At 40.6% G+C, this 113,768-nt stretch overlaps 10 protein-coding genes across 12 annotated transcripts; 7 read left to right on the top strand and 3 right to left on the bottom strand.

Moving 5' to 3' along the window:
* The first annotated feature begins 3,866 nt into the window (after positions 1 to 3,866).
* zdhhc24 (zDHHC palmitoyltransferase 24) lies at positions 3,867 to 9,095 on the top strand. The gene is made up of 3 exons (XM_008280329.1): positions 3,867 to 4,472; positions 5,964 to 6,241; positions 7,163 to 9,095. Exons 1-3 carry the CDS (start codon positions 4,168 to 4,170, stop codon positions 7,453 to 7,455), a joined length of 876 nt encoding a protein of 291 aa, XP_008278551.1. The 5' UTR covers positions 3,867 to 4,167; the 3' UTR covers positions 7,456 to 9,095.
* A 1,760-nt stretch (positions 9,096 to 10,855) lies between these two features.
* On the top strand, positions 10,856 to 15,651 carry LOC103356265 (protein KASH5-like). Its single transcript, XM_008280350.1, has 9 exons — positions 10,856 to 10,878; positions 10,980 to 11,130; positions 12,636 to 12,713; positions 12,842 to 12,898; positions 13,054 to 13,113; positions 14,548 to 14,612; positions 14,704 to 14,836; positions 15,231 to 15,295; positions 15,435 to 15,651. The coding sequence occupies exons 1-9, from the start codon at positions 10,856 to 10,858 to the stop codon at positions 15,637 to 15,639; spliced, it is 837 nt and encodes a 278-aa protein (XP_008278572.1). The 3' UTR covers positions 15,640 to 15,651.
* A 1,058-nt stretch (positions 15,652 to 16,709) lies between these two features.
* slc24a6a (solute carrier family 24 member 6a) lies at positions 16,710 to 29,549 on the top strand. The gene is made up of 17 exons (XM_008280328.1): positions 16,710 to 16,818; positions 17,077 to 17,175; positions 19,210 to 19,286; positions 19,379 to 19,453; positions 20,080 to 20,164; positions 21,161 to 21,264; positions 21,394 to 21,468; positions 22,349 to 22,374; positions 22,492 to 22,545; positions 22,657 to 22,793; positions 23,098 to 23,186; positions 24,276 to 24,546; positions 26,241 to 26,407; positions 26,494 to 26,608; positions 27,645 to 27,757; positions 28,375 to 28,440; positions 28,692 to 29,549. The coding sequence occupies exons 1-17, from the start codon at positions 16,710 to 16,712 to the stop codon at positions 28,800 to 28,802; spliced, it is 1,773 nt and encodes a 590-aa protein (XP_008278550.1). The 3' UTR covers positions 28,803 to 29,549.
* A 1,940-nt stretch (positions 29,550 to 31,489) lies between these two features.
* LOC103356242 (zinc finger protein ubi-d4) lies at positions 31,490 to 43,694 on the bottom strand. 3 transcript variants are annotated; one of them, XM_008280325.1, is made up of 11 exons: positions 43,634 to 43,694; positions 41,812 to 41,972; positions 41,390 to 41,497; positions 40,960 to 41,156; positions 39,886 to 39,978; positions 39,439 to 39,523; positions 38,814 to 38,948; positions 38,052 to 38,183; positions 37,395 to 37,507; positions 35,530 to 35,611; positions 31,490 to 33,259 (listed from the first exon to the last, which is right to left on the bottom strand). In XM_008280325.1, the coding sequence occupies exons 1-11, from the start codon at positions 43,663 to 43,665 to the stop codon at positions 33,174 to 33,176; spliced, it is 1,224 nt and encodes a 407-aa protein (XP_008278547.1). In that variant the 5' UTR covers positions 43,666 to 43,694; the 3' UTR covers positions 31,490 to 33,173. The 3 variants fall into 3 exon arrangements, with proteins under 3 accessions (XP_008278547.1, XP_008278548.1, XP_008278549.1); XM_008280326.1 differs by having other exon boundaries at positions 40,960 to 41,153; XM_008280327.1 differs by lacking the exon at positions 38,814 to 38,948.
* A 7,064-nt stretch (positions 43,695 to 50,758) lies between these two features.
* Positions 50,759 to 61,654, top strand: LOC103356241 (high-affinity choline transporter 1-like). The gene is made up of 8 exons (XM_008280324.1): positions 50,759 to 51,792; positions 54,687 to 54,800; positions 56,608 to 56,763; positions 57,841 to 57,989; positions 58,228 to 58,371; positions 59,037 to 59,190; positions 59,260 to 59,477; positions 59,557 to 61,654. Exons 1-8 carry the CDS (start codon positions 51,609 to 51,611, stop codon positions 60,094 to 60,096), a joined length of 1,659 nt encoding a protein of 552 aa, XP_008278546.1. The 5' UTR covers positions 50,759 to 51,608; the 3' UTR covers positions 60,097 to 61,654.
* A 514-nt stretch (positions 61,655 to 62,168) lies between these two features.
* ttc9c (tetratricopeptide repeat domain 9C) lies at positions 62,169 to 66,632 on the top strand. The gene is made up of 4 exons (XM_008280323.1): positions 62,169 to 62,256; positions 64,094 to 64,463; positions 64,781 to 64,963; positions 66,063 to 66,632. The coding sequence occupies exons 2-4, from the start codon at positions 64,115 to 64,117 to the stop codon at positions 66,218 to 66,220; spliced, it is 690 nt and encodes a 229-aa protein (XP_008278545.1). The 5' UTR covers positions 62,169 to 62,256; positions 64,094 to 64,114; the 3' UTR covers positions 66,221 to 66,632.
* An 87-nt stretch (positions 66,633 to 66,719) lies between these two features.
* On the bottom strand, positions 66,720 to 80,076 carry LOC103356264 (flocculation protein FLO11). Its single transcript, XM_008280349.1, has 4 exons — positions 79,819 to 80,076; positions 72,364 to 72,583; positions 71,040 to 71,273; positions 66,720 to 70,849 (listed from the first exon to the last, which is right to left on the bottom strand). The coding sequence occupies exons 1-4, from the start codon at positions 80,074 to 80,076 to the stop codon at positions 68,295 to 68,297; spliced, it is 3,267 nt and encodes a 1,088-aa protein (XP_008278571.1). The 3' UTR covers positions 66,720 to 68,294.
* Positions 80,077 to 85,024: 4,948 nt separating this feature from the next.
* map1lc3cl (microtubule-associated protein 1 light chain 3 gamma, like) lies at positions 85,025 to 86,853 on the top strand. Its single transcript, XM_008280322.1, has 5 exons — positions 85,025 to 85,320; positions 85,432 to 85,487; positions 85,576 to 85,682; positions 85,917 to 86,558; positions 86,597 to 86,853. Exons 1-4 carry the CDS (start codon positions 85,035 to 85,037, stop codon positions 86,104 to 86,106), a joined length of 639 nt encoding a protein of 212 aa, XP_008278544.1. The 5' UTR covers positions 85,025 to 85,034; the 3' UTR covers positions 86,107 to 86,558; positions 86,597 to 86,853.
* Positions 86,854 to 90,271: 3,418 nt separating this feature from the next.
* Positions 90,272 to 104,400, bottom strand: LOC103356238 (EH domain-containing protein 1-like). The gene is made up of 6 exons (XM_008280321.1): positions 103,694 to 104,400; positions 98,760 to 98,857; positions 94,207 to 94,448; positions 93,095 to 93,265; positions 91,913 to 92,077; positions 90,272 to 91,562 (listed from the first exon to the last, which is right to left on the bottom strand). Exons 1-6 carry the CDS (start codon positions 104,080 to 104,082, stop codon positions 91,029 to 91,031), a joined length of 1,599 nt encoding a protein of 532 aa, XP_008278543.1. The 5' UTR covers positions 104,083 to 104,400; the 3' UTR covers positions 90,272 to 91,028.
* Positions 104,401 to 111,490: 7,090 nt separating this feature from the next.
* On the top strand, positions 111,491 to 113,648 carry LOC103356237 (UBX domain-containing protein 1-like). Its single transcript, XM_008280320.1, has 4 exons — positions 111,491 to 111,543; positions 112,112 to 112,176; positions 113,067 to 113,120; positions 113,297 to 113,648. Exons 2-4 carry the CDS (start codon positions 112,118 to 112,120, stop codon positions 113,490 to 113,492), a joined length of 309 nt encoding a protein of 102 aa, XP_008278542.1. The 5' UTR covers positions 111,491 to 111,543; positions 112,112 to 112,117; the 3' UTR covers positions 113,493 to 113,648.
* The last annotated feature ends 120 nt before the right edge of the window (positions 113,649 to 113,768 follow it).

Raw genomic sequence — 113,768 nt, 5'->3', positions numbered from 1 at the left:
AGACTGAAGTAGTTTTGGGTGGACCCCTTTAAACTGGCAAAGTTTCATTGAAATCGGTGAGATGGCTTGTGCCACCCCCGCCTGGTCCTATCATGGATGCACTCTTAAGAAAGGTGGCAGTTTTGTAAACTGGGTGGAGCACTGATAACTTGTTTAACTGGTAGGTAGAGAAGTAAGGAGGTAAAGAGAGGATTTTTTCGAATGGTGCAATATAAGGGAAGGAAGTGTGTGTATGTGGGATAAATGACATCTAATATAACTGTGAATAATAGTTTTACTCACTCTTGAGATCTGCGTCTTTCTTTGTCTGAGGAGCTACGCTGTGTTCTTCCTCTCTTCTCCCTCCTCTTCCTCGTCTCTCTGCTGGCCAGATTGGAATCTCTGCCGCTCTCACTGCTGTCTGCCTGACCACTGGACAGACGAACTGGATACAGAATGTGCACAAACGCATAAGTTACATGTGAAGAAAGACAGTGTACGCACACATACAGTACATACACAGTGATGTGAGATCAGTGTTTCTCCTCCCACCTGGTTTAATGTCCAGCTCCTGGGACAAATAACTGCTCCTGCTTCCACCACCTCTCTCTGCCTTTGAGCTCGATGCTCTGCTTGTCTTTTCTTCCCTGACAATCTGTGAAACCCTCGACTCAGGAGGAGGCTCCTCCGTGTAAATCTGCCCCCACAGAACCTCGGAACCTGGGGGAATCCCAGCTGCACCAGCAGTCCAGGACCAGGGGTAGTCGGGCTGCGGGGAAGCCAAGCCTGGTGGATCCTGCCTGAACCAGGGGTGATGAGGATGATGACCCGGTGTGGAGGTGAGATGGTGGAGCGGAAATGGGTGAGGATGTGGGAGGAAAGATGGGGGGACTTGAGAAGAAGCATGGGGTTGATAGGGCACTCTGATAGGAAACCTACCTGTAAGGGGTTGAGAGTGGGTCAGGGAGGAGGACTGTGTGTATGGAAGATTAGAGAAGCCATCTTGGTTGTAGTTTGAGTAGTCTTGGCTTGAATACGCCTGAGGTGCAGCAATTTTTTGTGGCCTTGTGGTAGAACCTAAAAACAGACACATATAAGGTAAGAGTGCATGATTTAAAAAGAAAAAAAAAGAATTTAAATAAAATATACAAACAAAACCGGTTTTAATGCAGCTGTGCTTTAGAAAATAGTCTTTGGTCCTGAAAGGTAGAATTGTTGAGGTCTTCAATGTTTCCTGTCCTCCACCAAGTTCCCAGATTTCCCAGTGTAAAATACACTATTAACATTAATAATAGAAGAATAGAATAGAAAAATACTTTATTTATCCCAGTCTGGGAAATTACTGAAATCAACAACTATTAACAAGAATAAATGTATCAATATCCAGTATTTTTTTTTTCTAAAGTGAGGGTTAGGGTTGAGTTTCACAAACCTTGTGAAAGTAAAGGTCGGTCTGCAGAAGACTTTGTCACTCGTTCCTCTTCTGTAATCTTTTGATATGACCTTAAACAGTCCTCCATCCTCTGTTGAAGACACTGACAGGGCAGCAGAGCATGTAGTAAAAGATCAATACACGTCACTAACATGGATGATGAGTTCTTCACAGACACCTTTTTGAGGTGATAAACGTGAGAAGTGAAAGTAGATAGTAGAAACAGAAACTAGTTATGGTACACTGTATGATGAGCAGAGTAGTATGGAAGCAAATCAGGCTCATACAGTTACAAAATTCAAAGTTAGAAATTCAACAGCTTTGAAAATTCAAAATTGGATGAGCTTGATTTGCTTCCATAGAGTAGAAGATGCTGTTTATTCTGATTCTCAAAATTTATATTTTGATTCCACTAATAAAATTGCAAAACCGGCAATGTGTTTTCATTTATTTATTTTTTTATTTACCTTTACTATTTAACCTTTATCTCAGCAGGTAAGTTAATTGAGAACTGGTTCTCATTTTCAATAACGACCTGGTCAAGTAGTGCTAGTGGTAGTGGTTGTAATTGTAGTGAAGTCAAATTGATACTGCATAATGTGCACTGATTGTACCTTCTTCTGAGCAGCCTGTGTTTTGTCCTTGAGCTGCTGCTGCCAGCGGGGGGAGCTCTCCACCAAGTATCGCTCATACTCCACCTGCAGGGGTCAAAGGTCACAATGATAGGTTTAACACAGAGCATTCTTGAGGACACAAGTACAGAAAAGGTATAGAAGATAAATGTGTTATTTACAACGTATACAGTAGCCAGGCTTCCCTCTCTAATCTTTTATCTAAATTCTTACAGTGTGTTATGTGTGTGTGTGTTTTTTTTTTTATATGTCTGTGTACCCGAATAGTTTTCATGGCAGCGTTGCGGACCAGCATCTCTTTCAGTGTGTCCTGAGCTTTCTCAAACTGCAGCAGCAGCTGCTTGTTGTGTTGTTGTGCTACACGCTCTCTCTTCTTCAGTTCCTGCCAACGTTGTTGCAGGTGCATCTTTTCGCTGCAGGAAATACACACACAAGGTAATACAAACATTTACACCACTGTAAGGTACACTACGTATCACCAACAAGCACCCTGTTGGCATTTTGTCCTTACACTTACAGATGCTGGTGGCTCTGCAAAGTTGAAAAGTCAGCTTGCAACAGCATAGGCTTGTTCACACTGTAAGAGAAATAAACAGTTCGTTATAACACAGAATGACAATAACACATGCTCTCTTTCCACCACCTCCATGTCCTTCACACAGCCCAGCTGACAGTACTGAAGTTTCCAGCTGACATGATGGCATTTGTTTGTTAGATTGTCACATAAAAGTAGCAACTTAGTCTAACTATTGCTTACTGTCATTTTCATTTAAAATGATAGAAAAACCTAAAAGACTCTCTAACCACACAGTACAAATCCCCATATATACAACTGTGTTACAGTAATTCCACCATGTGTTTAGTGAATGACTCCTTTGACGTTTTAAAGACTGCAAAAGTATAAACTCCATATATATGTCACTTCATTCATTCATTCATCGGCAGCATTCACTTGTCTTACCTCTTTATTACACAGTGCTCTCTTTGTTTTGAGAAAGTGTTTTGTTCTGTGCCGGTCAGATGCCCAAGAGATAGTAAATTCTCCTTCGGTGCAGCCATGACTGCAGACTTTCAGTAGATGCAGAGATTATCAGGGATTAAAGGCTACGCTTTGAGGGGGGAGGGACCAGAGACATGCTGCCAATCCACATATATGGGCATGATAATGGGGTTAAACAGGAGTTGGAGCGATTTCAGTGTCACACAGGCTACAAAGTTACTGACACAGTCATTTATGTACACTGTGGACTTATGGTAAAATACTGTTAATTAATGGTAATTGGTATCGAGGCACTGAATGGGGAAAATGAGTCAGGAACAGATGGAGCTGTGTAATTGTCAGGAACGTGGCAGAAATGTTGTATTATAAAACTTACATTGGATGATTTTAAAGGGTCAGAATCTTCTATTTTTCCAACTGATTGAGGCTTTATCTTCTCTCTCTCTCTCTCTCTCGCTCTCGCTCTCTCTCTCTCTCTATGCAGCAAAGAGTGATTGAAGGGTAAAATATATCATTTTGACATAGCAATTTTAATTGTGATCATTATATTTCCATTACCATAGTACAAATATGTTCCAAAAAAAATAAATGCTGAATGGACTGAATGAGTCTCTTCAACTTCTAACTTATTTTGAGTACTTAGTGTAGTTTGTGATTACTGTACACAGAGAGATAAGATTCACAGGAATCAGATTCTTTGTTTGCTTGTACAAACTTGGCCAAGAAAGTTGATTCTGATTCTGATGAACTGTATAGATTTTCTTTCCGGTTTAGTAGGGGCGGAACTTGAGTGTCTTGTTTCAATGCGGAAGTATTTTCATGTAGCACCTGACAGGCGCTGTGATTCCGTACAGTAGCTCGGTTCGTGGCAGAGAGAGGAATTAACAGAGACTAACGGCGTTACATTGCATCTCTTACGCTACAGAAATCCGTCCGGGAGCTATTACAGACACTATTAATTATTCATACGGCTGATTGAAGCCCACGCAGGCGGCTAATGGACGGCTATTCGGCTCACTAAGCTAACCGACGGCCACCGCTGTGCGCCCGTCAAATCGCTCCTTCCACTGCTCGTGTTTTTAGTTGTAATTCAAACATCGGGACAAGGTGGACAGGCACCAAACATGACGAGTTTCGCCAGTAAAGTGTTCTGCAGGGTTGAGAGACTGTGTCACCACCTGCCGGTGGCCCTCAACACCTTCCTGGTCTTCTCCATCACCGGGGAGGTGAGCTACCTGGTGCTGGTCGAGGCTCCGCTGGAGGCGGACCAGCAGAAGACGACGTGGTCTGCCTGGTGGAAGGTGGTTCACCTGCTGGCTCAGTACTTCATGCTGGGAAACATCTGCTGGAACGCCCTGCTCTTCCTGAAAACCAGCCCCAGCATCAGAGGGGTGTTCCTGGGAGGGGAAGGCATGGGTCAGGGCTGGAGGTAAGGAAGGAGCAGTGGCCATTAGAGTTCAGCTTTATGGCTTCAAACAAAGCATATTGTAAATGCACACATACACACACACACATATATATGGCCAAAAGTATGTAGACAAGCCAAATGTTTTTAATGTAGGCTATTAAATCTGTATAGTTTTGTTTTCTGACGTAGTTGTACATGCTTTATAGTTTTTAGGGAAAACAATATAGTGGAAAAAGAAGAAAGGAAGATTTCCCACAGTCAGACTTCCACCAGATTGAATAGAAAATCCTATGTGGCTGTAATGAGATAGTGCAGGTCATGTCATCTTGGCCATTTTGTGAGTCAAGTGTTGAATTTGAATTCATTGAACGATAGCAGCTTGAGATGTAGCACCACACATATAAGGGTATCCTAAAAACACAAATACAAAACACGTGCAAACACAACATTATATAACGTACACTACAAATACACAAACACGGACAGCTCACTCATCCTCTCCCACCCACACGCCCAGATCTCAGCTATTGTAAAAGAAAAATCGACTACAAAGACCCAGATAATACATTAATTACATCAGCATAGAGAGCAACTGAATACGGTTTAAATTCTAATTCCTTGTACGACAAATAACTTAAAAATTGTAAATACATACAACAGGTTGCTTGGAGATGAGAAATTAAAGAAGGAGCAAAAAGAGGTAATAGAAATAAGGAAAAAGAGAAAGGTTTTTCCAACTGGAAGGGGCTTTGCATTGAAATGGCCTTCAGGACACAAGTGTCCGCCTCTTTGAACGTTCTAGGGACAAAGAAAAAGGGATTTTGCATAATGGTTTATTGGATAGTAGGATCTACGTAAGTTCAGAAACCATTTCAAATAGATAGGACATTTTAAAATGAACTGCATCCAGTCAGATTCTCTTCTAGCAAATCATACGAGACAATGGTAGTGGTAAATATGTGTATATACAAAAATATGCATTATAGGATTCTATGTGAGAATTTTCTTGGGTGACTAAATACAAGTGTTAGCGGTGTTCTAATTGACAATGTTAGCATAATCAGTAACAGGTAGAATCAACTACAATCCAAAGATTAGCTCAAGAAACCAATGATGCAATTAATTCATTTTAAGCTGTGCAATATGGAACACACTGGGGGAAAAAACTGGAAATGTACCACAATTATTTTGTATATATGTTCAACAGAAAGACAACCTTTAAACAACTAAACCAGCCAATGGATTTTTTTGATATTTATTAGATGGGACAATAAGAAACCTAAATTATTAGAGTGACCACAGCAAAGAAACTTAATTCTCTGTTGTTGTTTTTATTACATATGTACATGATTTCTTTCCCATTTGTTCCAAGAGTGGATTTCATGTAAATCATTTCTGTGAACCCATTTCGATTAATGAAAGAAGCTTATTAATAGCCAGTGTCATCAGTGAAATGTTGCTCAGGAACATCTACAGCCATAAATAACAATGTTTTCTATTTTTTCCACACAGGTACTGTTATACCTGCGAGACACACACTCCTCCACGCTGCTCCCACTGCTACGACTGCAAGGTGTGTGTACTGCGGCGGGACCACCACTGTGTCTTTTTTGGCCAGTGCGTGGGCTTCCGCAATTACCGCTACTTCCTGTGCTGCCTGCTATTTATGTGGTCGGGGCTCCTGTACGCCACGCTGATGAACGCAGAAGTCTTCATCGTCATCCTGAAGGAGGGTGTGACGGTGCACAGCGTCCTGCTGCTGCTCATACCCTGGATCATGCTGGTTTCAGGTATGATAGGGTTACTCACGTTAAATACTCCATTTTGTGACTATTCCTTGTAACTGTGTTAATAATTGGCAGGAAGAGTTACTGATATGGTACACAACTTATTGTTTTTCTTTTATTCTTGGTCCTTTTAAATTTGACTGAACTTCTACACAGAACGTACGTCTGTTATGCAGAAGAAAGGTGATCATAAACCTGTGACCACTGTTGAATTTAAAGCATCTGTTTTTGGTTTTGACTTTAAACCCATGTGCCATGTTTCATATAAGGCTGCAGCTACTGATGTTTTCATATTCACGAATATAAAACAAGGAAAAGACAAATCTTCTCAATAGAGACACTGAGCAAATCAAATGTGTGGCTTGTTTTGACTGATACACTTTATGAAAACAGTTGCCAGCTGATTGTCTGTAATTGTTTCAGCATCTGTGTTTTCATCCTATACCTCAGGGTCCGAGGGCTAAACAGCTTCTTAACATTTGTTTTTCAGGACATTGACAATCTCAAATTTTAACTTTGGGATGTTTAATTATGGCTAATTCAACAGATGGATGTTAAATAATGACAATGTGGGACATTGTCAGCTCTGCTTGGAGACAAACAATCCTTTGCAGTCAGTTTTAACTTCTTTAAATCATCATAAAGCACCTTTTATAAATAATTTCTAGAAACTTCAAAACATGCCATCACATGAAAAAAAAACCCATCATATTAGCAAATATGAATTTTATAAACTCTGTAGGGTACTTTTTCCTGAGCTCTCTGTAATTTTTTTTTTTACTACAAATGGACTCTCTCTTTACACCTCTAGTTCACCATTTAATTTCTTCATGATGAGGTGGATCCCAGACGTCAGAATCAAGCACTGAATTGTCTTGAGCCTCAATTTATATATTTGGCTGCTGCTGTTCCTTTTCTCCCCAGGCCAGGTCTCAGCACGTGCCTTTGCCTTTGCCTTCATCGCTGACACATGTGTGGTGGGTTTTCTGCTGGTGTCAGCCTTCTTCTTCTTCCACCTCTTCCTGCTGTTTCGGGGTCAGACCACCAGGGAGTGGTACTCATCCCGCCAACCCTACAGCCTGGGACTCCTGGGCAACGTGCGTCACACGCTGGGCATCCGCTGGTATCTCTGCTGGCTCTCCCCTCTCATCCCATCACCAGTACCTGGAGATGGAATACACTTCCAGGTCACAGGATCGCTGGATCCCTCCCGGTAACAGCTGAAAGTCTGAACAGGCCACATGTCCTGTCGTCAGTGGTGAAGGTTAAAGTTTTGGGAGCAGCAGCGGCAGGGAATATCACCTCTGTTCCAAAGAGGTAGCTTGGGATGGGAGGAAGCTAGAATATCATGTGGTTGTTTCAGGTGTTGCTGGTTATATCAGTCAGCCAGTGTCCTCTCTGTAGCCTTTTACTGTGCTGACACATTGAAAAATTAATTGTCTTCTTTTGAAGGTGCATTGGTCTTGACCTCGAGGTAATCTGTAATCTCATTGAGGCGGGCCTCAGTCTAACACAGAAATCACCTGTGTTACTTTGAAATACTGAGCACTGAAAATATATGTTTAAAAACGCTACTGGAAGAATGTATTTTATTGATCGTGAAAAATGTAGAATTTAAAATCCGTGTTAACAAGCACTCGCAATCCCTGACAGTGACCTCTAGGGCAGGGGGGCTGAAGGGAGTGGTGATAACGGCCACTTACTTGTTTTTTTTCTATGCACTAATGCTGCCTGAATCTGAGGGTCACTGCTCCTGACTACACCGAAGGATTATTATAAAGTACACAATCGTTAGCCTCCTATTTGCTGTTCTATTACTTGTTAGGATCATGATGTGCTTGTGCCTTCTCTGCAGCTACTCCTGAGCTCCAGCTGAGTTTATTACACTGACCTTTTCACTGGATATCACTGTGCCAGAGGGAACAGTGAGAGCACCAAGATGAGGTTCACAATGATGTCTTTACATCTGCAGGACAGCACACATGTAAGCCCTAAAGAAAGCAATCAGCAGAAAAATAGTACATGATGTGTAATCTGATGTTCCACGTTAAGGACTTGTGTGGAGTCATTTGGTAAATACAGGATTTGAAAACCAATTGGACATGATGTGTGAACAGTCTTTCTCCATGTGTCGTATTACTTTACTCATGTTTCAGTCCATAAGCAACATCTCTGTCCTAATTCCTTACTACATAGTGACTGTACAAGGTATATCCTGTATCCTAACAGATGATATATACACTTAATCATTTTATACATTTCATTTTACGCATCAATAATACTGTCAAACTGTAGCTGACAATTAAATCAGTAAGAAAGCAAAATGTTTTTCCAAAGATTTAAAAGCTTTTTTTCTTGAGGTGTTCCTGTAGCAGTTTACCTGACTGTTTTAAGTATACTTCATCATTACCATCTACTTCAGTTCAGCATGTGATATTGATTTAAGACACATCCTACAACTCTTGATGCAATCTGGAATTACCTCACAGCAATCCTTATTTTCCTCTTCTGCACCTTTTTGCTTTGTTTGAACTCTCCTGGCCTTAAAGTGTTGTGAACAATTACAAGCCTTTGTTATGGAAGGTGCTTTTACTTGCCACTCAATGTACAATATTACCAAAAATATTGTTTTCAAGTGTTATTGATTGTTGTGCTTATCATATATATGTCTGCTTGATTTCTTTTTTTGATGGCGTTTCTTATGGGTTCCACCATTTGATGTTTGGTTTTGTAATTTAAAAGTGTTTCAATACATTGTATGAAGGGAGGTGCCAGATCGCTAAAAATGTTTTTATCATTGTGTATTTTGCACTCTTGAAATTGTTGTGTTGGAATGATTAAATTTGGGTTTGAATTTTTGCTTTTCAAATTATTTCAAATACACACACTTGTGAAAAAAATCGAATTAACATTGTTTTTAGAATAAATAATATCCAGTTCTTGGGCATTAGAGATTGATAAATAGAGAGTATTAACTCAAACTAGCCATTAGAAAGTTTCTGAAATGGGATCAATGTAACTCATACAGTCAGAATGAGGTTTCTCAACATTTTCTACTTACAGTTTTATTTAAACTGCTCAAAAAAGGATGAATTACAAAGGAAATACTCAACTCATGACATTTCTAAGCAGTAACTCATTTCAACATGTCTTTGTAAAGATGTATTTAGCATCAAAAAAATTTAGGAGAGACTTTGAAAATGTTGATGTGAAGTTGGTCAAATGTAGGTCTCATCAAATAATCCTATATTTAGCCGTGTCTGCCAGCATATTTAATATCTCTTTACCACTCCAAATTTTTCCAAAACCTAATTGCAATACTCAAGAAAACGGCATTTAAGCAGGGTCAGTAAACATTACATTTATTTATTTAATTTATTTATTTATTTATATCAGTTACACACTTTGCTGAAAATACAGAATTTAAAATGAATTTCTCCAATACAGAATGTATTAATTATTTAAGCATTGCTCTTTTCTCTACAGTGATACTGAGACACCATTCTATCATTGCTACCTGGTAGTCACATCTTCACAGTTCGTGTCTGACTCATACATTTAGCAGCAGTTAATCTCTAGTTTTCACCAGTTATCATTTAAACCGAACTGCGGGCTGTTCGGCGACCTTCTGTATATGGCAGGACAAGTTAGCTGCCTTAGCGCTAACAGCTAGCTACAATTCAACATTACTGGCTGGTAAGACTTTTTTATTTCCATTTTTACATGCGGTACCAGTAGCTTGAGTGAGCCACCGTCGAGTAGAGCATTGTTCGTAGTGAAATAAGGTAACGTTTTGGTCGACTTTCACTCTTTTGTAGTGTAGCTTAGCTAATGCTAACTGAAAAAACGTTAGTCGCGCTGCTATTCACTCGTAGTTGCGCCGTAGTTTAACGTTAGCATGTTATGTGTTAGCACTCTTTCTAACTCCAAGCTAGTAGGTCTAAAAAAAAATGATGTTGAATCATAAAAATACAAGAGTATGTTTCTATATGTTAGATATTATTATTTTAGCAAGCTAACTCTTAGGTTTTAACCCTAATATTAATAAGGTCGCCGAGCTACAGTTGCTTCTGTACTCTTACTGTTAGCCTCCTTAAGGAAAGTAGCTTTAAAGCTAACGTTAGCTACTGTTATAATATACCGTTTTTAATATATATTTATCTTAACACAGTAACTGCCATTGATTGGTTTTGCAGTAAAGAGCGGTTCCTGGTTCAGACTCAGTGTAGCATCAGTGTTTTTCTTGTAATAAATTACAAGATAGTTGTTGGATCCCCACAATGTTTTGTGTCAGAAAAAATAGTCTTAAGTGGCTGGATAAAAATAAGTGAAATATTTGTGCGCATCTCATTGCTGACATTTCTGTTTTAGGTCTACCAGCTACATAAGTTAACTACATCTCTAATACTAGGCTAAACCTGAGTCTGTCTGTATATTGGGAAATTCTCACTGTCAGCACTGTTCAGTAGGTTACAGTTAATATGTCTCTTAGTAAAAACACATTTAAGCTATAACTCAGTTGGTGAATGTATATTTAAAGCTGTATGTCACTGCTTTAGGTTGATGTTGATGGATCATAGGTTGGTCGTAAGCAGGAGGGAGGAGTCAGCCATCAGGATGGATGTCATAGAGGAGAATATGTGAGTGAAGCTCACTGAGGAAACTCACACGCACACAAAAACTATTGGGTTGGGGCATATAGCAGTATATTTTACTTTCTCTATGGTGTGTTTATGTGCAGGTCACCAAAGGAGATGCTTGAGAAAATAGCTGAGCTGGATTACAGTCAGAGCCAGCTGAAGGATCTGAATGCTAAGATGAGGCACTGGCTGGATGTTGCAGATGATGACATTGCAGTGCTGCGCTCAGAAAATGCAACACTAAGAAAACAAGTGAAAGCGTAGGTTGTTACACGTTATTGTCACTCCTCAACATGTAGAGGGGTCCCAATTACTCCCTACAGCTTTTTTTTTAAAGATGTGGAACATATAGCACTGCTGGCTTTATCAATCCACTAAAGTAACAACAGTTTTGCCATTCAAACATAGGTTATAAATAAATGTAACATTTATCATTCATGTGACATTGGACAAGACACCAAGTGACGTATAATGCAATAACAAGCAAAAAACTAAACCTAAACTGATAGCAACTTATTAAACTGTCCAAATATCTGATAGCGTAGTTTATTTAGTTACTGCTGTTCTGTGTTAATGTGCGTAAGTCTCTCGCTTTGGAGACGCTCATAGAAATCTTGCTACTGCTGGTATCTAATACATTCATAGGAAAACTCCTGAAAACAGCTTGATGCCACAAACTAAACTAAGATTCTGTGTGTGACAGCTCACCTGTCTAATGTGAAGGAAAGTGCATAGTATGGCTATAATTTATCATTTTAAGTAATAAATAAAGTTAAAGGCAATATTGTTTCACATAGGCAAAAAATGTGTGCTGCTCTCTTGCTTCAGAGCCTCACATATGGATTCTACTGCTGTCTGATGATGCTGGCATTTGATGAAACTGTAAGCAGCTGGAAGCAACATCTTGTGGGGGGAAAAAAAAACAGATTACATTCTTCTTTTTTTTTTGCTGACTATCATTAAACTGTTTTTACTACTGTGTTTTTTTGTCGTAGTAAAGTTATGTTGTTATAGACAATTCAATTTGTATCTTAATAGATTTAAATTTGTAGAGCAAAGTGAAGGAGAAAGGTGTGTTGCGAGCAGGTCTTTAACGCACTAACTGTGTTTTTTGTACTCTCTGTGACATCTTTGGGAGAACAATGGTGCTGATATGTGGAAAAAGTCTTCCCCAATCACTTCACACAACTCAAAGTACCATTTCTTGTGTGTACTTTCAAACTTTTTTTCTTTTGCTTTGTGAATGTTGTTGTACATACATATTTATGTATTTTATTACGCTCTTTCATTGTGTGAGAACAGTTTTTGTTCCCTCTTTTGTAATATTGTTGTGAAAAAACTGTCAATAGCTTGTAGCTGTGTTTGTGTGTCTGCAGCCTGGAGAAGCTGATGAGTGAAGCACAACAGGTTGAAGCAGAGCCTTGCAAGTCTTTGCTAGCTGATGACCTTGATGCCAATAGATGCAGGGAAAAAAAGATTCATAAATTAGTGCGTAACCTGAATTCTTTTTTCATTGTGATAGGATGTGCAACTTCATAAAATCTAACTGTGTTGATTTGACAGTTTATTATCAGTTTCACTCATCACTGAGTTCAGTTTAGATTTATGTTGTTATGTTTTATGTGCAGGAGAAGGAATCCATCGTGATGAAGGAACAAAATAAGATGCTAACTGCAGAGGTAGATGTGTTACCTTTTTGCTTTAAACAGTGAAATTTGAAAGCGTTTCCGCATTCAACTGTATTCTAACCGTTTCAGCTCAAAAACCTCCAACAAGAAAGAGACCAGGACAAGATCAACTTAAGCAAGCTCAGGGTTACACTTCAAAACTTTGAGGTAGCACCACATATTCTACTTGGAGTAGTTTAATTATTTCTAACTCTCCTGTCATCTTACTAGTGTTTGCATTAGTTGCTTTGAACCATCCACCAGCTTCTGATTTGTTATGCTGTGTGTTTCTTCAGTTTGAAATCGAAGAGGCTCAGTTAGGGCTACAGCGTAGGGATGAGGTTATTCATCAGGTAGGAACAGAGGATCAGTACTAGGCAATGACTGACATGTGAAACTTTTTTTCACAAGTATGGATCTTTCTCTTTGGAGTTCAAAATTAAGGTTTTGACAGTTGTTTATTGTTCATTATATAAACATTGCATTTTTATCTGTCTAATTGTGATAGAGAGACTTGCAGTTGACGCATTTGGATGAAACTGTTAAAGAGTGTTCCGACATCATAAAGGTAAGATGATGTCCGTTGCCATCTAGCTTGTCTAAAAAAAATCTGAAACAAGTCAGTGTTTTTTTAGGATGTATACAGCTTTGTGACTCTTTGTTCATTATACACATGACTGAAACTAAGATACCTAAGGAATTAAACTTGGCTCATTGCATCAGTAAAACAACAAATGTTACAAAAAGCTAAAGTCTATGTTGACGAGTTACACATATGCAGTTGCCCATTTCACCAAATTTGAAATGTGCAACCTTGAAATATTTTTCTGTGACTATGTGTGACTGTGCATTAGTCATATAAAACTTGCAAATGCAAAGCTGTATGCAAAAGTTTGGATATTCATTGTGCCTGAAATGACTTGTAGCCACTTGTAAGGCAGGTCAAGAATTATCATTGTTGAAAAGAGTGTCAGTGCATCAGAGGAAACCTACTCAAAACATTAAAGTACCACCAGCTTGCAATTTCTACTATCTGAAATGTCATTAAAAATTAAACAGGAAGTCTGAAAGTCAAGACTAAGAAAATGTTCAGATGAACTGCATCTCTGCTGAACAAAATGGAAAACAAAGTCCCCTTATAACTGCACAGAAGCTGAAAAGTTTAGCTGACACATGAATGGTGGTGCCCTGTTCCACTGTGCAATACTGATGCACTAATCTACATGCAAGATTCATCTTAAAGAAAACCTTATCTGCAACCTCTTTACAAAATCTGACATCTTTGTAAGTTAAATGGCAGATTTGTTCCAACTGCGGGTGGAAAAGTTATTCTTTGAGGCTATGTGGCAGCCAGTGGCACAAGTAGAACAAAAAATAAGTCCCTCTAAATATCAGCAAATTCTGCAAATGTTCATCACAAAGATGAAACTGAAAAGATAATGGTTTCTACAGCAGGGCATTGATCCAAATCAGACATTAAAATCCACTTTAGAGAACGTAAGCTGAAGCTTGCCTCTCCTGACTGGAATATCATTGACAGTCTGTGGGGAGATCTTAAACGTGTTATGCGTGCAAGACAACCTAGTAACATCTAAGACTGTGTGATCTGCACAGAAGAGTGGGGGAAAATTGCTAAATCAATAATAGAAACGGCTCTTAGCTGCTGCAAAAAGTGTTTGTAAGCTGCTGTATCTGTCAAAGAGGGCCTTACTAAGTGCTAACCAAACTTTTGCACACTTGCTGCATGAGTTTTGTTTTGAAGTTCATGAAACAAGACAAAAGCGCATTAATGTTTAAATATAGGCAAATTAAAAAGTCTGTTTGATTGTTGTCTTTACTTTCACTTAAATTGTCAACAAAATGATTGTGTCTGCAATGTACAAGCCGTAGCCATTTGTAAAATGGGATTCCGCCCCCACTCATAATCTGTGCTTTAACAGTGCTTACAAATTGTTTTGTGAAACCAACAGTGTCTCTGTTTACATGCATTTTTGTGCTCCAGGATCTCAGGCTGACAAACGAGGAGCAGAGGCAACAGCTGGAGGACAGACGAGACGAGGCCTATATGTAACTCTGACACACAGATCCTCTTTCTTCAAATGAATATACACAGAATATGATGAGCACTCAACTGCACTGTGTTGCTGTTTGTTTTCAGTGACAGTCTGACTGACAGGATGAGTGAAAACGAACAACTGGTCATTCCCCCTCCATCCTTAGCCGAGGAAATATGGCTGGCCTCATCAGCTGAAGTGAAAACCAGCATGGCGGACTCCACAGAGCTCAGACATGTATGGCGTCTCACTCCAGTCTTAAGGCTTTTGAAATGGAAAGAATGTATAGCACACTGAGTTTCCAGTTTATTAGGTACGGCTCACTTAAACGAATACAACAGTCCTGCAGTAAATCCAGTTGAGCATGACTGAACGTGTACTTGGATCAACTCATCTCAAACAATTTACCAAAGACTGAACCTCATGAACTTCACAAGGGAACAATTCATTGCAGGGCTGCTGCATTAAAGTGCACTACATTTAGCTAGATGTACCTAATAAACAGGCTACCGATTGTAGAGTTTAACATTTATTTATCTGTACTTCCTCAAGTGGCCACAAGTGAGTGCTACAACAAAGCCCACATTCAAACGAAGTAATATATGAGGTCTGTGATGTTCTGTATCTGCAGGAGGAAAGTGAAGCAGAGGAGCTGCTGAAACCTTCCAGTGTCACAGCTGACCATCAGACCAAAAGGTATTTCAGTTTCAGATCATGAATCAGCTGTGACACTTTGATATGTAGTGTGTCCTGCGTTACTTGTGTGTCATATAGTTTTCTTTCTCATTATGTTTCCTCACTCATCATTGTCCCTCTGGTTTCTCCGTTGTCTAAGGTGTGCAGGTACCTTGCAGACAGCCATCCAGAAAACAGGGCAGTTCGCTTTGTGCATCCTCATCCTGACCTTTTTGGCCGTCCTGGCTTCAGGAAGCTGTGCAGGAAACAGTGACTTTTTTTCTGTCAACTCTTTGTGGAACGGTGTGCGCCTGATGTTGCAGCCCTATTGCCGCGTCCACTATGGGGCCTTACCTCCTATGTAATCTAAACACTCCCTCCTATAAACAAGATGTGACTCTATTCATGTGCCTGATTGTGACTTGCTTTTGTAGTTGACTTTGTTTTTTTCACACATAAGGATGAAGTTTTTACTAAAAAAATATTTGAGTTTCTACATGTGGCTAGTGTGGCAAACTACGTTGACTAACCTGAGACAAACAAAACATGAAATTACTTGTGACTAATTGTATTTTAGTTGCTTCAACTTCAGGATCCTGGTTCTGACTTACTGGGACACTTGAATTAAAGCAGAAGTTGTGAGAGAACAATATGCTTGCTGTGAAAAAGACAAGAAACTTTTTAAATGCAAGAATTTATATCATAAAAAAGTATTAATAGGACAAGACTTGGCATGTGTGACTAAGTTTCATTATGCTTTGTCTTTTAAATGTGCAGCAGGCTTTACTGAGAGAGTTGGAGAAATATTGTGTGACAGCTTTTTCTTTTGTTTGTTTTGACCCAATCTTGCTTTATTCATATCCAACGATTATATATATCATTTATGAATTTTGGAAGCTATTAATTCTCATTTCCCCCCAATAACTAGGTCCTATTCGCCACACATGTGACTTAAGTTACACTTGAAGATGTTGATTCCTTCATTGAGCAGTTATTTGACTCCAGTCGCCCCACCCAGCTGAAGGCGCTCTCGCCTGTGAGTCCAGGAAAACACCCCCTCCTCCTGGACGGGGAATCACAAACACGGGATCAGATTTAGGGCAGCAGGGATGTGAGGACGGTCTCAATCGAGGGATATTGTTATGAAGGCGCAGGCTGGTGTTTGATTGTCTGGAGGTGCAGCTTGCGGATGCTGGACCGCCGCTGGTGGCTGATGTCGGGGTGCTGAGATGCTGATGACAGGCCGAGCCGCTGGAACGTCCTCCCGTTTTGTGAATGGAGCTCCAAGCCAGAGCAGCTGAAACACGATAAATCAGAACACGAGAGCAACAGGCCAGCTTCGTCCAGTCTGAAAGCTGGGATCCGAACCAGCGGTGACAGCGACGGCGGCGACATGTTCTGAGCGGAGAGCCGACGAGCGGCGGCGGCTGGCGGGATGAAGGCTCCGAGGAGACCGAGGCAGACGCGGCTCCTCCCCCGGTTCTGCGTCTGTGGAGTCGGTCTGCTTGCAGCCGCCTGGATCTTTCACTTCCATGACAATACAGGTGCTTCTCAAGAAAATCAAGAAAAAGCAAAGATTTTATTTCTTCTAAACTCATCATTACTTGTAACCATGCAAACTGCATTAAGACTTAATATTAAATCACAACCCTAATGAGTGTTACATCAACACACAAATCAATGGAAATTACATGAAGTTAGTTACAGGATATGTTGAATTTAATCTATCACAAATACAGTATAAGAATAGCTGGTGTATTTTATCAGTAGTGCATGTATTTATAGGTTAATCTCTCTTTTAGGCTCCCATAGTCCAGCTGTGGATCCCACAATCTCCTTGTCCAGGAGAAAGCTCATGCAACAAACAGAAAACAACCAGAATGACAGTATATCTAGATCCGGTAAGACATTTTCCCATGTGTTTAGATTTGTGTGTGTGTGTGTGTGTGTGTGTGCATGCTTGTGTTTGTGTGAACTAATGCTGTCTTATCATCACAAAAATAGAAAATTGCATTCACGTGTGAGGGTGTTGAATTAGAGGGATGATTTTGTAAATCATGAATAGTTCTAGATTTAGATATTCATGAAGAAATGAGTGTGTAGTCACAGTGATGATCTTGATGACGTGTGTGCGTGCTTTGTGTGTCAATGCAGTGTGTAAGTGTCCCATCTCTATTAATCTGTTTAATTCAAGTCTATCGATCTGCCTCCGAGGTCCACCTCATCCTTCATTTCTTCAAACTCTGCACATACATAGATGTTTAAACACAGTTAGGCCTTAGAGCCAGTTGCTAGGTAACTGAATGCTAGATTTGTGGTTGGATGTCGTGTGCCTTCGGAGCTGTTCAAAGTGCCTGCTCTGTCCTAATGACCTGCTGATTAGAAGCCTCTCATCACCAGCTCTCTCATCGCTTGTGTATGCTTGGATCTATCTGGCTGTTTAAAAGACTGAAAGAGAAACAGTGACAGCAGCTTATTGTCTGATGTCGAGATAAAGAGATTTTGCAGCCAATTACAGAGAATATATTAGCTAGTTACTGCCACAGGGAAATACAGATTAACTTAAATGTCTCAGAGACATTTTATTCAAATTACCATGTTGCTATTTTCAAGAGCATCGCCTTTTCTTGAAGATAAAAATACGCCATTTGATCAGCATATCCAAACAAAGTCATGTGACAGGTTGTCATAGCATCAAACCTTCTCTATATCTTGATCTCTGCACGTGTTTTGTGTTTGCCTGTAGCTGCACAATGTTGCCTCTGTGCAGGGTCCTATCCTCTTCTGTCACACTTTTTTCACTTAGCTGTTTTCAACCTTCATCTTCAGTGAATAAATACTGACTGACAACTAAATCAGAAAATCTTGCAGGGAAAGTCACTTGGGAGACAGCTTTCTGGATTGTAGATTTGCCTGTCTCATAATAAAAAGCTTTTTTTTTTTATTGCGCAGTGAGTCGTGGCATTTACTTGAGCTTGTGGGCAAGACAGTGCAGTCAACAAAACAACTCCTTACTGCCGGAAAGAGAATGATTGTGATGCATTGTTGAACTCAGCCAAATTAAATGTCTCTGAACATTAAGTTTATTGGAAATGCTCGCTTTGGGAAAAACTGGAGAGGACAGTTGATATAAATACATGGATGTGGTTGTCATGAGGGATAGCGTGAAGTTACAAGAGGAACGATTGAGAAAATGGATGAAAAACTCATTTGTAATGCAGCTTGACTCTTAAGTCACATGACTGGGGCACTGCTTTAACCTCAAGCTGTCTGGTTGTTGTTGCTAGGGGACACAGCTGGATACACGTTCAGTAAAGTCAGATTTACAGATTTTTCCCACATGCATGGACAAGTGACTGCAGGTTTAGAGTAGAGCTAAAAATAGCGATTTTTGCCATACCTTATGAATCTGGTGATTATTTTCCTTTATTTATACACTCCTAAGATGCTCATTACAAATTCCACAAAGCCAACGTTAATGTCGTTGTTGATTTTTATTTTTTTCTAACAAACAATCTAAAAACCCAGAGATGTTTGGTACAGATGTTCGGTTCAAGAGTACCAAGCGATGCGGTTTATGATGCTTTTTAAATGACGCTTACTAGTTTGACACTTTGTTGAACATTGCTCCAAAACAACAGGAAAATACAATCTGAAATCTTAAGTTTTTACCCCTGATCTTGGGTTAACCCTAAAATGAGCATCTGAGGCTTATCTCAGAGGTAAAAGGACACAACACTTCTCTAGTAAAAACAAATCTTCAGACCTCAGAAGCTCAAACCAGCCACTGTTCGGCTGCTTTACAAGACAAATGATCTAAAAAGTTAATCAATTTTGCAAATAATTGCCAGTTGGTTCTGCGATTTCAACCATTGCTCAGGAATTTCCCTCATTTTACACATCATTAGGTCACTCTCTGTCTATCTCCCCATCAGCTATCAGTGAGTTTCCTGAAGACGTCTTTACTTTGGATCAAAGGAGACAGGGGGCGGTACTCCTTCATGTTCTCTGTGTGAGTATCAGCTCACATCAAACGTAATTAGATCATATTAAACTCACAAACATAAACCAAGTGGCTAATATTGTGTGTCCTGCATTTCACAGGCTATCTACATGTTTCATGCACTGGCCATCGTGTGTGATGTTTACTTTGTGCCATCACTGGAGAAAGTATCAGAGGTACGAACAAATCTAATTGGGCTGAAAGTACAATAATTCAAACCATTTAAAATCTGTGTTGTTCTCTTTCTTCTTCAGTTGCTAAGTGGGAAAGTTATCAAAGCGTCTATTTATTTTTTTATACTTCCAAATAATTAAGGCATCAGTTGCTCTTTATTTTTACTACTGTATGTAATTCTTTTGAAAAGGCAGCAATCAATCATGTGTTAGCCTTTCTCTAACTTCTCCCTGATATCGCCCATCTCTGACTATTTTACAAAAGAAAGGTCAACAATTTCCCAGAACAGCTGAGCGTTCCTTTTTTAGAAGACATTACTCAAACATATTCAAAGAGTGAATTTTATTTTTCATTGCAGGTTTAGACAAATTTGGCACACTAGTAATTATTTATGGTTTCTGATATTATATCACATTCAACTATAGTGCCCATGCTTACTAGATTAGAGGATCTAGTGTAACGGTGTGGTTCATTTGTTTATTTTTATTACTTCCTGAACAACAGTGGAAGTCCACGGCTGCACGGACAATATTTATCAATAGGATCAGTCCATTGACAATAAGACAAAGACAGAATATCACTGATCACATCCTTTAACCAGTTTAAGCTCCTGTCCTCTGTCCACCAGAACCTTCATCTCAGTCAGGATGTTGCCGGAGCAACCTTCATGGCAGCTGGGAGCTCTGCCCCCGAGCTCTTCACATCTTTGATTGGTTAGTATGATGCTCGTCCAATCAATCACTCACTCGAATGGGTTAGCCTGATGGTTGTTGCGTCGGCCCTCCAATCATCTACAACCATATATGTCTGATTGGTACTGAGAAAAGTCAAGTGTATATAGGCAGCAGCACTGATTGGTCAATTTGAAGCATTAGGTTGGCATGAGGAAAGATGCCAAGAAGAGCACATTTCATTTTATTTGAAGGTTTGCCATCTCACCAGTAAATTACTTATTACTGTGTCCCAGTTCTTCTCAAGTGTTTTTTTTTTTCTCACAAAGCTGATGAGGGTTCAGTGAAGCTGATTTTAGATGATCAAATACATTTTTGAGTAGAAAAGAGTCAGTGAGATTGAAGTTTTAAGGGTGAAGGTAAGGCAAAAGGAAGCTAGTTGTTCACAGCATGCTGTCTTTTGAAACTATGTCTGGACATAAAACGGAAACCATCACAGACGTTTTTGGAAATACATTCAAGCAATATTTAGAATTTAGAATGGTTATCATCAAGAGCTGATATACCATGCCTCAGAGACTGATTTTGTCCTGCTTCTTGTGATTGAAGGTATTGCTATAGTTTAATAAAATGACCTAGAAAGAGGTATTTTATCAGAATTTGTCAGAATGAAAACTTTGCTTCTGAATCCATTTGGTTTAAGGACGTTTCTTCATATTTCACCTCTGAAATAATCATTTATATTCTCAAAAGAAAAAAAAATCTGCCTTTGATAAGTATTGGAGTGACTTGAGGCAATATGCAGTAAATATTACACAACCAGCAGCAAAACATAAAAGACGTCAGCCTCGTCCCAGTGGAGATGAACCAAGGATGCAATGTTTCTGTTCAGAGAAGAGAGAAACTACGTCTAACCTTGTACATTTAATATGTATGGGAGGAAGATGTAATTCATGCATTTCTTGAACACTGACACATTATTGCTGCCTTACATTTTGCAGATGATTCATGGCTTCCTCTTTCTTGCTCTGGCTGTAGGAGTGTTTATCACAAAGGGAGACGTTGGTGTAGGAACCATCGTAGGATCAGCTGTCTTTAACATCCTGGTCATCATCGGCATCTGTGGTATCTTCTCTGGACAGGTACATACACTACCAACAATCAGCTTCCATGACAGATAGATTTTTTTTTTGACTGCTTCGTTCTGCCAAACAAACAACAGAATTCTTTGGTCCATATGATCATCACAGTGTGCCCCTCTTTCTCTGCAGCCCATCTCTCTGAGCTGGTGGCCTCTGTTCCGTGATGCTGTCTTCTACATTCTGTCCATAGTGGTGCTTATTCTGGTGAGAAATTAGAGTAGCTTTTTTAAAACAAATATGTTTATTGAATTTTCACATGAAAACATTTGAACAATACCAATGACACAAAAAAATAACAAGGAAAGGTACAAGACAGTCGAGTGATGGACAGTGTCCATCCTTCCAAGTCTAAGATAGGGCTTTCCACTGAGGAGTTTATAGTTCAAAGCATGTGATGGTCTGTCACCAAAGACACAGAAAGGCAACAATGGTAAATATGAAATATGACCCCAAAACAATATCTATATACACTTAAGGTACGAGAGCCCTCATGGCTTCTTCCCCTTCTAAAAAAGACAAGAATTTTCTCCAGATTACACTGAAAGTGGAATATTTGTACACAAAAGTTAGCTTTTCAAGTGCAATAGTACTTGACAAGCCAGACAGCCACATTTTTCGATTCTATCAGTAGATTTCCATTCGTTGGCTATGGTAAGTTTTGCTTGCAACAAACAATACATACTCATTTTCTTATCAGCCTTGCTTAGTTTACAGTTTTCAAAATTAGAGTACCTTTAATATGAAACTTTTTTCACTGTTTGGATGTATAGATATAAAATGCACACTGAAATTTTTCAGTGACTGGTATGATGCCAGTGTATGTGCCAGTGAATATATCTCAGCTCAAGAAGCAGCAGTGATGTTGCATAGCAAAAATTTTGAATCAAAGATCTAATTCATAAAGTTAGTGCAAGGAACTGGGCCCAATTCTCATCTATTCAGTTTTTGTAAACACAGAAACATAATCTTTTGCATGTCTGTAAATACTGACACATCTGTGATACTAATACTAGTCAACATATTGACTCCTTGAAAAGGGCATTTTTGAGTTGTGCATATAAACTTGTTTTCATTTGTTTTGCAGGTGATCTATGATGAAAAAGTCATGTGGTAAGACTCTAATGAAACTTTTTATAACTATTTGAAATTCAGATCAGTTTCCACAGTAACTGACTGTCAGTACGACTAGTGTGTTGTTTTTGAATCTGTCTTTTGTGCATATTTCAGGTGGGAGACCATCATCCTGATCTCTATGTATGGAATTTATATAATCATCATGAAGTGAGTCTCTTTCTTTTCATCTCACATTGCCATCCTTCAGATATCAAGCCCCACACACTCTATGTCCGCTGAAGACATCGTATCTTAGTGTGTGTGTTGTGTTTTTTGTAGGTTCAACAGATCTCTGTGTTCCCTGGTAGAGAAACACTGCAGCAGGGCAGGTCAGCCGTGTCTGAGCAGTCTGCGACGGACAACTGCTGTCGGAAACATTGGAGACTGTGACAATGACATGGTGCCGCTGAAGCCAGGTGAAAGAACTCGTGTTTGTGCCATGTGTACATTCAAAGCATCAGTCTCTGAGCAGCGTTCAACAGACCCAGTGACACAGTTTAGGTTGCCATTCAAAGCCATTTCTGTTCCCCTGTGGATTTCCAACAGGCTGAAATAGAACTAGACCACTTTGATGGACAAGAGTTCTTTTTTTTTCTTCCACTTTCCATCACTCTGTCCTTTATGTCTCCTTCTTTTCTGTTTTCAGTCCTATTATACTGTTCTCTCATTTCTACTGTTATCTCCCAATAACCTTCATCCACCTCTTTCCTCCGCCACCAGACTCGTGCGTGGTGGCCGGTCAGGACTCAGGGGTTGTGATGGTGGATGAGCTACTGAACGTACACCCCCACCAACTCACCTTCTCAGAGGCAAGCCTCCGCCTTCTCATCACCCCGCATTTTCCCCCCTTCACTCGCCTGCGCATGGCAGGACGCATGGTCATCAACGAGGTACACTGCACGTGCCCACACCCTTCGCATAACATCACGTTCCCCTGGTTTTGTCGGCTATGTTGGTGGGTATTTGAATGTGGAAACATGGCATTTTAAACATCACTATTAATTAATGTCAGCATGCTGGTAATATTTATGAATAAGTTTGCGGTTTTAGTACAAGTAAAGAGTGGTTCAGTTCATGCCAATTGTCCCTGATTCCATTCCAACTAATGTTTAGCACACGAGCAGTCTACATGAAATAGTTTCGGTGTCAATGTGAAAAATTCAGAGTTTCATTTTGATTCAATTTATTTTGTTACGTTGAGTCATGACTGGCCCTCAACTCAGTTTTCAGTGCCACAGCAAACCCTGGTTATATGTTTACACTTTACATAAAATAGGTTTGAAATATGTTTCACATAGTGAATAAAACAGATTTTTAGTTTGTGAAACACAGAGTAGCATCTGTTTGAGATCAGTACTCAGCATTAGTTGAGCTATTGGAATTGGTATCAGCAGAGAAGGAAATTGTACTGGTGCATCTGTTGTAGATGGAAACTAAAAGATGGGGAGATATGTACTGGCATATCAAACAGCATCCTGTTTGCCATTGTTATACAGACACCCTCTAATAAGGTCACAAACACAACACACAGACTCTGCCTAATGCATAATATTAACCAGACAAAAAAGCAGACAAGAACTCAATCTCCAAATCTGCTTCCTCCCTCTCTGAGCTCTGCTGCATGTGTGCTTGCCATTTTTAGTGCCAAATTAAAATGCACCTGCCAATGCAATCCCTGCTTTTTTTTCATGCCCCTGATCAACGCTTTCCAAACCCTCTCTGCTGAATGTGAGGACCTGCCTGGCTGCCTAATCACTCCTCTTGCCAGTTCTCACATTGTCAGCCGATAAAGTCATTTCCATGAGCCCGCAGCAGTGTTTCTCATTTCATTTTGTTTTTCTCTGTTTTCAATTCTCACTCTTTTCTGACTTCACACGGCTTCCCTCGGTCACCCACAGAGGCAGAGGCTGATTCGCGCTCGAGTCGGCCCGGAGGAGGGGGGAGCCTCTGGGGAGGAAGGTTTGGGTGCTAGTGGGCCTTGGGGGAGGGAGAATGGGACGGTGGCTGAGGGAGGGAGACAGATGCTGGAAGGAGAGAGGGAGAGGGCTAAAGAGACAGACGGGGGAGAGACGGGTGGGGGAGCACAGCCTAAAGAGGAAGAGGAGGAGGAAGAAGAGCAGGAGGAAGGAGAGGAGGAGAACACTCCCTTTAAACCTTTTGTCCTGCCAGGTGAGTGATGAATGAAAGCTCACACACAGGGAGACTGGGGTTGTATTTACTTCATATTGTTATGCTAAGAAGGACATTATTTGATTGGTTATGGTCAATGTTTATCTGACTTACTTAATCTCAGTTAAATGCTTTTTTTTTTAATGCTTTCTTTCTCAAAAACACATAAAAGCTGCACCACAGAACCTTGCACACACATGCTGACATGCCAACCACCAGCCAGCTATATGAACACAAATCTTTACACAAAACCTAAGACTTGCTCTGCTTACTGAATTGTCCCTGTAGAATAATACTTATTTAAAAGGAGAGACTGAATTGTAGTCCATTTTGGACAAACTGTAGACGCCACTAAGGCATTAGATATGAGGAAACTAATATGGAGACAGATGTTGGTCGTGTTTAAATGCATATCTAAATGTACATTTCTATTCCTTTCTCATTGTGAGTCCCATGGTAGCTGATCTGGTCTTTGGACTGTCGCAGTGTGTAGCAATCATGCTTTTGCCATGCCAGTATAACTCTGTGGTGTGGCTCTTTAAAGCAGTGATTGGTTAGGTTAGTAGTTTAGGACATGGGATATTAGTAATATTAGTGTGGTGGGTATGAGCGTCATTTGCCTGATTGCTTTTTGCTAGAATGTCCAAGAAGCACAGCTAAGTAACAGCACTATCAATGGCTCCAACAGCCATCGAACTCAGGAACTAACCTATATTGTGCACACTCCTCTATGCATTTTCTCTTCATCTGAAGAACCGTGACAGAAAGGCAAATTAGACTGCCGACAAACGTAGAGTTCTTGTAGTGAAGGACTCTGCTGTGACAGTTCCTATACAGGGAGTCTTTTGGCCAAAGGAGCTAAGTTTAGTTCCAGATTTGTTCAGTCAAAAAGGCAAAACAAGTTACCACTAGGTTTACTTGCAAAGTTACCTGTGGTTGAAACTGTATAGACAAGTTGCACAATGCAGAAAACTATTACTCTTTCTCCAGGCTGACAGATTAAGTGGCACAAGAAGTATTTTCTCTCAAAGGGTAAACATGTCAGAATAAATTGCTCCCAGGTTTAAACCTGGGAACTGAAATGCAAAGAGACAAAGTTTTGCAGAGGATCAAAGAGGTGATCAGCATAAACAAAAGTTATCTTCAAAAGAGAAATGTTCAGAAGTAAAAGAAAATCTGTTGGTTCTAGCTGACAGCTCTTTTGATCTTTCACTAAAGCAACAAATAGGATTTTAGTCATATTTCATATTTGCTTATTAGACCTTACAAACTTCAGATTATGACAAAAGCTACATTTATGCACCTCAACATGTCCGGTAATCGTCCGCAGCCAATTAACTGCTACTTTCCATTAAAAAGGGCAGAACATGGAAACTCTGCAGCTAAAACCTTAATCTTCTGTAAAAGCCATTTTTGTCATTGGTGCTGCTGTTTCAACCAGAACTGCATCCTGCTTCTATTAATGTTAATGTTTCACAGCGTGATAGATGGTTGTATGGCTGATGGAGCTAATTAAAACGAATGACACAAAGACTCACAGACACATCCAGGCCATGCCACGTGAATAATTTAAAAGTTTAGATGAATCTGTAATGATGCCTGCAGGAAAACTGGTGTGTAGATGCATGTGTCCGTGTGTGTGCGCATGCTTGTGTCTGTGTGTGCATTCATGTGTGTTTTCATGGTTTCCTCAGACGGCTGGTGCATGCGTCTGAAGTGGCTGCTCTCCTGGCCACTGAGCATCCTGCTTTACTGCACCATCCCCGACTGTAGCCTGCCGCGGTGGGAGCGCTGGTACCTGCTCACCTTCCTGTCCTCCACGCTTTGGATCGCTCTCTTCTCCTACCTCATGGTCTGGATGGTACGAAACACACAGAAGCAACAGCTCACATGCACACACACGTACACAAGTGAAAACCCACATAAAGAAGCTTTTCTTTTGCTAAGGTGACCATAATCAGCTACACACTTGGAATCCCAGAAGTCATCATGGGCATCACTTTCCTGGCAGCTGGCACCAGTGTCCCTGACTGCATGGCCAGTCTCATCGTCGCCCGACAAGGTGTGTGTGTATGTGTGTGGTGAGGTGTGTCAATTAAAATATTCCATGTGAAGGTTCAATTTTGACCTTGGAAATACTGGTCTGACAAAACAGCCTTAAAAATGCTGTATGCTAATATTTAATGCTCAAAGTTCAGTTGCTGTGGGCCAGCCTGGTTGCTGTTGCGGTGGTCCTCGATGTCATTTAGCAGCCTCTCCAGTGAGTCTCTCGTCTCGTGGATGGACTCCACTGTCACTATCTTGGACTTCAGCTGGAGGCAGTTGTCCTTTTTTTCCCTCACAGGAGATCTGCTGCTCCAGCTCCAACTGGAATTAGCAGCAGGTGAACAACTGGCTCATATGCTGGTACTCCAAGCTCACCAAAGCTGAACAAGGATGCCATGAAATTGGCCTGCAACGAGTTAACCGACAAACATGATCAGCTGCAATCCAAGCTGATTGAGTTGGAGTCCGTCCGTAGAGAGAGAGACTCTGGAGAGGCAGCTGAATGACATAGAAGAACACCACAGCAGTAATCAAACAAGCTGAAACGATGGGGAGAAGCTGGCTATCAACAACTTGTCTGTTAAAAAAAAAAAACAGATCAGCTGATCTGTTAAAGAAAACAACCACTTTCACATCCTATTATCTTTAAGTAAAGATCTACTAGTTAGCTTTTTGTAGCTAGCTAGCCTTGGAAAAATAAACTCTGAGTTCAAACTGTTGCGTCACACTAATCTAGAACACTCCTGTTCGACATCTCTGAACAGAAACAGAGATTTAAAGCAAACTTAAACATTTTAGTTCATAGCTTATCGGCACCATTGTCTCTCTGTCAAAATCATTCGGGAGCATACCGTGTTCTTCATCTTGAAACACTTTAAGAAGTAGTTCTGGTTCAGTGATGCCAGAAAACGTCGAGCTTAGATATGACATGACATCAGTCACATCATGTCAAATCTAAGTAAGTGCATGTGTAATGAGAAATGAAAAATTAAGATGTGAACATGTGCTAAAATTTGAGCTGTTTGTATTTGTGTGTTTGTCAAACATTGCAGGGATGGGCGACATGGCTGTGTCCAACTCCATTGGCAGTAACATTTTTGACGTGCTGTTGGGCCTGGGCTTCCCCTGGGCACTGAGGACTCTCATAGTCAGCTATGGATCAGTGGTAAAACCAGCTGTGCTCTCTACCTCATATCCTACACGGTGGCATAATGTTTCCTCTTTCAGACTAATATAAATTCTAGAGGCATCCAGCAGTTGAGACACAAACCATATTCTTCTTAGATTGTTTCCTCAAATGCTGCCTCCACGGTGTTGAAAGAACTTCCACCATCTTTCTCCTGTGTATTTATGGCGTTACTGTTAAACAAGGTACCATCGAGGCCAGACTTTAGGGTTTAAGGACCTTTATTGTGAGTTTTTGCACGTTTTAGTTGTGTGGTCTGTGAACGTACTGTTGATTTAGTATTCTCATTGCATTGCTTTTAGCTGCACAAGGGAGCAGTTTTTAGTGAAGAACTTCCAAAAACTCACTGTTTATAACTTATTAGCAAACAACGAAACAAATCAATTAGTTTAAAAACACACAAAGCTAAAAGAGAGGGAATATTGGACTTACATTCATCAGGTTGCCAGTTTCCTAAGCGCTGGTAAGCTTGATAAGACAGATCTATTAGCTTCTGTTTGTTAAGAAGTAAAATCTAATTATTTTTTAGTGTCAGTGGTCCAGGGTGAACATGAATAAATATGGTGTGTGTGTGTTTTGTTTTGTGTGTTTTTTAGGTGACAATAAACAGCAAAGGCCTGGTCTACTCAGTGATTCTGCTGCTGGCCTCAGTCACGCTCACTGTGAGTAGATTTCCACCCTCCTGGCCGCTGGCGTTGAAAATCTCAGATCTAATTCAGAGATTTTGTCAGCTGTCTGTTTTTCTTGGCCTCCTATTTTGATCTTATCTCTTTTTTTTCCTGTCATGGCCTGAGAGCCCCTGGTTCTGTTTGGGAAAATAGTATTTGTTGCTATTTTTCGATCAACACAACAGGAAATTGAGTTTGTCTTGTATTAAATTGTGGCTGCAGTGACTCTTTCTGTCCCTCCTCAGGTCCTGTGTGTCCACCTGAACCGCTGGAGGTTGGACCGCAGGCTGGGACTCTGTCTGCTGCTGCTCTACGCCATCTTCCTCCTCTGCTCTGTCGGCTTCGAGAGGCTGTAGAGGACACACACACACACACACACTCCTCACACACTCACAGACAAGTGGGCCGACTTTTTCTCAACCTTCCCTGCTGCCATTATTAATCAAATGTACGGAGAGATGAATTTTAATTTCATTTCACAGTAGCTGTACATGTTTGAGCAGCGTTACTATGACACCGGCTGCCTGAAAGCGACATTGTTTACCTTTGATAAATGAGTATTTTACATAGTTTTGTACCGAAGCACCTCCAGCCCAGCTTTTGTGAAATGAAACCCGACCCGATAATGCACTGTCTCACAACAAATTTATAAAGTATTGAATTTGTATTCTGAAACCAAGAATATTGCGTAATGAACCCCAGAGTGTGTTAGTTTACTGATTACTTATAACTGCCACAAGTAACCTCAACGACCAGATGATTATACATGTAAGTTTATATAGTTGCTTCTCAGTTTGTGCATTTACGTTTTTACATTTACAATTATGTAAAGTTTAACGTCATCACACCTTTGTGTCTGTAGCTGTAAATCGTATAGCATGGCTGATCATCACGCTCCAGATAATTGCACTAAGCCACTGTTGTCTTGGCCTTGTACAGAACGTAGGCCCTCCTCTTTCCTTAAAGCTTCTCAGCACAAGGTTGTGTTTTTGTTTAAAGGTGACTATACGCTATGAGGTGTTTTTGAGTGTCTGTTTTGGAGAGAGAGTCCTTGAGTATAAGTCCTTGAGTTATGAGTGCAATAAAACACTTTGTTCTGTGAGGTTTCTCTTCTGTGATTGAAACATCATAACCCCCGTTGCTTTTAACGTTAACAAAAGGGACAAGAATTATAGAAACATGGTAGGATCAAACCAGAGGCTTAATTTCAACATTTTCCAAACAAAGATGTGAGAGGATGCATTAAAACTTAATGGTATATTGATTGACCTCCAAAAACAGAAGCCTGTCTGCCATGTGATGTGTTGTAATGTACAGCCCTTACTCTTTACTGTTGTATTTATAAACTCAGATGGGTTAAACATGCAAGTTTCCAGTGTTAAGCACTTAGTCACTTACCAATATAGTTTATATAAAGACAAAAAAACATTTTGTTGTAGAGCGTCCTCATTTAACTGTTCACTGTTAAAAGCAGCTTCCCAACAGCAGCACAACACAATTAAGACATTTTAAGCTCCGTAGACGACGACGATGATGATGATGATGAAGATGATGATGGTGAGCTACTGAGACATTATTTTGACATAATTTCATTTGAGGTTGTAAAGCTACTTGTAATTTGTCACAGAAAGTGGAAGAGGCACAGATGTGTGTAGTTCAGATTTGTGTTGAAGCTCAGAGGTGTTTACCTGCTGCACTTCAGCACCAGGATCAGCTGCACAGCCCTCAGCTGGCTGGTTGAATGGAGCTGTCCAAGTGCTGAAACCAGGACACACATCACAGTTTGAATCAGTTTTATAACCAGTCAGGTTTTCACATATGAGGAATTCATCTTGGTGTTTTAGTGCATAATATTAAACGCTGACAAACAGAGCTTCAAAAAACTGAAAAGACTGAAAACAAACAAAACAAAACAAACAAACAAATTCCTATTACCTCCCACACAATCTGCTATTGGCATCAGCGTCCCGTCACACTTGAACTTGTTCTATGGCACTTATCTAAATTGTTGTCTCCTGACTAGATCCTTGCTTGTGTTGTATCTGCTCTCACATGTACGTCGCTTTGGATAAAAGTGTCTGCCAAATTAAATTGTAAAAAAAAAAAAAGATTTTTAAAAGCAAGTGCAGCTAATCTGTAGACTGTTATAAATAAAGACAAATAAGCAGCAAATGTAGCAAATCCAAGGGATTATAACTAATGAAGAATAATGGAAATATTTACATTGTGCAGGAATTTGCAAACTAACAATGTGCAAAACTACATAATATTTAGTGTAAACAAAAGAGTAAGCTAAGTGCCACTCAGGTGCTACTTTATTAAACTGTGTATGTGTTTTATTCAACATATAAATACACCACTGTATTCAAAAACACCAACATATTTGTGTCAACAGGCAAATTGTAGAACATATGCAAATAAAGTGTAGCACTTTTGTTGTCCCAACTCTCCCAGAGCTGGTACCTCCTCCATTTCCTTTGTGCACTTTTTTAGTATAAACACACTATTCTCACAAAATTGGTGTAAAATGTTGAACTGTGACTGATGTTTTTTGCAGCAGCTGCAAAAACAAACAAGGACTAAAAGGGGCAAATTGAGCCCTCATCATAGAAGCAACACAATATTTAAAGCAAGACGAGAAGTGTGTGCAACAACAGATGTGTTTTCTTCTTTTAACGTCCTCTTTAAACTGCACCACGTTAATTAACAAGGCTAACTGCTTCTTTTGGCTGATTTATTCTCAATTTGAATATAACAAAACAACATGAGGTCAAAGACTTTACTATTGCCTTGTTCTACATGTTCTTTGTAGGACGACTCGTTGCCACCCCTTCCTTCTGTCACAGCTGATCATAAGAATAAAAAAAATAACTACCGCGTATTGATCAATTCATGAGGGAAAAGATTTGCACCTCCAAAAGTTTGCAAATTGTAAGTTTGCACAAAGACGTGGCCCTAAGAGGTGATCATAACATATATTAACTATATTACATCCCTTTAAATACTGCTGGTAATGAAGTACTTGAAGCAAAAACCATGGACACGTAATTCAAAGTGATTTTTATTTCAGTCAGGCTAAATCGGCTTCAATACCAAAGAAATGTAAAAATAAAAATAGTACAACAAAGTACATCATTTTACAAATACTCATAATGAAGGTCTGACATATCAGAATAATCAAATAAATTCAAACATGTCACAGTCATAACAAAAATAGAAAAAGTCAATACAGTACATAGAATGCATTAGGAGCTATATATTGAAGTGTTTGCTATACCGTAGACTTTACAAAATTCTACTAGAAAAAACTCCCAATACCAATGAAATATCAGGTAATACAAAATGTAAAAAAAAAAATACAAACAATACAACAACAAAAAAAAACAACAACAAAAAAAAAACACTTGTGATGTGAGTGTGTGTGTGTGCATTCATACAGGTGCAATCTGCATGCAAATCTGCCTCAGTGTGACAAATGATAAAAGCAGCTACAGTTTGTAAATGATTGTGTGTCGTCGGAGCGACAGCAGCTGTTTAAAACAACATGTGAAAAGGATGATGTCACTGCCAAACTATTTCTAAAAAGCTAGCACAAAAACGTCTCTGAGAAAAGGATGTATCTTTATGGTCACTAGTTTCATGTGTTGGATGGGCTAAAATGTGGAACCGCCGTTAGTTTCTCTGATAAGAACAGTATTAACAAACACTGACTGAAACCAGAGCATCAGCTCTGTCTGATGGAGAAACAATGTTCACAAATGGCATCATACTTAAAGTTGTATTCTTAATGAGCCCAGGCTGCAGTATGCGCTCAGTTGTGTAGTGTTTGGTTGAAGCAACTGATCTCTAACAGAATCAGTAATGAAAACTTGTTTTTTTTCTGTTTTTTTTTTTTTTTTTTTTAAAGTAGCAACACCAAAAGCATTTGTGCTAACAGACTTAATTTTACCATCTTTGTGCCCCTGATTGAAGACAAAGATGATTGATGGTGCTTATGATGAGCTCCCTTTGAGCAGTCACTGTGTTTCATATGAAGCTGGACCTTGGCACTGACCGGCTCCCGCTCAGGGAAACCTTTTCAAAAGATAAATGCCCCAATGGATCAGACAAGAGTACACGGACAAATGTCACTACAAAAGCCCACTAGTAACCAGAACAATAACAAGAATAATAATAACAATAATAATAATAATCCTTGACTGTATATGTGGCGACGCTTTCCTGGCGTCACTTTCAGGGAGTAAAAATAGATAATTTGGCAGAAGAGAAACTGTGTTGTCTTGTCAGTCCACCCTGCGTCTTTGAGTGTGAAAGGGTGCACATAATTAGCAGTGATGCTAATCCGTTTTCTCCTGGGAGCTCCCATGGAGACAGCAGTTACTATGGTTACTGCATGCGCTCGGTCTCTGTGTCTAGTGTGTGTAACAGTCCAGGAGAACATGTGTGTCTATACTGTATTTACACACAATGTGTTTGACGGCGAGCCTCGGGGGACTTTGCAGGCAGGTTGGTAGTGACGGTTTGATCCTCGTTTTGACTTATCTGAGGTCTGTTTTGGTTCTGAGGGCCCCGTTGGCGCTGTAGATATGAAAGGCTTCTAAAGCTGATCTGCGGTCTGGCTCAGCTACATCTGGACGGAGCCTGGAGCTCCGGACTGAGAGGAGGTCTGACGTTTCGATCGAGGGTGTGGTCCTGGTGCTGAGGGGGTGGAGTTTGTAGTTGTGCTGTCACTCGGGGGCGGAGCTCTGGTTCTGCTGGTATATGGAGGCTTTGTCCTTCAGCAGAGCCAGGCACAGGTGGCAGCTCCAGCTCCCTAAAAAGCACATAAGCAAAGTGAGACAGGGATTCAAGGCTGTAGGTGTTAATGTACAAATACAGTGTTTACTGTCTGTGAGCATCACAGTCTTATTTAGGGAAAATAACTGGACTGTACAAACATCCATCCATCCATCCATTATCTATACACTGCATAATCCTCACTAGGGTCGCTGGGGGGCTGAAGCCTATCCCAGCTGACTTAGGGTGAAGGCAGGGGACACCCTGGACAGGTCGCCGTACAAACATGTTCCTGAGAAATATACTGTTCATACACTTCAGTGATGTTTAAACCCAAAACAGTTTCTGTCTGTTTCTTTGCTCCTGTAACATTTTTACTCATTGTGGGCTCATTGTTGACTACAGTATAAAGTCCTGCACCTCTGTGGAGACACAACAACAACGGCTAACGGTAACGGGAATTTAGAAATCTCTTTTGTGTAGTATATGAAGTTCTAATGCCAAATGTGTGACTCAACATATTACAGATATTTTCTTGCTCACTACTATTTTAATTACACTACATACGTGTCTCCTATCTGCACTGTACAAACACAGCCTGCAGCTCAGCCCTAGTCAGCCAAAAAGTCACAGAATTTTTGTCACATGAATGTTGATTGTTTGCTCTTTTTTTTTTAATCTGGTTGGAGCAGTTTGTTTATGGATAATTCTTAAATGAGACATGATGAAAGAATCAATGTTAAAGAAATATGATAGTTTAAAGTTTAGATTTGGTAAAGTTTCCCAACCCAACTGCTTGTCACACATGAGTAGTTTAATGACTGATGGAAAGTTTAAAATCTAACCATTCTTTCAGGTTACGTTCAGACTGCAGGACTCAATGCTCAATTCGGATTTTTTGTGAAATCCGATTTTTTTTGCGAGTTCGGTCACATTTCCAATTAAATGCGACTTGTATGTGATCTCCTGTGTGAACTTCGCAAAAGAGGACACAACGACGTCACACGCAGTGAGCATGCTCAGTGTTTGCCGAAGTAAACACGGATGGTAACAGTGGAACGTATCTTTCACATTTAAAGTTGTTGTCCAACTGGAGCCAGCACATTTACAACGTAATCACTTTAAGGGGAAGATTAAAAAGGAACCACTTCGGTTAGGGGGAAGAGCAACAAACCCCCAACTGAAACCAAAACTCAGGTGTTAGTCCCTCCTTTAGGATGTAAGTATCTGGAACTCCCAAGTAGTCACTCAGAACTGATGAAGCCTTTTGGATGAGAGGTGAAACATCCTCAAGGAACTCAAGCAAGTCCAGTTGCTACGATTAATCTATGAGAATAACCATGACCTGGATGACTGACAATCTTCACAGACATTAAAAAGGAAGAGAGCCAGGTTTTTGACCCCTAAGGCATTTTGTGGGGCAGTGGCAGCAACATCTGTACAGAGAAACGTGTGGGTGCAGAGTTGCACTTGGCCATTTCTTTGAAAATGTTTTCAAAAACCGCCCGGTTCCAATAAGACCCCTCAAGTTTGGCCTGAACAGAACTGCCCCCCCAAAATATTAATTAACTCAAACTTCGCTTTCCTTCCATTGATTGGACTCCACATTATCATCCACCATGGTTATTTTTTTTTTCTTCCCACTTCTGCCTACTTGACCGCAGAATAGTGACATGTGTCGTGCATCAATGACGTGTAGGTCGGATAAATGCGACCTGGCCATTCAGACAGAAGTCGCATGGCAAAAGATCACATACCTATCAGATTTAGGACCACATATCCAAGTGGATAGACTGTCATGAAAAGATCAGATACAGGTCGCATTAACCTGTTGTCTGAACGTAGCCTTAGTTTCTATCGGAAGTTTGTTTATATTTTTATGTATTGAGAAGCATTTATTTAATAAGAATGTGAAATACAATTATGTAGTTTAACAGTAATCCTCGTATTTCGAAGGGTGAGAGCTCTTGCTTTGTTTTTCCTAAGAGAGACTCCTGCATCTGTTTACTTACAACAATGTCAAGACTGTGCGTTTTGGGAAACTGCCAATGCACAGAGGGCCTGTTAAGAATGTATTTATGTGGTAAAGGTCACAAAGCCCTGTGAAAATTGCTGAGAGGTCTCTAAACTGCTAATTAGAGAATAAGGCAGCAGATCAGACCATCTGGGTTAGTGGCGGCCAAGAAGGTGACCTTTTCCCGACACTATCCCATTTGAACCCATCACAAACTGATGATATCAGCTGTGTTTAACAACATGCACAAGTCCCTCCAGGCTGTGAACTTGTGCGTTAAGGCTTCGGCTTACCCTCCGGTGGTTCAGTCATGGGTGGAGTTAGACAGTACATATGGTAGCCTCGGTCACAGTCGTCACAGAACAGTAGCTGGTCCTGTGAAAACACAACAACATGTTCAGTCCAATGAGAAGACAAAAAAACAAAAAATGAGCAGGCAGAAAAATGTGGGAGCAGTGAGACCATTCCTCGCAAAAACTCAACACTGCTTGTCATTTAAAGGAGCAGGTCCTTGTATATGCTTGTATTTAATGACCACAATGTGTCACCATTACATTTGAAAGTGTACACATTAAGGTACCTCAATTTATTGGTTCAGGAGGCTCACTTATGATTTATATCCAGTTTTGTGACTACAGTGCAGCTGTGGGCTAATATCCAGAGAGAGAAGAGTGCAGCCTTTTACTGCCACTCAAGGGATACTGCAATATTTAGTGCATCCACATTGTCTCTGGCTCATGTTTTGTCGTATTTTTGTTTAATCATAGTCCTGTGTCATCCTGTTTTTGTACTTTTCAGTTTTAATGATTCTGTAATCTTCATTTTCCTGATTTTGATTTTAAACCATGTGACATGTTTCCTCTAGAAGTCAATAAAGCAGAACTTTTCCAACAACTGTGACCAACTCGGCCCAAATATAAGACAACCCTGATTATAAGATGGCCCCCTCCCCTTTCCACCTTCTGTTTTTGAGAAAACACCTCTTTTGGGGTGAGACACCACTCATCCAAAGACAGTTTTTTTCTGTTGTTCAAGTAAAACATGAAATACAGTGGTATGTGATCTGACAAGTGTGCAGTTTGTCACGTACTCACACTCTCCCCTGACAGACTGTTTTCTTTGGCAATAAGTCATCAACTGACAGTTGTAAATATTTGCTGTTTGACTGGATTCCACTAAAAATAATGATAACTACCTGCAGTGATGATAAAAGATCCTACAAACAGGTTTTGAATTTCTTTCCTCTGAGGCAGCAACCTTCAAACTCCTGTACATGAAACTGAGCTTTGCAAACACTTCCATGATTATAAAACACTCCAAACCCTGACTAGCCTAGAAACATTAAGGCTCTAAACAACTCATTTTCATGACTGCCGTAGGGCTCCTATCACAAAAAAATAAATAAATCAACACATGATTTTTCATTGTCACTGAGTAGAAAGCTGCGTCCATTTTTTTTCAAACCTCATGTCTTTGAGGGGGGGACTTGTATATTTGAGTCAATGCAGTACATCGGCTTCCTGAGCTATTTACATAATGTAGATGGATATTTATCACATTAAAACATCACAATGAGACTAAGCATAGGCCTGACACGCTGAGACTAAGCAGAACAATTACACTGAGTCTGAACTGTAAACGTAGAACAATGTTGCTGCTTCTCAAGCTGCTCTGTATTGCGTCCCTGTGCTTTGATACTATTTAACACTAGGGTGGAAATTACTTTTGTATTATGTTTAAAATGTAAACATCTACTAGCCACTGGCAGATTCATGTTCAAATTTACCAGCCACTGAAAAATTAACCAGGACTATTTTTGTCTGAAATGTACCAGTCACCTCAATATGTTACCAGTGTTTGGCTGGTGGCTGGTGTAAATTTCTATTTAACTTCCATTTAATGCAGTACAACAAAATAACTGTGGCAAAGATCCCAATAATGGGATATTTTGAAATGTCCTGCCCTTTTTGGTCCTGAATAAACTCCACTGGTTCAATCACACGAAACAATTTCTTGAAGCACTACTTTGATTCAGTCAGGCAAAATGAGTTTTGTTTACTTTACTTTTTTTAGCAACAGATTGTAAGCACAACAGCGCAACTCATTGGGAAACACTGAACACATATTTGCTGGGAATATCTATAGCTCTATAGCTCACATCATTCTCCGAGGTGCCACAAACGTTGCAGCACTTGCACTCGATGCACTGCCAGCGGTAGGTCTTCACTGCAGCCATCATCACTGGTGTGAACTGCAGGCACGTCGGGTGGCCTTCAGAAAGTAGAGGGAGAAATGTTAAATCAAAACCATTGAGACGGTTGTTCAACCCCAGTGACTGCAATGACTGCCTAAACATAGCTTAGCAACCGTAACAAGACAGCAGATTTGTGAAACTTTGGATTTCTCCACATGATGAAGCAATCAGAGTGGTGCTAAAGATCTCTTTCTGAAACTGAAACCACAACCCCAAAAGTCTAAGGAATGCACTAAGTCAAGCCAAGTCAATTTACTCAAATGCACATATTAACACACATGCACAAAAAAGACCACAGTGCTGCACAACACCACACAATTAAAACTATAAAAAGAAGTTAAAAACAAATTAGGATGGTGTATTTATCTGCTCTAATGTAGGCTGTAACAATTAACGTGTTCAGCTAACGATCTAAAGTTAGCCTTCAGACCAAAGAGCATATCGAACAACAGTAGTTAGTGGGGCAACAGATTTAGTTTGTACCTCTGGAAACTGTATACATGCCATGTGATAACAGATAGCTCAAGGCTCTGGCTTTGTGAGAACATGTAAAGTTCGTACCTGAGCGTCCACAGTCTGAGCAGGATACCAGCTCTTCTGACTGACCAGTCTTCTGGTTTAAGGTGGAGTCTCCCAGACAGAAGTCACAGTAGTCGTTGGGCAGTGCCAGTCCGTTGGGACCCTTCTTAGTTGCTGAGCAGGAGAATGAGTGAAGACAGTATTCAGTGCACATTAGAACTGTCGCTTTAGGCCATCAAGGAAAATCAGTTAAAAACATCTTTCTTCCTCCAGATGAGTCTCTAACTGTAATTGAATACAATTTTGATTAAAACTTTTAAGTACAAACCTGCCCATGTCATGTCTGCCAACGACATTCTTTAATCTCTGTAACTGACTGATGATGTATTGAATGTGATCCAAACTAATGAATGAGTGACAAACTGACAAAACGCACTTGTTGTATGCATTTGCTAACACGGTGTCGCGTGCACAAAGAAAAAAAAACAAAAAAAAAAAACAGCAATGCGATGAATATGTTGGGGGGGGGAAAAAGATGAATGATATGCTGAAAAAATGCCAAGAGTCCCAACTGTGCAAGCAAGTTTCAGTCAGGAACACTGGCCAAATCCCAAATTTGGAATTCAAAATCATGAAAATCAAAAAATGAAAAGAGCGGAACAAAAAAAAAAAAATGAAAAAAAAAAAAGAATGAGAGAGAGACTTCCCTTGAACAAACATACACATGCTACACAGCATGCAACCAAACCTCCCTCCCCTCTCTCTCTCCGTCTCTCTCTCTCTCAGCACTAGAGCGTGACTCACTCTTCTGCTCCTCTGGCTGGCGAGGAGTGGGTGGTGCCTCGATCTCCTCGCGGTCCTCGCCCTCCTCCTCGGCCAGGTGAGAGTGTGTATAGTGGTAGCTCAGGCCAGGACGGTTCTTGTAGCGCTTCCCACAGACTGACACACACACACACGATCATACAAAAGTGTTACAGTGATGGCGGCTCATTCTAACTGCCGTCCAAAAAGGCCCAAGGTGGAACCAAGGTGGAAGTGCGTCGTTCACCACCCCGAAACCAGCTTTTCCATTATTTTTGAAAATTTATTTTCACAAAATGAATTTTTGGCAGACACGCTAGTAGCAAACTCATACAGCGGAAGTGAGCATTTGCACAGTGAGCTAGAGCCAACAGGTAGTTACAGAGCACACACGCGGCAGCATCTCAAGAAAAAAAGACAAAAAATAAAAAACAACAACCAAAAAACAAAAACAAAAAAACGCATCCAGTAGAGCAACTTTTCCAATCTCTATTAGTTCCTGGTGGGGTCTTTCAGATAACGCCATGCATGGCAGAAGGCTTGTCTTTGTCTTTCAGGGGGAAAAAGCAAAAGCCTCTTGCTCACATGCATGGCACACACAGACATTGCAAAGGAAACTTCTACTCACTGTCGCAGGCGTAAGGTTTATCCCTCTCCTCCAGTGCTGCAGCTGCAGCCTCCGTTTTCTTCTTGCCATTCTTGTCACTGCGGCCCTAAAGAACCCATTGAGACAGACAGCACTACTGAAACAACAAGTCACACTGTTCATATACTTAACTGTTTTTGGCTTAGCAATATTTTAGAACTCCACGGAGCACCTGTGATGTAGAAAAATTACAGAATTAAACAGCATTTTTTTAAAAATCGGAGACTAACACTGGCACAACGCATTGATGTAGGCAGTATCCAGAACACATGAAGAAACTAACTAGAACCACATTTCTTTTTTTTTTTAAAGCGCCAGCACTGAAACTAAACATGAGCACTTAAGTATGATAATAACACTGTGGTATTTTCTGCCCTGCATTGATCTTCAGCGCGGAACTGACTGCTGATTAAGTCAAAAGACGCTCACCTTGGACTTGCTCTTGCCTCGTCTCTTGGGGGTCTCATCCTCAAAGTCTTCATCATCCAGATCATCCAAGTAATCATCGTGGTCCAGTACTCTCTGCAGTAAGAGAGTCTGGATTAGTTTGCCATATGACACGTATTAACTCTACATTATTATTATACAGCCAGCATGTAGCATCTTTTAAAAACTTGCCTTCAAGTTGTTCAACAGTCATAATGACACTGGAGATCGTAGTTTTCATTCCTAAACGTCGATGTCTATAGTGCACTGTGGTTTTATGAAAGCTGTGTGTTTCAACACTGCTGTGCATGTTAGAGCCCAAATAGAGATATGAGCTGAAAACTAGCAATAGCGATAAAGCACCTCAGTTTCATGCTCTGTAGCGGAACTGCTGAATAAAATGATTCTGCCAATTATCTGCTTAGACCACTGAGCTACACTAAGTCACTGAGCGTTGATTGTTTGAGAATACATTTCTGAAGTTTGGTGAAACAATGTGCCGTGCCTGAACAGGAAGATTTTTGCTACAATTATCTGTATTCGGAATCATGACGTGAATACATTCACTGTTTGAAAGGCTTGTGAAATTGTCAGAAAAATGTGTGATTTCTTATTGTTAATTGCTTGTTGCTGTTAGTCAACTCTGCATCAGCAATTTGGAAACTGCAATATACTTGAATAACAGTATAGATTACAGTAAAATGAAACACCAGATGAAACACCTCTATACATGTCATAAAAGATTTGGGGAAGATATCAGCCCCCGACCGTGACAGACCTCAAAGTGGAGAAATCACGGAGGTTTAGCCTGATCACTGGGAAAAATGCCACTGAGGAATAGCTTTGCAAGCACAAAGCAAAACAGGCAAACATGATCAAACCTATCTGTTAACATTATCACACAAGAAAGACCTGGTCTTTAAATAAAATTACTTTTGCGTGATTATTTCTAAAACGTCAGATGCTGTAGTTTGTTGCCCTTCTAACACCACAGCATGCTAAGTTTATCGGTGCATCTCAACATCTGCCAGCCTTACTAAGACACAACATTCGCATTCAGTCAGCTTTGAGTCTCACCTTTCGGATGCGCCCAGAGGATGTGTGAGTGGCTGTTGATGTAGCAGGAGGTTCCACAGTGGCTGAATCATCCTCAGGGCCGCGGACGTCCGACACGCCACTCCTCCTATCAAGGGGCTCCCCTTTCAGCAGCGCCTCCAAACTGCTGCCATCCACGGCTCCCAAAGCATCACGCTTCAGACCCAGCTCCAAATCTGCTGCACAGAACGAGCAGAACAGTAATGCATGCATTGGTATATCACACTAACAGCCAGACATACTAGCCTGTACAAATTAATTTATCGATTAACGTAACTGGGCCTCCTACTAACAACTAATAAATAAGGACTACTGCGAACTGAACTTTAACAGTAAAGTTCTACCAGCATGAATAAATCCAACCCATCAAATGTTGTTGGGGGTGGTAAAGGTGTTTGATCAGAGAAAGTACCTGCTTTGAGAGGAGGAAAGGCCAAGCGGGGGTCCTCAGGGGGATGAGAACGCCGTTTCTTTCTCCAGCGACGAGCTGGGTAAGTGTACAGCTGCCCTGGAGCCACACCTGATGTGGCACAGAACAGTGCAAATGGGAAAGTTTTAATGTGGTCTAGGAAACTATGAAAATACTTCTGTCTTTTTGTGTTTTGAAAGGTGTTTTTCTGTTCAGATGGCATGCTACAGGTATCACTACATTAGCAAAGAATTATAAAAACAGGTTCAAACAAGAAGTTCTAAACGAATTCTCTTAGTTTTTAATCACAGTTGGCTGAGTATTTATAAAACAATAGCATGAATGGATTATATGATGAGGATACAAATAATAATGAAAGACAATTATTCATCACAGAAAATCATCACTCAACACTACTTAAATACCTGCACTCCGGTGTCTCTTCTCCATCCAGATGTAACAGTTAGACTGGGCCACACCAGTCTGAGAGTCCAGGAAAGGCATGAGGATGCTGCGCTCAGCACACAGACGAGCATTGTAACTGTGACACTGCTCCATAGCATCTCTGTAATACTGCTCTCCCAGCCTGAAATGTGAAAGATGGACACTGACAGGTCAAATAACACAAATCAGGATAGATTGTTAATAATCACTGCTGGAGAAATATTGCAAATTAAACAAAGTAAAAATAATAAGCATCCTGTGAAACAAAGTAGAGCTACACGTAACAAGTGCAAGCACTAATCATAACTGAATATGTGTTCTCAAATAAACATTTATTTCTGGAATGTCTTGAATAGTTTTTACTGTTGCTTTATTTCAACATTCTTAACTAAATAATAAATTGACATACTACAAGCCACTGACTGGCTTTTTCTGTAGCTCTCAATTGCATTTTAATCAGCTTTATCAAACATTATGACATTGGTATGTACTAAGTTGAGCACACAATATAAAGTTTAAAAATACACTTTTAGGTGTTCTCTGCTCAACAAACCATGCAATAGTGACATTGTTTTCCACCTAAAATATTTTACCTAAAGCATATCTGTTTCCATCGCAATTTATTTAACTTGTTAAGTTTCAAGAAGACTCCTGCATACTGTGTGTGGAAGTCTTTTGAAACTTTTGGATATGCTGTTTCCTCTCCTATGCACGTGTCTCTTGACATACAGTTCCCTTGTGACACTTATCTGTTAACATTCAAATCTGCAACAAACTAATATCATCGGATGTATAACAGTCAGGTTAATTTTTTAGTTGGGTCTACTATGTAGTATGCTTTTGCACAATGCAACGAAGAGAAAATGATAAATTCATGATAAAAACTAATTTTCAAATTAATAGAAATTATTTTAATGATTTTGTGGCTGATATAACCGTTCAGTGCCGCAGTGATCAAAAGCACTTTATGTGTTCACACAAATAGAATTTCGACGAGCTGCGGCACAAGGTAGCATTGAAATGTCTGCAAATGGCTCCACGAGACAACCTATTGCTACTTTGCTTGCATATTGCAGCATTTTGACACTCTGTAATTGAGAAATGTCTCTCCTGTCGCTATGTTAATGCTCGGTATGATCACAATTATCACACGGCAGCCATTTTCGGTGTGTTTCAAATGAGTGATCACTCTGGTATACGAGTAACTGCCTTCCTCACAGATACTGTATTAATTCTCAGCTTCTCTTTGTCGCATTGTTGTATCACACTGCTCACAGACTGTTGCTCTGGCTTTAAGTTCACCGTATTTATTTATTTACAGGACACATATAACCAAGCCTAGTTTGATTACAAAAACCAACATTAACAGTAACGATGCAGGAGTGTCGGAACAAAAGGTTGATTGTTAGCAAGTCTCTCGTCACAACAAAGCGCCCGCCAACCTGACAGGTTACTGAAAAATTAACTCTCTCCTTCATCTGCAAGCGGCTGACTATTAGCAGGCTGATGATACTGTGTGTAATACCACATTAAACACACCCAAGAGCAGCGGAGTTAGGCATTAGTAGTGGCTCAAACACAGCTCCACAATGGATTTGGCTCATTTATATGTGCCCACAGCTAACAGGCTAACCTTAGCACAGAGGATAACGATATTCTCTTGGGACAATTATTGTATTCAACACTGAGGACGCGCTGTGAACAGTTTTCGGCCCTCTGCAGTAACATGATAAACAACCAATTAAACGTGCTTCTCTGTGTCGCTGGGAGCTTTACTCTTACGATAAATAAAGATAAACTTACACTTTCACAACACTGTCGACGGCCGCCGCCATGTTTGCTTATTGCAGTTGTGTGAAGTGCCACTGCGCCTGCGCACAGACGTTAGCGACCGTTGCTGCCTCCTGCGGTGTAAAACAGGAAGTGCACATTTTACAGCAACCGCAAGCACTGCCGCACTTTTTCCACCGACGTAGTTACCTTATTTTCTTATCTTTTTTCTTTTTCTTTTCTTTTCTTTTCTTTTCTTTTCTTTTCTTTTCTTTTCTTTCTTTTTCTTTTTTCAAAAAAATGTGTTTAAGCTTATTTTTGATCGAAGCAAATCATCCTGGGTACGATGCCCCCCTTAAGAACAATCTTTTAAAGTGTGTAAATTTTGAATATATGCACACAAAAGTATGCCTAATTACACACACATTTAGAGAATAGTTAAAACATGACGGACCACAGCTTTTCTGTTGTAGACATCAACATACCGCAAAACCACTGCTTTTAATTTTCTCATATCAATATATTAAACAAAATTTAAAAAAAAAAAACAAAAAGGGGCTAAATTAGAAAAACACTAAAGATCATTAACTAAACTAACAGAGGGACAAATATACAGAGGCTGGTTTGAGTTAACAAAACAGGGGTAGCCCATTTTTCATATTCTGTTTTGCACTACTCTCCTTGTTTGCACTATTTCCTATATTTATATGTAAATTTTTTATTTTTTATTTTTTCCTGTCTCGTATATGTGTACCTCTGTTGAATGCTGCTACCAACGATGTGAATTTCTCCACTGTGAGATAAATAAAGGCATATCTTATCTTATCTTATCTTACTCACAAAAAGACTACAAAAGGAAAGGCAGCCTGACCGTGGGGAGGGAGTCAGGATCAGGCAGAACAGGTTGGGGCGACGAAGGCTTGGCAGGCTGTGGGCAGGATAGGATGGTGGACGGGGAACCGAGAAGCAGCTGGAGAATCCAAGACAGAGTGGAGATCTTTCATGGCATGGCGGCTGAGTAGCAGTGGCTGGGCAGTGGTGGCAGGGAGACAGGTAACTAAGTCAATGCTAGGGAGAGAGGAGAACAGGGAGAAACCGAGAGGGAGACAGACAAGGGCTGGACCAAGGCTGGGGGGTCATGACACTGAACAATGATGCCATTTATTTGTTTAGTTTTGTTTTTTTTTATTCTACAGGGAGAAACTAAAACAGCCTGTTGTTTCCCTCTATGAAATACTCAAGAATTTCTGCAGTCTTGTGTCAGAATAGAACAGACATCTGCAAGCCCTTGAATGAAATGAAAATCCATCCATCACCCCCTTCTACAAGTCTCTGCAGGCAAGAACATGTGATCTGCTCTGTCCTGTGTATGATGAGCCGTGGAAAGTAACTCATTTACTCAAGTACGATTCTGAGGTACTTATACTTTACTTGAGTGTTTTAGTTTTACGTCACTTCATACTTGCACTTAATTCCATATTGCACTTCCCTTTCCACTACATTTATTGGACAACTTAAGCGACACGTTACTTTTAAGATAAATGTTTTACACAATAGATCACATAAAAAGCTTTAAAAATACAACATACTTTACATAAAGCAGTGTGTGGTTGGGGTCACATTTCAGACATCTGACTTGTTATCAACCCAGATAAGCATAAAGGAGAAAATCCTTGTGCTTATCTGGGTTTAATTTCAGTAAATGTTCAAGTGATCCAGTGGCTAACCATAATATCAAAGATATAGAAAATGCCTGAAAAATTAAAAGAAATTTGGGGGTTAGAACTCATTTTTTTCTTCTTCCCTCTCCCATTAATCAGGTGGGATTTATCTGGTGTTCATTTATATACAAACTGTATATAAATGGGTTTAAAGCAGCTCCACCTGCAGCAGCTACAACAGTAACATGCTGCTGATACAATAATAGAAATCTAATGCTGTCACATATATCAGTCAAAAGGATCCAACCTGTATTTCTGATAAGTAGGGTTTTTCAAACAAGTCTTTTACTTGTAATGGAGTATTCTACTTTGCTGTATTGGTACTTTTGCTTAAGTAATGGATCGGAACACTTCTTCTTCCACTCGTCGTTAGGGTCCTGAGAATAAGTAAGCAAACAGGAAAACAGTCCTGGATCAGTCCATGTTCATTCAAGACATCCTTTCAGACATTCAGCAGATTGGCTAAGTGGGTCAGTCAGGTGGGATTTTGTGACTGAACCCGTCTAAACAAACAGCTGCTGTCTGCACTCACTGTAGCTGTAGTCAGGCCTTGACCGTAAATTAAACTTAGCTGGCTCACCGTTGTTTGCATTAATCTGGCTGTGATACAGCAAACATCTACTTCAGGGTGGCAGTTTGCCAGGAGTCAATAACTTCAGCAAATAACACAACAACATAAAAGTCTGCAAAATAAAATCCCAAACTTTTACAAAACAACAGTGTCTTCTGTGGTTTCTGGTGGCTCTTTGTGAGGGTTAAAATGTCTATGAGATGAGTTGTTAGCAGATCTGCATTTAAGGACTTTCTAATCTGCCTGCTCATACGGTAAAGTCAGTTACTTATGCACTGATGCAGTATTATTATTAATGTCATATCAATTATCATGCTTTTGATACTTCAGGTACATTTTGCTGATAATACTTTTACTTAGTTGTTTTTCATTCTAAACTGTGCCTGCATGTTTGAGCTTCACAGTCCACTAGTTTTGTAGACAAATGTCATGTGGAAATCTGACACTTGCATTGAGAAAGGCCTTTCAGTGAAGCATAAATGGAGACACCTTATATCCAATCGTTAGTTGGTGAGAAAGTTGTAGTATAGAGTACGGGAAGACTCACACACAAAATAAAAACCAAAGAGTTCAGACTACAGTCTTAATTGTCAATATTTTTATTTGATATATGATACAGTAAGGGCGGGTTGCTAGTGGAGGCTTGATTAGACACTCATGCAGGTCAGGTCATTCCAAACACTTTCACAGCATTATCCCATCACATACACATACTGAAGCACTGCAAGCCTCAGCAGGTTTATTGCTCTGATCTTATTTTCCTGTTTTCCACATTATATTTTAAACGTGACCAATATCAGTGTGAGCTGGTGAAAGTCAATTTCAGTGTGAAGTCAACCCAAAGCTGCATCTTGTAAGTTGTAATACATACTGAATGTCTGCAAGTCATTGATAAAATGATTTTTTTTAATTCTTCAATTTAAATGTCGGGCTGCAAGGTGGCGCAGTTGGTAGCACTGTTGCCTCGCAGCAAGAAGGTTGCCGGTTCGTGTCCTGGTGGGGACACCGGAATCTTTCTGTGTGGAGTTTGCATGTTCTCCCCGTGCAGCGTGGGTTCTCTCCGGGTTCTCCGGCTTCCTCCCACAAACCCCAAAAACATGTTGAGGTTAATTGGTGATTCTAAATTGTCCGTAGGTGTGAATGTGAGTGTGCTTGGTTGTCTGTCTCTAAGTGTAGCCCTGTGATAGACTGGTGACCTGTCCAGGGTGTCCCCTGCCTTCACCCTCAGTTGGCTGGGATAGACTCCAGCCCCCCGCAACCCTAGTGAGGATTAAGCGGCGTAAAGATAATGGATGGAATTTAAATGTGCGCTCAATAGAGTACAATTTAAAGTTTGTCAAATATAAATTCTGATTTTACAATCTCCTTTTAGTTAGTTTTTTGTTTTTTTGAATAAGAGAGCAAGTCTGCACATTTGTTTAAGCTCACCTTTTGTTCCAAAATCATCTATACATAACCCCAAAAAGTGTCAGAATTACAGCTAACTTACCACTTTCACAACACACTGTTGACAATAAGGATTACATATATGGCATGCTGTGCATTATGTACATAAGTGGAAGTGAAGCATTCAAAATATACTAATCTTGTTGGTTAAGACAGCAGATTTATGTTTGTATTGTACTGTTTAGTAGTTTGAGCAATTTCAACACATCTCTGACAAAGTTAAAAACATGGATTTGATTACCAATATGTATGTTTTCCTGTTAAAGCGTGAAACTAGAATATGGATCAGTGTGTTTTTATTAACACTTTCAGTATATTATGGGACAACTTAGAAGCAACCTGTATTTTGTGATTGAAAAAAGCCAAATGTATGACTGAGAGGGCAAAACCTCACCTTAACTACTTGCTATGGGACCAATCTACCTGCCTACTAAGTAATATCGTGACTCCAGATCAACGCTTCACACTAAAGACAAACACTGAGAGTTGAGCGGTCAGGGCCAGTTCAGAAACCACAGTCACCTGTTTACATCAGATTCCAGGACTAATGAAGGCTGTCCAGGGGAAGGAAGATAAAACCAGTTGTTTTACATTCTGGTTATCAGGACTCCAGTACTGCCGCTTTTCATTCCAGTTTAACAGCTGGTGGAAAAACGACATTAAAGGACTCTGCACCTCTGACTGATAATCCAGCTGAGTGCTCACAAAGAAGAATCTTACTGATGAGTGAAGAAACAACAGATGAGAAATAAATGGTGTTACGGCCCCCGGTGCTTGCGTGCTATCTTGCTGTTGTGGACTTTTGCAGCTGGCTCCAGAGTTTGCTCCAAAACCCCAGCGGCCGGTCATTTCAACTGATTATCCTGAAGCCACAGACCTGCACTCCAACCGTGGTTCTCCCCACCTCCCAACCTGCCTGACTGGTCCACAACCCAGTTTCTTCCTCCAACAAGAGTCCAGCAATCATCACACCTGACTATAAGTCTACAACCAACCTCACAGTCAGGGCAGCTGGAGTTTCATGTGAACAGTTCACCTTGGTGCCTCTTGTCCTTGTGTTTTGTGTGTGTTAAGTGTTTACTGTGGCACTAAGGGGTGGTTACTCAGAAATGTAGCCTCTGTTTGCAGCTGTTAAGTTGGTAAGAAGTTACTTGTGTCCTGTGGTTTCTATAGCCCCTGAGGGGTGGTAATTCTCATCTGTAATGTGTATATTGAGGCACCTGTTTTGTTTCGTCAGTTCTGTGAACTCAGCACTTGTTTGAAAGTTACTTTTGCTAGTTGTAGGTGCTGCTATTGTGTTAAAGTTTGGCTGGGAGTTCAGTTGTTCTGTTTCTGTTTAGCTACTTTTTCGGATCTTGTTAGTCTTTATTTAGTTTTATTTGCTTCTTTGAGTTAGCAGCACCCACCAGCTGTTTTCTTTGTATCATCACTGTTTATATTTCTGTTTATTTTGTCACTAAGCAAAAAATTGCTTTACCCAACCAATAACACCTGGTTTTATGAACCAGCTGACCCTAGACAGCTGGTTCATAACAAATGGTTTTCTGGTTACTTTGCTGCTCACACTTGCTTTTTAGTTAGTATTTGGTAGATTCAATGAGAGGAAGAAGAAACAACAGGTTTGTGGTGCAGCAGTTTCAAAATATGTTGGTGTCTCATGTCCAGTCACTTTGTCAGTCAATATCTGCTCACTGAAAGCATCTTTTCCCTTTTTAAAAAGAACTGGAAACTCCTCAGTGATGATCACTATCTGCGTCGCTGTGTGACAGTTCAAAGAGCAAAGGACAGGCACAAGCAAAAGTCCAAAATCTGATTCTTAGAGAGCCAGTGGTCATACAGTCAGTGTGGCAAACAAATCTGAGTAAGAAGGCAAATACAAGGAAAAGGTAAACATCCACAATACAACAAATGAGACCAACACACGAGGACCAAACTGAGATAATAAACAGGAACAAGCAGGAGCTCATCCAGGAGGAATCCACACCTGAAACATGAACACACAAGCAAAACAAACTCAAAATAAGCCTAGCTCAAAGTCAGCCCTCGTTGTGATCGATGCAATATGAGGGTCTTTGACAAGTTTGCACAAGATCTTTAAAGTTCTGTTTCACAATCCCTTTTAATTTATGTTGGTGACAATTTTAAGATCTTTGTTAAAGTCCTACACCATATTAAGCTGCAGCAAGCTATAACACCCTCATCTTCTCTCTATATTTTACAAACAAGGACTGCTGACTGGGGTCCCTGCAGCCCCCAGGAAAAAAAACTAATTTAGGAAACAATCATCATTGCAAAATTTGAAACAGTCTTTCCTAAAAACAATATCAGTAAAAAATAAAATAAAATAAAAAATTAAAGAAAATCTAATTTTTTTTACATAAAATATATTTTGGAATTTATAATGTAGTAGAATTTATATCCTTTTTTTATTAATGAGATTCAAATATTATATTCAAGTGTAATACTGTAAATATATTTTTAAAACTATATTGGATACAGTTGTTGACAACAGGAATTACTTTTTATTTTAGAGATGTTTACTTTATATTTCATGTTTGGTGCCCCAGCTGTCAGATATTACTGGGTTCATTTTACAGTGCAAAAAGTCGTAGCAAACAATGATACAAGGTCATAAGGACCAAAATGATTTACAAAGTGATAGAACAAAGCAGTTATGCACCTCTATGGACTCACTCTTATCTGCCAAGGTTGGCCCCGTTTCAAATAACAGATTTCTGCATTTTGTCCTTGTCCTGTTCTCACTAGTACTCTGTGTACTAGTATAACAGAGTTGTGACATTGTGGAATGGCAGCGCTGCTGTTTTGTTTTGTTTTTTTTTACTTATTTCGTCTTTGCAGTAATCAAACCATCACCACACAGTCTTGATTAGGTTTATGCAGGGTGAGCAAACTAGTCTGAACAAAGTTTGAGTTTGTTCCCAACCTTAATTGTAATTTTTTTTATAGGCATTTCGATGTAAAAGTAGTGTTTCAGAATAAATCTTTGAGATTTGTTTTTCAGACATTTCTTTAACATTGTGTAGCAGAATACCTCAATACATACTGTTACCTATTGTGAGGAAACCTGACTCCAGACTGAGAACCACTGACTTAACTAGAAAAATGAATATTGAATAATGACCCTTTTATTCTCATTGTTTAGCAAGAAACCGTTATAGTTGTTTTAACATCACAATGACAATGATAAAAACAAAGTAAATGCTCAGTCATGTTGGAATCATCAAGCCTGTGTCTCACAAGCATTTTGAAAAAAAACTCTCCATATTTTTACATTATTTAGCAAAAGCAGTATTTATTCATGTACTGGCTTCGATAGGGCAGATACACTGTAATAAATAAATAAATAAATTTTAAAAATCTGGCAACAAGGGTGCCAGAAAAAAAATCATTAAAAACAGTGGAATACTGTAATGTTCAAAAACTGTGCATAAACACACACACACACACACACACACACACACACCTGAAAATAAGGATATTTTAAGTGGGTTTAAATTCAGTAAAACATAGTGCACATTTTTAGTCAGTAGGTTGTAAAAGAACAAATTGTAAAAACAACAACCAATACAGGTGCTAGAAGTTGAGGCAGCTAAAGAAAAAAAAAATCCCTTTTTAGTTACTTTTATGAATATTTTTTCTTCCAAATAATTGCAAATGAGTGTAAGATTCTGATTATGTTTTGTTGATTTAAATACAGTATAAAAAATAAAAAATGTAACTTTGCAGTCACACATTATATAAGAGAAATTACCATTCACAAAAGTTCAGATTATTGATGTGGATGTTACCTGTTATTTTTTCTAATACCTATTAACAATAATTTTAAAAAAAGAAAAGAAAAGAAAAAAGAGAGGAGGGCGTTTGTGTTTTGTTTTTACAGTGTAGCCTTACAGCAACTTTAGTTTATGTTACTCAAATGTAACTACTATAAATGAATACTTGAAGAAATGCAAAATTATAAATAAATGAGGTACACTAACATGTCTTTAAAAGGAGCACAGTTAGTCCACAGTTAACCTATTGTTTGCCAACTGAACGTAAAAAAAAAAAAACTAAAAACGCTCCAGTCCATAAAGCTTAACTTTTGTTTGTTTGGTTGTTTCTTCCTCCTCGTCCTCAGTTTGCTCCTGCAGCTGAACCGGCCCTGCTAGTTTCACTTCGCTGTGAGATCGGACGGAGTCAGTTCGTCAGTCAGTCAGTCAGTCAGTCAGTCAGCCTGTCGATCAGTTTGTCAGTCAGTCGGTGCACGATGAGCCTGAACGTCCCGGGGCTGGTGGTGCTGGTACTCTTCTACCTGATGGTGCTCGGTACCGGGCTGTGGGCCGCCGTCAAGTCCAAACGGGTGCAGAAAAGCAGCCAGGCGGACCGGACCGAGGTCACTCTGCTGGGCAACAGAGGGATCAGCCTGGCGGTGGGAGTCTTCACCATGACAGGTGAGTGTGCAAACAGACAGGTTAAAAACAAAAATCCAGCCATCATCTGGTTAAACAAGTTCAACCTGATAAAGACTTGATAAAGACTTGTGCGATTCAGTGATACAAAGTTTATCACCCCCATAACCTCTGTTGCTCTGCCCGCATCCTGCTGCACGGTGGGACTGTCATTAACGATGCAGAAGACCACCACTTGTTTAACGACTTTTTTTGGGTTTTTTTTTTTTGAAAGACTTCACCTTTGCAATCTTTTGCAAGCAGCTGCTCGTCCTTTGATGAATTGCTATTGGTTGGCATCCAGTCTGACTTGCCCCTGTTTGGTTGCATATCAGCGGCTGCAGCCATGCTTGCAGGGCGTTTATACTTCAGGGGGGAAGGAGGGCGGTAAACACTTAACAAACACTAAAAACAACTTCCTGCATTCTGCTCAATTTGATGCACCAAAATGTGCATTTTTCCCGTTATCCTACTATCATTTTCCACAGTAAATACGTTGTCTAGTCTTAATTTTAAATGAAATGTGCATTTTAATAGAGCTTTTGCCCTTAACAACATAGGTAAATAGTTAGATAACACTGTTTTCAATGGCAATATGTTTCTGTATTACTGTCATGCTGTGAAACACTTCACTACTGCCCAAGGCAAAGCTTCCCTTGTGGGCAAAAGAAAATTATGTTATCTCTCATTTAAGAATAAATCCATGTAAAACTTTTTGAAAAAAACAAAACAAAACAAACAAACAAAAAAAGTGCTTCTTTTTCTGCTAGTTGTTGCTGTCTGATTTGCCAAAACCTACTATTATAATGTTTAATTTAACAGTTTCATGTATTAGATATAAAGGAAATATTAGCAAATTGTTGTTTTTTTTAAATTACATTATATGGTTAGAAGGTTTTAGCTTTTCTGTTACGTTGCACGGGTAAATTCATGGCTCATTTTTGTAATTTCATTGATATTCTCATGGATTTTAAGAATGCAGTCAAAATCTGTTAAAGCATAGATAGTTTTTTTTCTGTTTTTTTTGTTTTTTTTTTAACAATACACACACAGGCATGATTTACGTGTCTGTCCTCTTTTTGGTACTTTGGACAAGAAACCTCTCTAAATGTGCATCTGTTCATGTCAATGACAAATGTATTCATTTTAATTAATTTATAAACCTGTGGATCACATCAGTAGCTCATACACCGATCAGCTCCAACTTTAAAGCTGCAGAGGTCCTTCTTGTGCCACCAAAACAGCTCTGATCCGTTGGGCCTTGGACACAGAACCGTCGTGGGTGTCCTGTGGTGTCCGGGACATTGGGAGTGGATCATCTGATTTGTGTTGTTCTTGCGCATCCTGCAGATGTTCGATTTGGTTGGGATGTGAGGAGTTTAGAGGTTGGGTTAATGCGCTGGGCTCTTTGTCGTGTTCCTCAAGCTGTTCCTGAGCAGTTTTTAGAGGAGGAGTTCTGATTCCATTGTCTGCAACAGGGTTTAGGTCGGTGGCAGCATCCACATCAGTGTCAGAACTCAAGGTTTCCCAATGGAGCATTTAATTGTAACAACATGATCAATGTCATTCACTTCACCTATCACAGGTTTTTATGTTGTGGCTCATTGTGTTGATGTTTCAGCAGGATTTCTGCTGTGGTTCAGGACTTTCTGCACACTCACAACACAACACACGCATGCAGTTGAAACCAGAAGTTTACATACACTGTATAAAAAGACACAAACCTTTTTTTTCTCACTGTCTGGCATTAAACTAAACTTGTCCTGTTTTAGGTCAGTTAGGATTACCAAAACTATTTCTATTTGCTGAACACTAGAATAATGAGAGAGAGAATTTTTTTACTACTTTCTTCAAAGTCAGAAGCTTACATACATTTCCTTGGTACTTGGTAGCATTGCCTTTAAACTGTATGACCTGGGTCAAACGTTTTAGGTATCCTTCCACAAACCTCTCACAATAGTTTGCTGAAATTCTACATGCCTTTTCAGTTCTGCCCACAAATTTTCTACAAGATTAAGATCAGGTCTTTGTGATAGCCACTCCAAAACATTGACTTTGTTCTCCTGAAGCCTCTTTGTACCTAATTTGGCGGTATGTTTAGGGTCATTGTCCATTTGAAGACCCATGTGTCCCCAAGCTTTAAATTCCTGGCTGATGTCTTGAGTTGTTGCTTCAATATTTCCACATAATGTTCTTTCCTCATGATGCCATCTATTTTGTGAAGTGCACCAGTCCCTCCTGCAGCAAAACACCCCACAACATGATGCTGCCACCCCCGTACTTCACAGCTGGGATGGTGTTCTCAGGCTTGCAAGCTTCCCTCTTTTTACTCCAAATGTAACGATGGTCATTATGGCCAAACAGGTCAATCTTAGTTTCATCAGACCACTGGACATATCTCCAGAAATTAAGGTCTTTGTCCCTGTGTACATTTACAAACTGTAATCTGCTCTCTTATATGTTGCTTTTGGAGTAATGTCTTCTTCCTCTCTGAGTATCCTTTCAGCCCATGTCGATACAGGACTGGTTTCACTGTGGATAATGACACTCTCTTACCAGCTTCAACAGCATCTTCACAAGGTCTTTTGCTTTTGTTCTGGGGTTGATATGTACATTTCACACCAAAACACTTCATCTCTGGGACACAGATCCCGTTTTCTTCATGAGCGGTATGATGGCTGGACACGCTGATCAAATCAGTAATAGAATTATGTCAACACCTCAAAATAATAAGGGAAAATTAAAAATGTAGACGTAAACTCCAATGTCATTCCTAAGTGGAATTAAATAACCAATTTTGCCAAAGTGACAACATGTGTTCTAATTATTTTTGCAAATTTAATGCAAACTATGCTCCTGCATGTCAGCCTCACTACATTGTGTGTGTTTGTGTGCAGCTACATTTGTTGGAGGCGGCTTCGTCGTGGGTCTGGCAGAGGCGGTGTACGATCCATCCATGGGACTGACGTGGGCCGTCATGCCAGCAACAGCAGCCGTGTCTTTCATTGTTGGTAAGACACTTTCACCTGCATCATGATGTCGGCATCATATGTGTAACTGTTGCGTCCACATTTTCTAACAGGCTCATCATGCTACAGAATATCATTATTTTGCTGCCCAGTCTCATGACATGCAGCTGCAATGTCATACTAACCTTCCTTATGATTCCACAAGTGGATAAAATGTATCTAGAATATCTCTTCTGTCTGGTTCAGGGTGTGTCATGGAAATAAAATCTTTAGCTGAAGTTTGGAAGCAGGCCCACGCATCAAACACTCCCTTTCTATCGTACATCTCTACATACCACTCTGCCCTTCCCATGTCCCTCGCTTCCTGTGCCCCAATCTCCCTCCTTTTACTTCTGCCTCCTCTTCCCCTCTTCTTGGGGGATCCATGTGACGGTTCGTGCTCAGTGACTGTGCGGGTGGACCCAAACGAAAAAGGGAGACGGGGAGAAGGGTTAAAGGAAACAGGATTTATTAGGGAAGGTGGTGGAGTGATGGGCACCAGGAGGCAGAAACAAAGTCCGGTGAAGGGGTGCCGGTCGTGGGGAATAACCCGGTGGTGGGATCTGGTGCAGAGATGTCAGTCGTGGAGAGGGAGGAGTGAAGTCTTCGGTGTCGTGATCCGAGGAAGGGGGGTCCCGAGGGTGGTGGACGAAGAGCCGGTGCCTGAGAGTGCCTTGGTCCGTGGGGTTTTTCCCGGTGCAGAGAGGGAGCCGTGAGAAACCGGGGTGGTGCGCAGGGGTCCAGTGCTCAGGGTTTGGTGCTCGTGGGGGGGTGCTCTCGTGAAGGATCTCCCGGTGAAGGTGTCCGTGGTCGTGAATTCCCGTGGGTGACAAACGCTGGAGTGCTTGGAGGTGTGCAGAGTGCTGGAGCCGAGGAGGGGAACTGGAAACAGGCAGAGAAACACATACCATAAACTAGAAGCTAGAGAACATCAAGAATGCTAGGAATGATCAGCGCGGTGTAGCAGCTCGTGGCCTGACTATACCACGAGGTAGGTATCACAATCCTCTGGCGTCGGCCTTCTGTGAGACGCCAGTATTGAAGCAGGGCACGGCTGATGAGCCGATGAGCCACAGCTGCCAGCATGCCCGTGTCTCTCCTGATCGGCTCCACCCAGCCTGCAGAGAACAGGGGCACACCCACCAAAACACAAAGACAGACAAAATCCCAAAAACACAGTGAACACAGTCTAGGACCCTCACAATCCGCTGGCCTCAGAGCCGCTGCTGATCCCTGACTAAGCCTTTCCCCAATGCTGCAACAGCTCAGCTCAGTCATCACCAATATAACACTCATTTGCATCCAATAAACAATCACACTTTAAGTTGATGGTGTGGTCCTTGCTAGTGAACTGCTAGATACAGTATGCTGTTGGGATTTTTTTACATTCCACACTGTGTGAAGAGACTTGTCACACCAGACAAGGTTTGTTCTTTACATGTGCCTGTCAACATGAAGGAGGAATTAGATATTATCACTTCAAATGTATGTACAATACATTACTTACAGATTTGACACACTGGGGTCTGATTACAGGTCAGGAATAAGAGCTGCTGCAAATGTAAAAAGATAAATGTGTGAAACCTTTACGTAAAGCTCCAGAGGGAGTTTAATTAATTATGTTCAATTAATATGATCAACTCTGAGTTCGAACTGCAGCTGAAGACTACAAGTTTGAGAATGAACAAAGACACATCCCCTCGATTGTAGCTGCCCATCATGAGTCTGACGGTGTCATTTATCTCTTTTAAACAGACACTCCCACGCATTGACACAAATGTCTCTCCTTTTGTGTATCTCAATTATCAAGGTGGACTTTTCTTTGCCAAAACAATGAGAGACAAAAAATATGTGACGATGATGGACCCGTTCCAGATCAAGTATGGAAACGTAATAAGTGGAATTCTGTCTGTGGCGTTACTCATATCTGACATCCTCTGGGTGACAGGAACTCTAATGGGCTTAGGTAAGTAACTTTTTAAAAAAAAACTATTTCCAGTTAAACTTTAGGGCTTCTCACTATTATTTGCCAACAAACAAGATCAAACAAGAGTCTCATGTCACTGTAATATTTTCAAGAAAATTAACTGGTGGGCTATAAAAATATGTTTTAACACTTGTATAATGAAACTGTATGTCAAGAATCATGTGAGGGGAGACTCTGGAGCTGTGAAACAATCCTCATCACCTTGTTTTATCCTTTATAGAAAATACTAAATGTGTCTTATTTTGTAGTAAATTATGTTGTGTTTCAGGTATTTTACATGCCAATTTTGCACACTGAGGCTAAGTTGTGAATATTAGACAAAAGCAATCAAGTGATGTATCAACAATTAATTTGATCAAAGTGTGCAGGCAGTATCACTGAAAACTAACTTAGCAACTTAGGGCTGGACAATACTGCAAAAATATTGTCCAACCCTAAAAAAATAAAATTTTTTTCACCAGATGACTTGAATAACTATATCTGGAAAGAATTAGTCACTCTAGAGTGATCACAACAATTTTGTAGGGGAGTGGATCTGATCAAAAAAAATTTTTTTTAATTACTGGGCGCCCCAGTAGTTTAACAGGTTGAGTGGGCGTCCCATAAGCAGAGGCTATAGTCCCTGACGCAGCGGCCATGACTACAAATCTGGTCCATGGCCATTTGCTGCAGGTCCTTTCCCCACTCTTATCCCCACTTCCCCGTCTGCCTCTTACACGTACCTGTCCTGTAAAGCAAAAAAATAATATTTAAAAAAAATACAAATAAGTTGTGTTGCCTCAGTGTCTCCATGAACCCTTAAATCCCAGTAAAATCTTCAATCTACTCAATCAGACAGACTTCTTTTGCAGATTAGTCACAGAAAATGAAAACTGTGAGAGGTTTCTTTTTGTATATGGCAGAAAAACAAGTTGTTCCATGACATGTCGGAGTTCATTTGCCTTACTTCTTGTGTTGATGTTGATCCTGAACCATTATGTTGTGCAGCCTTAGAGCAAATATTCTGAAACTGAATGAACATATCTCTAAATGCATGTGATTGTGTTCCTTTTGCAGGATCAACAATAAGCGTGATCCTGGATCTGTCCTATGGTCTTTGCATTTGGATCTCTGCTGTAGTCGCCATCATATACACACTAATGGGAGGCCTCTACTCTGTGGCCTACACGGATATAATACAGCTAAGCCTCATATTTTTCAGTTTGGTGAGTTCTTTATTAACAAAGGGAATCATTTTGATATTGTACCTATCTGCACTGTGCTCAAGAAAGTGTTTTCCTTTGAGGCATGAAACATCCTTTTGCTTATGAAAGGCTTAGAGCAGCTTCCTACTGGGCTGTTTTAATGTTGTTCATCACAGGAGCAAACCAGAGTGGATAAAATGTTCTGCTCTTTTATCAGGTAAATATGAGTGTTTTCAAAATCTTCTTGTCTGTTCTGCAGTGGCTCTGTGTCCCCTTTGTCCTGATGAACCCCCACTCAGCTGACATTACTGAGACTGCTTTCAACTTTACCTATCAGGCCCCTTGGATTGGTTCTGTGGATGAAGACAGAGCATGGAGGTGGATTGATAATTTCTTAATATTGGTAAGGGCATTGGCTAAGTTCATACTGATGTTTAGTTTTTTTTCATCTGCACATGCAGTCGCTCCTAAGCCCTGGAGGGACAGTCACAGATTGCACAAGTTTAAAAAACAGTAATTAAGTCTCTTTAGCTGCTAGTGAGCATGTTGGTTCACTGTCACATCTTAGTGGGACGCCTGAATAAAGTCCAGACATTGTATATGTCAAGTTACATATGTGAATTTTTAAAATCTGCTTTCAGTTTGCAGCAGTGAAGCAACTTTAGGGCTTGTGATAACATGTTTAGCAATAAATACCAAATAAAGTTTACCAAAATGACCAAAAAGGTTAATTATTTTACATTAATTTCAGATAACGAGTCAAGTATTAGTTAGCTTTGCTTTGACTACTAGTTTTATTTTGTGATGCTTGTCTTTAAGGTAACTTCCTGGGAAAAAAAAAGGTTCAAAATGTGAAATTCCTCAGTGATCCACTTTGTTTGCATATCAGTCAGTCTACAGTTTATTGTGTATTGAAGGTTTTTTGGTGCTTCATCACGTATTCTACTGATTCTGCAAATCTAAGTGAACAAACACAACTGCAAATTGATCAACATGTCACCAATTCAAAACTTAAAACATTGTGATCCTTGATATGAAGAGTAGTTCTGTGTTTTTTCTTTGTTCCAGTGCTTAGGTAACCTCGGATATCAGGACTTCCACCAGAGAACCCTGTCGGCCTCCTCATCAACTACAGCCATGATCACCTGCTTCATTGCAGCTCCCTTCGTCTTGGTCCTCGGCATCCCGTCTATTTTGATGGGAGCAGTCGCAGCATCAACAGGTACAGCAACACAGCAGAGTAGCTCAGAAGAAGTGTGAAAATGTGCTAATTCTTGTGTTTTGGCATCAGACTGGAACTCGACCTCATATGGCTCCCCGTCCCCGTTGGAGCGCGGAGAAATTTCCCATATTCTGCCAATTGTCCTGCAGTACCTCACTCCAAACTACATCTCCATCATTGGCATCGGCGCTGTAGCTGCCGCTGTGATGTCCTCAACAGACTCTGCTTTATTGTCTGCTGCCTCCATCTTCACTCGCAACATATACAAGAACATCCTCAGACCAAAGGTAAGAGGCAACCTAAAGGGAAGACTAGACTGACGGTTACTTTGTTTCAGCTTCCAGATGTGTGTTGTTCTCCTTGCAGGCATCAGACAGGGAGTTCCAGTGGGTGATCCGCCTCACCGTGGTGTTGGTGGGCGTGGTCGGGACATCACTAACCTTCCTGAGCAACAGCATCATGCTCCTCTGGATCCTGGGCTCAGACATAACCTACACCATCATGTTCCCTCAACTAGTCTGCATCCTCTTCTTTAATGTCTCCAATGGCTACGGCGCCGTCATGGGTTTGCTGGTCGGGCTGCTGTTGAGAGTGCTGTGCGGCGAGCCTTCCATCGGGCTGCCTGTTGTCCTCCACCTGCCAGGTTGCACTCTGGAAGATGGCGTGTATGTCCAGCACTCTCCAGTAAGGACAATCTGCATGCTGTCTACTGTCATCTCCACTTTGTTGTTCTCCTATGTGGTCTCAGTGCTCTTTACAAATGGACTGATTCCAGAGAGGTGGGACGTACTCAAAGTGAAAACCCAGAAACCCTCAGAGACACTGACATTAAACAGCAACGGCACAGGAGAGGGGGACAAGTCTGAAGTTCACCAAGAATTAATGTTGAACACTAATCAGCTGTAATGTTGAGAAGTGATTTTAATGGGATTCACATGTGTTTTGTGCAATACTATATCATTATGTCTCTGTTTTTATACCAAGTACTTAGGGACAGGGTAATCCTGGCTGTGGGATGTAATTAATTTGTAATTTCTTTAGGTAAATATTGCTGCGGTTTCATTGACTGGCTGTATTTACTAGTGAGGGATTCTGGTGTAGTTTTATATCAATAGAAGCTCAAAGAACCCAGAAAGTAAGTAAACTGGGTCTATAAACATCCATCCATATATAGTATTGAGTAACAGTTACACACTTTTAGATAGCAGTTTTCATACACATAGAATGTGACAAAGTGCTTTTAAGAAGAAAAAGAAAAAATATAAAAACAGTACCCCCAATAAACCCAATAAACCACCTCTAGAAGACTACCAGGGATCTGATAAATAGGTAGCACCAAGACCATAAAGGTTTACATAAACACATCTTCAAATTAATTCTAATGTGCTCTCGTGCAACACGGGCAGTGACGTTTTAAAGCAGTTGTCCTGCTGGAATAAAGATAAGCAGCAGTGGCTCTGTATTGGCCTAAGAAAAAAACGGTAACACTCTTATCATTTAAATATTTTTTTAAATGAAAAAGTACATTCTTAGCCATGTTTCAAAGGCTCAAAAGATGACGCCAAGGTTTTACACTTACGACGTTTGTATTTAAGTCTCATACCAGCAAAAAACACAAAAATAAATACATACATCTGTAGTCTGCCTTTACCATATAAAAGAAGAAAAGTTATTACATAGTAATAAACAGTAAAGACATAGTAACTAAAAAATGACAATGTGTTAGTCAGCAAAATGAAACAAAAGTGAAGGACATAAGAAAAATAGTAAACAAGAAGGTTCATGTTTAGAAATAAAATCTTTTTTGCCATTAATACCTACAAGTTTTGCATTCTCACCTTTTTCACTCCTTAATGATGACAATTTTTTCCTCTGTTTGTTTTTTATTATATCTTGTTGCTATGACACAGCCTTGTGGACTAGTCACATTGCATTTCACTGCCTGTACTGTATGAGCATATGACAAGTAAAAACTCATGAGTTCTACAGTGTTTTATATTTCCAGCAAGATTTTTAACACATTTACAAATTCCAATTATTTGTATTTTTTGAGCAATAACATCAGTGTCATGCCACTGCTTACAGTTAAACATTGATTTTGTCTCTTTGAGTTTAGGTACTAATGACTTTCATCAATCAATAGTGATCATAATGACCTCTAATAATTACTGGAACCCACAGTAAAGGTAGCCTATCTTGAAGATACTGAAGGACACCTATATTGTAGGTTGTTTATCTAGCAACTGAATTCTCTTGGGAGATAAATGTACAATTGATTTTAGGCCTTTTTCTGTTTTGGTGGCATCCTTGCATTCCACTTAACATAGATCAGTCAAAGAAAAATGGACAAATTTGACTGTAAAATGAAAAAAATGTAGCTCCTAACACACTGTAAAATTACATTTTTAACTCATCTGTTTTGAATAGTTTACGGGTATTTTACAATAAAGTAAAACATAGCAAATTTGCAGTGAAGAATTATTCATTTACATGTTAAACCCAAAAACATAAATTGTTTTGTAAGACTTGACAGTATAATTATGCTATTTTTGCTGTATTCAAATTAGCAAATGTACCATTATTTTACAGATACTTGCCTTAGTTGAAGGTAAAATGTGTATATAAAAAGTTTAATCAGATTTACAGATTTTTTCCTGTTTTGCCATATTACAGAAAATATGAGTAAGTTACATGTTAACTGTGAAAACAATATTTTAGAATGTGTAGCCATAAAATTATACTGTTTTGTTGATGTTGTACTTTAAAAAAAAAAAAAAGGAACATCTTTATAATGTGCTTAGATAATAACACATTTTACTATAATACATATTGTGTATTTATGCCTATGACTTTGTTAATGTTAACGGATACATGTAAACAAACAAACAAAAAACATATTCTGATGTTGCGGTAGTTCCTGCTCGGGCCTGGTGGCGGCAGTAACGCTGCCTGCAGATGAAGGTTTTACCACCAAACAAGAAAACCAGGAAGCGCCTGCAACAAACAGCAAGATGATTGTCAAGAAGTGCGGTCCTTATCTGCATATTATCTCTTTACTGGCATAAGGTGAGAGGATGCGTAAAAAGTTTTCCGTCACATTTTATTATACCAAACGTTGAAATGTATGGACTCCCTGAAATGAACTATACGAAAGTCGCGTCGTGTGTGAGAGACGAAGTTAGCTTGTTGACGCTGCTAGCTCGCTTAGCTTTAGCACCAGACGTTTAGAGTTTTACTACAGAACAGAACAACCGCTAAAGTCCGTTAACGAGTTTGGAGTCGATGCTCGACTTGACTTTCACGCAGTTCAATGAGCTAATGTTTACCAGGACTCCAAATACAGACCGAAAACTGTATTTGTTTGGTCAAAGATGGCTTGAGGTGGTCGCTCATGTGCAAAACCACAACCATGTTTAAAATAGTTTATACCAATACACTGAGTGTAGTGACTGTCACGCTTTCCATAGACCGTGCATTTGATTTATTAAACTCAGACAATAGCGAAGTGCTCCTGCTTTTATTTCCCATTAAAACAAACAAACAAAAACCGTTACATGTCAGTGTAGAGCGGATATTTCTTAGTTACTTGTGAGATCTCATGAGTCCATAACTGAAGAGGTTCGGTACTATTTCAGACGGTTGTTCTTCTCCATGGTTTATAATGACAGGAGCTGAGAAATCCCAGGTGAATCATTATTATGCAGCTGATTCTTGGGTGAAAGACTAGAACTGTGTTGTCCGACGTTATCCATTCAGACTACAATGAGGGAGCAGTAGTATGGCTGAACAATTAATTGATTTGAAACAGTGCAATTAGCAAGGAGGCTGCAATGTCTAAGGAACAATATCACGAACATGAAACACCAAAGTATGCGCTGCTTTGGCAATGATAACAGGCAGATTGACAGTCGGATCACAGACCAGCAATCAGAGGCCAGTAATGAGTCACACATCTGCCATGCACAGAGTTAATGAGGTTGTTGAGGCTGGTTTGTACAACGTTGTGCCATTGTTCCTTTTAGTGGCCTTTTATAGTCCGTTAAAAAGGAGGGTCTGGGTACTGATCACTGTCTGATCAAACAGAGTGTGTAATAACTGAATTGTGAAGAATTTAAGGTCATCTTTATTAGAGTTTATCACCAGTTGAACATCTCAAAAACCTAAAATTTTTATTTTTTTTTTAAATCACGCTTTTCAACCACAACAAGAGAAATGAGATTTCAACTTTTTCTCTTAGTCTGAAAACAGTGCTGCACTTCTATTTTTGTTTAGTGTAAAATCTAACTTGCTTTTTGCAGCATTTCTGACTCAGTTTTTAAGGGTTTTACAAATTCATGCTGTCCTTCTGGTGTGTCAGTCACACTTTTGATTATATGTCATGTGGAAATGCTCCACCACAAATTTTAAATCTATTTTGCAGAGAATACCGAACTGAAGCATGACTTAGATAATTGTATTGCAGCTATCTGATGATCACAATTCGATATTTTCCTCAAGTCATAAGCCTTAAATAGTAGTGTGAAGGAGTTTATATCAATTTATACTTCCAAACTTCCAAACAGTTGGTTCAGATCTTTTAGTTTTACCTTCTGAAGTGTTTGATATGGAGAATTAGTCTTCCTCACACCTGATTCATTTTAAAGGGTACTTCAACAATTAAGTTTTGGATTTACAGGAGACAGATGCTGACAATTTATTTTACACTCAAAATATGAGTCAAGCGACAAAATAGCTGGATTCAACTTTTCCTATCATCTTGTTAGACCTTCCATATTTTTCCAACTTAACACCTCAGTTTGCAGCTTTGGCTTTTTAGTAAGCCTCATATACTTATAAATTCCCTCTGAGCATACACAATTAATTCTTAACCAATTCATTAACACAGAGATTCTTCTCTTAACAGTTAACCAGCTCCACTGCAGAAATGGAGGCTGCAGGAACTAATAGTAGTCTGGACGTACAGGGAGCAACAGCAGCAGCAGCAGCAGCAGCAGAGCCAAGCCTTCCTGGACACCAACAGGCTCCTGCAAAGCCGGTTTGGACTTTGTTAGAGGAAGCAGCCCAAATGAAAACAGAGGGAAATGCGTTCTACAGGGAGAAGAACATTCGCTCAGCCATCGGTCGTTACCACCGCGCTCTGCTGGTCCTCCGGAGCCTCGACTCTGATGTGATGAAATCCGTGAAAGGGTTTGGACCTGAGAGACCTGCACTCACACCGGAACAGGAGGCTGTACTGAGAAGCACACAAGTGGACTGTTACAACAACCTAGCTGGTACATAATAATTAAGAAAAACTGTGAAAATACTGTTAGTAGACCTATATTCGTCTCATTTTCTGTAAAACTTCAAAGTAGAAGATCTTGTCGATGCTAATTCTCTATGAGTTCCTTAGTATAATCATTTAAAAGTGAACATTACCAACAGAGTCTGTGGTTTGGCAGTGCTCTTATATGTATTTAAATGTGAATATATTATTTAAATTTATTTAAAAATAGCATGTACAGCTCAGACATAAATATAAATTATATAAAAATTATAACTTCAAGCTAACTTGCCATTTTAACGTGTAATTTCTGTGTATATCTTTCAGCCTGTTTGCTGCAGAGACAGAATGTTGATTACGCTCGTGTGCGGGAGTACAGTCTACTCGTGCTGCAGTGGCGACCGGGTGATGTCAAAGCACTGTACAGGGCAGGAGTAGCCACTCTGGAGATGGGAGATGCACAGACAGCCAAACAGTACCTCGCCCAGGCCTCCAGAGAGCAGCCTAATGGTAAGAACCGAGCCAGGGCAGCATGAGCATCTACTGCAGGTTTTCCAAAAGTTTTTTGCTCAGGGCTCAGTCTTGTCTACGCTGGTCCGGTAGCAAAAGCAGCACATAGACAGCTTCAGTCTTCTGTCAGTGTCTACACAGGGTTCCTTCAGCTGCAGAATCATTTTTGGCTGCACACACAGCTCAATATAAATGAGATGAAGTTAAACATGTAACTGTGAGGAAAATCGACTCAAGGCTTCCATCAAGACAGGGTGCGTTAGGTGCGAAAGAAGTGTTCTGACTAAACTGGATGCACATCTTTTATGACAGACACACATGACACAGACCATCTTACAATGTGGCTGAAAAGAGTCCAGTGTAAAGAGCCTGTTATATTTTCAAATGTCATTGTAGATGGATATTTATATCAAATGGCTAAATAGTACCTCATAGTTATTTGTAAACATTTGAAAATTAATGCATACAACTGTTTGTAGTGGTTCAGTTTTATATTTAATACCCGTTTAATATATTAACAGATCATAAGAGAAGAAAAATCTTTTGCAAGATGCTTTTGTATTTGAAATGTAATCCACTAACAAATGCAGCATAATGTATTTATCAACTTAAAGTAATAGTTTTTTAACTATGCTATTCCCTTTCTTCTCAGCTGATAACTCAAGTTTCTCCAGTCTCATTAAGTCATTACGTTGCAGCCACTTAGCATAAAGGCTTCAAATGGGAAAACTGCAAGCATGAATTTGTTTAAACTTAACAAATCTGCCCTCTAAAGCACACTGATTAACATGTTTTGTCTTGTCACCAAAAAAAAAAGCCCAAAAGAGATACAGCTTCTATTATGTCCTCTGTTAAGTCTTTCAGATAAAATTGCTGACACTCTGTGCTCTGATTTCATGGACCAATTTAGCTGTCAGTTTAATTTTTTAGGACTAAGTGTATGATTTTTCCTTTGCACCTTGCTGACAGTCTTCTAAATTGCATGCAGTGTTTCTGTGATAATTTGACAAATTCTCCTCTAGCCCTCTCCTGCATATTTGAATACTAGTGGTGTACAGTATGCCCCTTGAAAATAAACCTTCTTAATTTGTCTATCCAGATGCCAATGTGAAGAGGCACCTGCAGAGGGCTGAGGAGAAACTGAAGCGAGAGTTACAAAAAGAGAAAGCCATGTATCGAGGCATGTTTTCCTCCGGCCTGAAGGATGACTCAGAAGAAGGGATTAACCAAACCAACGGAGTCGGTGAGGGACTTTAACCTGCCAAAAAAAGCCTCAGCCGGAGAGACTGTCCAACCTCAGCTTATCACAAACCAACTGAAGAATGTTCACACGTCTTGAATCGCTAATGGTACCGTTTCTCTATTAAGTGTTTGAGGTACATTACACAGAATACTGGAAAGCAGTCAGTGGGAAAGTAAAGATGTTACTGCTGAAAATAGAAAGCTGAAGACAGAAAAGTTAGTTTCCTAGCAACACAGAAACGAAAGAAAATCCAGTATAGTTCACAAAAATGCTTCTGAAAGATAAAGAGAGACTCTTTATGCACTATTCAAATGCCTCCTTGATTGCAGTTTTCTGGTCAGTGATGTGAATGTTGATTTCTTTTTCTCTCTCTCTTTTTTTTGTTTATTTTTTGAGTTTTCAAGTAAAATATTTTTTGAATAATAATAACAACGCCTGGTCTTTTTTTTTAAATTTCCTTTGGCTGAAAAAATAAAAATAAAGAATTAATTAACGCAGGTATTTCAGGCACAATTTAGTTATCAGTTTCTTTTATTAGTTATAAGCCATGAGAAGCCACAAATTTTTCTCAAATAATTCATCAGTATTTTAATCATTCAATATTTATTTCAAAATCCTGAGCAAAATATCAAGTTAAAGAGTATTTGCTTGGTTTTGGTCATTATTTGGCCAATATGATTGTACTTCAGAGGCAATATTACCTATAATCAAAGAGGAATATCACATTCTCACAATAGCTATAATCACTGAACAAGTCACAGAGCAGCATGCAAAAGGGGAGTGTGCACATACACATCCATACTCATGGTTAAAGGAGGGCTGAACTATTTCGTAATGAAGCTTCTTACAGTCAATACTATAAGTTAGTTTTAAGTATTTTCAAATTGTGATACTTTTCTCCCATGAAAGGATCCCAGAATAATTTTAATGTTGAGTTGACAGATCCTTTAAAACAGCATTCACACAAAGAAAAACTCCACTCAAACCAATACTAAGGACGATTTTAAAGGACTGTAGTTCCTTGCAGTTCCTCAAAGGAATTTTTCAACCCTAAATAAACTGGTCACTTACAGCTGGGTGACAGATTAAAGGAAAAGCCAACATAAAGTGTCTTAGTAAGGTGTTGAGTCATCACTTGCCACCAGAATAATTTCAGTGCTCCTCGGCATTGGTTCTCTAAGCCCTGGAACTCTGCTGGAGGGATGAACAGCGTTCGTCAAAAATATATTCCCTCATTTGTCCAAAATATCCTCTAGCTGTTCAGTTGGATTGGGATCTGGTGACTGGAAAGGCCATACCTCATGATTCACATCATCTTTATCAAACTATTCAGTGACCCCTAATGCCTTATTATATATATGGGGACCCTGTCATCCTACATGAGACCAATCCCACCATAGGATAAAGGTGATCACTCAGAGCAACTTTATATTGATTTGCAGTGATCACTTCCTCTCAGGAGACAAGTAAACAAAAACCATGGCAGCAAAATGCTCCCCAAAGCATAACAAAGCCACTAGATCACCTCACTGAAAGGCCAAAAGGTTTAGGTTTTTCCTTTAATGTGTCATCCATCTGTAAATTTCCTTTACTCACATTTCTCTGTGGGTTGTGCTGCATCCTACAGCATTCTTGCTTGCTACCGTAGGGCGCACAGTTTACAATACATGGTTTTCCACAAAGCTTCAAAGCACTCCAGCAGAACATGTTTAGAGGAATTTGACAGGCATTTTTGTAGTTTTTTTAGGAGCTTATAAAAAGTAGCTTGTCTTTCAAATTTTACAAAACCATTACTTGAATGAATGAATGACATATTCTATGAACAAAATTAATAGCAGGTGTTACAGACTTTATGTGCCTGAGAGGAACTTTCATCATGGTGCTGATGAATGAAATCCTGATGGATATCTTATGGCCAGTTTTATAGAGGCAGTGTAACTATCTGATCAGTCATAAAACTTTGAAGACTGAAAAGTCCAAAATGATGGCACTTCCTTTTACATCAAATATAATACTAAACATCACTGGTGTTTTAAATGTAACACATGGAAGATGCATCTACTTTGATGTTCATTTATTGTACAAGTGTCACTTCTTTGATGGCTTCCGTTTGAGACTCAGGGACCTCATGGAGCCAAACACTTTCCTCCCCAAATCCCTCAGTGATCGGGAGCGCTGGAGGGGCATCCGTGGAGGAGGGGAAGGAGAAAATGAAGGGGAAGAGAGAGGGGAGAGTGAATGGCAGCTGCCTTCGAGGCTCTGAGAACGAGAGAGGTTAAAGAGGCTGGCGGTGGAGGACAGCCGTTTGTCCTCTCCCTTTGCTCTCAGAAGTCTTACGCCTTCATCTCTGCTCATCCCCAGGCCCCCTTGCCCCACATCCAAGGAGGAAACCCAGTGCGCCCGCTTTGTTGGCTCCTCACTGTGGTTACGAGGCACCAGCAAGCCCTGGGACTCACTCCTGAACAGAGCCCTTCTGGAAAGCCTGAGGCTGGAGCTGCGTCTTTCCCCATCCTCCTTCCCCCTCCTCTTTGAGAAGATGGGGGAGTTATCCACTTTTGGCCTCTTGTCACCACCGCTGGATGAAGCCTTCGCCCTTCGGTGCTCCCTCCTCCAGCTTCCAACGCTGTTCCTCCTCCAGCCATAGCCGTACTCAGCTCTGTCCATCTCCTCCTTTTCGCTTTCAGACTCTTTGCCCCAGAGACGTCCCTCAAAACCCCTCCAGAGTTTACTGGAGGACTTCTTCGCTGTCTGAGCTGCCATTTGTAACTTCTCCTCATTCTCCCCCCAAACTGAGCTGTAGTCCTCTCTCTTGACATAGCTGCTCACTGTGGCAGCCCTGATCAACTTATGAGAGGCATGCTTCCCCCTGTAGAGCCCATCTCCCTCACCCCTCTTCCACTTGCTACTACCTTCATTTCCTCCCCCACTCTGCCGAAGGGATCCACCTCTTGGATGGATGCCGCCATGCTCAAAAGGAGAGGGTCTGGTAATGGTGCGGGGCAGGGAGCACTGGAAGGGCGCATCCCGACGGAAAACCGAGAGGGGGGTAGCACCCAGGGGGGATGGCTGGAGAGGGCGTGGTGGGGAGCGACCCCTTGGTGTAGGGCGGGAGGCAGGAGAGGAAGCCGTGGATGAGGGAAGGTCAGATGGGGAAGGAATTTGCTGGTAGTGGCAGTGTGATGAGTAGTGGGGAGAGGGAATGTGGATGGACTGGTAGGGGTGTATGGGGCTGCTGGAGTGTGAGCGAGGAGGGGTGAGGCTGGACTGAGACTGTGGAGAATGGGTGACACTAAGAGAGAGCTGTATTGGTCTCTGGGGATTCAGGTCCGTCAGTCTGGTATAGTCAAGTGACTGATCTGCCTGGGCTGTCAAGTGAGTTTTACTGTGACCCCTCACCTCGCCTGTAGTATCTGTTTGGAAGCAGTCAATATCCAGCTCCACACCTTGTTCCATTAGTCCTACCACAACAGCTCTAGACAGCCCAGAGAGGCGGGAGATTTCCCCCACCATGGGGGAGTCTTCACTTAATTTGGGACTAGAGCTGGACTCTTGGATTAAGCTGCTGCGCTGAGACCCAGGAGCTGATCCAGCATTTGTCCCAAACACTGATTGTCCAGTCTCAGATGGCGCACCGCAGCTCCAGTCTAATGAGCGACAGAAGGCAGATGATCCAAACCCAGAACTGGTCCCAGACCCTGAAGGGACCTCCAGGGAACTGCGGTGGCTCAGGCTGCTTGGGCAAGTTGAAATGCGAGGACGTGATCTCATTGCTGGGGTTGGTGTAGCAGAAGAAAGTGATGAGGCAGAGGCAGTAGAAGTTGTAGGAAAATCAGCCCTCAAAGCTCCACAACTGCCATTTTTGGAATTGTCCACCAGACCCCGTCCAGAGTTTAAACCAGGAGTCAGGTTCAAATTGAGGTTAAGATGCAGATTTATGTTCAAGTCCTCTCCAGTTGCTGATGGAAGGTTACCCAGGTTGATTGAATTCCTGGTGCCCTTTTTCCCAGTGGTGCTGAGGCTAACTCTGGCGGAGTTCCCCAGCAGTGACTTACAGGGTGTGATGCTGCCTGGTGGCAGGGTGGAAGGTGTACTGCGGCTCTCAAAGGCAGAAAGTGACTGGGTGGAACCATGACTTTTGCCAGGGGTACAAAGGCCTCTGCGTGTAAATGGACCAGGGGTGGCAGCTAAAGTGAGATCAGAGGTGGAGGAGGTTGTCCGAGTGTGGTACTGGCGAGCCAACCGAGATATGTACTGCTCCAGCTGGGTGAAGGAGGCAGGTGTTGGGGGCTGCTGAGGCTGGAGAGACAGAGCTGCATCAGTGTTCTGTGACTCTGTCGATTCATCATGCTGGGGTCCTTCAGGGCTTGCTGAGGCTGACTGCTCCTGGCTCTGGGAGGTGAAGAGGGGGCTCTGGAGGGCAACAGCATGCAATGGGCTTGGGTAGGAGTACACCTCTTTGGTCCGACGAGACACCAGGTCTGTGCAGTAGCGAGGGTCCAGCTGGGGTTTTGGATGAAGGGATGAAGTAGAGGAGGGGGGGGCAGGGTTGAGAAGTGGTAGGAGAGAAGAAATCAGGGAGTCACCCAGCCCTGAGCAAAGGTCTGACAGAAAACTCAGCCCAGTTGCTTCAAGGTCACTTGGGACTGTAGGAGACAAGAGAAGAATTTCAGACCAAATTACCAAAATTAAGATCATGATTATGGTTAACATTTCTAACTGCATCTGTACCAAATGTTCATGGTCAGAATGTTATTTTTACCTATCTTTATTCAACCCTTTTGAACCATCTTAAAGCGAGCACTGAAAAACATAGATGGATTTATACCAGCTCACCTGAAACTGGTGTCTCTTCTGCTGGTTCAGCGTCCTCCTGGCTGTTCTGTAGTGCAGGTTGCTGCAGCTGCACTGCACCTTCTGACCACAGGATGTCAGTGTTGTCCACCGACGGAGGAACCTGCTCCCACAGCTTCAGGGGTCTGGCCGGTGGCCCTGATCCTCCATGCGCCGCCTCACTGGACACAGAGTAACAAGAGTCTGACAGAGAGCTCCCGCTCACTGAATAAAAGCCTGGACAAGAGAGAAAAAAAATCAGGATACACGTGAGTCATAAAAGCAGCAAGCAAGTTTTCTATAATGCCCAGAGGTGCTAATGATTTAGGCTTGGGAATAAAGCAAACGAGAGTCGTGACTCTTCTCAGAATTCTCTGTTTTAAATATTGCTCTTACCCCTGGGCCTACTCCTACTTTTTTGCCTTTACTGACTTTTATTTTTCATCTCTTGTGGCCTGCTTACAAAAGCATATCTCCCTATGTCACTACTTGTGAAAGCTGATTTTAAAAAATGGTAAAAGAGAGGAAGAAGAAGAAGAAAAAACAATAGAAATGACTGTCATTAGTGCTGCTCCTTTGTATTCAGGTCTGCTCCTGTACGTTTCACCACTAGGTTTTACATCCAAACACTGTGTCTTTAGTTAGGCCATCTACATGGACAAATGGGTAGTTAAGGTCAGTGAAGAAAAAAAAAAAGCTAAACAAAGAGGAGACATCTCCTACAGAAACTCAAACTTCATAAAAATTCCAGGGGAAAGGCGTCACAGGACTGAGTCCAATATTTGACTAACAAGTAAAGTGAGGGGAAGTGCCGTGCGAAAATACAACAGCTGTGAACTCTTCAACTTCTCCCACAATATTACAAAAATCAGAATGGAAATGTAGATTTGAATAAGTAAAAAGCTAAGTTCTATAATAACTTCTAATTTTTAAAAAAGTCACACCTTTGAATTCTTAGTTTTAAACTTTGTTGCTTGCGAAGTTTTAAGGAAAGAGAAAAAGTATAGTTACAAAATATGTACGAGTACACAGAGAAAGAAACGCTTTTAGAGGCACAGGGAGCAGAGCTACAGAGACTGGATAAGAGTTTGACAAGAGAGGCTGAAATGTTGACAGCAAAAAAGAAGTGGAATGAGTCAGCGTCAAGTCACATAGAGTGCAAGTAAACACAGGTAAAAAGAGTGGGGTTAATGTTTAATGAGAAATCTCTCAAGGTGAGCTTTTGTTAGATCAGAAGGTGACAAACTGTTGGTCATTGAACACGTCAGTGCTGTTATCACATCTACCATTCTGACCACTGAAAACAACTGTGTAGGTGTTCAGTTACCTGAACTCGGTCTGGAGTCACTGTCCAAGTGGACCACACCACTGAGGTCTGGGGTCGGGGGAGAGAGAAGGTCTGATGGGGCGTCCCATGACAGAGTGGACCAGCGTGAGTTACTCCCCCTGCCAGATGTCAAGTGGACCGGTCCATCCCCCGAACTACTGCCACAGTCCTCTGGGCTGCTCTGACAGGGCAGGACCATTGTATCTGTGGGAGAGGGAGCCTAAAAAAAAGAAAAACAGAATAATTTAGAGCTGAGTAATAGTGACAAAATCAACTGGACATAATATGCAACACAACTGAAAATCATTATCACTGTAATGTGCAAAATCACACATAAACACCTTTAAAATTACTGACCAGGTATTAGTGGAGCAGAGACATGGTGAATTGTCATGACTGAAATAAAATATGTTGATGCATGATAACGAACTAAACCATCTCCTTGACAACTGACTAAATCTGTCAGAAGATGTGGCTTCAGGAACATAAAAAATTGCAAATTTTATGAAGACTGTTAAACACACAAATTATTCAAAGTGATCTTCACAACAATGACTGTGGTCCACTGTTATGCATCGTCAGTTCATCGTAAGGTTAAATCAGATGGTTTTCAAAGTCTGAAACTTAGAAGCTTAGAAAAAATAATCCCCTGCTCTCCCACTTTGTTTAGTCGTTCAGTTTTGTTTAATTCCTCGATGCCAATGGGAATGTGATTATGTTATTTGATCCTGTAGGTGACCAAAATCTGAGCCAAGACAGACTCCACAAAATACATAAAAAAACAATATCCTATTAGTTCTGACTCTAGGAAAGTCTCTTTACCTAAATCACATATTTCTGCTATTCTACATGATCTCCTTTTTATAACTAATGTAATGTTTTCTCACTTTCGCCTGAGAACGCCCACCTCTATCTTTGAAAAACCTCTGGGTTCGATGGTGAAGGTGTGAACATATGATCACGGTGTTAAATCTGAGCGAGACTGATCACAACACGATTACACCAGAAGTCAGTTATATTGATTTACTTTCCATTAATATATGAGAACTGGGAAAAAAAACAGCATTTCTAGCAAACTTGAAGTATAATCAATAAAACACCCTGGAACTTTGTTAATAAGTTCTACTTCAACTATGTGAAAATACTCCATTGCAAGTAAAAGTCATTGGAAGTCAAAGTACAGCTATCAAAAGCAGTTGTTTGTCTCCGATACAACTATTTACTGTGTTGCGTAATTAGATTGGTAAAACTGTTGCAACAGGGCTGCAGCTACACAACTGCTTTACTATAAGGCATCACAAGAAAGTAAAAAGGCTGAGAACCTCTGCATCTTTAACATTTCACTGTGCAGTATTGCATTTTTAATGGTAAATCATGATCAGAAAAAGAACTAGTAACCACAGCTGCGGCATCAAAACTACAATATTTCTTCTGAAATCTAGTAGAGTAGAAGTAAGACGTAGTATGAAATGGAAATAAGTTGCCCTTAAGTGTACAATGACTGTAGGGCCACACACAGTTTTGTACTTTCTGCATGTCTTTGCTGAGCAGAGACACAATTAAACCCGTGTGAAAAGGCGATTAGAGCTGTTCATCCGTGATATCGTTTACTCGGCACACAGTCCGATGACGTCACGCCACACTTACCGGAACAGTCAAGAATGAGGCCCCTCACCCCCCCACAGAACAACAAGAACAACAATCACCCCATCAAGTTAGCAAAGTGCCTCCATTTCCCAGATTAGTGAGGGCTCAGTAGAGTGAACCCCCCCTCCTCCAATTATCCTCCAAATCCCCTACCCATCCCTGCAGGACAGCAGCCCCTGCATTAGCCTGATGGAGCCCAGACAACAGCAACACTGTGAGTGGCACTGATCAGTCCTCTTGTTACTGAGGAAACAATACAGGTAGTGACTCACCGCCGGGGCGACGGGAGAGGAGGGGGATTCAGAAGATAAAGGGAGAAGACAGATGACGTAACAAAGAGTGGTCGCGGTGGCAGAAGGGAAGAAGGGGGATGGACTGAGGGGAAGAAGTGGGTGAAAGAGTTTCAGACTTTGGCCTGACTTATCTGCTCTCCTTCTCACAGCTCTGCAAAGAGCCTCCTGTCCCCCGTTTTTTTTGTATTTATTTTTTCCTTTTTTGTTTCCTGTGGATCTACAGTGAGTCGTGGCTGAGTGGGTGACCAAAACGAGCGAGAGGGACAAAAACAGAGACAGAAAAATAAGAGAGTGACTCACCGAGTGAGTGAGGGCGGCGGACGGAGGGAGGGAGGGGTGAGGTGAGGAGGGGGTGAGCGGTTGCCGGGTGAGAGAGAAGGGCATCTTGAAGGACCCCCACCTCCCCCACACTCCCCTTGACAAATAATCCCCCCTCCCTCCCCTCCTCTCCCCTCCCCTCTCTCCCACTTCTATAATATCCTCCGAGCCAGCCGCCCCCTACTCACCATAGCTACAGCTGCTCGCTCTCTAACTCTCGTTCGCTTCTCCTCCCACACAGACCCACAACAGCACAACAGGCCTGGCGAAAGATTTAACTCAGCCTGAACACACACACACAGACACACACACACACACACACATTGCAATCATGACTTTCACTCGCATGTTTGATTCTTCTTTCCGCCACAACGGCACATATGTTCCTAATCCTGCACATGTACGGGCCTTAACTTTACTTTTCTACTTAAATAAGCTTTTAAAAAGTCCCTCCAATGTTCCAGTATCCGCCAAAATCTCTCTCCATATTGTCCCTCAACAGCATAATGCATTACAGGGTATAATGTTACACATGATCAAATCATAGGAGGCTGACAGACATGAGGGTGGGGGTCTGCTGAGAGCTCTGTAATATGATATTCCTCCATGTGAGAGTAGTGCAGCTCTTCTGGAGCAATGTGTAGGAAATGTATGGGTCGATTGGATAATAATCCTACAGCGATCGCAGCTGCACAAGCAACACACCTCCTCTTAATAGGTGCATTATGTAATCAGCAAAGACAAATTGCAGCGGTTGCCACGTCCAGGCACAATAATTTGGACAAACAGTGCAGGACGGTGCGAACGCTTGGCTGCTCGTTCAGCACGGCACTTTATTTATTGTTTCATGCATTATTAATGTGATATTGAAATTTATAGACAGCCCACGCGGTGCATCTTCATCCTCACCACCGGAGTTGATGCACTCCAGCTTTTTCTGAAACAGTCAGGTGCTTCTTTCACATACAAAAAAAGTATCAACATTACAGACTTTTTTCTGTGAACTCGGAAAGATCCCGAGGCAAAAAGCACAGAGAAACAAAAGCTGTCTCACTCCACAAGTCGGGATAATTGTTCTCCGTGTAAGATGATGCTTTCCAATACTGAACCTAATTTCAACACAGGCTGCCTTCAGTGAGAGCCAACACAGCACTGTGGATGCTGCTCATTAGGGCTGGACCTGACAATTATCCTTATTACTGATTCATTGTCTTAAGTAATTGATTAGTCATTTGGTCTATAAAACAGCCCCAAAAATACTAACCTCAGTTTCATGAACACAAAGTCAGTCTCCCCAGCTGCTTTCTTTTTGCCAAAAATTCAAATATATTTAACTTACAACAGTGTAAGACTACAGCTTGACTGATATATCAGTCGACCTGTCAACAATAAATCTGCATATATGTTGTTTAATGTACGCCAAAATAAAACTTCTCATCATAAACGTTGTGCAGCAGAGCAGCTCCGACTTCATTGCTTCCAGCCCTTTCAGTACTATCTGCAGCACATGTAGCAGAGATGGTGGTGCTGAGTCAGTCTTTGAGTCACTAACTAGTTTGTGAAACACGTTGGTGGAAAGTTAATAAACACTGATGCCATCATTTACCCTTTTCAATATAACATACTAGCAAGCAGAAAAAATATTGGCCTATATATTAATATCTGAGTTTTTTACTCTCTAAAATTCTGCCCCAAAAATCCAATAACGCTCAGGCAAGACAAGAAAAGTCAACTGGTTTTTGTCATTTGAGAAGCTGAAACAAGCGAATATACAGTCCGAAAAGATTTGATCAAAATAGCTGCTGTTAATTTCCTGTCTATCGATTAATCTTCTAATCGTTGCAGCTCTGTTGTATAATTAAGGGAAGCTCTGCAGCATGTTCCCTACTTCTCCCACTCCTGTCCTCGACGTGTTATCACCAGCCAGAAGGATTTTATTTTTGAACACCGAACAGCAACAATGAAGATTCCACCAACTCGGCCTTGACATCCATTTTGTGGGCAAGAAGAGCTGCTGACAGGTTTTCTTTTACTTTGTGCAATACGTTCAGAATGTTTAACATTCAGTAAAGATTCGACAAATCAAAGCTTGTTCTATTTATACAAACGGATTGCACAAAACTGAATTATTTATAACATTAATGCAAATGAAATGTGTTTTCTTTCCACAAACAATATTGAAGAAGCATTGTTTAGAGACCTGAATGCTTCACAAATGCTGGGACGCATCGTATGGTTGAAAGGAGTTGTTTAAAACTGGGTTTTTCCATCACAGATGAAACCACACAGCCATAATCCTGACCTGCTAAATATGGATTTGCTCTCTCTCGCTGCTGTTAGAGAGAGAAAAGGTGAATCACATTTCAAGAGTTTAATTCCAAAATGATTAAAAAAAAAACAAAAAAAAACAAAGCTGGTGTTAAAGGAGAGCGCATTATGTTATTAGTCACCAAATCCTTGGCTTACAATATATTTTTAAAAGCCGAACAACCTGCATTTTTCAAAGCAGTGAGTAATGAATTAAAGGTAAAATGGATATAATGGGCTTGAAGGTGAAATTTCACTCTTCTAGTAAACAAAACAGCAGGCATCCATCCACTTTCTTTTTCTCTCTCTCCAGCAGATTTAAACTACATCTTTTGCAACCAACACAGCAATTTGTTTCCATTAATGCAAATATTGTTGCGTTTGTGTGTGTTGGTGAGGACCGGCTTGGGCAAAAGGGCAGCGTGCCAGCCGCTTCTGCTACACCAGCAGCTCCCTTCAGAGGTGAGAATGAGCAATGCTGCTCGGCCTCTCCACGGGATCTCTCAGCACCACGGGGGGAACCACAGAGGAGATGTTGGTGGGTGGGCGGTGAGGAAGGCGGCACATTATGAGACGCGCTTCCATGCAGATGCCCTCTCTCAGATGGGACTGTAATTTCTGTCCCTGTGCTGATAAAAAAAAACAAAAAAACTGATTCATTACTTCAAGTGCTGCCCGCTCTCTGCAGCAGCCTATTCAGGGAGGTGATTTCATATTAGTTTGTCGAATAAATGCACGGTTTTGCGGAGGTGACCTCAGCTGAAGCCTGGTTCAGACGGAACATGTATTAATATGCTGCAGGCTGCTGACTAACGGCGCTCACTGCTATCAGGAACACATATTCACAGTGTAATAACAGTTGGTGCAAAGTGACTGTGATGAGTTACTGTCTCAGAATCACAGCGACATGTTGTTGGCAACAGCTTGTTTTGTAGCTGAATAAATAAATAAATAAATAAATAAATGCCAAACAGCAGCAGACCCTGAAACACAACATGAACCTGTAGTATCATTGGTTTGTCAAATCTGGAAACAATCCAGAGATAATCCATTACAAACTGATTTGGTGCAAAATAACATGCACAGCAGTGCACTTTATTTGCAATGCAGGGAGGTTTAGTTGCAAAGAAAAACAAGTGTGCACACACTGTGCAGCATCTCTGATGAGGGTTTAGGTCTTGTACAACAAAATCACTGCTGCGAAGATGGTCCTTTCATAAAACTAGGCCATCTATGTTGTGGAAAGTTGCTAGAATGTTTGGAAATCAGTGTCGCACGACCACAGGAAAGAGCTGAAGTATCACTAGAATTTGCAACTAATGATTTTTTCCCCATTATTGATTAATCTGCTTAAGCTGAAGCCAGAAAATGTTTGGCATACCTGCACGAGAACATGACAGATCGACTTATCTATTAACCTTTGCAGCTCTAAATCCAACCTGAACCCATCATGTCACCGGTTTGTCAGGTCTGGACATGATCACAGATAATCCCAGGGAGACTCATTTAGTACAACATCACACTACACTTTCTGTCCAATGCAGCAATCCCCAGGAAAAAAAAGTCTCTCTCTCATGATTTTTTGATGATGTTTTGGTCTTAAAGAGCAATTTAACTGCAGAAAAGAGGATCATTTCAACTTAAAGAGGTTGTGAATTTAGTAGAAAAGTATAGAGATTGGTGGCCTATAAAAAATATCAAAGACCGTCGTGTTTCCTAAAGCTGAAACCCACCATTATTTTCATTATTCATGCAATAAATTATTTTCGAGCAATAATTGGACTAAGATGTCAAAATTAAGGTGCTGAGGTTGCTTGTTTTCCCCAACAAACAGGTCAGAGCAAAATATATATTGTTTCATATATGACAGAAAAGAAATCTGCAAATCTTCATGAATATCTTCTTGATTCTGTTTCTGTCAGTCCTCTAATCAACATGTTTTTCAGCACTAGTCGTCCCCTTGCTCTTAAAATTCTGTGTTTTCTTGCCAATGCTCATTTTAGATTAATAATGCATTTCCGAACCGACAGCCCCGGTGGTTGCAACAACAGTCGCTCAGATTCTACATGTTGATGACTTCACAGGTTCAAATTTAGTTCATGTGCACAAAACAAGGAGCGGAGCAGCTCCAGCCTCAGCATTCAGGCCTCAGGATGGGACCTGCTCACATCCTGCCCTCCTGTATTACATGTCAACCCACATTCCCCACATTCTCAACACAAAAAGACCTGCATATCCATTTCAGGGAAACTTTGAGAAAGAAGGATGCTTAATGGTGTGTTTGAATAACGCCTCAGCTCATAGCCCCTCATTGAGGAGGTCTCACTCCACTGGAGCTTTTAGGATTTCACAAGAAAATTTCACAACTCCACTTTTTTTTTTCTTTTAGGAGAGCTGCTGATGGAGCAGAGCTTCATAGCGTGATCAGTGTAATTTAAATGCAAACTGGGTGTCAAAGTGACCTTTAGAGCTGATGAGCTTAGCAGCCAGAGCCAGGAAATGCAGCCCTGTCTGCTTGCTGGCTGCTGCGTTAAACCTGCACCTGACTGGAGCGCCTGTATCCCACCACAGCCTGCTGTAACCTTGAGGCAGGGCACGGAGCCAGACAGGGGCCGGTCCTGGTTCCCTGACCCCAATGACATTTGCTCCATGTGACGGTCACACAGTGCTGCTGAACATAATGATCGGGCTGCCTGCTCTCTGGCACCTTCTCAATCAATTGGGTATTCAGCCCTCGGCACAGCCATGCGCCGCCAGGCAGCGATAAAATCTGTCTGCGGAGCCGCAGAGGGACTGGCTTGTTGGCAGATCACCATCATCCCCGCATCCATATTTAATAATCTCGTCATGTCGAGATCCGGGCAACGAGCTGACAGACGCACTGACTGACCTGTTGCCTGCGGGATGTCGCAGAGCCATGCTCGGCATCCGAGGCGGCGCTCTCCGAGGTTCCGCTCCCCTCCTCCGCGTGTGCATCCACGACGTTGGCGGCTCGGTCCTCCAGAGCGCCGTCCACCATCTCCAGGTGTTTGCACCTGAGCACCTCTAGCTCCAGCACCCCTGCCAGTGTCGCCTTGAGGCGCTCTCCAATGCGGACGCGCTCGCTGCCCGACCAGAGCGAGTTCACGCAGCCGCGGCGGGCGGCCATCCTTGTCGGGGCGCCGGGCAGGCGGAACCGGGGCGCACCGCTGACCAGCTACCGTGCAACGGGTGAGAGGAAGGAACGGGCTACGGTGCGGCTCCCGGTAGAGCAACACGGGTCCGGACGAGCGATACGAACATAGCAGCAGCTCGAATTAACGCAACATTAATGGGAACGTAATCCCGTCCATCTGTAGTGCCATGCAGCCTGCAGCTCAGGCAGCCCCGCTGACTGGCACAGAATTAATGAATCCACCGGCACACTGAAGAAACATCAACGAGCCATGCCTCTCATGAACCCAGGCTCGGTTTCCTGTTAACATTGTCCTTTTTCTCTGTCACTAATCAGCCTGCCGGTGCCGTGGAGAGTCCACGGCGCTGCGCTCCGTGCGCTGCGTCCCCAATGAGACAATGCAACAGACAGACAGGCTGCTAACGTTACATGTGGGAGCAGCAGCGGAGAGGAGGAGCCACTGCAGCCGGAGCTCAGCACGGATTGGACGGGCAAGTTTTTCGAATAGATGCATGAAAAATACCCACAGTGTCCAACTTGAGTGTCCTGGACAGCAGAGGATTCATTCCTCAAGTCCAGAGCAGCAGCATGTAGCCTGGCACATGTAGAGTGGTGCAGCTTTCAGGCAGCTGCTGTTTGCATCCTGGTTTCTGCTTGTGGACATGAGAGCAAAGTGTACACTGTAGAAATGAACCATTTAAACATTATTATTATGATGATGATGATGATGATGATGATGATGATGATAATAATAATGATGATGATAAAAATAACAAGAATAATTTACTGCTAGTTTGCAGACTGTTCCTGTTTTGTTATAGATAATACCTAGTAAAGTCACAGACTAAAATAAGTAATTTACATGTTTACTGTTAATAAAAAACAAACAACAAAAAACAGTAAATAATGTCCACATCACAAATTTTTACTTTTATGATGGTAAATTGTTGTTTTTCAACAAACAAACCTTTACTATATTAAAATCAGCAAAAATATTGTTTGTTTTTTTTCTGTTATTTCAAAGAAAGAATTATATGTGTAATTAAGATTGGAAATGGTACATTATTTCCTGTTGTTTTTACAGATTTCCCTTGTTTTTTGTATTTTACAATTGCATATAATAACTAGTAAAATCATAGAAATTGTATTAACGTACACATTTCTTTTTAAAACAGACCCAATCTGTAAATAATGTCCATGTCAAAAACCTGTACTTTTATAGATGGCAATTTGTTCTTTAGCAACGTTTGACTCTAAAATGATACTATAGTTACTGTATTTAAAGCAGAAAATCAACATTATTTTACAAATATTGTCAATTTTTGGAAGAAGAAACACTGATATTTAGGAATGAAAATGGTAAATGATAGTATTTAACAAGTTAAATCAGAGGAAAAAAACATTAATTTACATGTCAATTGTGAAACAAAAAATCTGTTTTTATAAATGTTTATTCATTCTTTTACAGTGTTGATGATACGACTTCAATATATTTAATCAGTTAAAAAAATTAGTTTTACACATATTCACTGTTATTTTCAGTTTTTGAACGTTACAGTATTTCATCATTTTCTCTGACACCCGTGATGTGAGATTTTCAGTTTTTCATTTTTTACAGCGTACCTTTTCTCCATAAAGTCTACATCTGACAACTAAACTTTACAAAATTATGTTGATAATAAACTTCTAAATTTCTATCGTACCTTTCAAAACTGAAGTTTAGATGTGAGTTAGAAAACATTACAGTGTATGAAACATAAGAAAGTGACAATAAAACATTAAAAAAAGACAATAAAATAATAATGAAACTATAAAAATAGAAACAACAAAACATTAGAAAACGATGAAATGTTACACTATGTCCTATCTGTACAAGTGGGCTTTTTAAAGCCCTTTAAACCGACACATTGGGGGAATTTGTTGCAGTGAATTGGGGCTAAAACAGAAAAAGCTGTGTGGTTGTGCAGCATAAAGACTCTGCAGACCCACACAGGTGTTTGCAATTGCTCTGTCTGCTGATCCCTGCTGTCAGGTGCAAATGAGGCAGAGTTGCATGTAATTATTTCACTAAACTCTGTGCTCTAGAACAATAACAGGTTAATAGGTGGAAACACCTGTGTTAACATACAAATTGTGCACTCACTTTGCAATGCATCTGTTCTATTATTGATTTTATCAGCAGTCGACCAGCTGCAACAGTAAAATGCTGCTTAAACGTTAATGCATTGGCCAATATTCATTAAAAGTATAGGACTAACAGGTTTAACTCTGAACTTTAAGTACATTGAGCTAATTTTGCATACAAGAATTCTAAGATATTCTTTCACATGAGTAAATCGTTTTAATATCATTATAAGTTGCTGTCTCCCTCTAAAGAAGGCTTGGTTACCAAAAAGCAGACACCTTCTCCAGACATCCAGACATCCAGGGGCCATTCAAGACCATGTTTGACCTTGTGTGGAGAAATTTCCAGCAAACTTCCCGACCTCTTTTCTGTCTCAAAGACATTTTGACCAAACGACTCACAGCTGCTTCAGTTTCAGGATCTGTCTCACCATTACAGAGCCATCATTGATGTGATTAGTAACACCTGGACTTTACCTACAGCCACAATCAAAAATGTCTGCTGTGAAAAATTTCTGGCAGTAAAATACAACATATCTGTCTCCATAAATCTTGCAGATCTGATTCCAAACCTTTATAATCTTGACCTAATTAGTTTAGTTTAGTTTTTTAAAACCAAGTTACCTAAGTATACACAATTAAACCTTTAGCATGTTTCATATGAGACACTTTAGATTCTTTTAAAAGCAAATGAACGACACTATTATTTTTTATGCATTGTTATTTTTCATGCAGTTTATCAATACTATCACGTCACAAAAGAAATCTGTATCTTGTCTTTTTTACTATTTGAATTTGATCACTTTATAATGAAGCTGCTGTAAAAAAAAAAAAAAAAGACATTCATATGACTGCTGTAGATGAGCAAATAAAGTATCTGTCAATGTCCAGAGCAGCTTGGAGCCACTTCTCAACCAGCAGAGGGTGATCTTCACCCACAACAGAGCATCTGTCCTTAATTACATTTCTACACTCTGGTGGTTCACAGACTGCAACCTGAACCGAGAAACCGTCCAAATCTGAGATAAACTGTTTATAAACTCAGCTGCCAGTTTATTTACAATGTGCCATATAGGATATTAGAAACACATCTTTTGTATCACACAGTCCAGTTCAGCAGCAACTCAAACTACAGCCTCCAAAAAAAGGAAAGTTAAACCAACACCTCTTTAAATAGGTTTTAATATAACTGCCGTTGACTTTTATTGCATTGCATTAATCTATATTCGTTTTAGCTTGATTGTACATGGTGGAAGTACCTTCAGGAAAAAATGTTATCAACGTGGTGTTCTTTGATATTTTAGTGCTTCATATTATAGGATGATAGACATTTTAAAAAGTTTGTAATCGTATTGAGCATAACTGATAAAACCTTATCACCTGTTCTTGTAGCTTCTGATCAAATGGTCTTTAGTTGAAGACGGACTTTGCTCAGTAGTTTTCTCACTTTAAGTTATGAGAAAGTGCTGAACAATGGAAACTGGAGCATTTACATTTTCATGACTATCTGTTTATGGAGATCATGTGATTTGACTCAAAGCTCCAGAACAGCTGCTAAACAGACCTTAAAGTAAAATTGTTTCGTCAATTTGCTATTTCTAGGGTAACGAAGCAAACTTTACTAACTTTGTTCTGTGCAAGTGTCCCAGTATGTCATGACTGTGTAACACTAAGTCTGTATGAACAACACCCAACATACTGAAACAGCTAAATAGAATTCAGCCTTGTCATGATGACCAAGTAAATGACAGCTAAAAACAATTTAAGCAGTTTCATATATTTACATGTTTTATGCTTGATGATGTAACCGAGCTGATGCTTTAAAGTCAGTGAAGCGGGCATCATAAGTAGCTCATAGTTAGACAATACATAAAAAGTAAGTCCTTTTGTTGCTTTTCAACATTGAATCATGTTCGATTTAATTTGTCTTTTTTGACACAAATGTACAAAGTGAAAACAGATATCTACAACATAGTGCCAGTTAATGTATTGTAAAACATATCATAACATGTCCAGATGTGCAAGACTGACTGAGATCATCCACAGAGGCTCAGTGTTGTAATTGCATCCAAAGGTGCATCTGCCTAATAAAGGGCATGAATTAGTAAACAATCACTTGTTTTGCATTTTACATTTTTGACTACTTGACGTTACTTTGTAGAAATCTGGAAAACTGTTTTCACTTTGATGTGAAAGAATACTTTTTTTCGTCAATTCTTGGTCAAAAAAGGCAAATGTAAGTGACTATGATTCAATGTTAAATAGGAATAAAAGGGGAAAACTTTCAACACTGACCAACACTGTGTTGTCTAGCTGTGTATAATACTCATGTTTAGTCTGATTACTTCTTACTTCTCATATTTATTATCCCAAATGGGATGCGTTTGGAGACACTGCATCAGTCAGAACACAGTGCTTTACATTTACAGCATCCTACAAACTGCCTGCAGCAACACTTATTATTGACCCTGATCACCGTCAGTCATTGTTAAAAGATTCGTCCACATGATGACAAAATGAGCATCAGGCAGGGAGGTCAAAGGTCAGATGTTAACACATTAATCAGTTACACAACAATCAAATCTCATGTTAAAGGCCTCACCAGGTTTTTAAGTGTGTCAGTTTGGATCATCCGGCCTCATTCAGACACTGGAGACCTCAGTTGTACGTCTGTCTTGTGTTCTTTATGCTCTTCATGGTGGGCTACCCTCATTATTACGCCTATTGGGCCTCTCTGTGTACGTGACAGTGGCGCCGATATCACAAGCAGCTGTGAGAATGCTCCATGAGATAACCAGTACGTGTGAATCTGGTCTGAGGGCAAGAACATGCACACGGATGCATCCCCGCATCAGGACGAGGAGTGTGTCTTTGTTTGCCGGTGTCACATGTCTGCTCCTCCCAGCTCGGCCTTCTATAAAACGCTGGTGGTTGCAACAGCTCAGTGGGGTTTGCTTACTTCCACCCGAGGGGACTTCACTGTCAGCCCGGGCAAGACCGCCACACCGCCTCCACCTCCACTGGTGTCTGCAAACCGCCCCAAGCAACAAGCAAGCATGGCTCCTTTCGAGAAATCCATGGAGATGATGCCCTTCAAGCAGAGGAAATGCCTCGGTAAGACAATGTTTATTCCACTGCTACATCTAGTTGTATTAAGAAATTCACCTCACAGTGCGTTTTAAAGAGTAAAATGTGTATAAAATAGTGCATTCTACGTCTCCTTAGAAACAAGAAAAGATGAAGTGTGCAGCATTCGCTCAAAATTCCCCAACAAGTTGCCTGTGAGTTGGTTTAAATTCTGTTTTTTTGGCAAATGTAGTTGATTTCTTCTGTTTTTGAAACTACCAGTTGGTGTGTTGTTGTGTTCAGGTGATTGTTGAACGTTACCTCCGTGAGAAGACTCTACCCCTGCTGGACAAAACTAAGTTTCTGGTTCCCTTCGAGCTCACTTTGGGTCAGTTCCTCTGCCTGCTCAGGTAAATGATCTGTGCTTCACTGCATCATGGCGCAGACTAACTCCTTGAGCAGCTTGTTTTTCTTCTCAGTCCAACCCTCCCCTCTCTTCACTTTCTCCCCCGAGCTGTCACATTGTGCTTTGTTCCCTCAAATTCTCCACGCCTCTGCCTCCCTCACATTCTCTCCTGCTTTGTCCTCTAAATCTCTGCTGATTTCCGCCCTCAATCCGCCCTCTCCGACTGTCTTCCCTTTAGGAATAAGATCGCTCTGGACTCCACCCAGGCCCTGTTCCTCCTGGTGGCGGAGAAGAGCATGTCCTGCATGTCCTCCAGCATGGGGGAGGTGTATTCCCGTTACAGAGATACCGACGGCTTCCTCTACATCACCTACGCCTCGCAGGAGATGTTTGGAGCACCTCAGCCGGCAGCGAGGCTGCCCTGCTGAGCCCGACGCACATAAAATGAACTGACCAACAGTGGAGACGCCACACAGTCAAACTGGAGAAAAAGGACCAACTGAGCCAAACAGACGCTGTTGTTTTGTAGCCCCAAAACTGCACATCTGCCTACCTCATCAAACCTCTCTGGACTTTTAGACAAATAAAAACAGTTTGTTGGCTCCTCAGCTGGCCAAAACCGCACTGGGGTGGACAAGGCTCATCCTTTAAAGACTTTGGTTTGGACTGATTGATTATGTGACTGGCTTAAATAATGATTTCTGGTAAGAGAAGGGTTTTTTCTCAATATAGAAAATTGCTTGAGTCATTCTTTAAGCTACGGGAACAATGTAGAAGTTGCGACACACTGAGTGTTGGGATTTTTCTGTTCTAAAAACAAGAAAATATTCAAATTATAATGTCAGCATTTACCCTTCTGTTAGGTTTCTATGCAAGTAAAGTGTGTTTTCACATTGCTGTAGCTGCAGGACAGTAGAAGCCTGTCTAGTGGAGCTACACCTCCTCCTCCACCTGACAAATACAGGGTAAATATCTTAGATGGTAATCAAACTCCTTCTTAGCACTTATCCCCCCCTCTCCTTTTTTTTAATTGCTTCTTCGTCCTCCCTCGAGAATGTGAAACTGTCCCACAGATTCGTCATTACAGGAATTTCTGACTTGGTTTCATTTATTGCTGCTCTGATGTGTTTCTGTACCAAATAAATCACAAAATAAAGTCTCGCCCTTTTAATGTATTGATTTCGTGTGATATTTACTCGAGTCTCCTGAAGCGTTTAATTGCACAGGTAGTGATATAACTGAACTGGTGGTGCTTCATAATATCACAGGTTAGAAATTTGCATGTGTTGAGCTGAACAGGCTGCAGAGTGTCGTCACACATGATGCGGGGTTAAAACACCATCAAAATAGACGTCATTTCATAACCTTTCAGGGCTTTCTGGGGTATTTACTGAGCTATAGTGACCCATGTTGCAGCAGTGGGTTGGCTACACTCGAAGTCCCATCATCCCATCCTGCATACTCACACATGCAGGTGCTTCATTCCTCACCTGCCTCTGAGAAGTGGCACTCCCCCCCCCTCGTGAGTGTGTTACATAAGCCCGACCCAGTCAACTCTCTGCAGGGGTCAGTGTGTCAGAGGGCTGGAGGGGTTATTTTTAGACAGATACTGAGAGACAAGGGGAAAGAATGAGTCGGGGGTGGGGAGTGACAGGAATACAAACCAAAAACAAAGAATGAGAAAAACTGTAAAAAAGCTGCCCTCCATAAACAGTGGCAGAAAAAGGAAGGAAGAGGGGAAGAAGAGATGAGGGGAAAACGGTGACGTCTTCGCAGGGAAAGACAGGAAAAAGGAAACAATGTAAAGGAGAGATATACAGTGGTGAAGGGAGGCAGCTATCCAAACACACGGCGTACAGAAGCGCAGGGATGTGGAGTCGTACTGCCTCCCACTTCACACCACTGTGGCCATTCCAGCAGCTTTCTGGCAATACATTATCGTACCTGAACAGGAGGAACCGCCAAACTACTGCCAGCGGTAAATGGTTGTTTTGAGCATGAATGTTTTTCTTTTTTCAATCCTTTTACAGCATTTTACACAAGCTTTCGCTCCATTTTCACAGAAATAAAACATCCAAGTTATTCACTGAATTTTAATCGCTGTTGCAATTTAAATAAACCAAGTCTGCAGATTACATAAGCAGCAAAGAAGAAGATGCAGATGTCTGTATGGGAAACAATGAAGAATAAGATGGTTTTGCTCTATTGGTTAAATGATGAAATAAAATGAAACACACACTGTTTACGAGCAGCACCCAAAATAAAAGAAATTGTAATTTCCCCCCTTGTTTTCTGTTCCACAAATGTCACACACACACTTCAAATATACGCAAGAGGTTTCAGTGTGACATCAAATTAAGGAACTTCTTCTCTATGACTTTAGCCTTGTTCAGGACTTTTGGACCCCAGGCCATTTGGTTTAGGTGACAGGTATTGTTTTTTATTGTTGAAGATTATGTGTTTTAAATACAAAAAGAGGACATTTGTCATGCATTTGGAACCAAAAATACATCAACTTGACAGAAAAAATGCATTTAACATAGTAGTAGTCTACAATGAATACCAACAAATATTTTGCACATATTCTTTCTTGGGGTCCAGTGGAAAGACCTTCTTCATATGGCAACATGAAAGTCCTGAATAGGGTTAAAGCAAGCAAATCCAAGAGTCATACACCAATATTTATTGCTGTTTTACCAGTTATACATTATCTTTTTAATAATCTTTTTTTTATCCCTTATAAATCCCTATATTTTCTTAATTTTACATCCATCATATACATTTTGTAACCTGTGTTTGTATGTAAGGCCATACAGCTCACTACTATGTTACTGCTTTCCTGCTTTGCAACATTTGTTTTAAAGGTTTTTTTTTTTTTTCTTTTCCCCAGAATAAAACTTCAGTTGCATTGGTGAATCACTGAAATTAATAACATGAGGCACAGTAAATGTCAAACAATGAAGAAAACACCATAGCGGAGAGGGGAGATTACACTGACATTATTATTATTTGAGATGTCGCAAATATTTAATGATTCAGTCAGTGAAGCTGCAGCCTATGTCCACATCTGTCCTGACTCATATAATACACGTACTAAAGACTTAGGAGGAATTTATTAGAAAGGCAGCCAAGATTAGACTGAGTTATATTGTTTAATAACTGTCAGAAAGAGTTTTTTCAGAACATTAAAAGATCAGTGTGAAGTTGACCTTTGACCTTTTGGATATAAAATGTCAACACTTCCATTATTTCATCACATTAGACATTTGTGAGAACTTCTGTCATAATCAGCGTACCAATTATTGAACTACTACCTGTTTTGCGAGGTCACAGCGGCCTCGACCTCTGACCAGGAAAGTCTCATCAGTTTATCGTTGAGTCAAAGTGAGCAATTGTGCAAAATTTGAGGGAAGTTTCTCAAGGCATCCTTGAGATATGTGCTCAAATAAATGGGATGGCTGGATGGACAAACTGAAAACATAAAGCCTCAGCTTGCACAGAAGCATAAAATAAAAGTCCAAATTAAATACAAGAAAACTGTGCAGCTCTTTATTGCTGATGCACAATGCCTGCAGTAGTGCTGTGTTGATGCTGCAGTGGAGGACAGCTAAAAGAACACATAATGTTATAACTGGAGTCTGTATAAACACCTGCAGTAACTTATAAAGACACAAGAGAGCGCCTCTAGACTTGATCACATATAAAATGCCATGTGCATCTGATGCTGCCTGATAATCCGGTGAGTCAGTGTGCAGACTGTCAATAAGCCTCTGTGCAGGCTGAGTGTGCGGGTGAGATGGAGATGCATGACTATGAGTGTGGTATCAAAATGAAACGGGACATTGTGTTTTAGGAGGTAAGCTGGTGCTGCCAGCTGTGATTCAGAGGTCACATATATTCCACACAATCAGATGATGTTTCCAAGTTGAGGCTGATGAATCTGTAGAAATATGTCAGCATACATGACCAGACATGAAGTGAAACTGTTTTACGATGGTGTTTATGTAATTCTTGGCCTCCTTTCAATCACCTGGCTGCTTTTCTCATTACAAACACGGGTCACACAGTAAAACACCTGACGCATACTGACTGCTGGGGGTGATTTACATTTCGGTTTCTTATGTCTGCAACCTGATTTAATCATGCAAAACAGCCCACACATTCAGACCTGCACAGGTTATATAATAGCGGAGGTTCATAAGGTGAATATAAACAAGTTATATATATTCAGACTGTCATGACTGAGCTTCCCGTTCTTCTGTTTAGGATTTGCGCTCGTCTCCAAGAGTCTGGACTGACATTTTTGTAAATTGTCTCCATGTGTCCTCCAGAGAACGTCACAACTGTCGGCCTCGACCACTGTTTTAAATGTGCCCTCAAAAATATGCAGACAGAGGCGACTTGTGCCATGAGTAAATTACCTTATAAGTCCTCCTGAGGCTTCTGGTTTGACTCACCGTGGACTACAGAGGGCAGTAGAAGACACTAAAACTAATCAAATGAGTGCATTTAAAAGAAATGGATGACCTCTGGGTGACTCAGTCCTTGACATTACTCTCGATGACAAAAGACTACAAATCAAAAGCACAAAACTATGATTCAGTTCAGATTTATTTAGCAAATATTCATTATAATAAGTTTCCCCCCCTAGTTTTAATAAGTGGCACTTTGAGTAAGGCATTCTTCCGGCAACCCCAAACCACTGCTATGTGTCACAGACAGATTAAATACAGATCCACATAACCACGAGTCGGCTGGTACAGTTTTCCTTTTTATTTATCTGGCAAAATAATAAAAAGGGAAGCATTTGGAAAGAGTCAAAGTTAACAGTCAGGAAATACAAAAATATAGATAAAGCAATTCTAACAGCTGTTTTGATTTATTTCCTCCTTCTCTCTCCAAATGGGAAAAAACTATACTTCTTTGGATCAACATATAATAATATGGACTGTATATTTATAAGACATCTTTTACACAGGATGCAGAAATCCATGTTCAGCCCCATCATGCTACCTCCAGCTACCCATCAGTTCATGATCCAGTAATGTCCTTTCATCAGTTTGCAAATCAACCCCCCTCCCCTCATTTTTTCACATAGACACCTGAATATCCCCGAATGCACAAATATGGACCTGCCCTCCCTCCCTCCGTCCCTCCCAGAAACCCTCCAGTCTCTCTCTGGTGAAAAAGATCACAGCAATACCTCCTCTCGGTGTGTCAGGAAGCCTGGGGACTCGCAGCTCGGTGGAGGATGATGCTGTTTATGCCTGTGGCTGGAGAGTCTTGAACACGGTGCAGCGTGTTGACGTTGCTGATATCCAGGCTGATTCCCACCCTCCTCTCTGGACCGCTAGGCCTCTATCACTGTCCCACGCTTGGACGGGGGCACCAGGTGTTCAGGCAGCGAAGGCGGCAGCTCGTGGCCCTCCAGCTTCACCTTGATCAGGTGGTTGGCCAGGGCGAACTCCTCGTCATCCAGGAGCCCGTCTTTATCCACGTCTGCCAGCTTCCAGATCTTTCCCAGGACTGTGTTGGGCAGCTTGGACTTCAGCATCTCCTTCTTGGCTGCAGCACCAGACACTTTGCCATTGATGGGGGAGAGGGTGTAGAAGATCTCGTCGTATGTGGGCTTGTCGCGACCCACCACCCATTCCAGCTCATCGATGCCTTCGCTGGCACCCTCGCCATAGCCGTGGCCAAAGGGACCGCTCATGGTTCCCTCAAAGGCTCCACCCTTGACGGTCTGGCTGGGCATGGCGGCCTCCTCCTGGCGCACCATGGCCATGAGACGGGCGATGTCGTTAGCAAGCATGTCCTCCACTGCCTCCAGCAGTTTGGGCTTCAGCGCTACAAACTTGGAGAAGTCCTGACCATTCAGCAGCTCCTGAAAGAGGGGGTTGGGAGAAAACAGGAATTGGCGATAGAAATAGATCAGTCTTCAATGGCTACCAATGGGAGTAGCATACAAGAAGCAGGATTTCCTGACAAACCAGGAAAAATAAATCTCATCCCCGTCCTGGCCCATCCTGGAGGGCAAGAGCAGGAAAGAAGGGCAAAGAGGTAAAGAGTAAAGGTGAGAAGGTCGTTCTACTCTGAATGGTTTGTTTCTGATATTTTATCTAACACCCAAAAATAGAGCTGTTATTCCATCAAATCTGTATCTCCAGGTAGTACATCACGGTCTGTCATGGGAGTGGCTACATTTCTCTCTGCATTTATCTTGTAAAATCTCACCTGCATCTTGGCAAGGTTGGGGAAGTCTCCAGGTGAGATCTGGTGCTCCTTCTCTATCTTGTGGTAGATCTCTCCCAGGTTGGCTATCAGCTCTTTCTTTTTGGAGTCCTTTCCAAAAACACTCGGCATCTCCTTTTTCAGTGAGCTGATAATGTAGGCTTGCACCTGCACGCCATGAGAGGAACAGGACAGATCTTTTCAGAGATTATTGAACTTTTCACTATTGGACATCTTGTGTCCTTTGAAAAAAAGGAAAACATGGTGTATTCAAAGTGTATAGATTTTTTAGGTAGGCCATTTTAAATGTGTCAACTAGTTAATGAAAAAAAGACAAATCATATCAGGCACAAATTACCATTAAAAGCATCAGCTAAATGTTGCAAACACTTTTCTGTAGGGGATTTTAAAAGTTGAGACACATACTTATAGACTAAAAGCAAAAATAAAAAAACACCCTCTGCCATTTGTTTCTTCCAACATGTTACAAGGTTACTGGTTTCAAAACTGCCAGAATCATTGAGCGTGCTATTGTACCCACTTCTGCTTGTGGTTAATGTAGAAACAAACAACAAAAAAAAAACAAAGTTGCATTAGACAGGGCTTTTTTTGTATAACTCTCCCTTTGTAGGTAGAAGAGAGGAGGTAGTGGTGACAGAATGAGAAACAACGAAAGCGAAAATAGGACAGTGAGGACAAAAAAATGTTTCTTTAGCCTTTCCAACTGCTTCCAAGTATAATAATGTCAGTGTGTGAGTCGGTCCACCACTTATTCATGGTTCTCTAAGTGGGAATCCTGCTGACTTTGGTAATCTCATGACTTTTCCTGCAGCGTCACTAAGAGGCCGACATTTATGGTTTTGAGTGAAGGCAACTACAGATGGATTCTGATTAAATTTGGCGTTGACATTCATTTTCCAATGAATTTTCACTTTCACTTTCAAACATTAATTTCTCACTCTCTCCGCTTTTGACAAAACAGCTGCAAACATAATGACACTGGTGTCAGCCTCAGCTGTATCCATTAATTAAAACCGTGAACATGATAAACTGCAAATCTGTAAACAGCTAATTAACATTGCCACTAAGAGCATGTTAGCATGCTGGCTTACTTAGCTCAAAGCACCGCTCTGACTCACAGAGTAGCTAGCATGGCCGTGGCCACCTAGTCCTGCTAATACTGACCTTGGCGAGGCGGGCTCGTTTGATGAGGTCGTTAAGTTTGCGTAGAGCTGCGTTACGTGGCAACGACTGGATGTCCACAAACAGATCCTGCTCCTCTGCCTCAAACAGCTTCCTGTTGTCTGGAACCAACAGGGGTTGAGCCCAGAACGATCCAATGTACACACGAACCACCTGGAATTAAGTTCGTACAGGTTAATCTCCATTTATCTTCACTTCCTTCAGGTTACACTTTAGTGCCCACACCCACACAAGAGGAAATTCTTTCACAGGCCACACACATGACACTGCAATCTGGCTGTTGTATAAACAGCCACAAAACATTTCTATACTCCAAAAATAGGATGTGTGATGAACGCAGCTCTCTGAGGTTGTGAATGAAGCAAAAATAAAAATTTAAAATGTGTGTTCTGTGCTTCATGTTCTGTCTAAAGCCTACACAACGCAATTCAGTCAAAGTCAATAATTAATTATCTACATGTTTCAAAGGTTTCTGTTGGATCAGTTTATGAATATGGCTCTTGATCAAACATTAACTACAGTCAGGGACTAATCATAAGACAGGCTGTGTCATGTGATATCAGGTAGGACATGGGATTTGAAAGAGATGGCACTATAACTGTGTTTCACTTTCATTACATTCATTCATTAAGGAATATTTTCCCGAATGTCTTTAGGCAAAGTGACAACCCGAGAACACTACTTTACTTCATGACCTTTGTGAAGACTGGCCTAAGAGTTCCAGATTTTCCTTTGAAAACATTAACTGACTGTGACCTCTCTCTTCTACGCCCTAACAACTGATTACTACCAGCTGAAGAAGGCAAGTTCCTGCAGATAGTGTGTTAAAAAGTACAAGCTTGAATTGTGTAGACCGACACTGTTTCTGATCTTTATTCCAGTCAGATCAATTCAAGCATGATCAATTTAAAACACATTTCACACATATATTACACAAAAACACGAGTGTTTAATGCTATAGAAAAAAAATCTTTGTAGTGAATTTACTATGTAACTACAACAACCTTGGTCTCACTATTGTTATAGTCTGGTTTTGACTGGACTCCGTATTATTTACATTCCTCTGCAACGTTTTCTTTCTTTTTCTTTTTTACCTCGGGTGTGTTGATGATTTTTCCCAAAGACCACATCAGCGCTCCGTAGACTCTCATCAGCTGCTGTGTGCTGATCTGGTCCGCCTTGTTCAGTACCACGCGCATTTTGTCCTCGTGGTTCTTGAGAGCACGGATCACCTCGGAGAACTCGTCCGAGATATCCAGCTTGTGGGCATCAAACAGGAGGATGATGCGGTCCACGCGCTCGGCAAACCACTCAAGCACCGCGGCAAAGTCATATCCTGGAGAGGGAAAAGGAGAGCAGATCGACTGTTTAAAGATCTGCAAACATTATTATCTGCAGACATTATTAGCTTTGTATATAGCTGATTTGATGGGCCTTTTCACTGCTCTGAATTGAGAGACTAAGGTGGGGTCAGAATAACATCGCATTTTTTAAAGTATTTAGGCTGCAAGCATGACATGAGTTTTCCTAAAGGATGCTGCATTACCATATCTGTGAGCAACAACAGGTATGTCAGCTGATAAGCTCTTATTGTGAACTTACTTGCGGTTACATACATAAACTCAAAGTTTGATCACATGAGAACCAACACTGACACTTAAATACAGTACTCAGAAGTTCTGGGTACAGAGGACGACACACTGCTAGCATGTGTGCCGACTGTGTACTACTATTTCCACAGTTCTTGTTAGTATGAAACCATATCTCACATTTTACATTAGTACTGTGTTACAAATACAAAGCACACGAGTGTGGTAAAATATAAAGTTTTTAAAGTTTAGCTCAACAAAGAGTTAAATGGCTACAATAAAACAATCAATTGTGTATTAAAGGAGTTTTAATTGTGGGTTCCACATTCATACTCTTAGTCATGTTGATCTAGTAATGTTTAGATAAGGGCTTTCAAGAGGCAGGGCTTTATCCCCTGGTTACCGATTAACAAGCTTTACTGAGACAGCAGAGAAGTGTGTAAAGGCAAAGACTAAACTCTGTCCCTCTGTAAATCTGACTTGTCAATCTACAGCCTCAGGAATGAATGACCTCTAGCAGGAACAGAATCTGCAATCTGCTTTACAAAAACCAAGCTTGCTGATGAAAGACTTAGAAAACTAGGCAAGAGGACAAACACTTGACGTGAGGTGGTAAAATGCTATGTGCTGTCAGTAGTGACAATAACATTTAAAAAAGTTATTAAGAACAACGATGTGCAGTAAACACATTTAATTACTGCCTGACCACAGACACTGTACTATTCGCTTCCTTTGGCAATGTAGGAAACAAGGGGCTAACCGAGATTACACAAAAACATGCCTTTCTGAGTTTTCATCTGCCTTGAGGAATGAGCAGGGACTACAGAGTTGTGGTTTTGATTAGTGTCTGTGTCATCTGATCAGAAAAGAATGCAGTCGCTCTAAAAGCTCATCTCGGCTGCTGCACAATCAACGCCAGATCTGCTGCACATGCATTCCAACATGGCTGGCTTTTGTCTGTGGCCAAATACATGCGTACAAAAGAGGGACAGAGAGCGAGATATAGTCGATAGAGAGTATTACATAGTGATACAGAAAGATGAAGAGGGAGACCGAGAGAAGAAGTAAAAAAGGAGAGTGAGAGAAAAACGAGGAAGAGTAAAAGCGACAGTAAGAAGCAAAACACAACTGGAATTAGAAATGGACAGAGGGATGGACACAGGAACACACCCTCTGCAAAAAGGAGCTTATGCACATGACGGGAAAAGGACAATATTTTAAGTCCAAGATCCCAGTGGGAGCCAGCTGAAGACATTTGTTCATTCGCTCTTAAGTCTGTTTTTACCACACGTGTCAGGGAATCAGAGAGAGAGACAGCTGGCCGAGCCCAGACTTACTTATAGCACATAGCATCAACAACTGCTATGTGTGGCCCATATGCGCAGACATGCAGGGATGACAAATTTGGACGGGCTTTCAAATCATGTGTCGTACAGAGCGAGCAGAGCAGTGGAAAGACCACTGAACATATTTTCATTCAAATCTTCTGCATAATTGAGGGATAATTTTGGCATAGTTTGCTTTTTTCTGAGAAAAACCATGAAGCTACAGACAGCAGTCAGTTAGCTTAGCTTAGCATAAAGCCTGGAGATATGTTGGCTCTGTTCAAAGGCAACAACATCTACCTACCAGCCTGTCTAAAACGCACAAGTAAACATGCTACATCCTATTTTTCTGAATCCATACATAAAAAGTGTAAAAATAAATTCAAGTTTATATTCTTAATTCTTAAAAATGGTCAAAAATACCCACTGACATGGCTTTTTCAATGTGACAAAGAGTCCAGAGTTTATTACAAAGGTTATCCATCTTCCCACCAAATTCTCTGCAAGAACGGGCATTTCGCAAAATGTCAAACTAATTCTCAGAACAAGGCTACAGAGTTACACGTTATGGCAGCAAGTTTCAGCTGCACTTCTGAGAAATCCGTTTTTTTCTGTCCGCTAAATTTTGCTGAATGGCTTCCAGCATATCAGCATTCACTGTCAAGTCATTAAGAGTGACTCTGGGAAAGGCGACAAACAGTTCTGCAAAATCACAGTTATATTCTAGCTTTCACCACTTCAGTTGACTAAGGAACAAACCCTGAGCCACATATGCTGACCTAAACAAAAATGAAAACATGGTCAGAGTGTTATGCAATGAAAAAGCTCCGTATCCATGAATGGACCTGACAGTTTCTCAATATTTTCTGAAAGCTTCTGCAGTTGTGAAGTTATGTCAATCCTACCGTGCTGCTCTACACTAAAAACGCAGAAATGTTTGGCGATATCTGAAAGGTAACACACAGCCCTTGTTAACTGTTTAACATTGAGGGAAAGTCTGAAATAACACCATAGCTTCCTGTAGGCCGGTACAAAGTTAATATCTGCCATTATTCTGAGTGCAGACACACACACGCATGCCCGTCACACTCGAGCTGCACCATCCAATCAGTTCTGTTTATATATGACACAGTCAGTACAGTATGTCTGTGGAGTACAGTATTGTAGTGATGTTTATACAGAAACAAAATGGGGGATAATGTGTGTGAGAGAATGTGGGTGTGTGTGTGTGTGCTTCAGAAAAGGGAAAAGTGTCTTTGAGAGTAAGAATGTGTAAGCATGTATGTATAGAAACAAAACTGTCTGAGGTGTGAGGCGTCAGAATTAAGTCTGCTCCTCATCTCCTTAGACAGGGTCACCTCAGCTTGTTCCAGTCTCTTCATTCATTCCTTTGGCTCATTTTCAGATGACAATCATTTACACTCGTATGTTTACAGTCGCTTGTTTGGCCTTTTCAGCTTCTTTGACGTCAGTCTGTCTTACCTTCTCTCCTAGCTCTACTTATTAGGCTCTGAAGTGACAGATTAGTTTCATTCTTGATTTATAGTTTTCAAATACATCCGATTAAAAAGAAAAAGAAAAATCCCTCACGCAGAAAAGCCACTGTACAATCAGATAATTGTCACTTTGGCTTGAAAATGCCTTAAATTATTAATTAAATATCAAATTACTTGCAGACAAATTTTTTACTTCTTAATGTTTTCCTCTTTCCTGTCTTCCTGTGTCTCACGGGACTAAATAATAAAGAACAGGCTGGAGGATTGTGTAGCAGCGCTGCGCAATACAGTCAGCGGTGGCGATGGTGGTGAGGGGGGGGAAGTCTTGGGAAACTCTCTGCTATGTTTGCCATTTTACTCCATTTCCTTTCCCTGGAGTACACAAAAACTCTACTGCGTGTATGTGCACTTCCGCTTAAAACAGGCTCGCATCAGGTAGAAAAAGCAGAAGCTATGTTCAGCTGCACTGTTATCTTTTGCCTCTGTTCTGTAGGATCATCAAAAGTTTGAAGAAAACTGTGCATGTAGCAATTTTGAAGTGACCCTGCAGGTCACAGTATCGTTGGAGCACGTGGATAAAAATATGAATTGATTTATTTCCGCAGCGCAAAGGGAAGTGACTCAGATATGAGAGTGATAAATAATACAGTGTTAGTCAAGCAAAACGGGGTATGTATAATTTTTAAAAGTAGTAAAGCAAATTTAAAAAATTGCAATAAAGAGGCCATATTTCCAGGTATCAGTATAATGTCAACATCTTAAGCAAAAATCCAGCTCAGGGGTGATATTAAAACAGAAAGAAAATGATGCAAGGATGTGGAAAAAAAACCACAGGTACAGAGGCAGGAAATGAACTTTTAAGTGCTGCGTGCCACCTCCTTCAAACTGTCAAGCTGTGAAGGCCTCAATAAGATTTACATCAGCTGTTTGGTTAGGCTTTGACCTGGGGGTTTAAAGAGTTAAATACAGGTTTGACAGCGCTTGGAGCAAAAATGCTACAGTTGATTTTGTGGAGCACTTGCCAAACAAAGATACTAGTGAGAAACTTAGGGAAAGGAAGGCCGGTATGTAGGCTGTTAAAGCAAGTTTCCTTTTTCTTATCTGAACTTGTGACTTCCTTTGGGTTTATTTTGCATGGGTGTTTTTGAATAATGTATGTCATAGGTTTTGAGCAGAGGGTGTGGCGGTAAACACTACTAATACGAGTGACGTGTGGGTGTATGTATGTGAAGCAGACCTCTGCTTATCCTCTGTTTCTCCCCTGACAGAATTCCAGGAGTATCGATGATACTGATGCTCTCCAGGACAGGGTTAGGCATCTGAGCACACATGAACCTGCAGAGAAAATAGAGAGATGAGAGACACAGAAGCAGAGAGGTGAGAAACAGAAAGTAAAAGAGAGAGCGTATTAAGAGAGAGTCACAGTATTGAGAGCGTGACATATAGGGGTAGCAAGACAGAGGAAGAGAGCACAGAAAACCAGTCTGGTGAGAATGTTTATACATAAGCTTGGCATTAAACAGACATTTCTCTGGAGCTTGATAACAGCCTCCTCACTCTCAGGCACTAACATGTGGAATATCTTTGCTGGAAGAGATATACAACACAAATTAGCAGCAAATGGAAGAAAAAAAAAAAGGGTTAAGGTGGCACGTACAATCCCCTTTTCAGAATCCTTGCAGTTAAAAACTGTTTTCATTAAAATTAGTTGATAAAAGTAGGTACATTTCTAAACAAAATGACACTTTCTCCATACTGCACATCAGCTGCTTGGCCTTTATGTTCACACTGTGGCTGCAACTAACAATTACTGTCATTACTGATTAATTAGCCCACGAATGTCATCTGTAAAATGTCAGAACGTTGTGTAAAAAAAAACACATTAGACGAACAAAGAAGGCAAATCATCACATTAAAAACTGGAACCAATTATCAATCGTTTATCTAGTCATAAACTTTAACTAGTCATTGAATCTTTTGTATAATAATGATAAGTTGCAGGGTGGTTGACACCTTGATTGTAGTTTGGATGTTTTTTCCTTTACAACAACAGTGAAATTACATAACAACAGAGTCAGATTTTCCAAACAGTGCGGGAGCTTTGCTTGTAGGAGGTCAGCATTGATGCAAGAATGTTTAATAAGGGAAACACTGGGACAATACATGATAAGCTATAAATTGTAGGCCTGAGTCATTCCCACTGCAACATAATTCACTACACAATGGACTCATTTAAGCTGTTGCACTGAGGTTTAAACTTTAAAGGAAAGTGTCGCTCTCCAACAGAATTCAAGCCAAGACACCCACACACACAAACACAGACAGGCATACGCACTATAAAGCATGAAAGAAGATGACTGGTTTTGCATAAACCCACAGTGGCCCGCTCAGGACAAAGAAGGGGATTGTTGAGACACCCCACAGCTCAGAGTACTACTTCTCACTCTGCTGCCCTTGCAGCCAAACTGAACCGATACTCTCAACATGAGCTCAGAGGCACCCGGTCATAAGACCAGGAAAACCGTGCTTTTACATTCCTGCTACAACCACACTCAGGGCAGAAACACATACACACACCACAAACCCTAACAGAGGTCCTATACCACACGCAGGGGAGGAAAAGGAAAAATCTACAAAGACCAAGTCAAAGAAATATGAGAAAATGGCTTCATGCATGGAGATCCTATGCATGATATTACAGTACAATAACAGTGACGGTCAAAGATAACAAACATGCAGATTTTTCCCTCCCTCTCATAGCTCATGGCGTATGTTATCACGCTGGAATTTTGGCTCAGGTTTTCCATTTAACTATCTATCCTAACATTTTTCCACCCAGAGCTTGTAGGAAAAAATGCTCAGATGAACTCAAGCTGGAATTCTTTGAAACAGAAGACCTTTCCAGGCGTGGGGGCCCCAGATTATCTCCTGAAAAAGTGGAAAATCCATCCTCTCTGTGAGGATGAGTTGGCTGGAATATTCCACATCAGACCTGTCCTGTGATTGGAAGTCTGGCTCCAACTCCTGACAGAAGGTCTTCCTCTTCTGCCCCACCTTCTGACCTATGACCTTCCCTCACATCGTAACCTCAACTTCCCACAGAGAAGAGGAAACAGGGTGGCTGTCGCTAGCACTGAACATGTGAACAGGGAGGTTAAAACTGTGTTACTTTTGCACGTTTGCTTCCTGTAAAATCGTGCCTTGTGTGGATAATTAAATGATCTCGTGTATCTGTATCTGCATGTATCTTCATGTAAATTTGTTACACTCTCAAAGCTGTACATGTATCAGCCCCTATCTCAGCAAAGTGCAGAGTCAGTGTCCTGGAATAACAGGACTTGAGCAGGACAGGACGGAGCAGGACAGTGTGGGCTGGGGTGGGCCAGTGCGGAACTTAAACTTTGCTGACGCTGGTTTTACTGACTAATGGCTTACAGAGAGCACAGAAATACATTGGGGCCCTCTGACTGCAGTGGCATTTTAAATAAAAGGGAACAAGAGTTGAAAAATGTGCATGCTTATCTGGAACTGGAAAACAAGTATTAACTTACTTTTGTGGAAACATTTGGTACAAAATGACTGCACAAGCAACGAGAGGCAACCAGAAACCAGGATGCTGCAAAATGGAAATATTGAAAAACTGCAAAAATTGGCAAGCTAGCAGAGTACACTGTCCATTACCTCTTAGAACTGCCAAAACCAAAAGCAAGCTGTAGATGTAAGAATCGCATGACTGATTTCTGTTTACTCTCTTCATAAATAACTGCTTATACTCAGGGTAAGTCCCATCTGAGCCTGGTAGTTAAAGTCTAATCTGAAGGTTAAATGACTATGGTTAAGAGCTACAGAGAGAAGCTGCCATCACAGTCTCCTCAAATCAGTTAATTAACAGTCTGACACTTGATATCTCACATCTACTTTTACGAGTAAAAACACACTGAACCAACCAGCAGCTGAAGGCCAGTCCAAATACTTTTGGCCTCCTGAGAGGAAAATGGAAAACTGGCCAAGCCTGAGGCAGAAACAGTTCAGTTCTAAATCTGAATCTGCTTCTTGGCGGATAGTTTTATCAATTATAGGCCTGTCCTCTATGGCTTTGTGCCATTTGACCTGTTCAAACAGGTCATGCACCTGTTATTGTCATACTCACATATCCTGTTATGCATGATCATGTGAGCTCAAAGCCATCGTATGATCACTGAAGCCTGCATATGCCTCTGACACAGAGATGGAGACTGAATTCAAAGAGAACCACAAGCCCCATGATACTACGGGAATGTGTCCAACAGTTTGACAAATGATGCTGGGATGGACAATAGCCTTTGTTTATACACAATCTTATCTGGTTTCCCCTTAAGTCCGTAATAAACTCCTAGAAGTGAATCTTGGCCTGTGAAGACGAGTGCTCCCCTAGAAGAGTTATCTGGAAAGCACTACTTTATTTTTTTTTTTTAGAGTCTGAATGATGGTACTTGGCAGAAGACTGCAGTCATGCAAGATAAGGCTCTTCATAATGGAAGGAAGGGATGTCAATGGATAATGGGAAATAGGCCTAACAAGGGAAGTGTCAGCTCAAGTGTTTGTATTACGACAACATATGGCAACACAACCCACTTGATAATCTGAAGCTAATAACAGATTAAGCTCAGGACAGTTAACAAGTTAGTCATTTGTTTGTGCATTATTTGACCATCTGTTTGGCTGGTGATTCCTGCACAGGATGACACCACACTGCAACCGGGGAGAGAAGGAGACATTTCCCATCCTCTACAGGAAGTGACGGCATCAACAATCAGATGATTAACATCTGATGTCATCACAAATCCACACACAGTAGGCTGGATTTGGATGCTCCAGGTTTCACCAGGCACTGTCATGCCGGCTATGACTCATGGCACCTTGCTCTCTGAGCTGGACTGTGAGGAGCTCCTTACACATTTCAATAAAACACTTTGAGACTTTCCATTGTCCTTGGCTCTCGTTTCTTTTTGCAAAAACACACCAAGCCAGCCAAGTTCTTTTCTCTACTATTCATTTAGGTCACTTTCACTTTTGCTTTTATTTTGCTGTTTTCTATAATTTCCACATTTTTTCCACTTTTATGTTGCATTAACTGGTGAAAGCCCCACCTGCTGAATACTTCTGAGTCACATGAGCTTCTGCCTTGTTGCGTCAGAGCTGCACATGAGGCTGAATAGCAGACATAAGTGTAATTCATTATCGTGCTCTGGAAATTTCCTAAGAACATCTGTTATAACTGGATGATCAATCACATTGGTCAAACTCCGGCAAGCTAAAATGTCTAAACACATCAGCGAAACACCTGCTGACTCATCAACACCCACTCTGGTGCCATGAATATATTACAATACTATAAGATAGATACAAAAACCTTTAACCCTTTGTGATAAGATTTCCAAAGGTAGTGAATAAGGGAGTTGGCTTGTTAATATGTACTGATGTGGTAACAGTTATATGGCCTGGGGATGTGGAACTCATGGTACCGACATCCGGGGACAGAACAAGGTCAGCGTGTTGCCTGGCAACATCGCTTACAACTATTTCCATGTTCAAGGGGCCGCGCTGTGACATTGGGACAAAGTGATCTGTCAAGAGTGACTCTGCCAGGTGCTTTACGGACCTGAGGAGGGGTATGACACTATGTTAACTGGAAGGATCTGATGCAAAGTGAAAGGGAAAGGACTTCTTGTTAATGGGATAACATGCTGGAAAGCACCTCTCTGTCCTTTTGCTTTGCTATACACAGGCTGGATATGCCACCTGGCTATTGACACCAAACACCCGCATTCTCCTAAGATGATGAAAGAGGGAAAACTCTCACACACACTTGGCTCTGCTGGAAAGATTGTGCAACAGCATACTGTGAGTCTACCTTGAAAAAGTTTGGTACGTGCAAGGACTTGTAGGGAGGGTATTTAAATCCCAGGTGATGCGCTGTTATGACAAGTTTCTTCACACACAGCTGTATTAACTAATGACAGCTCAAGATAAGCATAACACCGACATGACATGTAGTCATTTCATTCACAAATTATGAACCAACTCTAGGCTTTAAGGGCTCATTTTCTACAATCCTAGGGTACTACATTTTTCACATTGCTCAGTCTAAGCTCTTTAGTGAGGTCTACCGGAAGTTGGCACTGGCTTTACCTGTTGAGAAACGCGTTCCCAAAAGCGTTGAGTTTGCGGAAGGGCTTCTTGGGGTCGACAACCAGGGCATTGCCCGGTATCACCCCGTCCTGTTCACCGTGCATCACCGCGATGAAAGAGTCTGTGGTCGGCTCGGGGCCAATCCGCATACCGGGGAAGTCCTGCTCCATGAGGTGGCGGATGAACGTGGTTTTCCCGGTAGAGTACTGACCCACCAGGAGGACCATGGGCTTGTTGTCGAAGTCGGCATCTTCGAGTGCAGGGGAGTGGAAGTCGTGGAATCGATACGTGTCCTCCAGCGGGAACAGCTTGGTCCGGTAGAGCCGCCGCAGCCCCTCCGAGACGTTCTGAAACAGCTCGGGGTCCTTCCTTGAGCTTTTCTTGAACATGGTGACTGATTTTTCGCCCTTAGTTGACACAGCTGTGTCAGTCGCCCCTTGAATAATTATCTGGTTTAGGTGGTGTGTGTCTCTCACACCGCCGAGAGAGTAGCTGCCTGCTGGAATGAAGCAACGACTGGGCGAGGTCTTGGAAGTTTTTGTCTCCTCCCTCCTCTTCGCTAGCTAACCAGTAGCCACGCACTACGAGTCATTCAGGGAGGACTCCTTATTCAGCGGACTCTGGCTAATGTAGGGCAGCCTCACACACTCCAACGCTAACGCCGAGCTCTGAGCAGGTATATACCGTCTAATACTACACGGTGGTAGCAGAAAAAACACTAAAACCAAATACAGTCTGTGTTTTAAGCTCTTAACGGTCGACTGTCGTTCAGCAACCGGCTGTCAGTGTTCTTCTTCGTCTTCTCGTTTGGGGGTTGGTTTCACCGCCCCCTGCTGGTTGGAGTGTGGACCGGCCTGTCTGACATTTAAAGTCACATTTATTCATACCCTTCCATCAAAGAAAAGGCAAAATACAGTCACTCAAAAAACTGGAAACTGAAAAAAGTAATAATAAATAAATAAATTGCTAAATTAGTGAAATAAGACATTGCTTTTGAATTGTAGTTGAAAGGAATAATTGAAAAAAAAAAAACTGTCCCGGACAAAGTAGAGGACTTTGCTATCAACAGGTGCAGAAGTCTGATTGAGAGTTACAGAAAACACTTGATTGCAGTCATTTCAAAGGGTTGTTCATCCAAATACTAGTTTACGGGTCCCATCATGCTTCTTTGGTTGTTGTTGTTGTTTTTTTTTGTTGCTGTTGTTGTTTTTTTTATATATTTCTGTTGAACCACAATTCAAAAGCAATGTCATGATGTTCATTAAATCGTTATTTATTATTACTTTTGTCAATTTCAACTTATTTCAATGACACCTGTACTTTTCCTTCTTTAATGGGAGGGTGTGAATAAATTTGAGGACGACTGTACAACATTCGCCTAAAAACACACACACGCAAAACTTATTTGTTTGTCTGAGATGTGGAATTAAAATTTGGTAACACACACTTATTTAGTTTTTCGTAGAATCTCTACAAAAATCAATGTGTAATTTCGTCTTTCTGAGGTCTGCCTTCTTTCTACCTCATATTTCTACTGAAAAGGTCATTTTACATTAAAGGCCTCAGTGATGCCACTTTAAATCGCCCATTAGGTGGAAATTCATTGTTATTGTGTTTTGTGGTTGCTGTTAAACTTTGAGGTGCAAACTAAGCTGTTAAGAGACGAAGACGTTTCCCTTCTGCCATTCCTCAAGTCCTCCCCACATCTTATTTAGCCTCACAGTCACAGTCAAGCAAGTAGGAATGTGACCCAAGTGCTACCTCACACCTAACCAACAAATACCTTGTGTAATCGTGCCCCCTCACTACCTGCCACTTCAAGGTGAACTATTCAAAAAGAGCAGCTGACATGAAGTTCACTAGGTTTATTTTTCTTTCTAAAGCTGCTCTTTCAACGTCTCAGTCGTGAACGAAACACACCGAATGTTCTGCTGTTAGCTGCAAGAGTGAACACAAGAGTTTTCATGTAGTCCTAGCATATGACAAACTGAAGATTGCTTTTATTTTTGATGGTAATGTCACCACAACAGTCATATGCTTAGTGTCAGTGATAATGTGGCTTACGTTACCATTAGCTTTGATCATAAGCCAACAGGTGAAAACTATGCTGATCCTGGAAAAGCTTAGAAGCATTTAGAGAGGGTGGAAACTTTAAAAACTACTAAACAAAGACTGGGTGGGTTACTGTTTTTATATGGTGCATGTTGTGCTGTAGTGAAGCCTAAACTCAGCCTGTGTTTACATCTGTTTGCTTCGTTCCTGCTCTCTGTGCCTACATATGCTACGTTTTGATGCAAGTACTGATGCTATATTTACATATTTGAAATGTGAAAAGTGACCGAAATGCAGCCCATTAAGGTTACCTGTTAACCAACAATTGCTTTAGATCAGTTTCCAAGCTGCTGCTCTGCAACACTAAAATACTTATTTTGGAACCGCAATGTTGTCTGACAAACTCACCAAACACAAATTGAAAACAGCAGCTGTGAATTCAACTGTAACTACACACAAAATGACCGCTTAGGGAGAAACCAGGTCAGTGGTTTTCAGAGCTACAGACACTGAAACAACATGTTGAGAACAGCACTAAAAGCAGCACTTATACAGTCATGGTGATAACAAAACCATTGTTGCAGTATTTTTGAGCTGAAAAATTGAGAGACATACTCTGGGGACATGTGTAAATGATATAATAATAATTTGTTTTGTTTTGTTTTGTTTTAAAAAAAAGGTCATAGTGTGGGACATTCAAATTCAACAATGCATTAATTTATATTTATTTATTTGCCCATACCAAAAACAAGCATTTGTTTTTAGTTTCATTTCTATTTTGCTCAAGAATATTGTGGAATTTGTCACATTTTTTTTTACATTTGAGTTTCTATTTTGAACCTGTTCCTTTGTTTTGTGGCCATCAACAGAGTAACACACACAATTTAGCTTTTGTTATAGTACCACAAGCATTTTATATGTTTTAGTTTTTAGTCTCTGCTAACACATCCTGTATTTTTTAAATGGTGTCATTGTGCCACTGTGAACGTGTGGTGTCTTAAACTTGTCACATCTCCTTTTACACGTACACTCATAAATGTAAAGGTGCTAACTGCAGCCAAAAATAGTTCTCTACAGTGATGCCATAGAAAAAACATTTTCAGTTCCGCAAAGAACCTTTTAGCACAAAAAAAGTCCCAAAGGTGCCTCAAAGAACCATCACAAAGTAGCTTGTTTGAGGCACATTAACGATGTTACAAAGACGTTTAAAAAAAAAAAAAGAAAAAAAAAAGGAGAAAGCTTTCTGAAGAGCAATTGAAGAACCATTTTTGTGAGAGTAGCCAGTGGATGAATTTAGGGGGGTGATGGTGGATACCATCTGTCTTGTTAGCCAAATGACCAAAATAAATTTCCCTTGTTAACTCATCATCTCGTCTGTTTGGGTGGTGTAGGAGCAGGGAGTTTTCGTATTGAGTCATCCCCTGCCTGCTAAAAAACATTGCATGAGCCTATGTGCACTCAAATGAAAGCATGCACACACTGATTCATTCGCTTATCATGAAAGTGAAACTCCCAATGACATTTGCCATTAATAAAAATGTTATGCTCACATTTTTATTTTATTTTGTTTTTCATTTCAAATGGCTCTATTGAATTGCAGACAGACAAAGTCACATTAAAACGTTTCTTTTTAGTTTTGGTTTTACTTTGAAGTCAATTCAAGGTCACAACATGTGTCATCTCAAGGAACGACACATAGTAAGATGAAGACCTTACAAAATAGTAGCGAGAAACCCAACAACCCTTTGCGTTATTAATATTGTGTGTTTCTGAGGTCCAGTTATTTTTCTTAGCTTTTAGACTGTGTTTAAACTAACACTTTTCAGCCTGTTGTAATGTTAGTATTTGCTTGTAAACCCATGTAAGTTGGGGACTTCTGGTTACATGGCACTTATGAAATAAAATATTAAATTACTTATTTCTTCACTCATATGATGGAGAAAGTCCCAGCCACTTCTTACCATTTACTGGAAATGCTGCTTTTGCATTCACATGTAGGTTTAGTTTTGGTTTCAAAAGTATTGCAAGTGAGGTGTCCTTCAACTTAATCTGTGTTTTACAGTGTGATAAAGAAGCAGACAGACAATTAAACTGGACTTATAAGATTAGTTTTATTTTTTATTTTTTATTATTATTTTATTTTTTATAAAACGCAACCTGCACAGAAACAAGCATGAAAAATGAATCCAAATGGAAAAACAACAAATAGAAAGTGTCACTGTACACAAGCTACAGAAAGCCCCGGCAGTGTTTCGATGACAAGAGGTGTCCCTCCACAGATAACAGCAGCTCCACTGGAAGCCAGAGTTTTTCCATATGGAGATGCTGTTACAGCTGGTGAGACCCGCAGGAACAACACAGCTGACGGCACAGAGCGAGGCCATGAGATTTTCACCACAGAACTCATAATACAGTTTTCTGCTGACATCTGCTATCATATGAGACAAAACTAAAGATATTTTTTCCTGGTTTGATTACATGCAGATGACAATCAAAACTTACCTTCCCTCGGCCTTCCCTTGTTTGTTAAATGGGCTTTAAATTTGCAAACTTACTGTTACAGTCTGCTGCTTATACATAGTCTGCATTATCACAAGTGACAAACCACCAGTGTGACAAAAGTTTCAATCATATGAAATAATGCTGCCCTCTTTTGGCCAATTGTCGCTGACTACGTGAATCTAAATCATTTTATTACATGTTTTATATGTAAGTACTCATGTGATAACACCACCCACACTGAATAGGGGGTAAGTAAAATATCACCCAACATCTAATCTTGGTTTTTACGGCCTCTAAGATTACATTTTACCCTTATGGCTCCAATAAAAATCAGGGTCATTCAGTCGGTGAATCAGAAGTCAAAGAGTCTTCCCAGCATTGAGTTTTTACTGTCAAGTCTATTAAAATTAATCTTTTACACTTTGCCGTTGATATGGCTTTGAAGTATGCATCATTTCCTTGTGCACAACTCGTGTTCTCAGTTTCCCACAATCTCTCTTCACGTATCCTGGCTGAGCTTTGACCCTTAACCCTGTCCTTCTGTAAAAAAACAGAGCCATAAAGCAATTTCAGGGTAGACTAAAGAGACCTTCACCCCTATTGTCTCCTTCAGCTTTGCCCACCCTGCTATATATGTTTGTTTGTTTTTTACCAGATAATTGCACGGTGAAAGGTTATTAGTGCCTTCAGAGAATCTGCACTGAAATTAGAAGGAATGTGATGAAAACACAATAATTACAAAGAGGCTGATCTGGTTTACACTGCAATAGAAAATCAAGAACCACATTTTAAACAAGTTTTTCATAATGCAAGATTGGCTTAACGACAGCAGGAATGTTCTCAGTCTTTTAACAAAAGGTGGACTAACTTCAGAATGTGAATCCACAGAAAATTATGTTTATTGCAGTTTTGGGAGCAGATATAACAAGTAGAAGGATTTTGAGGAGTCTCTCTGTTAGTGAAGTGAAATGTGAAAAGTTTATCTGAGCCCCATTAAACACATCATCCAACAACCTGTAACAGAATTAAATCATGTTTGCTGCCAGTATCTTTCCTCTTTTTCAGTTTTCATTCACTTTATACATTTACTCAACTGCCACTTTGCCTCTCTTCTTAAAAATGAGGTTGCAAAATTGCTCAAGGAATGATATCTGACCAACATTTTGCTAATCAAAGAACATGAATGTGCTTCCACTGACTAGTTTGTCAAGTTGCCTACAGCATAGGTGCACTGTTAATATTTAATCAGTGCAAAATACAAAACAAATGCAGGACAATCTTGTGAAAATGGAAACTAGAACTGCCCTTTATATGTCCTACAGTCTACAAATAAATATATACTGTTGGACTGATTGCTTAATGAAATGTCCTTAATTGCTAATCAGTTCATTAATCTCACTGAAATGTGTATGAAAAGTTAATACTCACCACACAAATTCTGCAAATGAAGCTCAATTCAGTCAGTCATTCTGAGAGAGAAGCCAGAGAAGAGGAAACCAGCCAAATAAAGAGTCAGTGGGAGAAAGAAGAGACAGAAGTGAGCAGAAAGACTCTGAGGACTGTCCCTGACTCGTGAATGAGGGCTGCTTAAGACTGCGTGGGGCAGAGAAAAATTAATCATTACACTTACTGTAAATATGTAACAGACCCAACCTGCGCATAAAAGTCAGCAAATTGCATTCTGTTTGATCACCACGGACACATGAGGATGGTATAAAAATCATACAAGCAGGAGAACAGCCAATAAGAAACATCACCTGACCTTAAAGTACTTCAGATCATCTGCCTCACTCTTAACAGTCGTCATTCAGCGGGTTGGTGCATCTTCTGCTGTCAGCGTTTTCAAAAACTGTACAGATATATACAGCATGGGGGGGGAAAGCAATTCAACTGAGAAAACACTAAAAGATTATGTTAAAGCAATACTTCTGTGTGGACCATAGAAGATCAAACTCAGAATTTACTGCCTGTGCTGGTCTGGATACCTATAAAATCTCTGCCCAGAAGTAATTATGAGTACTTTAGACTCCCAATGCAAGATGGTATATCAGGATTTCTTATTGATTTGCAGATTAGAGACTTTTATCTTAGGCAGCCAAGAAGACTAAGTCAAAAAACAATGCGTCAAAGAACTTTTCTTTTTTTTTTTTTCCAAGGTAAACACAAAACCTGCTCAGCTTGTTTTGCACTGTTTGTTTCATTTGCATGTTATTTCTAAAAAAGGTTTTAATTTGCATGGTACTTTGACGATAGGTCTAAATGAAAATTTGAGCAGCAGCTTACCTTCAACATTCTTGTTGCATTTGTCATTACTGCCTTGTATAACACATGTGGGTACAGACTTCATACTTGCCTGGTCATGACTGTCGTGCGCATGTTGTCTCTGTTATTTCAACAGATGTCTTGAAATCACAATTTTCTTCCAAAAACAAAAAACAGATAAAGATCAAAGATGGTCATTTCTGCAAATCGTCCCGTTCTGGACATCTTCTTCCTCTTCCCATGTAAGTGAGGCCAAGTATATACATTTAACCTGTCTACATTTAACACCATGGATCTAAAGCTAGGTGAAAAAGAAACTGAAAGTGTGTTACAGTCTTACCTGATAATGTTCATTGGTATGTGTAGGACCCAGAGACTGTAGTAGATTAAATCAGATTTCTTTGAAAACACCACAAATGGAGGCTGTGAATGCAGGAAAGCGACGATGTACTTTAACTCAAGCAGCACTGCAGCCAATTTGCATATTGCACAATTCTGAAGTACACACAGTTTGTGGTGTTTTATACTCTCTACTTTTTCTACGTTACTGAGGCAAATATTCTAATTTATATATTACATAATAAAACAGTGAATATGAAGTCACTTGTTTTTTCAATGTATGACTTTCACTTTGTTAAGCCTGTTACTTTCACTTTAGAAAAGGCTCCCTCACCACTGGAATTACATTTACAACATTTCAGTAAATATAAGAAACTATTGGTAGTAATTGTCGGTTCCATTATTAGTTTATAGAAGGAATAAAGCTTTAGGATGTTGTGTGACCAGAAAAGAAATGGAAACTTGCATTTGACATATAGCTTACTGGAACTTTTAGACACATGAATGTAAAGGTGGTATCACTTTGTTATAATGAGAAAATGATCAGTGCTAGTCATTTCTGAAGAGGTTTTGTGCATAGACTGTCTACAGATTATACAGTGGTTTTGTTGCGTTAAAATACGAATTCGCTTTTTCGAGCCGCTCTGTTTGACCTGTGTGGGTTTCCGTACTGTTGAAGCGGTGTTGACTGATGTGTGAGTAGCTAACGAGCGCTATCCTCATGAGTATTTTAGCTGATATTGCGTGTTTCGAAAATAAAATAACACTTCTGGGTGCCTTTACGTGTAACATACAAACACACGTTTTTAGCTAAAGCGACAGAGAGCTTATTAGAGAGCCGGATTGTCTTTAAATATTGCTAGCCAGCGAGGCTTCCCAGCTAGCTTTCGAAATGTGAACGTTAGCCACATCAATGCTAATTTTAGCTCTCAGAATAATTTCAGTTTTGATATTGGATAACTAGCGAGCCGGAATAAACAAGTAGTTTGTCAAACTGATAGTCGAGAAAGGGTTGCTGTTTGTTCACACAGTGTTGTATTCTGATTTACCGTGGTCATGTAGCTGCTTTACACAGGACAAAGCTATAGAAAAGTCATGAGGTGTTGTATTGACTTCAGATTTAAAGTTGCTGAAGTTGGGTCAGAGGAGAACCTGGTCATTTATTGTGACTTACCTCCTACTAGCAGCAAATGACAATAGTGTCAGTGATGTGTTTAAGGTATATTTGGTGAATTGCTCATTGACGCAGCGGTGTTGTTTCAGGTGAAAATGGCAGAGCTGACCACACTAGAGAGCCTTCTGGAGATGGGCTTTGAAAGAAACAGAGCGTGAGTGACAGTAAATCAGAACAAAAATGATCCTGGTTAATATCCACAGAACAAATATGCAAACGCAGCATGCTAATGGTCTTGTTTTCTGATTTAAAAAAGAAAAAGAAAAAACAAACAAAAAACCCCCAACCAAAAACACGTTAAAAATATCAAAAAGGTTTAAATTATCCAAAACAGTTGTTGAGCCGTTCATCTGGTGACAAATTCTCCACCATTGAGTTCATCCACATCCTGGTCAGGTGAGGCTTTAAAAGACAATGATCAGATAATGGGCCACTACACAGACACCTCTTTGACTAGTAAATATGAAAGTAAACTTCCAAATGCAGTTTTATTCAAATGACCTGATGCCACAGTTGATAACAGGTTGTTGACATGCTGGATGCTGACACGTTAGTCAGGACACGTGAATGTCCACAACTTCCCCATCGAGTGTCTTCAGAAATTGTCTGGATGTATGTGTGCAAGAAAAGTAATCCTGCCACCCACAATGCCCGCCAACTCCACTGAGCCCTTTAGAAAAAGGGAGGCAACGTTTCACAAGCCAGCAACAACTTATTTAACTTTGTGCATCACAGGTGTGTGATTTGTTACCGGCTTGTGATTTCAGGTCTTTGACTCCACTCTCAATCTGCCCATTATTATTCACTGTGTAGTGCGTGCTACGTTGTTCCATGACGCCCATTCTGCTATAAAGATATTGTATGTCGGAACAACAAATACTTATTCCCCCTTGTTAAAAAGAATAGAATTCGATAAAATATTGGATGCTGCGTTTATATTTTTGTTCAGTAGAGTTTCCAGGTTTAAGATTTTCTTCAAAGAAGTGAAAGTTACCTAACATTAGTTCACGTCTGTGTGTTCTTAATTGAATTATTTCTTTCCAGTGAGAAAGCAGTGGCTAACACGGGGAACCAGGGAATAGAACAAGCAATGGACTGGTGAGTCTGACACACTCTCAGAATAACAGCATACTAGTACTGAATGCACACATTAACATCCAACTCTGTAGTACTTTAGTCACAGCCATGTTGCATGAAAACATGTTTCTAATTCTGGTGATAAGACCTTGAGGCTTTTAGTCCCAATCTTTCCAATGTGATATGCGTTTTATCAGGTTAATGGAACATGAGAATGACCCAGACATCGATGAGCCCTATGTGCCGCCTGTGGGGAACGTCCTGGGAGGAGAAGCAGACAGCCAGTCCAGCACAGAACAGCCGACACTAGCAGACACCGCTGAAGGTCAGGGCATGTTGTGCTTTATGGGGGACACGCAGGGCCACGACAGTGTGGCAGTAACATCACTGTAAATGTCACCTGGAGATGTGCAATGTGATGATGCACACGATGAGACAATATGAATTTTTCTAATATTAAATGTTTTGTTAGAACGTCTCTACCATTAGAGCTCTGCCTTTGAGACCCCTGAATATACAGTAAAAGGTTTTGAGCAATGCAGTTTTTTGTATAATATTTGATATATTTTAAATTTCAGGAATAAACAACATTTTTTTGTGTAGTATTTGATATATTTTAAAATACAGGAATTAACAAAACCAGACTTTTCCATCTGGTTAACAGTTGAG

This window comes from Stegastes partitus, unplaced genomic scaffold (assembly GCF_000690725.1).
Source record: "Stegastes partitus isolate 25-593 unplaced genomic scaffold, Stegastes_partitus-1.0.2 Scaffold190, whole genome shotgun sequence".
Classification (NCBI taxonomy): domain Eukaryota; kingdom Metazoa; phylum Chordata; class Actinopteri; family Pomacentridae; genus Stegastes; species Stegastes partitus.
Note: the sequence above shows the minus strand (reverse complement) of the source record. Positions and strands in the feature narration are given on the sequence as shown.

Coding starts and splice junctions, on each gene's coding strand:
- zdhhc24 (XM_008280329.1), top strand. CDS start 4,168: ATGACGAGTTTCGCCAGTAAAGTGTTCTGCAGGGTTGAGAGACTGTGT. Junction 4,473..5,963: donor GGCATGGGTCAGGGCTGGAG/GTAAGGAAGGAG, acceptor TTTTCCACACAG/GTACTGTTATACCTGCGAGA. Junction 6,242..7,162: donor CTGGATCATGCTGGTTTCAG/GTATGATAGGGT, acceptor TTTTCTCCCCAG/GCCAGGTCTCAGCACGTGCC.
- ttc9c (XM_008280323.1), top strand. CDS start 64,115: ATGGAGGCTGCAGGAACTAATAGTAGTCTGGACGTACAGGGAGCAACA. Junction 64,464..64,780: donor CTGTTACAACAACCTAGCTG/GTACATAATAAT, acceptor TATATCTTTCAG/CCTGTTTGCTGCAGAGACAG. Junction 64,964..66,062: donor CTCCAGAGAGCAGCCTAATG/GTAAGAACCGAG, acceptor TTGTCTATCCAG/ATGCCAATGTGAAGAGGCAC.
- LOC103356238 (XM_008280321.1), bottom strand. CDS start 104,082: ATGTTCAAGAAAAGCTCAAGGAAGGACCCCGAGCTGTTTCAGAACGTC. Junction 98,858..103,693: donor GGGAACGCGTTTCTCAACAG/GTAAAGCCAGTG, acceptor TTTTCTCTGCAG/GTTCATGTGTGCTCAGATGC. Junction 94,449..98,759: donor GAAACAGAGGATAAGCAGAG/GTCTGCTTCACA, acceptor TTCCCTCTCCAG/GATATGACTTTGCCGCGGTG.
- map1lc3cl (XM_008280322.1), top strand. CDS start 85,035: ATGCACACGGATGCATCCCCGCATCAGGACGAGGAGTGTGTCTTTGTT. Junction 85,321..85,431: donor CAAGCAGAGGAAATGCCTCG/GTAAGACAATGT, acceptor ACGTCTCCTTAG/AAACAAGAAAAGATGAAGTG. Junction 85,683..85,916: donor CAGTTCCTCTGCCTGCTCAG/GTAAATGATCTG, acceptor TCTTCCCTTTAG/GAATAAGATCGCTCTGGACT.
- LOC103356265 (XM_008280350.1), top strand. CDS start 10,856: ATGGATGTCATAGAGGAGAATAT. Junction 12,714..12,841: donor TTACACTTCAAAACTTTGAG/GTAGCACCACAT, acceptor GTGTTTCTTCAG/TTTGAAATCGAAGAGGCTCA. Junction 14,837..15,230: donor ACTCCACAGAGCTCAGACAT/GTATGGCGTCTC, acceptor CTGTATCTGCAG/GAGGAAAGTGAAGCAGAGGA.
- LOC103356237 (XM_008280320.1), top strand. CDS start 112,118: ATGGCAGAGCTGACCACACTAGAGAGCCTTCTGGAGATGGGCTTTGAA. Junction 112,177..113,066: donor GGCTTTGAAAGAAACAGAGC/GTGAGTGACAGT, acceptor ATTTCTTTCCAG/TGAGAAAGCAGTGGCTAACA. Junction 113,121..113,296: donor ATAGAACAAGCAATGGACTG/GTGAGTCTGACA, acceptor GCGTTTTATCAG/GTTAATGGAACATGAGAATG.
- LOC103356241 (XM_008280324.1), top strand. CDS start 51,609: ATGAGCCTGAACGTCCCGGGGCTGGTGGTGCTGGTACTCTTCTACCTG. Junction 56,764..57,840: donor AGGAACTCTAATGGGCTTAG/GTAAGTAACTTT, acceptor TTCCTTTTGCAG/GATCAACAATAAGCGTGATC. Junction 59,191..59,259: donor AGCAGTCGCAGCATCAACAG/GTACAGCAACAC, acceptor TTTTGGCATCAG/ACTGGAACTCGACCTCATAT.
- slc24a6a (XM_008280328.1), top strand. CDS start 16,710: ATGAAGGCTCCGAGGAGACCGAGGCAGACGCGGCTCCTCCCCCGGTTC. Junction 17,176..19,209: donor TGACAGTATATCTAGATCCG/GTAAGACATTTT, acceptor TCTCCCCATCAG/CTATCAGTGAGTTTCCTGAA. Junction 20,165..21,160: donor GCTCTTCACATCTTTGATTG/GTTAGTATGATG, acceptor CTCTGGCTGTAG/GAGTGTTTATCACAAAGGGA.
- LOC103356242 (XM_008280325.1), bottom strand. CDS start 43,665: ATGGCGGCGGCCGTCGACAGTGTTGTGAAAGT. Junction 41,973..43,633: donor GTCGACAGTGTTGTGAAAGT/GTAAGTTTATCT, acceptor TTCACATTTCAG/GCTGGGAGAGCAGTATTACA. Junction 35,612..37,394: donor GTGGCACCTCGGAGAATGAT/GTGAGCTATAGA, acceptor GTGTTTTCACAG/GACCAGCTACTGTTCTGTGA.
- LOC103356264 (XM_008280349.1), bottom strand. CDS start 80,076: ATGGCCGCCCGCCGCGGCTGCGTGAACTCGCTCTGGTCGGGCAGCGAG. Junction 71,274..72,363: donor TGACTCCAGACCGAGTTCAG/GTAACTGAACAC, acceptor TCTCTTGTCCAG/GCTTTTATTCAGTGAGCGGG. Junction 70,850..71,039: donor AGAAGAGACACCAGTTTCAG/GTGAGCTGGTAT, acceptor TGTCTCCTACAG/TCCCAAGTGACCTTGAAGCA.